General features: G+C 40.5%; 11 protein-coding genes across 20 annotated transcripts; 3 read left to right on the top strand and 8 right to left on the bottom strand.

Annotated features, from left to right (window-relative positions):
* The first annotated feature begins 4,171 nt into the window (after positions 1-4,171).
* LOC129090597 (signal-transducing adaptor protein 1-like) lies at positions 4,172-12,708 on the top strand. The gene is made up of 10 exons (XM_054598243.1): positions 4,172-4,493; positions 4,833-4,904; positions 5,292-5,408; positions 5,562-5,618; positions 6,497-6,693; positions 6,933-7,064; positions 10,996-11,065; positions 11,142-11,244; positions 11,327-11,515; positions 11,633-12,708. The coding sequence occupies exons 1-10, from the start codon at positions 4,392-4,394 to the stop codon at positions 11,773-11,775; spliced, it is 1,182 nt and encodes a 393-aa protein (XP_054454218.1). The 5' UTR covers positions 4,172-4,391; the 3' UTR covers positions 11,776-12,708.
* Positions 12,709-12,847: 139 nt separating this feature from the next.
* Positions 12,848-21,276, bottom strand: ankrd13d (ankyrin repeat domain 13 family, member D). The gene is made up of 16 exons (XM_054598242.1): positions 20,689-21,276; positions 20,467-20,602; positions 20,240-20,364; positions 19,978-20,023; positions 18,903-19,046; positions 18,557-18,746; positions 18,289-18,355; positions 17,760-17,841; positions 17,367-17,428; positions 17,123-17,253; positions 16,850-17,007; positions 16,423-16,536; positions 16,028-16,200; positions 15,833-15,912; positions 14,883-15,122; positions 12,848-13,874 (listed from the first exon to the last, which is right to left on the bottom strand). The coding sequence occupies exons 1-16, from the start codon at positions 20,770-20,772 to the stop codon at positions 13,811-13,813; spliced, it is 1,896 nt and encodes a 631-aa protein (XP_054454217.1). The 5' UTR covers positions 20,773-21,276; the 3' UTR covers positions 12,848-13,810.
* Positions 21,277-22,569: 1,293 nt separating this feature from the next.
* kdm2ab (lysine (K)-specific demethylase 2Ab) lies at positions 22,570-34,740 on the bottom strand. Of its 2 annotated transcripts, XM_054598241.1 has the most exons (24): positions 34,498-34,740; positions 34,047-34,087; positions 32,571-32,709; positions 32,272-32,350; positions 32,052-32,098; positions 31,379-31,557; positions 30,997-31,103; positions 30,740-30,833; positions 30,314-30,467; positions 30,103-30,218; positions 28,950-29,076; positions 28,554-28,831; positions 28,274-28,351; positions 27,837-28,097; positions 27,303-27,431; positions 27,087-27,167; positions 26,705-26,929; positions 26,231-26,260; positions 24,837-25,891; positions 24,155-24,318; positions 23,718-23,864; positions 23,358-23,573; positions 23,052-23,266; positions 22,570-22,762 (listed from the first exon to the last, which is right to left on the bottom strand). In XM_054598241.1, exons 2-23 carry the CDS (start codon positions 34,080-34,082, stop codon positions 23,085-23,087), a joined length of 3,924 nt encoding a protein of 1,307 aa, XP_054454216.1. In that variant the 5' UTR covers positions 34,083-34,087; positions 34,498-34,740; the 3' UTR covers positions 22,570-22,762; positions 23,052-23,084. The 2 variants fall into 2 exon arrangements, with proteins under 2 accessions (XP_054454216.1, XP_054454214.1); XM_054598239.1 differs by having other exon boundaries at positions 22,570-23,266.
* Positions 34,741-36,622: 1,882 nt separating this feature from the next.
* stx3b (syntaxin 3b) lies at positions 36,623-53,446 on the bottom strand. Its single transcript, XM_054597093.1, has 12 exons — positions 53,111-53,446; positions 46,081-46,155; positions 45,853-45,952; positions 45,367-45,441; positions 45,163-45,233; positions 44,609-44,717; positions 44,455-44,528; positions 43,218-43,352; positions 42,258-42,368; positions 40,169-40,288; positions 37,042-39,681; positions 36,623-36,954 (listed from the first exon to the last, which is right to left on the bottom strand). Exons 1-10 carry the CDS (start codon positions 53,138-53,140, stop codon positions 40,199-40,201), a joined length of 870 nt encoding a protein of 289 aa, XP_054453068.1. The 5' UTR covers positions 53,141-53,446; the 3' UTR covers positions 36,623-36,954; positions 37,042-39,681; positions 40,169-40,198.
* Positions 53,447-54,976: 1,530 nt separating this feature from the next.
* On the bottom strand, positions 54,977-58,238 carry ran (RAN, member RAS oncogene family). The gene is made up of 7 exons (XM_054597329.1): positions 58,094-58,238; positions 57,255-57,312; positions 56,865-56,949; positions 56,135-56,260; positions 55,820-56,007; positions 55,518-55,688; positions 54,977-55,359 (listed from the first exon to the last, which is right to left on the bottom strand). Exons 2-7 carry the CDS (start codon positions 57,285-57,287, stop codon positions 55,315-55,317), a joined length of 648 nt encoding a protein of 215 aa, XP_054453304.1. The 5' UTR covers positions 57,288-57,312; positions 58,094-58,238; the 3' UTR covers positions 54,977-55,314.
* A 928-nt stretch (positions 58,239-59,166) lies between these two features.
* On the bottom strand, positions 59,167-61,824 carry ndufs8b (NADH:ubiquinone oxidoreductase core subunit S8b). Of its 2 annotated transcripts, none has more exons than XM_054598080.1 (6): positions 61,754-61,824; positions 61,618-61,676; positions 61,430-61,519; positions 60,556-60,728; positions 59,679-59,807; positions 59,167-59,298 (listed from the first exon to the last, which is right to left on the bottom strand). In XM_054598080.1, exons 1-6 carry the CDS (start codon positions 61,822-61,824, stop codon positions 59,167-59,169), a joined length of 654 nt encoding a protein of 217 aa, XP_054454055.1. The 2 variants fall into 2 exon arrangements, with proteins under 2 accessions (XP_054454055.1, XP_054454056.1); XM_054598081.1 differs by having other exon boundaries at positions 61,618-61,683; positions 61,776-61,824.
* A 1,626-nt stretch (positions 61,825-63,450) lies between these two features.
* On the top strand, positions 63,451-71,073 carry tbc1d10c (TBC1 domain family, member 10C). Of its 2 annotated transcripts, none has more exons than XM_054597211.1 (10): positions 63,451-63,512; positions 63,902-64,042; positions 65,349-65,448; positions 65,801-65,908; positions 66,576-66,682; positions 66,908-67,022; positions 67,277-67,342; positions 67,591-67,780; positions 68,616-68,773; positions 69,376-71,073. In XM_054597211.1, the coding sequence occupies exons 2-10, from the start codon at positions 63,906-63,908 to the stop codon at positions 71,059-71,061; spliced, it is 2,667 nt and encodes an 888-aa protein (XP_054453186.1). In that variant the 5' UTR covers positions 63,451-63,512; positions 63,902-63,905; the 3' UTR covers positions 71,062-71,073. The 2 variants fall into 2 exon arrangements, with proteins under 2 accessions (XP_054453186.1, XP_054453187.1); XM_054597212.1 differs by having other exon boundaries at positions 63,460-63,512; positions 63,906-64,042.
* A 1,402-nt stretch (positions 71,074-72,475) lies between these two features.
* Positions 72,476-77,460, bottom strand: rad9a (RAD9 checkpoint clamp component A). The gene is made up of 12 exons (XM_054597215.1): positions 77,188-77,460; positions 76,996-77,066; positions 76,790-76,863; positions 76,598-76,646; positions 75,999-76,113; positions 75,721-75,820; positions 75,260-75,366; positions 74,453-74,559; positions 74,164-74,228; positions 73,967-74,065; positions 73,060-73,303; positions 72,476-72,589 (listed from the first exon to the last, which is right to left on the bottom strand). Exons 1-12 carry the CDS (start codon positions 77,219-77,221, stop codon positions 72,479-72,481), a joined length of 1,176 nt encoding a protein of 391 aa, XP_054453190.1. The 5' UTR covers positions 77,222-77,460; the 3' UTR covers positions 72,476-72,478.
* Positions 76,985-85,020, top strand: zgc:113229 (uncharacterized protein LOC550612 homolog). Of its 2 annotated transcripts, none has more exons than XM_054597213.1 (7): positions 76,985-77,073; positions 79,253-80,119; positions 80,210-80,361; positions 81,677-82,079; positions 82,256-82,388; positions 82,496-82,701; positions 83,462-85,020. In XM_054597213.1, the coding sequence occupies exons 2-7, from the start codon at positions 79,253-79,255 to the stop codon at positions 83,708-83,710; spliced, it is 2,010 nt and encodes a 669-aa protein (XP_054453188.1). In that variant the 5' UTR covers positions 76,985-77,073; the 3' UTR covers positions 83,711-85,020. The 2 variants fall into 2 exon arrangements, with proteins under 2 accessions (XP_054453188.1, XP_054453189.1); XM_054597214.1 differs by having other exon boundaries at positions 77,017-77,073; positions 79,241-80,119.
* Positions 85,021-85,491: 471 nt separating this feature from the next.
* On the bottom strand, positions 85,492-91,841 carry p2rx3a (purinergic receptor P2X, ligand-gated ion channel, 3a). The gene is made up of 12 exons (XM_054597114.1): positions 91,708-91,841; positions 90,099-90,234; positions 89,766-89,837; positions 89,107-89,176; positions 88,502-88,598; positions 88,311-88,388; positions 88,029-88,170; positions 86,678-86,814; positions 86,485-86,578; positions 85,950-86,015; positions 85,774-85,851; positions 85,492-85,620 (listed from the first exon to the last, which is right to left on the bottom strand). Exons 1-12 carry the CDS (start codon positions 91,839-91,841, stop codon positions 85,492-85,494), a joined length of 1,233 nt encoding a protein of 410 aa, XP_054453089.1.
* Positions 91,842-96,519: 4,678 nt separating this feature from the next.
* On the bottom strand, positions 96,520-110,082 carry ssrp1a (structure specific recognition protein 1a). Of its 6 annotated transcripts, none has more exons than XM_054597284.1 (18): positions 109,953-110,082; positions 108,519-108,600; positions 107,408-107,593; positions 104,850-104,955; positions 104,116-104,309; positions 103,896-103,996; positions 103,536-103,665; positions 103,301-103,404; positions 102,868-102,996; positions 102,556-102,777; positions 101,939-102,011; positions 100,380-100,512; positions 100,239-100,284; positions 99,989-100,121; positions 98,939-99,109; positions 98,108-98,241; positions 97,844-98,018; positions 96,520-96,717 (listed from the first exon to the last, which is right to left on the bottom strand). In XM_054597284.1, the coding sequence occupies exons 2-18, from the start codon at positions 108,570-108,572 to the stop codon at positions 96,655-96,657; spliced, it is 2,154 nt and encodes a 717-aa protein (XP_054453259.1). In that variant the 5' UTR covers positions 108,573-108,600; positions 109,953-110,082; the 3' UTR covers positions 96,520-96,654. The 6 variants fall into 6 exon arrangements, with proteins under 6 accessions (XP_054453259.1, XP_054453264.1, XP_054453260.1 ...); XM_054597289.1 differs by having other exon boundaries at positions 98,939-99,106; positions 109,953-110,075; XM_054597285.1 differs by lacking the exon at positions 109,953-110,082 and adding an exon at positions 109,895-109,952.
* Positions 110,083-125,786: the final 15,704 nt, after the last annotated feature.

Genomic DNA, 125,786 nt, shown 5'->3' with positions numbered 1-125,786 from the left:
AGAGGGACCTGACCGAAGTCCTCAGGCTGTGATATAACATGAGCCAGACCTGTTGATATCCTACATTAACTACTCTGTGTATATGCACAGACATTTAAAAGCAGTTAAAGTTTAATTTGCCAGTGGATATATTTTTTCATTTTATTTGACGGGCGGCTGTGGCGTAGTGGAGAGCAAGGTAGCTCTCCAATCAGAGGGTCGGTGGTTCGATACCCGGCTTCGGCAGTCGATGTGTCCTTGGGGAAGACACTTAACCCCAAGTTGCTCCCGAAGGCTTGCCATCGGTGTGGACTGGATGTTGTATGAATGTTAGTTAGAGTCTGATGGTGGCACCTTGTATGGTAGCCTGTCATCAGTGTGTGAATGGGTGAATAATATGTAATATACTACTACTAAAAAGCGTCTGCTAAATGACTGTAATGTAACCTTCCATTGTGGAAATGACCTGTTAGCACTCAAACACAGATAAAATAATGTGCAAAACACTGATGGGTTTAAAGTTAAACAATCACATTGTGATAGTGGAGACCACGAACCACAGCCCAAGAGTCAGAAAGGAGTGTCTCAACATAAAGTTGTGTACAATACATCGCTATAGCACTCCAAGGACAAAGTCACATCAAAACCACATGATTAACCTCAGTGCCAGTTATATAAGAAGATTGGTCAACAGGTCATAACTGCCTCTCTGCTCCATATCTGCCACCATAAAGAATGTGCAACAAGCTCGATTGTGTATGTCCCATACCTACAGTACACACACACACACACACACACACACACAGGTGAAATTATAAAAACCATAAGTACCATAAGCTTATCACAAGTTTTGACTACGAGGATTCCTCCGTAAAGAGTGAGCTACACAGTCACATAGTATTGCAAAAGCATACAGCGTAACAGAATACAAGATTATTCATTTTGCATTATGAAAAGAGTTTCTACAAGTGTATTAATGATAAACCAAATGCTTGAACGCTAGTTTACTTTCACAGCAGCTACAAAAGATATTTGATATGAACCAAAAGAACTCTTCCTCTAAGGCTGACGATATGGACGAATACAAAAGGTGAGGAATGCAGACAGACTGGCTTTCAGCATCATTTTAATTACTGGGTAAATGTTGATTGTGCTGACGAGTCATTCCTTTACACAGGTGCTAAGGAAGGGAACACATTCAGAATCTGTTTCTACTCACAACATCTAAAGGTTACATGCAAGAACTTACCATCAACAGTTTAAATATATATGACAAAGAATATAAACATAAAATAAAAATATATATTATGTTAAAATGATTTAAGGTGAATAAATGTTAGGGAAATGTTAGGGAAATTAAATTAGTTTGCATCAGTTGGGAGGCACAGCTCTGCCTCTGTCAGTCTCCGGTAAGTTTCACTGTCACACCCTGTTGGCACACACACACACACACACACACACACACACACACACACACACACACACACACACACACACACACACACACACACACACACACACACACACACACACACAGGATAACCTGCTCCGTCAGTCCTCCAGTCACTACTGGATGGTCCACAGCAGGAACAATGTTCAGCCGCTGTCCAGCCTGCTGTCTCAGCGACCTGAGGAACTCCGATGGTGGTGATGATGATGATAATAATTGTTCCCAGTGTCCATCACTCAGCAGCTGTGGTGAGTTCAAAGACTACCTTTGTCTGGCTCATATTATGAGCATCTGCAGGACGAATGAGCAGGCAGTAGGAGATTTATTCCCACAGGTAAGATGATGTAGAATGCTTTTTACTGCTGCTGCTATTATATCTATTCATCCATTAGTAGCTGCTGCTGATGATGTTACGACTAATAGAATATACAGCACCACTAAGGACTCAGGCCTTTTCATGACTTTTGATGATGATAATAACAACAACAACAACAACAACAATAACAACAACAACAACAACAACAACAACAACAATAATAATAATAATAATAATAATAATAATAATATAATAAATAATAATAATAATAATAATAATAATAATAATAATAATAATAATAATAATAATAATAATAATAATGATAAACACACTTTTGAAAGTAAAAAGTAAAAAACAAATTATAAAATAATTATAAAAATTTGGTTGGTTTTAAAAGTTATAATTCATTGTAAAATCAGTAGTTAGTTTTTGCATCAGTAGCAGTATATGTGACTGACAGAAGCTGAACGTTACCAAAACATGTCAAAGAGAAATGAAAATAATAAAAAGAAACACGTTTTATTTAGCTACACCCATGCACACAAACCTCCATGTATAGTTATGCAAAATGTTTAGTAATAGTATTTAATTGATTTTTTTGGTCATACTTAACATCTCATATACAAGCTATCTGTTTCACAAGATGAAATATGTTGCTATAACTTGTATTACACTTGGTTGTTAAAAAAAAAAATACAACTTAACATCTCCTTTGGTATAAATACACTTTAGGTTGAAGCACAGAGAAGGCCCAGAGAGAAATGGCTGTGGATGATCTGTGTGCTATTATTTTTCCTGGCATTCACTTTCCTCAGTAAGTGACTAAATGTTTATCATGAATGTACTGAATGAAATAATTAAATATATATATATATACTGTATAATATTAACCGTATTAGCCTCTGTGACATCAGCGTTTTCTCTTGATCCCGTTGACACAGCATGTTTTTGTCTCTTTCTTTCTAAAGTGGGAACAGTTGGCAAAGAAGACAATGATGCACAAGACTATGTAAGCCCATATTAACTCAAACACTCATTCACAAGTTCCTTAGACAAGACAAAAAGAGTCTCTCTTTCTCTTTCTTTTAGGATGCTGATGTCTTTCTGCCGTCCAAAGCTCTGTGGCTGTTGGGATGTCTGCTGTTCTGGACTGTTTGGTTGCTCCTGCGTCTCCTCCAGATGTTCCTCTGGTTGATCAAAGTCCTGCTGTGGTTCATCTCTATTTCTGCATCCCCTCTGTGTTGCTGTGCGTCGTTTCTCCTGACCTGCTTTATACTGCTGCTACATTATACATGTAATGCTGTCTTTTTCGCAACCACCAGTCCTGTGTACATTTATGGCATTTTCGTCTTTGCTTGCATTTCACTGCTCATTTTCACCAGGTGAACATCAAAGATGCAACGATTTCCCTAGTGAAATGGATATGGAGATATGGATATATGGATATATATGTGATCCATTTCACATTGTGAAAAACTACCAAATATCAACTTCTGTATCATTTAAAGTTACACTCTCTTATTATGCCATGGTTTTCAGGAGTAACCGTAACATCCATCAAGGATCCCTTATTAAATTAGTGCATTACACTTCAACTGGAGCTATGCGAAATGGATCAGTGTGAAATGTGTGCAAACATTGGAGGGATCTAGATTTTGCTGCATTATGATATTTTCTCTATTTATTCTGTTAGACTAAGCTTAAACATTTAACATAATGGTCACTTGTGACCACAGAGGCCTTTATTCGGCATTGTAAGATGAAGAAATATTAACTTGTGAACTAATCAGGTGTTTAAAGTACATTTTTTTATAATGACAATCATACTGCACCTATCTAATGTTTTACAGGTGTGGTTTTGTTGAGGAATGTTTCTTTATTGTCATGATAAGCTTTTTGTGATAGTATAAATAAATTATAACATCACTACATTTTCAGGTGCAATGCAGCGAGCCAGAAGTTTAAAATTAGAAAAGGTATCAATATGCCTGCCTCTTTTTCTGTCCTCACGCAGTATATTGACTTTTATTACTTTATAGAAAACATTTCTTTGATATTATAATGAATTTCAAGTATCCAGCAACTGAAGTCTAACCCCTAGTTGGTACAGTGTGGGTTGATATTTCTTTTGATTTAATGATATAAACTGAAGCCAATAAAAAAGTCTAAACTGTGACTGAATATTGAAAAATTCTCACGCAAGAAAGGTATCGTCACCACGCTGACATTGAGCTTGCTCAAATCATGTGCTAAATGGAAATAATTAATCTGGCTTGCACATTAAGTGTGTGTGCAAACATGCTTACATGCTTCACTGCCTCTGAGACTGTGGTGTAAAGTTACATTTCTTAGTTACGCTTAGGTTCAAAGTCCAAAGTGGATTTTATTCAGGGTTTCTTATACAAACTACTTCCTTCTTCATAAATCACTGCAGCGTTTCCTCATTCTCAAACAGCACTAAGACTGAAGGAAAAGGACGATAGGAGCTTATCAGGTTTATGGACCAATATTCATCTCAGATATAAGACTGATTGTGAATCCACCACTGCTTTGAGAGCGTTTATTCAACGCTGATGCAAACAGAAGAGGAGTGAGCTGAAGCTGAAACAAACCAAGCCAGTCGAAGCACATTGATTTTGCAGGAAGATGTCTTTGCCAGCCAGAGTTGTTCACAAGAGGAGGGCCACTATCACAGATCTGCCTCTCTACTACTCTGGACATATGCTGAAGAAACTCTCCACCGAGAAGGTACGAATGAAGACAGAAAAAGCAATGTGTATAATGACAAAACAAGAGAGGAATATATGGGTAACAAATGGTGGTGTTTAAATTTTCAGTATGAGGATTTATGACTGCATTAAATTCTGTATATTTGGGAATGTTGTGTTGTAGTTATGTTTATGCTTACATTCGTTCTTCTTTGTTGTTTTTTGTTAATTTGTCTATTTCTGTGTATGTATGTTGAGAGCAACGCAAAAAACTGAGTTATATTCCAAGTATGCACACGCATACATACATACGCCAATAAAGCTGATTCTGATTCTGAATCAATAAATGACATCCAAAATGAACATTTTTGATTTTCAGGATTTCAAGAAGTTCTATGGAGAGCTCCGTGGAGCCACACTCTTTCTGTACAGAGATGACACACAAGATACGGTAAGCCAAAGGTCAACTTCGCTCTTCTATCTTAAGCTTTACAAGTAACAATACAGACACTTTTTAATGAATTCTTATATATTTGTTTTTCATATACTATAGTAATTATTCATATTCTATTTTTTAATTATGTCTTTAATCTCATTGTGTTTATTGTTGTGCACCAATCACCAGGTCAAAGTCAAAGTCATTATATAAGCATGTATGCTTGGCAATAAACCGTTTCTGATTCTAACAGCAGCATTGTACAACAACAAATAAATAAATCATATTTAATTAAAACATTTGACAATTGTTTCCCGGAAAAGAGTAGAAAGTGTTAAGCCTCATAAACAACAATGTTGAAGGGCTTTAAGAAGGTACGTTATAAGAAAGGTACTTTGTCAGTACACAGAGAAGCTGGACCTGGAGCAGCTAAAGTCCATGGTGTTGGATTCTCCGTATCAAAACAAGGCACCAACTATCTTCACCCTCACCCTGCACACAGAGGAGGTGCAGCTAAAGGTGAGAATTTTTCTCTCTTCTCCAAGATGGAGTCAGTCTAGGATCCAAGCAACTAAAAAAACTGACTGGAATTTACAAAAACTTTTAATTTACAAAGAATTATTGTACGGACTGTGGCACACCCACATGTCTGCTGTTTGTGTGACTGTACAGATGGAAAATTCTGACACAGGAGAAGAGTGGAGGGGTTACATCCTGACTGTGGTCAAAGTAAGCAAACACACACACACACACACACACACACACACACACACACACACACACACACACACACACACACACACACACACACACACACACACACACACACACACACACACACACACACACACACACACACACACACACACACACACACACACACACACACACACTTAAAGATACACTCTAATGGGTCGATGTGGGAGTCTATTGTCTAACTGTCAGCTCAGCTGCTGTTGATGGTACCAAAAATGTTTGAATGTTCGTAAAAACAAAAAGAAGCAAAAACAAACCCTTAATGTCAAAGTTCGAAAGCACTCTGAGGACAAGTATTTAACTACAAAAAACTCTGACGCAACAGCACAACTTCTATTACTGTAGGGGTTTTTTTTTGCACTCTTTTGAAAATAATTATTTTCTGTGTGTAATACTGTACCGATTTCATACACAAAGCCAAGCTCAACAAACAACAGAAAAGTATTTCCTAGTTAATTATTAGGGAATAATTTGGCTCAGAATGATTAAAGGGACAAACTCCAAGTAAGAAAGCAGTAATATCCGCAAAGTCAAAGTAAAGATTCAAGTAATCAATTACATATGTGAAAGAGAAACTGCATCAGTAAGTATTTGGAAGTGGGTGGATGCAGGTATTTTTCTCTTTTGTGTTTAATTTATTAAATGCTGCACCTGAGCTCAACGTGTTTTGTGTAAACACAGGTCACAGACTTCCTGAAAGAGTTTAAATATTTGATTTCTCAGATGAAGTCTGGAATTTACAGCCACATACCAGGATGTGTTTTCTAACCTGTTACAAATGTAAAATGTAATACTAGTAGATTAGATCAGTACTAACAATGACAGTGTTGACGAGCTCTGTTTCGCTGCAGAAAGAGATTCCCAGTAAACTGCAGCTGTTGCCCGGCCAGATGTTGCTGCTGGAGGATGCTCTGAATAAGGAGAAGAGAAGAAACCATCCCAGGGTGTGTCCACCTCTCCCACCCCGACCAGCCTTCCTCCTCTCAGCCTCCAACTCCCCTACAACGCCCGAAGAGGAGCTTGACAAATGCGCCCCCGAGACTCCTGTGTAAGAGTCTGTCTCCAGAAACAAATACAGGAAACATCTACAGATGATCAAAATTACAGGAAAAATACAACTACAGGTGGACTGGGATTTTATTTGACGTCCCTGACAGTTTATCTCTTCCTGTAATCCTAAATTGATTAACATGTTCTCGTCCCTTGCCCTATGAAACAACACACCTATATCTTTATTACCTGCACTGGCAATGAGGAAGGCCTTTGTTTTTTTTCTGATTCCTGTAGGTGCTTCTTCAATGTGTCTCGGCAAGAGGCTGAGCGAATGTTGGAGACAAACCCAGAGCACGGAAGCATTATCCTCCGCCCTTCCAGGCTCGCCAACAACTATGCCCTAACCCTCAGACAACCGCGGCCCAGGTCCGTCTGAAATGCACCACAATACAGGGCTTTATATTTAAATAGACTACTCTTTTTAGTACTCACAAAGTCAGAGTTAAATATCCGGTTTTCTTTTCTCTGACAAATGCATGGAAGAGAGAAATATATTCTAAAACTGACAGGCAACCAATGGAGGGACTTTAAGACAGGTGAGATGTGTGCTCTCCTTCTGGTCTTGGTAAGCACACGTGCCGCTGCATTCTGAATTATCTGTAGCTTATTTATAGCTTTCTTAGGTAGACCAGAAAGGAGAGCATTGCAGTAATCAAGCCTGCTAATGATAAAAGCATGCATAAGTCTCTCAGTATCTGCCTGGGAGAGAAACGGTTGCACCTTAGCAATATTTCGCAGGTGATAAAATGCTGTTCTAGTGAGATTATTAATGTGAGATTCAAAGTTCAAATCAGGGTCTAAAAGCACGCCTAGATTTTTTGCTAGGGGCTTGGCATTTTGTGCCAGGGATTTTAAGTTAGTGCACAGTATCTCTCTCTGGGCCTTTGTACCAATAATTAAAACCTCAGTCTTATCTTTATTCAACTGCAAGAAATTATGTGACATCCACGAGTTGATATGATCAATGCATTTAACCAGTTCATCAATAGGGCTGGTGTCATTGGGTGATAAAGAGATGTATAGTTGTGTATCATCAGCATAGCTATGAAAATTAATCCTGTGTTTTCTGATGATATTTCCCAATGGCAGCATATAGAGACTATACAATATAGGTCCCAGAATAGAGCCTTGAGGGACCCCACATGTTATGTTAGTGTTAGCCGAGGAGTGGTCACCAAGGGTGACAAAATAGTCTCTGCCGGACAGATAAGTCCTGAATCAATCTAGAACTGATCCAGAGAGGCCAACACACTTCTGTAGTCTGTTTATAAGAAGGTCATGATCTACTGTATCAAAAGCAGCGCTCAAGTCTAAAAGTATTAAGATTGATAATTTCTTATCATCCATATTCATTCTTAGGTCATTTACAACTTTGACTAGCGCTGTCTCAGTGCTATGGTGAGCATGGAAGCCAGATTGAAACTTCTCAAATGTACAGCTAAAATTTAGGTAATCATTTAGCTGTTTAAATACTAATTTCTCAAGAATTTTACTTAAAAAGGGAAGATTTGAAATTGGCCTGAAATTGTTTAACACTAAAGGATCGAGGTTAGTTTTCTTTAGGAGAGGTTTCACAATAGCAGTTTTCAGTGCCAGGGGGAAAATACCAGTCAGCAGGGAGTGATTAACAATCGCCAGTACATCATCCTCTAGACAATTAAACACAGTCTTAAAAAAGGTGGTGGGGATAGGGTCAAGGGAGCAGGTGGACGGCTTAAGTTGCATTATTACGTTCCTGAGCATTTCTTTATCAACAGCAGAAAAATCATTCATAGCCGTCTTAGGCGGAGGGAAAGCGTCCGAAGACAGGGGCTCACACACATTCTGTGTAATATGGTTTAGATCCAACCTGATTTTTATTATCTTGTCTACATAGAACAAAAACTCCCGCACACTGGCTTCTTCACTTGCGTATAAATGTATTTTAGTCACGACGTTTCGGTGCGTAAACCTTCATCAGGTTATTTTACATGGAAGTAAGGATGCATGCATTTAAATAGCATTTGGGGTTCGCAAATGGGTTGGTAGACCAATCCGATTGCCCCAATCACATGACATCCACAAATCAAAACCATCGACAAATAAACAATCAATTTACATCATATGTGGCACTAAAAGCCTACAAACATGAAAACATACACATAATACATAATATATATGAGGTATGTCTTCAATCAAAAAACACATAAAGATAAATATAGAAATTGTAGAAAGGCTATAATGCCAAGATCAGTACTTTCCTATTTCTTTTGTAGGACAGGATTTTTAGGAGTTTGCATAGGTTATCTTCTAAAGTCTGTCCCTAGAAAAGAAAAGAAAGGACAAAATATGTCACATTATAAAGAACGAGTGTTATAGGTTTGAAATAAGTACAAATAAAATGAAATGAAATCGAATAGAGCATCGGAAAAATCGGAAAAATGAATTCACAACATTATGTTTAATAATAATTCATCATTCAAACCTTTGGGAGACAAGGTTTGTAGGGTGAATATCCAGAACGCCTCACGTTGTTTTAAAAACAAGTCAAAGTCGCCACCTCTAGGTGGTAGTCTGACTTTTTCAATGCCACAAAACCTTAAAGTGGATATGTCTACTTAAGGTATTCTCCTACGCACCTGTCTTCCGCATTTTGATGTTGAGTTGATGAAAGAGTGGCTTGTTGAAGCTGGATTTATGAGGCTGTCGATAGTTGAGAAAAGCATTCTGGGATTATTATGATTTTTAGAAATCAGATTTGAGAAATGAGCTTGTCTTGAATATCTAATTGCTTTGTTGAAGATAGTGAGGTGATCTTTAAAAATGTCATAATGGACTTGCAGCTTAGTTTTTCTCCATTGAGGCTCAGTTTTTCTACAGTTTTTCTTTAGGTTAATAATATCCCCAGTTCTCCATGGTGGTTTCTGTTTAGATGTAATCTTTTTAAGTTTGGCTGGTGCTATAGCGTCAATGGCAGTCTTCAGCTTGTTATTAAAATTGTTCACTAAATCATCACAAGAGGAAGGGAGGATTTGTGGGGGTATGTTATTAATATGATTTATGAAATGTTCAGCAACTTCAGAGGTAAGATAACATTTCCTAAAACCCCGCTCAATAGCACAGCTAGATGTTGATAGCAATGCAGAGAAGAAAATACAGTAGTGGTCTGAGATTGCCAAGTCAATAATAGAGGATACATCAATTCTTAGACCATGAGTGATGATTAGATCCAGCGTGTGACCGCGGTTGTGAGTCGGCTCATTAACATGTTGAATAAAATCCATAGAGCTCAACACATTGAGGAATTCAGTAGCTTTAGAGTCGGCCGCATTATCCACACGTAGATTAAAATCACCTATGACCATAATGTTGTCATAATTGGCATTTCAGTAAAATCATCTAAAAAGGTTGGACATTGTTTGGGGGGTCTATATATTGTTATAACAAGCACAGGGGGTTGGGATTTTAACAGTATAGCATGATGTTCAAATGAGCAAAAATCCCCAATAGGGATATTTCTGCAATTTAGGGCGTCAGTAAATATAGAGGCAGTTCCACCGCCTTTTTTACCATACCTTGTAGAATACTCAAAACTATAGCATGGAGGGGACGTCTCAATAAGAACCGCAGGTCCGTCGCTACCCAACCAGGTTTCTGTTAAAAACATGCAGTCAAGTTTATGTTCGGATATGAGTTCATTAATAACAAATGTCTTATTGCTCAGTGATCGAACATTTAAAAGTGCCATATCCATTTTTTCCCGTCCAGTCTTTTTTTGTGCAGGAGGTGGGACATTTAATGGGACAGAGATCACATTACTTGCAGTTAAACCTTGAGTGGTAAATTTAATCTGATGGTTAGTGGATCTCACATGTACTAGCCCAGGAATATTAAAAACGTTTGTGGAGTGTTCAAATGGAGAGGCAGTGTGAATACTATTTGACAGATGAGGCCGGTAGGGGGAGCTAACAGGGGGTACAGTACTCTGAGGTGACCCCATAGACGGAGATGGAGGTTCCGGGGAGGCTGTGTGGGATGTAAACATAGATAAGTCCAAATTCATTTCTCAACCCAAATATAACAAATGTTACTGTAGCATTTAACAGGGTCTTATTAACAAAATCCCTAACTAGCATATGGATCATTTGCGTGCCAGTATAATGTAATTCTTGAGATGCTACAGCTGTTGGATGAACACATGTAAAGGTGGTTGTGGTTTTTTGCTCATTCCAATTGATTTACATTTCATATAAAAAAAGATAATAAATGTAAATAAATCAGCAGTAAGCATATAATCCTCCTTTTGTTTGTGTTTCAGTGGGCCAGTCATGAAGAACTACAGAGTGACCTCCACAAACTCTGGGTTTGTCATCGAACTGGACACAGCAGTAAGTCCCACGGCTGTATAAATCTATATACATCTTCTTCCTCTTTGCTTGTCTTCATGTGTCCTCCTCTTTGTAGGTGACGGTTTCCTCCTTGAATGAAGTACTTCAATACTTCCTTGAAAAGACAGAGTACCGTCTTCAACCCTACATGGAATCTCAGGCCTACGACACTTGTATCGGTGAGAAGAACGCTGCTGTTACAGTCTCAGTGGCAAATGCACAACTCCTAACAATGATTGTATGTGTGTGTGTTTTAAATAGATGTTTCACCTGCTCCAAAGTATGTCAACTCCACTCCACCGTCAACTAAAACATTACCCAAGGCACAAGTGGCACCTAGACGGCGTTCAGAGACCAAAGAAGCGCTTATGCCGCCTCTAAAGAAACAAGAGGAGGGTGAATATGTGGTTCCTGAGGATCGGTGTCCTGATGTCCACAACCTAAGTCTAGGTTAGAATGAGTGAATATTAGTTTTAACATTAGTGCTGTAACAGCTATAAAAGTGTTCATATGGGTGGGTATAGTCAGTCTTAAATGAGTAAATGTGTATGTTTTTCTCTTAACAAGTCCAGTTGGATGGAGAGCCTCAGGAAGGTTTAAAGATGCGGAGGGAAAACGTGTACACTGACATTGACAAGGAGGAAGTCACCCGAAAGGAGAATAAACGCACTGAAAAAACCAACTCAGGCACAGCAAAGTGGACAGTATAGAGTCCAGCAGAGTGAGGCATGCACTGTTGTTGCTCGGTAAGGACCTCACTAGTCTTCTCATTGAACACTTTTAAAGTCAGCTGACAAATGACATTCTCCCCTGAGGCTTTGACGAACTTCTGCCAGCTAAAGTGTCATTATAAAAATTCACTGGACAAAATTTCTAGCGGGTAAATTAAAATAAAAGACTGTCTCAATCTCTTAAAGCAGGGGTCTCAAACTCAAACTAGGAAGGTTCAATCAGTAGAGTGAAGATCAGGTGGTTCCGCAACGACCACTGCTGTACTGTGATTGAATGAGTAAATCCCACAACCCCCGTCTGGACACCAATGAGCTGTAACTAAAGAAAAACGGCGATATAGACAATTGTCTCAAAGTCGTCATATAAGACACTTCTTACAATCTTGCCAGAAACAAAATGAAATTCACCAGGCTGTCTGCCAGCGTAGCAATGGCGCAGAGGTACAGTAGTGTGTGTACTGGTAGTTCCATTAGCTGTTTGCCAAACACACCGTTCAAAACAATAAAAGTTTGTTGCAGAGCTGCGGAGGAGTGCTATGCAGCGCAAACTGTTGTCACCCCACTGTGGGCACAGAGTAGCGCATTGGGGCCGGTTGGGGGTCGGCGCTGCACTCAGCTGTGTTCATCATTAACGTCCCCTACCGGTCAGGATCGGTTAAGAGTGGTGAGTGAGTAGTCAGCAGGCAGTAAACAGCGAGTATAAAAAAGGCAGTAAAAGGAGAAATTGTAAGTCACCGCACCCAGAGGTCCTTGAGCACACAGCCATAACTATTTTACCCACCCAAAATATTAAAGATTAACCGTGGTCATCCTTCTGGTGGTGATTATTATAATTATCTGAATTGTTCTGTCTTCTGTTCATCTAGCATGTTAGCATGCTAACATTTGCTAATTAGCACTAAACACAAAGTACAGGTGAGGATGATAGGAATGTCATAAGCTTTGCTTATATTTAGGAAATAAAAAATAAAATAAATAATTAATGTATTTGGTGGCCAAATGTACAAATAGGACAAAAAAGATGGGTGACATTCTGAATCTGGACCCCAAGCCGTTAGTTTGAGACCCCTTCCATTTGAATAGACACAATTTTTACATTGCAACAGTAGCCTATAACTTCAAAACAGAATATTAATGTATACTATAATTTTCGCGATGAAACATTTACATATCACTGTGACTGTTTAGTGGTGTAGTATGTAGCTTTTGTTTTTAAATGACGAGAGATAACCGCTTAATCATGACCCAGGTTAGAATAGATTAGAATATGATTAAACATCGGCTAACGATCATTTACATATTATACTATTAATGACACAAACAAAATTTATCAATTACGTGACTTGTTGTTTCATAGTTTGGAAGGTTATTATGTTATTATGTATAAAAACGAACATCATGTCATAATTCCATGTCAATTATTGAATCTATAGATTGTCCTCTTTTGATATGAAAGAATGATCCAACTGTAAAATTCAAAACTAAACATACACATAATCTTATGTTTGCTTCTCTCTTCAAAACCACTGAATAAAAAAAAAACATGATCCAGGATGATCATTATTCTTTATTTTTCACACATAGGAGTAAGCCAACAGAAATGTTTCAAATGTTATAATCATATTTTTTATAAGTTATTCCATTAAGATTGTATTTTCTTATTTTTCATAATTATCATGGAACATGATATAGGATTAAAGTTTAAGGTTCATTCATCACTCAATGAAGACAGCAAGACTGTGAAAAATATTCAATAAAAAAAGAAAAACAAAGACTCCCTCTATTTTGTCTCCTCTAACTGTTGTGTGTCAGAGTACCTCTTCTTATTCATCCCTCCCACCTCCCACTTCTTATATTCTGGTCCTTTACAATCTGTTGTAGCAGCCTTTGTGTGATAAAGACAAATAAAGTATCTGTAATAACTTAACATCTCAGGATTTAAAAAATAAAAACAGAATAAATTAAGAAGATTGTTCCCCAATGAAGAAACACCTCCATTGTTGTTGTTGTGACATTACTTCTCGGTGAGTGACAGCTGCAGGATCCTCTCCAGCTCATCCTCTTCCTCCTTCTGCTTCCTGTGACAAAAATAGGAAATAAAGCTCATCAGTCAGAACATGACAGCCCTGTAACTTTAAAATCATTACTATATCTTAACCCCACACTCTTTACCCAGACCATTACTTCAGGTAGTGGTGGGGAATTCATGTTTTATTTGCAGGTTCATTCATGCCTATTCTAAAAAAATAAACATTGCAGCTAACAGGTACTAGGTTCTATTACTGTAATAATGTCACACTTAGTATTTAGCTTCATAGTTGCTTGGCATTTGGAGAAGCAAAAGCCTTTGTTTCAGTGCATAATATAGGCTTCACTAAACAGACATGCAAGAACAGACATGCTAAATATCCTGGGTTACAGCAGGTACATAAATGGAGTATATATGGGGGAGAGGTCACTGTAAACAGCGTAATCTCAATGTCCATGCATTCAACCTTGGTCACAGATTAAAGCGGGCAAAACTATCCTTAAAATTTGAGGTGAAGTAGTCAGATTATTTTGTCAAGCAGCCGATAATTAGTCAGCCAAGGCTGAGTCAACAAAACTAATCCGAGTACTACTCCCACTACACAACCTCGTCTGAACCATATTTTTATTGTACCAGCTTGGTATTAAAAGGTGCACAACTAACAACATTGAACAGATGAAATGAAAATATTCCAACACCCACTGTGCCAAAAACTGTTTGAGATGTAAGAGCAGACTGCAGCCCTTCCTATGTGGGCTCCCTGTGTTGAAATTGGAGGGAGACAAAAAAAAAATGTATTCTAATTTTTCCATTTCTAAAGCCAGGCAGCAGGTGGTGCAGGTGTGTGGGTGTCCTTCCTCCGCATGCTCTGGCTTCGTCCCACCGCACAAAGACATGCAGGTCAGTTTGAGAATGACCGTCTGTCAACAAACACATTAGCCCTGGGATAGACTGGCGAGCTGTCCAGGGTGAAGGTGTACAGGGTCTACTTTGTCTGAGGCAAGCTAATGCGTGCCACATTGTTCACAACCATCTCTTTGTATTCCCCCCGCCTCACCTGTCCATCTCCTCCTGTTCCCGGCACGACATCTCCATGGCGATACGCAGCTGCTCGTCAAAGCTCGACTCCACACCGAAGTGTCCCGACAACCGCGGATCGGTCACTGTGCTGTAGGAGAGCGGGGAGTTGGCGGTGGGGGTGGGGTCAGACGGGGAGATGGCAGCAGGCTGGTTGGAGTCGGCCGTGTCTTCTTCCTCTCTGCTGGCCAGTGAGATGGACAGAGACTCCTGGATTGCCCTGAAAAAGAAAAAAATGAAGATATTAAGACTGAAGTGTTATTAAACAAAGACAGAAATCTTAACAGGGGCTTCATTACAGGATGTAAGGGAGATGTAAAGGAGTTGCTGTTCCCAGGAGAAGGTGAGGAAAAAAAGCTAATCACTGAACTCTATTTAGAGACATTTAATTAAATTACTTCACAAGCCAGAGGTTTCCCTGATTAAAAATGAATTATGAACGTGACGTAAGTTAAACAGCATGATGGTTCTACAGTAACAACTACAAATGTCCTTATTCAGCTCGACCCCCCCCCAAAAAAACAACACAAACACAAAATAATTCTTGCTGGGTTGAACTGAATTGAGTTAAAGTAAGCTGCCTGGGTGACAGTCTCAAGCTCTGATACATTTAGTAGATTCTTCATCCTTATTTTGAAAATCTTGGTTCATAAAGAAAATCTAGGGAAGAAAAAAATCAAAGAAATGACACAAAAAAAAATCAGATTTATTGGGTATCAGAAGTTTGGAGAAAAAAAAAACAAGATTTATGTACATCTCTGGTTTGTGTGCTTGACATTTTCAGTACTTACTAAATTCAAGGATGTCATAGTGCTTAAAAAATTACTTTTACATTCTTGTTAACAAGAGAGCTCACTTAGAGTCTTCTCACCAGTTTGAGCAGAATGAACCTGCCTTTAAAAGGACACAAGAGTCTGAAGGTCAGCTCACCTCTCCAGCTGAGAGTCTTCCTCGTACAGCGGAGACTGGGGCACCGGGCGGCTGTTGGTCAGGGCCTCCCAGATGGTCACCTAAAAAACGCATATATAGGTGTTAAACAACTGGCTTTAGACGTAAAAAGCAACTAATCAATTCCCACATTTGACGCGTAGCTCTGAGAATAATCAGGAGTTCTCTGACTCTGACCTGGTCACTCTCTGTGCCGGCGTCCAGCAGGCTCTGCTGGATGGCAAACTGCAGCAGGTTGTCATCCTCGTCCCTCATTGGCTCGCTGCGGCCTGGACCGAGGGTGGTGTAGTCTGCAGGGGGTTCAAACACCGAGGGGTCCACCTCACAGTGGAAGGGAGGTGGAGCTTGACCTGGGTGAAGACGAGTTAAAACATTATTGTACGTGCAAGTAAAAGGTTTGTCTTTTCAAGTAAATTACTCTCAAAACTTGCTTGATAATAAGTGCAATGTCCTTTGTGAAAAAAATAAATGACATACCGTATGGTAATTACTATTATAGTTAATTCTATGTTGTTAAAATGTACTAGGTATTAATTAAGCTTTTATTGAGTTCATAACAAGCTTATATTTACCAGCTTCGTCGGAGCACTCTGGTGTGTGAACCGTCACAGAGCTGACCGGCTCATCGCAGCCACACAGGTTACTGAACGTCACTCTGGCATTCAACACGTGAAACAGAGGAATCTCTGGAGGACAGACAGTGAGAGTTTTAAATGGCTTATTATTCCAGTAACACCAGTGGGCAGTGGGAATGAAAACACACAGTGAGAATCGTAAATGCCGAGGCGGGTGATGGCACGCACAAAAAGCCGTAACCACAGCTAGAAATTACTCCAGCATAAAGGTTTTAGTTCTTATTGTTGTCACTTAATCGAGCCACAGCTGAAGTACAGAACTACAGTGGGAGAGAATCGGCGTGTAGGCTTGTTCGATAAACACAAGATATCTATCTAGCTCCGAACAGGAAATGACTATCACTGTGTGAACTCTCATACTCACCTATCTTGACAGGGAAGCCTGGCGGCAGGCGCAGGGTGATGAAGTCACGCAGCTTGGCAAAGTGGGCGTTGGAGATGGCCATGAGGTCGATGATGGGTGTCACCTGCTCGGCCAGGGACAGAGGGTGACTCTCACTCAACCACAGTGTCGCCTTAAACCTTGAGAGGACGAGGAAAACAGACAGAGAGTTTTGAACGAACTTGTCCACGATGAAAGCTTTAAGTGCTGCTGCTTTTGGTGATGAACTTTCGTGTTCCCACGGCTGCATCCCACCTCTGGACTTTGCTCGAAAGCTCGACGGGACGTCCGATGTCCCGGCCGTTCAGGTTGAACTCCGGGTTGAAGTACTCCTCAGCTGTGATGTCTGTGGGGTTGTGAGGACTGGCACACTGGGCCACATTACTCTGTCAGAAAACCCAGAGGGAGTTATAAGTGACGGTGTTCATCAAAGAAAGCTGCAGGTGGTGTGGGTGGCGTGCATGTGGATGTGTTGCTCAGGTAATGTGGAGACTCTTACCCCATTGTGAGCTGTATGTTGTTCAGCAATCCCCAGGAAGGACTGCAGAGGAGTCTTTGAGCCTGAGTGGGAATAAAGTAGGAAGATCATCATCAATCTGCTCTATTTTCTGCTCCACAAAGAAGGCAAGGGAAACACCTGGAGCGAAAGTAGTATTATAAAACAAGGACGAGAACATATCTTTGTGCTAAATAGTCACCATGGAAAGTTTATAACTATTTTTTAACAACTTAATCTTTGAAATTTAGGCTCAGATTTATCCGTGGTTATTCTCTGGCCAAATGACACTCATTTTTAACTCAATGTTCCTTCCGCATTTCTTCACTTATAAGAGCAGAACAAGGACCTACTGTGTGGGTGTAGTTATGTATGTGCGTTTGTGTGTGTAATCACCTTTGCTCCTCGACTTATCCTGGTCTGATAAATGCTCTGTCCTCGACCGAGTCACCAGCTCAACATTGGTGGCGCTGTAAACCTGGACGCAAAGAATGACAAGTAAAGCTTCTGTGAACCCATTCGTTTGGGTCAGCATGTGTATTGATTAAGAGTCTCTCCAGGTCTATCTTTGATAACAAACATATTGTGACTGTATTTTGTCTGTATCTTTTCACACTACTTTCTTGTCTATGTCTCCCTTGTAAACAAAATCCCCCCCAAAAAACATCTGTATGTTCAAAAGCACCAAAACAATCTCCTATGCTTCCCTTTTATCATCCAGACACATTTTTTCTTGTATAAATCAATTTTTATCAAAAATGATTTAAAACTGTTTCTTATTTACCAATTGTTAGTATGATCAAATTAAAGAGTAATTGTTACTCTGCATCAATTGGCGTTCTGAAAACTTTTGAAAACTTCTTTCAAATTGTCTGAACTATGTGTTTCAGCCATAGTACACTAGATTTGCTCAGCGGTCACTTACCTTCGCTTCGTACCCGCTGACCACCTCACTCTTCTCAGAACGCCAGCCCCAGATTCCCGACTTGTTCCTAAACAAGGAAAGAGTTATAGTCTGGGCTCACGGCACAGACGTTATCAGTATTTGTTTATTGGTAATTGTGGAGACAAAATGTATAAATGTGTTCACATTATAGATGGCGAGGCAGATATCCACACTACATTAACAAATCAAGCGTGGTCTCGAAGAAAAGCTTCTAGTTTGTAGATCTACACGCAGCATCAATCATTACCGTTCAAAGGCAATGTTGCGTGTGTTGAGGTGCGTGGAGACGATGGGCGATGTGAGTCTCTGGGCTGTGTTCTCCTGCGATGGCTGCATGGCTGCCAGGAGGGAGGGCGCGTCACGGGGAGACAACACCAGTGGCTCTGTGTACACCACCTGCTTCTCATGGTCCACCTCCATCACCACAGCACCTTCATCTAAGAGGAGCACACAAAACACACATTTAGTTATTTCTAGTCATCCAGGGTGGGCTAAGTCAAGTTTACACAACAAAATCATCCATCCATCCATTAACCTCAGCTGTTCAGTTATTTGTATGAATGTGGTGCCGTTCAAGGAGCACACACACACACCTCCGCCCTTGAAGATATAGCTGCGTCGTCCTTTCAGCCAGGTCATGTGTTCGAAGCCCAGGAGGGTGGTGTCCACGCGGAGGCACGAGCCACTCTTCCACACTCGGTAGACGTCACTGGGACACACCTTGGACACCAAGGGCACTGAGACGAGGACGGAAGAAGAGGAGAAGCAGTTTAGAAACAAGAGGTTGGGGAAACAAAACAGGGAACGGGCGAATTAGAGTAAAGAGATGCAGATTTACTTGGACGGTTGCAATGTTTTCTGGAAATTTCCTAAATCTAGGTTGTTACTTTACTTTACTATACTTTCTTTATCAAAAGAAGTCAGTGATCGTATACTTTATTAAAAAAAAGAAATTACCATCACAAATTCTAAATTGTGCTGTGTGTATTGTGACTAACATCTAGTATATGTGTGTATGTATAAGTGTACCATGACAAATGTCTTGAATAATCAAAAGGCATTGCAGATGTGAATTTTAAGTATGGGAATTCTTCTTTAGTTTTCTTTTAGGAATTAGTGAGCTAGACTAATGATGTTTACATATAAATCAGACAACGCACAAGCAATTTAGTGACATCCCAGCTGTTACGGTCTTAAACGATCTTGAACTGAAATCCCAAGTTCTCTTTGTCTGAGACCGAGACAAGACGGAATATAAATGCTGTTGGTTCAAAGATGAGACCAAGACTTGAAACAAGCGGTCTTGAGACTAGTCTCTAGAACAAGATCGATCTCAAAGTACTACAACAAAGGATAATGATACTAAAGTTTTAAGATGAGAAATATAATTAACGGTTTATTTGATCATCTTCTGTTGATTAGAGAAGGCAAAGTAACCCAAACACAAGAAACCGTATATCATTATTGAGTAGTCCTGTTAAATACAGTACAGATAACCCTTTAGGAAGGGGATCAGTAATGTATAGTGGGTTACAGTTTGAAATTAACCTGCCTTGTCTTGAGTTTAGGCCAATGTTTCAAACTGACAGCTGCTGCTGGGGGGAGCTGTCCATTTAATGTGGTGCTGAAACTGACCTCTGTGAAAACACATTAAAGAAACCCACTCACCCCAACTGGTGAACTCCCACTTCATCTCCACATAAAAGTCCTGTGCCTGGAGGAGACAAAGACAACTTTTTTTTCGTACTTAGACAAAAGCAAAACTCCACATCATCTTCCATTTGTGTCACATGGTTCAGACAAGCGTGAGATGTGTGGACATGTTAGGAACATACAGTGGCCATCATGAAAAAGATTTGTTGGCCCGTGCAACAGGTTGAATCCAGGCTTATATTTTATGATCAAGTGGCCAACTGTGAAGCAAATGTACCTGTCTTAGTTTGCTGAGCAGCTCTGGGATGCCGGCCAATCTCTCAGTGGCCCGTTTGTAGTCTCTGTACTGAAGCACCAGCTGAACCAGCTCAGGGTCCCCGGTGCTCACCGCCTCCTGCAAGACTGAAACATACATCCACATAAAAAAAAAAACCCCAGCTAAGTGCCTCTTGTTCCCTCACCAGCCGTAGGGCGTGAAACTGGGCGCGACAGCGGAGCACTTACTGGTCCAGCCCTGTGAGTTATTGTGCGTCGTGTCTGCAGTGTGCCTGAGCAGCACCCGGGTCGACTCCAGGTGGCCCAGACACACAGCCAGCTCCAGCGGGGTGCGCCCTCTCGGATCCAGGCTCTCCATATCCTGCTGCAGAAACAAACAAACGAACAAACACAGGAGCAGCATCAGCGCAATGCAGTGCGACAAACACACCCATAAACCTCCACACTCACCTCTTTCTTCTGCAGCTCCAGGTCGAGCTCCAGGTACTGATTGCTCCACACCAGGGCGTGCAGAGGGAAGGCTTCAAGAGCCATGACAGGCTGCCGGGGGAGAAGCTGTGTGTGTGTGTAATGTGACTTCTGCAGACAACACAGAGGACGGATCAGCTGCTCACTTAACTAGCTGCAGAAAACGTGTTTCACTGGGAAACCCCCATCACTGAGCAAACACGTCCAGTAAGGTGACGATGGACAGCAAGAAAAGCGGAGTATTGTGTGTTCCTGTGGACATTAGTGGGCTGAGTCAGCTCGGCTAACTCAGCCCACTAAATGGATGTAGCTACCGGTGGCTAAGAGCTAACTGAGCTAACAGAGCTAACTGAGCTAATAACAACATCCCTCCCGGCTCCCGTTTTCCATGATTCACGAAGTATAACAACTACTTCATCCGGCCAGACATGCACCTCCAAAGGCCGTTCATTATCTGACCAGATAGATTATGCTCTTAAGTTAATAAATATATATCTATATCTATATCTATATCTATTTATATATCGGTGGCTGATGAAGCCAGCTAGCCTCCCCGCTGTGACTGCAGCCGCCCCCGCTCATCGGCCGGGTTGTCTGGTGTCAAAATAAAGCGGTCGGCCTTCATTCCAGTTTCACATCCGGGTCACTCGAGCGGAGGGCAGCCCACGTGTTGTAGGAGACAGCTGCTGCAGCCAATGGTCACTGAACCCGAGCACATCCGATGCGTGTATTTACAGCTGCTGCAGCGAGATTTATCCATCTATTTATCTATTTATTTATTTATATATTTATGCGTCGCTTTATTTCCAGGTTATGGAGAAAAGCTGGGTGGAGCTGCTGTTTGATCTGATCCGACAGTGCAATTAGTATTACGTTTAGTGCAATTGGTACTTTATGCATCTCTCCCACTTTCTGTGACATCACGACAGTTAATCATTGTTTATCTTTTTTTTTATTTTTCTTGAAAAATAACACAAATAACAGAGTGAAAAATGCTTCTGAAAATAATTACAATGCTACAGGACTCCCGTTTTGATAATCGAAAAGAGGAAAACACATTTACACAAAAGTATATCTTTATATACTTATATTCATTTGAAGGTATATGGCCAGGAGGGCGGTCGGGAAGGAGACCTTTGATACAGAACTACTAACACTCTCAAGGGAACAAAGAAAGGAGCAACCCCAACCCCCAAAACAAAATGTTACATCTCTACATTGAATTGGACAAGGTAATGGAACTCAGTGAAAAGTAGATGCTTACATTTGTCATCCATGAAAAGAAGAAAGTGTATCAAAGAGGGGTGGGGAGCAATTTAATCTAGAATATTAACATTTTTTGCTCTAAATGTTGTCTCTGTACAAAAACAAAGCAATAAGAGTTTGGAAATAATAGCACCTGAAGTCTAACGGTTGTTTGAAAATGCACCATTTATCTGACACCTGACACCTGGCTTACCCCGAACACTTCATGCAACCTGCCCTTTGCTGGGGTGAGGTGTTGTTGCTTTATCGATTGCCTTCTCACGCTGTTATTTTACCCTTTTATACAACCACATCTACTCAATGTCCATGTACACTTATCAAGTATACCACTAGACTACTGTTGCATCCAAATACCTTATTAAGCTGAACATACAACTGGTAAACACAGGCCATTCCACTCCCTCACTTTATAAGTCATCAAGTCAAAGACCTGTCACCTTTAGTTGTCTTCAAAAAATAAATCTCAGCGCATAGTTGTTGTGCACAAAGCAGACGTCAAACTTTTAAACATGGGCTCTGTTGAATCTGACAAAAAATAACCCTCTATTCATAGCACCCAAAAGCAGCTGATAGTAAATGAGTTAAAATGAGAAATCACAAGATAAATAAGACTTTATGGGAATCAGCCAAACATAACAATGCAGTTACAACCCGAAGATGAAACTCAGAAGTCTGACTCAAGGAAGAAGTTTGTGAGTCAAGATTGCCGTCAGTCCAAAGAGTTGAGCACTTGGTTATCCAAAGGAAGTGCAGTCAAATAACAGAATTGATTGACCATGTTCTCCAACTTCTGCCAAAAAAAAAGAAGACATTTTGCTTTTCCCCCATTCCACATTAATTCCCAAAAGAACTGAAAAAAAGAAAAATGAGTCTCCTTTTACTGTAAACGGAAAAATGTACATTATGTTATAAAAAGAAATATTGTTTCAGCTGTGACAACCCCTTTCACCAACACCAGTTACGTGAGTAAGCACTCCCAGTTTAGACACCACCCCTCCTTTAACGTGGTACAGGTGCATGTGGACTTCCCTCCCTGTCTGTGTCCTTTGTGTTACACAGATTCACTGTTGCCTTCGCACCTCAAATATCCTCTGCAGTCAGGAGGCAGATGCTTAGGAAATCCTCTGGATCAGTTTTTCATCTGACAGGCAGTAGAGCGTGTTGACTGACAGCTCGGAGATGAAGGCCTCACAGGCCTTGCGGGAGACACCTTTACAGCCTCGCAGGTCGAGCAGTGAGATGCAAGAGAGGCGGCGGAGATACTTGAGACTAGTGTCAGTCAGTTTACTGCAACCTGGGAAAGAAAGAAATACTCAGATACATCAATACTACTGAAATAAAACGAATGCAATGGTGTGCCTGCTCATTCCTTCTACATCTCTCACCTCCCAGGTTGAGTTCTGTGAGCGTGTTTCGTGTGGACGAGCCCACTGCAGTCAGCAGGTTGATGGAGTTGTCTGTGAGGCTGTTGCAGTGGGAGAGGTCCAGTTTTGTTAAATGGGGCATGTGGCGGATCACCAGGCGCAGAGTGGAGTCGCTGATGTCCAGGCCTGCTAGTCGCAAACACTGCATGGTCCGGAAATGACTGCGATTGTCACAACCTGGAACAGACAAGTTTTTGGGAAGGAAGAGAATAAAAAAAAGAGTCTAATGAGGAAAAAAAGAAGTATAATGACAAGAAAGACAAGGGGTATTAAGTACGGAAACATAAGATGCAAGAGTTTCTGAGGCTCCTCCTTACTCACCTGGAGGTGTGACTAGATCCCTGATCTGAGAGTCCTTGACGCCGTCTGCATACCGCAGGTCCAGAGAACGGAGGAGAGGGCAACCAGAGGAGCAGAGAGCTGAAATAGTTAACCAGGAACAACCTGCCACCATCAGATCCTTCAGCCCTGCAAAATCAAAAAGGGAGATTTAAATTTAGTGTTTAATGTGTATAGGTAGAGCACACAACTGTTTGGTGGATAAACGACTAATTCAGAATCCATTTGTAAACCCAGGGATTTATAAAACTCACATAAATAAATCTCTACTTTTAAATTGCATCGTCGTGTCATTTACTTAGGTTATTCTTTTGTTTCATATTTAAATACATATATATTGACCAAATTAGAATTCAATACATATTTTGTGAAGGAGAGAGAGAGTGTGAGTGTGTGGGTGTGTGTGTGTGTTTACGTACCAGGCAGGCGGCCAACAAGCCAGTTGAGCTGTTTTTTAGAGATGTTGGTCCAAGACAGATCCAGCGTGACCGGCTGTCTCTTTATGATGCCTTTAAGGGCCTGAGGAGTAACGGTGCGTTTGATGCTCAGATCAATCCGTGCCCAAAGCCGCTTGTCTAAACACCTACGAACAAGCACACACTGATGAGGAACACATCCATTCATAGTTGTCTATTTGCAGAGCGATATGACCTACTGACTCTACACACTTATTTACATGGATAAACACTATGTCCCTATTGAGCCATAGTGTTCCATTTGCAATAGAAATATATAAAAAATTAGGGATGGGGTTTGATAGCGTTTTATAAAATTTCAATCCACTCAATTCCAAATCCTTTTGAGTCCCTTTCAACATCTGCAAGAAACCAAAAGGCAAAAGTAACTCCAATTCAAAGACGACTGATCAACTTTTGTTGATGGCGAAGGCAGAAACACAAGTTCAGAATCTGAACCCGAAACTGAAACGAGATGAGGATGACAAGCCTGCTACCTCTACTATAGGTTTCCATTGTCCTTTGCTCATAAAGAAAGCGTGAGATAAAGGGTTTGATGAAAGTTTTGTTAGAATCGGAGCTTAATGAATACTGGTATTTTTAAAAAACCTATCCCTAAAAAAACATATCCGCAGGGAGATCTTACCATTTGTACCAGTTCTTGCAGACGGCCATGCAGACGCAGAGATCTGCTCGACTCAAGTACCGGAAGACGGATACCCACACCTCCCTCTCACAGCCTGGTCCGCTGCCACTGTTCTCCCTGTCTGCCTCGCTCCCTCCCTCCTGCAGGGCGGACAGAGGGACGCGGAGGTGGGGAAGCTCAGAGGTTGAAGAAGAGGAGGCGCCATTGCTGATTTTAGCTGGCCTGCTCAGCCTCCTTTTTTTGGAGTCCTCCAGCCTCTCTGGGTGGGAGGTGCGAGTGTCTGTGTGTTTACTACGAGTGTGAGGAGGTGTGTGCTTAGTGGAGTGTTGATCGGGACAGGGGACATGGTTTCTAATGGGGGGTCTGACGAGGACTCTGGCCTGGTTCTGTATTGTGGAAGTGGCAGTTTGAGGGGCGATCGCTTCTAATTTGGGCACAATTGCTGACGGGTCCTGTTTGGCTCTGGTTGGCTTTTGGAGTGTCACTTTAAGAAACGAGCCATCTTTGCTCCTTGTGTCACTGTCCTGATCCATCTCGTCCTCATCATCCTCCTCTGCACAGTTTTGGTTGGCCACCTCGCTCGCTTCCTCCTCTCTTTCTTTGGCTGCCCGTCCTCCTCGCCTCGACTGCGGCTGGTTCTCTTTATCCAGTCCCCTCCCACTGTTCTGCCCTCTCTCCTCTTCCTCGTCGTCGCTGCTGCTGCTGCTGCTGCTGCTGTTGGTGGTGCTGCTGCTGCTGCTGCTGCTGTCCTCGCTCTCCTCCTCCAACTTTTCGTGGCTTCCACCACCTCTGATTCCTCTTCCTGCTCCTCCTCCCCGCAGCCTCACCCCTCTCCCCCTCCCTCTGCGGGGCTCCCCCTTGGGCTCCAGAACCAGTCCGAGGGAAGACTGCTGTTGGAAAGACCCAGTCACTCCTGGAGAGCTGTGGTAAGAGGAGCCACTCGCCCAGCTGGAGCCCTGGCCTCTGCCCTGAGATAGTCTGCTGGTTGGAGAGCGCAGCCCAGACAATACCCCGGAGCGCAGCAGCCTGGGAGAACGCTCTAGAGACGACTGTTTCTGTTGGAAGGGACAAAAAGGATGGAAAATGAAAAAATATACTGCAGGCTCCCAACAGTGCTACAAGATGCCCTGAGCAGTATTGTGTATTTTTAAGAATATCCTTACTTATAACACCTTAAAACCTATTTTCAGAAGTCATGAAAAAAGTTTCACAACAGCAGACACATCTCAGCTACAATGATATTTAAATTACACAGCATTACTTTAACATCATCTTAATTGAAATGCATCTTTGACAAACCAAATTGTTTGGATGATACTACCTCCTTGATTAATACTACATATGCATTATTGTATTCAATTGCAATACGGAGAATGACAGAAATAAGTGCTTACCGTTAGGAGTTTGCTGCGCTCTAGTTTTATCTGCAATAAACAGAATATGGGTCAGGGGATGAGATAAAGAAGAGAAAAAAAAAAAAAAAAACTCAGCCAGTTTCAGGGTGACTGCAAGATTCATCATTACGACACTTTTTAAAGATCTTTTTAGATTCTTTAAAATCTTCAGTGACTGAAATCAATCCAAAATCCACATCAAAAGAGAAAAACTTAGGGCTCTCCATGTTTATTTCCTACTTTTCCAGCTGATTTTAAGGGCATCAAAGTCTTTCAGGCTTCTGAAACTGAAAGTAAACTTTAAGCACTAGAGTATCGCTAGTCAAAGAAATGTAAATATTTATTGGAAATGCATACATGCTGAATTATCCGTATGCTTTGAATCAACACATTTACCCAATGAAGCAGAAACATTTTTCACTACTTGCTTTTGATCATTAAAACATTGGAAAAATACATCTAAATCCATTTTACCCTCCTCCTAAGTCTGAGCTCCAGTGCATTTGCTCTTTTGCGGTTCTGTTGATGCTGCAGTAGAAGTTTCTGAGATGGTGGTGGTGCTGTGGATCGGGATGAGGATCTGCTAGGTTTCCCTTGTCTAACTCCTTCACCTACACCAATGCCTTCCCTGTAGGCAAGTTTGGACGGCGGCAAAGAGGTCGAGCCCTCCGACTCTCCACTTTCCTCATCGCTGGAAGACTGATGTGGGAAGAGATGGTTGGTGGGGTTGAAGAAGAGAGGGTGTCATTTTTAATCATCAACCATATGGCAAATGGTGGAATATTGATAAAGTGTTTTAGAGATTGAATGAACTGAGAACAAAGAGAAAGACAGAGGCGAGTGAGAGGATGTGTACCTCCAAGTCTTTGCCTTGGTAACATTTGGGGCATTCCCAGCAGCTGGGCAAATCTTTATTGATCTTCCCTTCACCCGGTTCCTGAAACAGCAAACAGTTAAAAGTTTGACAATTACACATTTTTACAACAATTACCAAATCTAGGCCTACACATGCAGTTTTAAAGGCAGCAAAACAAACCACACAATAATTAGATAATGTATGCAAGTTTATTACCTTAATGCATTGATGATGGACGATCTGGGAGCAGACAGAGCACTCCATGAGTGAGTAAGTGCTCGGATTTGATTCATCCAATTCCCCTTCTCCACATATGGCACATCGCGCTGTGTTCGGTAAGGCAGGCTGGAGGAAGAAATAATCGTTATTTACACTAGAGTTAAACTAATGTGGAAATTCTAATCTGATGGTGATATTCACATTATTGTGAATCACAATTCTCAAAACCAATATATTATATATACCTAGAAGTCACTGAAGTATTGCTAATTTTCTACCATAGTTTTGATATTCTTTGTTTGTCCAAGCAGAGGGCTAAGCAAAACAATACAAATTACAATGGTAATCTTGATTATTCTCTGACAATCTCCGTTTTAAAATGAAGAGTTGGGGAGCTGTAAAATAATCTCACTCGACAATACGAGTTACTGGACCAACACTTTCTCCTAGTGTTCAATGTGCCTACAAGGACAGATGGGCAGCATTGTTTGGTTCCACACATACAAAGACAATGATGTGTATGAGACTCACCATTAGACACCGTCTCATGATGCAGCCCTTCTTCATGCGTCCCGGGCCACCAAACTTCCTCATGTCGTGGCAGTACTGGCAGGTGCCACACTCCTTCCTGCAGCAGGCGCCACAGCGCTTACACCTGACCCGTCTGCGCCTCAGGGCAGAGATGGAGGACCGTTTGGTGGGCCTCTGACCCAGAGGCTTGTGGAGGGTGGGGCCCAAGCGAGGACGGTAAATGACAGGGGGAGGGGGAGTGGGGGGCTGGTACCACGACGGCTGTATAAAGGACATTAGAAGAAAAGGAAAAGCCCGGTTAGAGCTGTGTATAGTTTGAGGACTTGCTTGATGAGCCTGAATCAAGTTCTTAATAATATATAATACATTTTTACTTATAATATAAAAAATAATATATATTTTAAAAAAAAAAAAAAAAAAAAAAAATCTCTACTCACCCTTTCGGGCCATTTGACAATGGGCTCTCCAGTGTAGGACAACTTGGGGTTATCATTGGAATGCCCTTTCAGAAGAGTCTAGACAAGTGGAGAAGAGAAAAGAAGAAAAAAAAAAATAACATTATATAAATATATATATATATATATATATATATATATATATATATATATATATATATATATATATATATGGACTTCTACCATGGCACAGAACCCTAAAAGCAGTAGTAGCCAGTGTGAGTTCATTGGGAGATGAAATGCAAAAGAAACTTAGGCCCACCTTCATGTCTTGGAGCAGAGCTGCAGCATTCATGATGCCTTCAGGGACACACTTTTTCTGGTCTGGCAGCTCCTCCAGCTTCCCTAAGAGGTTCCACAGTCCCTCCACCTCAAAGGGAGTCAACATGTGCTGAGGTGTCGTAACTTCAGCTGTCTCTTTTTCTTCTTTAACTTCTACTTCCTTGATTATGGTCTCCTTGATTTCAGTGTCACTGTCAACTCCATTAGAGGTGTCATTCTTGGTGGGATCATTGGTTTCAAGGTCAGCCTGTGTCAGTCCTGGAAAAGGTGCAAAGATGATATTCACCACAGTGACGGATTAGTTTATAAGTCTGTGTAAAGAAACAACAAATAAAATTGAGGAGAGTAATGTTTTATTGTGTTCGTCTTTCCTCACCTATGCCTAGGGAGTATTTCTGGAACTCAGGAGTGAGGTGGGAGATGTTAGTTTGACAGTAGAGGTATCTCTCCAGGACGTACCAGCACATCTCAAAGTAGAACGGGTAACGGAACTTTGCTGGCACCTAGAGGTGGAGGACACAAATAGGAAACATTGAGAAATGTGGTAAATACTTTTTGCATCTTCAAGTTTTGTCCAATATCACAGGGAGAAAATTAAATGTATTCTATGTTGCTTGAAGTGAATTGCTTAATACATAAAGCACACATTTTCTGTTTCTTTAAACTGCTCTAAAGCAGCTGAAGCATTTGTTACAACTTTGTTGTGGTTTGCACTTCTGGTTAGGAGTTGGGGGAAATATGATGTGGATGCAGAGGCTAGAGTCCGGATGCACCTGTTTGCTTTCCTTAGCCCAGCTGATTGTCTGATTAATGACTGCGTTTGACAACACAACCAACCTGTGTAAAAGCACAGGTTTTTTCCCCAGATGAAATATTTGCGTCGTCCCCCATAGGACTTTGATATTTGCTGGAATGTCTGATTTGTGTTAGTGCATAAGTCTAACCTAAGTGTCTAATTTTAGTGTCTAACTTAAGTGTTGTTGCACCAAAGGAGGACATTTAGACTCATAATATGACGACTCAGAATTAATTGGTCCGATACTCAGTTACAACAACCAATCAAACCTTATTTGTTGGATTCGGAATAAAGCATGACATGATAGATCCACAATAAAAACGGTTCCCATGCGAGTGTCATTCTCAAAATTCGGTGTTTTCACTATCACTTAAATTATTTCCCACCCAATTACTTTACAACCGCAGTCACAGTTACGTACTCGAAAGATTTCTACTCAGTGAGATATACAGATGTTAAATTGGCATTGTTCTCAGATTGATACTCTATGGGCAGATACTGTGAGTTTCTGTGTTCCCAAATTGGTATATTAGAGAAATAGAAATCGGTGCATCACTAGCTTCACGGGTGTTCAAAATTCCTAACATTAAAGTCATGGTGTTGAGAAAGGTTTCTGTCAACAGTGTTTTTCTATTATGAGTTTTTTTCCACAGTAAAAGAATCTGCATCAACACAAAATCTGAAGCAATCATTAATGTGAGTCAAGAGGACAGTTAAATATCAACATGCTCACCCTTGTGCGATCCTCAATGCTGTAGATGTTGAGCTGCATGGGGATGTTAAAACTGTGGAGGAAATTTCCCCCAAACACCAACGTGTCCTCTGGTGTGTAAACGGCATGGATCCACCCTACAACATACAAGACACAGGATGCTGAAGATATGCCGTGGTCAGGCATGTGTGTAATAGGGCTGCGTGTCCCTGCCTTATTATTAGGTACATACCTGACGGGATTATGAAGGTGTTGCCTTGCTTGAGCTCTATCCTCTGACAGTCATAACACTTGTCCCCCAAGAAGATGTCCCCTTGTTTTCCTGATAAAACCCAGTTCTCATACAACTCCAGGTTCTGTGGTGTGGGTGGAATCAGCCAGAACACCTGCAGGGATCACGGGTGAAAGGTCATGTTGATGGTCTGAGGTCAACAAATACATAAAGATGCAGCCATGGCACTAAGATTTATTTGCAGGACGTTAAGAGAAAGTTGAAAAGCAATAAGGAGTGTTAGTCCAAGTTCACATTTAGTTGTATTCTAATAGCATGAGTGAAAATAATGGCTGTCCCTCATAACTAAAAGTTCTCAAAGGGTCACTACAGGCAGCCAAAACTTCTAAATCAAGGATTCTTGTGTGGCGTGACACCCAGACTGACCTTTCCTCCTCGCAGGATGTGGTACCACACTGAAGTGCCTCCAAAGTCAATGTGGAAATCGGTGAAGCAGCCCTGCACACTCATGAGACAGTACCTACGAGAAGTGAAGGAAGGACGTAAAACACAATGAGGATTTTAGATTTAAAAAAAATGATAAAGGCACTAAGAGACTTTGTATTGAATAGATGTGATCAGTATTGTATCTTATCTATAGCATAGCAAATGTTATACGTTTCTGAGGGCTCTGGAAAACTCACTTCTGTACTTTGGGATAATGCATTTCTATGATGGCATTAGTAGAGTCTCTCTGTCTCTCTTTAAGATGGCGGGGCCACATGTTGTCCACCCAGTCAATAAGGTCCACCTGGACAATTGAGAGAGGAAAAATACATATATTTAAAAATGTTACTTCCAAGTGTTACTTCCCTGGGGCCAAGCCGGAGCTCAATAGCCATCAAAGTAGCCGACATATTATCAGAATAACTAACACATCTACCACAACTGCCTGAAGGGTCATTTTCTGAGTACTCAATTTTTGTGACTTACAGATCTTAATAAGAGTTACAAAATGACATTATCAATGTCAAAAATGTGAGTTGTTGTGAAAGCCTGAAAAAGTAAAATTGTGTGCATTCTCACTGAAGCCGGTCGTTTGACCAGATTCTCCAGCCTGGTGTGGCTGAACTCCAGGCTGATGACGTTGTAAAGTTTTTCTCTTTCAGATGGCGGCGTTTCATAGTAGCGTCTCCACTGAGCCATCGACATCTCAATTCCTTTCTGGGTGTTCACGTCCATCACGTCTACAATGCGTCGACTTCCTGTAAGAGAATTGAAAGTGGTTCAAGTACTGTGACCATTGCAATTAAATCCCAGTAGTCTTAAAATATACACAATACTCAGTGGCATTGTGTGATAGACCCACTATTTGATATAAAAATGCTCAGCACCTATAGCCTGAACAATATTGGGTATTGGAGGTCGATATTGATATTTGGGGGTTTTAAAATAATCCAAATTGTTTTTAAATGAACAATCAACTTATTATATATTTTTTATAGATAAATACTGAGATGCAGACTAAGCAGGACATTTAAATGTAGCAAGACCTAGTTTAGCGGTGCCTTCCAGTTTTTCTTGTTACTTATCGGCCGGAATGTATGTATGTATGTATGTATGTATGTATGTATGTATGTATGTATGTATGTATGTATGTATGTATGTATATAATAAGGTAATATTGTTCTATAAGACTAGCATTTCCTGTACAAAAGTAAAGCCATTTGCACTGAAAGGGTATAAAACAGGAACTTACCAACAAACAACTTGACGTCACTCACACTGAAATCAGGGTCCGGCATTCTGCAAGAGAGAGGCCAGTCCATGTCATTTATTTTTATTCTCCAGACAAAAACAGGTTCATTGGCATTTGCTTTGAAATTATTTGAAACTAAGCTATAACATATCTCTGAATGACATTCAAATAAAATGTTTATGTTAACAAAAATAAAAAAGAGTGAAAGAATGTGACGTACTGTATGCCAAGGCCATCAGCTGTGTCAAAGATAATGGGATCCCTGAGACCTTCCCTCTGGATGTACTCAAATGTGAAATCTAGAAAAGAGACAAACACAGTGACACAGTCAATCACTAAAAAACAAATACTGTCATAACTAATCCAAAGTTATGACAACAACACTTAAATTAGATTATATGAACTTGCAGATACACTTATATCCGACCAACACAGTCTTGAAAATGTGCAGTATCTAACATGTTAGTTGCCATTACAGGGCATCAGATATGTTCTTCTGGATTTGTTCAAACCCCTCACCTTTACCCTTCATGTGTTTGACCAAGTCAGACTTAAACCTGACACACTGCAACTTCTCGTCCAGGTCGAACATCCGTTTCCCTTCGATTTCATCATCTGAGATTCCATCGTCCTGGTAGCGGCGACGCGTCCCTGTACGCTAAGGGCAGAAGGCAATTTCTGTTAACCTCTCGGTCAAGCACGAAAAATATGATTTGATGTGAGCAAAAGAAACAGGACAGGATGAGAGGGCTGGAACGACTGGCAGTGAGAATTATGCGATGTCTTATGGTACAAAAGATGTTTCAGTGCCATGACAAAGCTGTGACAAAGTTAACAGACTGACTGATGTCAAGATCAAATTAAACCATGAAAGCAGAACTAATACCAAAATACCAAGAAACTGTTGCCACATTGCTAATGTATTTTTCTAATGTTCTTACTGGAGTCTAATTGCTAAGATATGAGGTGACACCCAAGGGAGCTGTCCCTTATATCTCAGTGCTAATAAGGGACTCAAATGTGTTATAAAACACGATAAAAATCACAATAAATCAATCTAAGCAGATCAGTCAGCCAGATACCAAGTAAATTCATGTGAGAGCCTAACAATGCAGCATCACAATAGCTGGGGTTAATCTTCCACACACTGCCCCCTCCTTTTCCCCCCGTCCTGCCATTCACCCTATGCAGCACTGCTTGGCTAGACAGATGGATAAGCACAACACCCCCGCTCTGAGATCGCCCCACCCCCATACCACAAATGTGGTATTATCTAAAGTCTGATACTCCTGAGCACTGCACAATAGCTATTACTTTGCAACTGAAAACAATGTAATACCATGATAGAAAACCTATTAGATTGTTTTCATATATAGTCATAAAAATGACAAAAGGAATAAATTAATTACAATTAAGCAACAATGTATTGGGTGCTTTTATTAAATGGTGGTGTCTTCCACAAATAGGCCTAGACAAAGCTTTCTTAAAGTAATATCAACAGAGGCCTTATTACACATATATATATATATATATATATACATATTTAGAAATGTGTCTTTTCATCACACCAACCACTAGTATTAATAATATATATCTGAGTACACACTGGGGAGTAGTAAAGCTCTGATTAAACAACTTAACAATCAGGGGATAAGATTGTAAGGAGGTGAATCAAGGTCAAAGCACAAATACTGTGAGGTTAGACAGTGAACTTGACCTCCTCTTGAACCCAGACTCTTTACACACACACAGGTTCATTGCCATTATTAAGGTTGCACTCAAAACAGAAAGAAACAATGTAATTCCAACAAAAAGGGGTCCATTACAACCAACTATACTATGATTGTGGTTTACTGGGGTGCTTTGTGTGTTCTTAAAGGGGGATAACATCACACACACACCTTGGATGAAAAACACCAAACATCAAAACACTGTAAGGGCTAAACATGAAGCCACTGTTCCGGGAAGCAGCTGGGTGAAGTTCACCATACTCACCAGGCGTTTGCTGTACCGTGTGTGAGGGTCCTCCATGATCTCTACAAGACACACAAAGTACGTTAGATCACACTGACGTCACACCCAGCTGTGGTTGAAATGTTTCAGTGTGTTTTTAACATTCAGTCGGACAGACACACACACACCTCTCTCTCTCTCTCTCTCTCAGTGCAGCATAAGCTAGGTAGCCTCTGCTAACGTTAGCAAACACTGTCGACACAACACAAAACATTCACGTTCAAGAAGAAGACACGTCCCGACAGGAGCTGCTACCTTTAAACAACAATACCCCCCACGAGTGTGTCCACGTGGTGGTGGTATTTAACTAGCTGGAGTGGTCGGCTAACGTAAACTAGCTCAGTTGACAATCCCTTTCTTAAGTCGTCGGCTAGCGGTGATGCTAGTTAGCATGCTAGCTGTCGTTAGCCTCGGGACGCTTCTTTATCTTTACCTCCGAGTGTTAACTCCTTCAGCCGGAGTGGTGAAAGTAATGTGTCCCGGCTAGAGCGTCTGGTGTCCCTGGGTAAAGTTCCTCCCCATGTTGTGTGATAACAGCTGTGTTTATTATTGTGCGATAAAGTTAGAGCGATTCGACGCTCCGAGCCGCCATTTTCAGCTGGTGAGAAAACACACACACACACACACACACACACACACACGAACCAGGAAAGAAGAGCTCAGGCCCCGCCCCCTTTTTGACATCGCCGCTCCCATTGGACAGAGCGTGTGCCTTTTAAACCAGATTAGAACGTGTTAATAGAAGAGTGTGCTGGATTTGTTTCCCCCGGTTTGACTGTGTATTCACTATAAACATGAGCATGAAAGCTGCATTTTAGGATTGAAATAACGGAGCAAAAAACTAAAGTAAATACTGTGAAATACTAAAAACGACATTAAAATTGTATTTTCACACACACACACACACACACACACACAACACACACACACACACACACACACACACACACACACTCACGGTCATTCACATCTTGACTCATTGCATTTTTTCCTTTGTTTTCTTGTTGTTTATAATGTATTCTTATTATAAATCATATCTTGTAAAAATGCTTTTTCATCAATATTTCATACCATACAGTACCAGTCAAAAGTCTGGACACACCTTGTCATTCAACTACTTTGAAGAATCTAAAATATAAAACATATTCTGGTTTGTTGAGCATTTGTTTGTTTACCACACAATTCCATATGTGTTCCTTCATAGTTTGGATGTCTTCAATATTAATCTACAATGTAGAAAAAAAAAAAAAAAAATAAAGAAAAACCATTGAATGAGAAGGTGTGTCCAAACTTTTGATTGGTACTGTATGTATATTATATGTTATTATATGTTATGTTGTTTATATTTTTCAATTGTGCAAATAAACTAAACTAAACTAATTTATACAGATTAAGTTACTTTACACAGTAACTGCGTTTACATATACATTTATAACTATGTTAGATATACTACACTTAATCTCAATTTGTATATGAATCTATCACATTAACACTGTACACATATTATTATTATTATTATTATTATTATTATATTCCTTTATTGATCCCCATGGGGGGAATTCGGGTGCTGCAGCAGCTCAACTACATAGAAACAGACAATAAATATGTGTTATATTAATATGTAATTCCAGTTAGACCGGATGTTTTGCGTAAATGCATAATACAATAATTTCAAATAGGCGAATGGCCTGTGGTACCCTTTACTTTGGTTTATGAAAACGCACCTGTAGTTTTATTGATATTATATATATTCAGACTGGTTGATGTTCTGTTGTAGTCTAAAGCTTTTCTGACTTTATTGGTTGCTTTGAATTGTTACTTTTTTTTCATCTTCCGTGTCCCTGTGATGCTCTAATAAAATGTCCATCCTAGGGATCAATATATACGTAGTTTAATCTCATTTCTATCCCAATCCTGGTTATCCTGCTAACACAAAGCAGCAAAACGAGTGCATCCTTGTGCAGACCCCGCCCCCACGGGGTGTCGATGGGCCGGGCCTGCCTCTGGGTAGGAAGAAGAGCGAGATGGGGTCTGAAATGAGGTCAGGGAAGCCGTTTCTACACAGATGTCACCCCGTGCAGCGACATTCACTCCCCGTAGCTTAACACACACAGTAGAAAACTTAAATGTAAAAAGGTGTGAGGTGGTAGGAAGCCAGCCTCCATGCATACAGACTGAGCCATGTGCAAAAATTCAACTTAAGACGCAAAAACACACATTGGTACAATAACGCACACAAATCATTTATTACATAACAGGCTTTACAGGGTTGACACGCAGCCAGTGAGCGAGCGGCAGCGGCTGTTCCAGAAAAACACCATCAGTGGAAGCGTTTCACTAGCACAGACAGGACACGCACAACAAAATCACACTTAGTCAAATTATGACAACACACAGGTCAGAAAATACTACTTAATTTGATGTTTTTTTTTTATTTTTTATCAGAGCATAATTATGTGTATGAGCATGACTAGACTTTTGGAGCCAACAACAGATTATAAAATCATCTTCATGCTATTCTTCTTAAAATTAATCCTTAGAAATAATTTTCCTGTCAATAAACAATTATGATTGTCCTCTGTGAGCTCCACCAGGAGGCGGTAGACTGCAGCCGACCACAATGTCATGTTGAGCCATCTGGCAATAAACAGGCAGCCTGAGAAAAATCTACACATTTATAACACGTTTTCAAACACTTCATACAGCAACAAAATATTTTTAATTTAAATGATTAATAAAAGGGTAAGTGCACAGGGCTGGTATGGTTTAATTTTTTTTTTTTTAATACTTTTATTAGATTTTAAATTAGATTCAGATTAATGGTCAGGGTAAACATAGGGAAGCACCTCAGGAAACCTTCTTTTTCTTGACACCTTTTTCCATAGAAACACTACAAAAAGAAAAGAAAATACATAATTTAACATTTAGTGTGACAGAATGGAATTCATAGTGTTAAAGGCTGATGCAGGGGTTTTACCTGTGTAAAACCTTTTATGAGAAGAAGCTGTAGAGATAGGAGAATCCAACGATTCCAATGATGGTACAGCACAATGTAATCATCATCTTTTTCTGTTGATTTAATAAAAAGGCAGAAAGTCAGAGAGCATCTAACACAATACAATTATTAACACTAATGGACACGATGGTTTGAGGAAATGATTGAGCAAAGGGGGAACAAAGGGTCATAGAGATCAGGATGTGGGTGTGTATGTATGTGTGTGTGTGTGTGTGTGTGTAACGAGAGAGGAAAGGTGAAAAACGTACCTTTTATTTGACACTTGTGCACCAGGCTTTAAAAACTGTACTTTGCAACACATTGGTTAACATGCTGTATCAACTATCGGCTGACAACAGCTACAACCACCCATAAAAACAGACACACACATTGCTCTTCCATAACATGCAGTCATCAGAAATCGTTAAAATTCAGTTACTCTTTTACCTTTGGTCACTCCAAAAAGTGACAGGCATGAGGTCGTAAGTAAACATTAGTCAACCAAGTCATTAAAAAACATAAAATCTTTAATTTTCAATAAAATCTGTGGCACGCTAATTTTCATACAGTGTTCAGCTGCTTCAGTTTTTCTTACTTCTATTGATGATGTGAAAAGCAAAAAAGCTTGAATAGAAGCATCAGGATTGAACAGTTGATGGCTGAAGCCCAGAGAGCAGACTGTGCAGTCAAAAGAGCAGACTGGGACGGGCTCTCACTTTCAAGAGCTCCCTGCTCAACCAGAATTAAAAGGAACCATTCAGGCTCTGGTCTAACAGAAACAAAGACTTCCCTCAGTGACGGCGGCCCTCATAATGCACCGGACATTTGAAAGGTTATGTCTTTGCACTACAAAACTCCTACATGTGGACTGTGGTTCAATATCCTCTCAGTTTGACACATTGCCTCTAACAAGAAAAAAAGACCTACTAAAATGATTGTGACCAAACAGAGTTAAAGTCAATTTATCAGGCACACCAAAACTAATGCAGTCCATTATAACAGCCCTGCAATAAAAATCCTTTCTGTATTTGGTTTGGTTTATTTTCATAGATATATAAACACAATATATCAGTCTTTGTTAGGGATAGGTTAAATCAATAAAGTTATGTACATTTTTATGTTGGAACCGTTAAACTCAATTGTCTTTTTGGAGGCTGTACTTTGTTGTCCTGTTGAATTGTGATCTCTTACACTGAGACGTTTGCAGGCAGTAGTTCCATAATGGTTAACCAGCAACATTATACCCTTCATGACAATAGGATTTATTGCAGGGCTGATGTATTAATACATTTATTTCAGATAGTTGTACTCAATAAACTGGCAACTGAGGTGTTTACAGTAGAAATATATTGACATACGGCAATAGTAAAGACCCACCATTCAGGGATATCTTACTTTAGGTTAGTTAGAGTGTCCCTTTACACTTTAAGTCATCAAAAAGTTTTAAATAAATAACTATTACTTCCTTATTGGACTATTCTGGCACTGAGATTGAAATAGCTAGTGTTACTACCAGTCTCTGTTTTGGCATTTTAACATTGGAGACAATCATGTCTATAAATGTAGAAGGTCAAGTTGGCCAACATTGTAACAAGTTGGCAATGATACAAAACAAATATTCAGGCATCTCTAAAAGATGTTGCAGTATTTAGACAAGCCCTAAAGCAATGGATGTATGTTAATGCACCTAGCTTTTTTTTGGTTTTGTTTTTTGCTCATCTGTGTTTGAAATGTGTTTCCATGAGGACCTCCTACATATTTAAAATCAGACCCACTGGGCTCTACAAACTGAAGAATCATAAGTGTGCACACCGATCCTCTTCAAGTTAATAGAACTGAGGGCTGGAGATCAACGACACACAAAAATAAAGATTCTATTATTCACATGATCATCTGAGCTTCATATCAGAAATAAAGACATATTTTGAAATGTAAAAGTGCTGGAACTCCCCAAAACCAACAAAATCCAAATACAGTGACTATACAGTAGCTAGCTTTTCAATCACAGAATGTGTCAAGGCTCATAAAAGGCAAGAATTGTGATGAGGGAGGTCATGTGCTTCTACAAGGCTTCACAAAGGGTCCCACTTACGAGACATTAAAAACAATTTTCACTTAACACTTAGACAATGAAATGTTGGACAATGAAATGTTAAGTGACACTGGAGTGACGTTATGATCAGTTATTTCTCAATTCTCTTTTCTCTTCCGCAGAGATACAATAGCTATTGGACCTCATTGTCAGCTTCAGTCTCATTTCCTCATTTGCAGCAGAGCATCCTCAAACCGTCCAAGCCACCTGAGGGAGTCAAACAAACCCTAACAGACCTGGAAGGACGGTTCTGATTGGATAAAAAGTTTTTATAACGTCCCAAGTCTCGTAGGTCTTCTTTTTTATCCAGGGATCAAATGTTACACTTGCTCTTCTGGGGTTTTTGTTGTTCATCAGTATTAGTTATTTCTTTGGTTGGCCAGCTGACGGAGGATAGGATGGATAGGATGGAGTGGATGGTGAATAAACTGATGATAAAAACAGCAGTCCTGTGATAGTGTCTGCAGGAAGATGACGATGAGGAAGATGAGAACATCCACAGCACAGACTACAACAATTATGATCATCTTCTACAGAGAGAAAGAGGGAGAGAGAGAGAGAGAGAGAGAGAGAGAGAAAGGGAGATTAATGATGGGGAACATGGCAACATTGGGAACATTGAAAGAAACCCACAGCTGAAATAGTAACTCACTTCTAGCACTGCTTTGTTTGTTCAGCAGTAACTAGAGGCAAGTGCTGCAGAATAGGAGGGAAAAACCCACACCCAAGAACTTCAAATACACACAAACACACCTCAAGTTAGCCCTGTGGATAGAAGAAAACAAACACACACACACACACACACACACACACACACACACACACACACACACACACACACACACACACACACACACACACACACACACACACACACACACACACACACACACACACACACACACACACACACACACACAAAGAGAGGAAAAAAGCGTGCAAAACCTTTTCCAAAGCATGTTTTATACCCACACCCATTGTGGCACTACGGAGCCTATTTGCTCCTGAGTTACTCACCCTTAGTGCTCCTCTTATTCAAATAGCTCATCAGCTTGCCTTCAATCCCACAGACAAACCGATTATGAGAGCTAGTATGCCCAGCAAGACCACCACAACCACCACTATTATCACCATTTTCTGTTGGGAACAACCAAGTACATACAGTACCATCAGGACAATTCTCAGTGGGAAACAACAATAAGTACATCATTCATTTGTGCAACAAGTATTAAATCTACTTCGGTTTTGTATGAGGGAATATGTACAATATTTGGCAACAATGGCTTAATAAATGAACATCAATCTCCTTGTAGCTTGGTAACCACACAAACCCAGTGCATCAATGTTTAAAGTCTGATAAACCAGTTTTGTCTTGGTGCAACAGTGTTGACTTTTTGTTCCCTTGTCAGTATAAAAGTTATTTTCACAGACATGCTTTAACAGCCTGAAGCTAACAAGCAATATCCTCAAACACAGGCAAAAGCAAAGATTAACGTTGCCGCCATGAGCCAACTGTAAAGAAAGACAAGTTAAGGTTAAAGTTAAGGTTAAAGCTGAAGAGAAAGAACAGAGAGAGAGAAGAGTGTGGACGCTGTGTGTGTGTGTGTGTGTGTGTGTGTGTGTGTGTGTGTGTGTGTGTGTGTGTGTGTGTGTGTGTGTGTGTGTGTGTGTGTGTGTGTGTGTGTGTGTGTGTGTGTGTGTAGGCAGGTGGGAGGGGGTGGTCTTGGTTCTGGGTTTTGGTGCTGGGCAGGTGGGAAAGGCTCAGGAACAGAGCAGGTAGGAGAGTCATCAGGGGTGAGGATCAAGGTACAGATCAGGGTCTTTATGGCGGGGATGATCGTTATTGTGGCAGGTTTCCCAAAAGCATCTTTGTGTTAAAAGAGTCATTCTTTCCACGTTTCAATAATTAACTGGGACTTTAGATCAAAAAACAGCCATGTCTTTGAAGAGGCTGCATGGGTGGAGGCAGGATGCTTTAGGTATCAGCGACGCTATAAAAGGCGACATCCAGGATGGCCAGTTTGAGTGATGACTTTGAAGGCATTTCAGATGCAACAATACTGCACAGCAGAACAGAGTTTTAAAACTCTTTAACACAATTTATCATAACAATAATAATTGTATCTTTCAACACGATGATTGCAAGGTTAACAGTATAAATAAAGCATTTATGTTTCAAAGTAATTCACCAAGAATATGTGTTTGCATGTATTTGATTGGCGGACATTGTGCCTTAACAAATGATGTCACATCACACGGGGAAAGAGGTCAGTCAGGTCAAAGCTGCATTTTTGCAGCAGTGCAAAAATCATTGAGGGGGCTGTCATTTTTTTATGCTGTATAGTTCTCTTTTGGAAGTCTAAACAATAACCCTTAGCTACTGCTCTGTCAGGAAGCCGGGCATCTTTGACGTCCCAGGGGCATTTTCACATTGGCTCAGGGTCAACGGAATAACATGGATTAAATTACTTAATCATATTTGTACACACAAGGTCAGGGTTTAAACTTAAATCTGACTCAATAATTGTCCTGTGTTACTAAATATAATCCATTCCATTTTTCCTATCTCTCTCCTCTTTGTACTGCTTTGAATTTGAAAAGCATTGATCTCAGGGTAATTGCCGTTCTATTGCAAACGATAAAAATAAAACTATTTTTGTTGCTTTTGGGAAACCGGACCACTCCTCCTGACTGTGGTCACTCACACGGCGAGCCTCTTGCTGAAACTTTGCAGCTTTCTTAGTGTCTGCTACGGCCCGCTCCACAAAGCCCACAGACTGGTCCATGTTGCTCTCAATCCTCTCAATCATTCCACCCTAACATGGGGCACGGCGTCAAAAGGTGACGAACAGCAATGAAAAAAGATGAATAAAACAACCAGAGAGATAAAGAGAGAGAGAGAGAGTGTACAGAGAAAGAAAGAGAGAGCAAAAAGCAAATCACACATAGTGCAACAGTTGTGTGTGATTAGCGATGGGTCTGCAGGGTGAGGGAGTGTGATCTGTGAGCACACTGTGTGGTTTAAAAGTGGCAAACTAGATAATAGGCAGAAAAACGACAGGAAGCGGTCGTCAGCAGACCGCAGCCGTTGTCTACGTTACATTACCTTGCGTGCTTTGGCCTGATGCCTTACAGCTTTTTTGGTCTGTTCCTTAGCCACTGTTATATGGTCCGTTGACTTGGATACATTCTGCTCTATGTTGTCAACTATGTCACCCTGAAAAACACAGAACAAACAATAAGATACAGAGCAACACGCCACAAGCAGAAGAACGGTTTAGAAAATTGGTTTGAATACACAAAGTAATACTTCTGGTTTCAGGAAACAAACTGACCAAAATTTTGACATTTCTGGTACTTTTATTGTCAAAACCTCTACTGTTAATAAAGTAACAGCTTCAATATTGACTCCATGAGGAGCTGTGTTTTAAATGTCAGGGAGAAGCATTCATATTTATGTTAATGTGGAAATTTTGCTCAGAACAAACCTCTTCAAAGTAAAAGCTGGAAATAAAAATGGGTAAGAAAACAAAGAGTATTGTGGGTAAATCACACAACACAAACAGCAGGAGTGTTGCCCTTACCTCAAACAAGCCTTTCCCTCAGATAGCATGGGTTAAGCAGTAAGACATATTTGGTTAGACTTGCGTGCGCATAAACAGTGACTGACTGATCAACAATATACGTTTGTATTAATTCTGGTGTGAAATCTGTGCTCATGTCTACGATGAAGCTTTATTCGTACATCTTACTAAATGCATTCGTGTTGGTTCCATCAATGTTAGGGGATGAGATGGTGGTGGCAGTGAGAATAAAGGTGGAAAGAGGTGTAAGAAAGGCATGGAGCTGGAAACAGAAGAGGAAACAGATGCAGATTGAAAGTCAGACCACAGCGGTGACAGGAAGAGAGATAAACCGGAGAAAACAAGTTGAATACAGTCCGGATCAAACACAAAGCCATGAGAAGAATGAAGAATGAATGAATAAATGAATGAAATAAAATGAGAAGATCCTGTAAGGGGGCGGTTGGACAAAATGATTGGCAGGGGGACGTGGAGGAGCGTACCTGGCTCTCCACCAGCATGGCGATGTCTACAAACATATCGTGCAGCTCCTTGATGCTACTTTCCAGACGGACGATGTCTTTGTGTCTGGCTTCAATCTCACTCAGAGCTTGTTTTGAGATCCCAGCGTCCACAATCTGTGGAGAGGAGAGGTTTATTGTTACCACTCGGGCCCAGTTCAGACAAACATGAAAATAGGCTAAATGACGGTTGGTCTCCAGGTCACACTTAAAGGGACAGTGTGTAAGATTTGGTGGCATCTAACAGTGTGGTTGCAGTCCCTCCGTTCACTCCTCCCTTTCCAAGACTCCAGTAACGTGAACTGACTAGTGCAGAACCGTGGTAACCAATAGATCCGCCTTTAGTATATTATCTTTATTTCCTCTGATCATTGTGGCTGCGGTTTAGTTCGGGGAAAAGTCAGCTAGCTCAAACAGGAGGAACTGAAAACAAGTGCATCTCATATAAAAGACAGTTCATTAATAAAACCTGGCAACCAGTGTTATCTCAACAAGAATATTAGAGATAAGGAAGTGGCTGTGGCTCAGTATGTAGAATCAAATAACTGCAGGGTCGGCAGTTTAATTCCCGTCACCTCTTGTCAGCATGTCCTTGAGCAAGACACCGACCTCCATGCTCACAGTCGTGTGCAAGCAGTCCCGACTAAGACTCCCTGGAATGCTAAGAATGTCGTCTCTTGTCCCTTTAAACGCATGCGAGACATTAAGTTATCAAATCTGTGGATGGGAAGCGAAACAACCATTCTATGACTAAAGTGCGCATAAAGAGGCTTTCACACCAGTTGAAATGCATTGTGCACATGTGGTCTGTTTCAAGCAGCTCAAAAAACGCTTTGTCTTTGTCAATTGGCTGTTTGGGGATTGCAGCACCTAAGAATGCACAAGAGAGCAACCTGACTGTGAGTCCAACGGGACAAATCACAAACACAGCTAATCTTTAACCCGATGACACGAGGTACTTTAAGTTTTACTGGGCTGTTCCTCAGCTCAACCACATCGTGATCACTGGCAAGGCTCAGTGGATGTTAAGGTACTCTATTAAATAGCGGAGATGAATGCACACACACACACACACACACACACACACACACACACACACACACACACACACACACACACACACACACACACACACACACACACACACACACACACACACACACACACACACACACACACACACACACACACACACACACACACACACACACACACTTACCCCTGCAGTAAACACAGCAGAATTGCCACTCTCCAGCATTTCTTCCAGTTCATCGTCTGTTGTTGTTTTTCCAGCTGAAGAGGAAAGAAAAAAAGAAAAGTTAATGACAAAGAAGATTGTGAGACCATCACATGATTTTATGGCCGTCACTCACTGATCTCTAGTTGTCTCTGAATGCGTCCTTTACTCCTCTCCCTGAAGTCCACTTGGGCTTCATTATACTTTGTCATGACCTCAACAAACTTTCGGGACAGGACTGCATGCTGGGAGACAACAGGAAGAAAAATGAATTAGCGCAGGAGTAATCTTGATGGAAGTATTGTGACGATTACTTTCAAATCAGGCGTACACTTTAGAGCAGAGACACATCGCTGACAAATGTATAACATACATTTTAATAATGCCAAAGACAAACAAACTTTTACTTATGTTAAAAATGAATATGAATAATATGAAAAGTAATACTAATAAGAATGATATTAATGTAATAATTCTAATAATACTAACACTTCTACTTATAATAATAATAATAATAATAATAATAAATACAATGTTTAAAATGTGATTTTGTAGTTTTAAAAACTCAGTTTTCAGATTTCTTAAATATTACATACATGTAGGCCAACTGTTTTTCTTCTATCCCCTTTTCCTTCTGTTCAGTTTGAATTTGAGAAAAAATAGAGGAAACTTCAGTTGGACATCATTTACCTGTGATTTACGTATCCGCATGTCAGCCGACACCCTCTCCTGCTCCTCTGTCTCCAGATTCCTCTCGATGGCTGTGAAGCAATTAAAACTACTGATTTATGATTCAGCTTGGAAATCAACTTCACATCACATAATTGTTTAATTCTTTCGCAATATTTCACATTCAAGAAAATAAAACAATTCCTTTATTGTAGGCAGACTCACTCTTCAGTTTGTTTCTTGCATTGTTAGCCATCTTCTTTATGTCATTGGTTATTGCCTCCAAGTCATCCTGTGTTTCTAGAAAGAAAGAAAGAGACATGTGTCAAAAGACAGCTAAGATTGTGACGATGGGTGAGTGAAACACACTAATTACAATAACTAATAAACTGATAATGCTCTCAAATCGAGTTTACATTTAAATTATGCTATGGAGAACAGCCGTCTTTTAAAAAAACTATCTCTTGATTTTCTGAAATTTTCAGACCAGTGAAGCAATATTAGTCTGAATATTTTTTAAATGTTGCTTTAACTGGGTACAACCATACATAGCTTAGTTCCTCTTAGCAAAAGTCTGATTTAATTCTATTTTTGAAACAATTGAATGCCGCTTTTCAAATAGGGTTAGGTAAGAGAGAATGGTGGGGTGAAAACATTTGTAGAGAACAGAGAAAAAAGCAGCAGCTACAGGAAGAGAAGGTAGTATCTTACTCTGATCTGATGTGGGAGCAGACAGGATGACAGAGAAAAGCTTTTTGACTTCAGCCACATTCTCATCAATTTTATCAATACTGTTCCTGATGTCCTCAATCTGAAACAAACACACAGACACACATCATGAATCACAAATGCATGCAAATGACATGCCCTCATAAATACAAGAAAATCTGTAAAAAAAAAACAGCCCCCACACACTATCTCACTGACAGTAACACTGACCTGACAGAAGAAATCGTCCATGAAGGCTGCGTTGTCCACAGCAATCTCCACCTCTTCATCATCTTGATCACACGTCTAACAGAATAAAAGTAAAGTAAGTAAAGTCTGTTAATATCATGAAATAATTTATTTTTAAACCTGATATATATTTATATTTAAATCACCTTGTGTTTGTTATTTTAATATTGTTTTATTACTTCTAGGTCTTATGTACGCCCTGGTTGTTAAACGGTGCTGTATAAACAAACTTGCTCGATACTGGTGCCAATACAAACAATGAGTTTCAGTAGAGATACAAAAACAAAACTTCTTCCATTACGTTAGTTCGAGGGATATGAACATGCTTTCAATATAAACTCTTAAATATAATTCAAAAAATAATCCCAATTTGTCAGAAGCATTAGGACTATTTTCTGGTGTCGCCTCATGTAAGTTAATTTTCCAGGCAAAGCAGAGACTCCAGGGAACGTCTGTTCACCGGCATGAAATAGTCCGGCACATAACTATTTGTAAAACCCGAGCCTGCCTTTATGGGCACAAAAGGTCATATGAGGTTTATAATAACTTTTCCTGCTATTATATTCACAGGCTTAAGGCAATAGTTCAATATGATGGGGAAATGTGCTCATCTGTTATATGGTCAATAGTTAGATTAGAAAATCAATAACACTCTAATGTCTGTCGGGTAAATATGTTACAGCCATCAGCCGGTTCGCACAAATACTGGAAGCAGGGGGAAACAGCTAGCCTGGCTCTTTTCAAAATCTGCCTGCCAAGAAATAGTCCAGCACATAATTCCCTCTAAGATCAAAATTTGTCGTTTTTGTACAAATTTAACAAATAAGATATAAGGTGTTAATTATTGGGCTTTAGAGGTGTTGGTGAATTTTGTTAACTATGCACAGAGCCAGACTAGCTATTTCCCCTTGTTTCCAGTCTTTGTGCTAAGCTAAGCTAACCCAATGCTGGCTATCGCTTTATATTTAAAGTACAGGCATGAGAGTGGAATTAATGTTCTAATATCAATCTCAAAAAGAAGAAAAAAAAATCAAATTTAATGATCCTTTTATTATGTATCAACACTGTGCAATAATTTTGCCTGTGTAAAATCCAGTAGAAAATTTGGGAAATTATTATCTAAACCAGGAAATGAACTAATCAATGAACAAGAATAAATTAAATAGTAAGTAAAAAGGTATTATCCGACCAAGCATTCAATGCCAACTCTTAATACTTGACAGTTTCCTGTACTCTGTGCCAAATTGATGCATTTCGATGAGCACTCATACATATTGAGATTTGATCCCTAGCCCCAAGTCTTACATAACCACAACTAATATGACGCTCAAAAAAATAAAAAACATCAACATTGTTATAAACATCTCTCAATAAAGTCTGTGTTTTTATAGACCTATACCCACGGACTGACTGATTCTGAAGATTGATATGTTGTGAAAATACTGCCAATTCTTTTGGACTATCTTTATTTCCAATAAAACTGAGTGATTGTCCAGAAAAGTACTTCTTCACTGGGTAGAAAGTCCCTGAATGGCATTTAGACCATGAACAAACGCTCACTGATGCTTCCTGGTTAACAGCTAAGCGTGACAAAACAGTGAGAAATATTGGTCTGATCCTAATCAGCCTATACCCAATAACTTCTAGCAGAAGGTTTCACTCTACTGAAGTCATATTTATGTCAGGAAACACAGGGCAGTGGCTGCTGGTGAATATTTACACGGTGAAGGACTAGGGCCGGGCTCCAGGAACTTAACCTGTTTTCGACTGACTATAAGAAACCACAGCAAGGGCCCAATGTAAACAGACATCATAGGGCCATGCAGTGACGGAGTTAGAAGACTGAAACAATGAGTGGAAAGAGACAGTCAGCTCACATTGGTTCCCTCCCTTTTAATGAGTTCTGCATTTTACAAACAAATGTGCTTCCTCTGAGCAACTACAGAGTGTTGCCGGCCGACTAAACTCTAAACAGATATTCTGTTTTGTTGTGGGTGACAAAGAGTCTCAAGTCAGGACACTTGACTTTCCTGGAGAAAGTCAGACTGGATCAAAGTCAAGGCATGGAAAATGCCTTTCGACTTCCCTGCTCTCTCATATCACCTGCTCTCTGCCTCAATCTCTAAACAAGCAATCTGAATAGATATTACACCTCGTTCACACTGCCCTGGAACAACTCTGTAACTACAATTATTCTATAACTTTAAAAGAACACTGTTTTTCATGTTTTTTTCTTATTGGGTTAGTCAAATAAAACAAGTTATTTTATCACATTGCCTAGGGCTGTAGAACTCAGCCATAATGAGATAGATAGATATTATTTTGAAAACAAAATGATAAATCAATATATTAATGCAGCAGATTAATTGATGATGAAAGTAAGTGGTAGTCGCAGCCCTAAGTTGAACTTACATTTAATACGACAGCACGTCGTTCTTTCAGTTCACTTGCTGAGCTTTAGACTGTCTTTAACCTTCTGCTCCTCGTCAAAAATTTGAATTGCAAATGCAGCTATTTGGTTCAGGCTGCTGTAACTAACAACAGTTGTGTAGTAACATAAAGTTCCCTGGACACACACACACACACACACACACACACTGACACACTGCTGGTTTTTATAGCTCTCTGTGAGTTATTCAGTGAACATACAGCTGTAGCCCTCTGGCCTAAACATTATGCTCCCTCACACAGCATTTCTGCAACAGCAAGATAAGAACAAGCACGACTTCCTTCCAGTGTCTCTCATTCAGCAGAAATAAGGGCAAAGGGACGGTTGTGTGCAACAAACGCTTTAACAAACCAAGCAGCCAAAGGCCCCACACACACACACACACACACACACACACACACACACACACACACACACACACACACACACACACACACACACACACACACACACACACACACACACACACACACACACACACACACACACACACTTGCTTCTATATAAAAACAGCCTGATATTGACAGGAACAGTCAGACAGAATTACTTTATCGACGACAATAGGATGTATTTTTTACAACGTTCATCATTAAACTCACTTGCTCATCATATGACACAGCTGGAAACACCCGTGACTGTTAGAGGGCCGACTGAGGCTTGCTTTATCACTTTATCAAAAAATGTTACTCATTATAGATTAACCTTTTATTTTTATCTTACAATACACAAGTGTTGGAAGTTGTTAAATGAACAGTGAATCCCTTGATGATTCGTTTTGAAAAAGCAGTGTGATATAATGTAATGTTTAAAAAGACATGTTTGTATTGTGGAAATACATTCACCCAGTAATGTACAGCGTTTTCTGCAATATTGTCTAATGCTAATGGAAAATAACACACATCCCCTAATATTTTTTCTTTTAAATCAATAAAAATACTGTGAATAAATTAGATTTAAAGCCACCTCTGTGCTCCTGAGCCAAAATGTTGACTGACAGAGTGAACCAAGAAGCAACAAATTAGATTTCTCTCTTTTTTCCCCCAAAAAAGCTATAATCTCATGCTTAGTTACATGAAGATTGTGTAATCATCAAAAACAAATATGAAAAACAGAGCACACGCTGCACTTTGGTGATATGTTAGCCTGGATGCTGGCTTGTTTCTTTCATTCAAATCACTTAATTACGTATTTTCTGCATACAAAGCACCGTATGTCATGTTGCATAACACACGACCAGACAGAGGTTTTACACCGAGGCACACACTGAGCTCATCCAATCAGCCTTTACGCACGATTATGGCACAAATACAGGTTGAGCATATATTCATACAAGCATTGTCACCAAATGAAAAAAAAGGCTCAAGTGACCCGTTCATTTATCATCATATACAAAAACTATAAACACACAATCCAGCAAGTTCGACTCCAATTACTGACATGTTGAATGCCCAACCCCCTCCCTCACTATCTTTCCTGTGACTCCGTCATCTTACGGAAACTGGGAGGTGATTTACTGTCAGACTTTGTCTCTGAGGATCATAAATGACAGTTGAGATCGATGAGTGTACACAAAGGCTAAACTGAGCTGAAAAGGCGGACATATAGAATAAAAAAATAATGTGAACACTTGTAGAGATGCAATAATTAGTGACTTAACCAATTAGTCAATCGAAAGAAGAATAATCGGCAGCTAACTTGATCAATCATTTAAGTGAGTTTTCAAACAAAAAAGGCCAAAATATCCAGAGATTCAGTGAGTCATATCTAAGGATTTGCTAAATTGTATGTAATAACTAATTCATTCATAAACTCAGTATATTTGGGGAGTTGGTCGGACCTAACAAGCAAGGCTTTAGTAACTTGTGCTGGTTACTATCTCAACAAAGATAATCATGCGATTGCCTGCATGCGTGCGTGTGCCCGTGACTGAGTGTGCACCTTTGTGTCTGTCCAAGGTTACTCTCGCATTCTGCTGCAGCAAACTGCGTAATATTTTGTGTGGCCAGTAACGACTGAATGCTCAAAGACCTCTCATGGTGGCATTAATTCACACTTTCTCAAAACAGACTTTTTAACCATTTGTATACTGCCATTGACTGCCTGCTGACTCCCACTCACTACTAGTGAGTGATAACACAGCTGAGTGCAACACCGAACCCCACCTGCTACTCTGGGCCCAGAGACAAAGTGAGGGGGATAACAGTTTGTTCACTTTTAGTGTTTTAGACGGTGCGTTTTACCGACTGCTAACTGCTAACAGCTAAGAGAATGACCAGTACAGATACTGCTGAGTACATCGCCGCCAATTGAATGACATGTCTTGACAACTTTGAGCCGATTGCTTGCACAGATTGCCGCTTTTTTTTGAGTTTGAGTGAAGTGTGTTTTATGACGCCTTTGAGCTCATTACTGTCTTGACGAGGGGTTAGCTAATTGTGGGTTGTATTGATTCAAAAACATAATGCAGCAGTGGACGATGCAGACATGACTGGCGGAGATCTGCACTCTACTGAGGCTACCTTTTAGTTTTCCAATGTTTTAGGACGTTTTATAGACCGACCTATAAACTGAGTAAATTCTGCCACATTTATCAATATCAAAAGTTTGTTAAAGCCCAATTCACTAGATTTTCCCACGCCGTGATTAGGAAAATGAGCCACTAACCAAAACAGCAGCAGGACAGGGACCTGGTGTCAGATTTAGAGCAGCATAGTGACAGAAGCCGAAATACTCCATCAGGACTTGTGTTAATGCAGCGCTAAAATCTGACAAGGGATTTAAATTCTGTGTGCCACAGAAGAAGCCATGTTAGCTTTCCCAATTCATTGTGCTGATAGTTGAGCAGGCGGGAAAGCAAGGTAGCAACGGTAGGACAGTGTAAGGAAACTCTGTGCACACAGAAGTGAGGATACGGCTTTTACTGAAAAACACCATGAAAATACCATGAGGGGAATAAAACTAAGAGCCTGAAATACAGAAAACTGCTGTCAAGTTAATGTCCACTTACAATAAAACTACATGGCTCCTTCATCCACTTATGTTATTGGTATTAAATGCAAGAAGCTTTTTAACAGCATACATTATGAGCTATCACGTGACCATGTCCCAAGGTGAAACAACAACTCAGCATTTCTTGTTGCTCCTCTTTTCCAAATATGTCAGGTGATAGACACACACACACACACACACACACACACACACACACACACACACACACACACACACACACACACACACACACACACACACACACACACACACACACACACACACATCTACAGCCCAGATTACTGCCAACAAGTAACACATTAGATAGAAAACTGACAAAGACAGAGAGGAGTTAAGATTGGAAAAAACATAACATATACAGTAGTCCTATACTGATTGGCCCACTTCACCTACTATCTGTACTTCCTTTGCCTGAAAAGAAGCCAGCTGTGTGAAATGACAGGCTCCTGAGGGGGCAAATACAGCAAATATTTGGCCAGCAGTTCAGGTGACTATGGTAACATATCCCGACTTGGGTTACAATTGGATCAAGGCCCCACCCCCGTGAGCATTAAGTGTATTCACTAACTCAATTTTGAATAGAGAAACTATAAATAGAATGGATGTTTGCTGCTGTGTAGAGTTTTGTAACCTAGCTTTGATGGCTAAATACAAAAAGGTATAGAGGATTCTGGTTCAATGCATCCCAACTGTAGATCCTGCATCCATGTACAACCTTCTCCTTTGACCAAAATATATATATTTTTTACTGTTATGATTGATTAATCACTTATTGTTTAAAATTTTAGAAAATACTTTAGAAAATGTCCATCCAAATGTCCAGGTCCAAGGTGACATCCAACGACATCCAATTAACATTCATATAAAAAAAGATACATAAAACACCTTTATAACCAGAGTATTTTGACAATTTTGCATGATAAATCACTAGTCGATTAACTATCACCCAATCGACAAAATGAATAATTGACTAATCTTTTCATCTGTAAAACAGAATAATTAATCTGTTTGTTACACTGGCTATTGCTAAGGCGAGTACAATGTGAAGCTACATACACAGACTTACATCACATTTGATCAAGTAAGATCACAAATTTAAGTATGTACCACTCTTAAAATAATATTAGTTGATACAGTTCAACTAATAACCTTCCAATTACACTATTAATTATACTATATCAACTATACATATCTGACACTACATTTTTCACATCACAAAACATGGCTGCTGAATGTAAAGGAACGTAAAGTAATCTCTGTATGACTGAATCATTTTTACCTTTCATCCCCATTTCAAATCACCTCCCAAGCTGCAGTGTCACTGTATCCATCAGGAGTTATGTCATCACACGGTACACTACTAGTTCAAATGATTAGTATGTTATGTGGCAGATATTTAAGTTTATTTAAGAAAAATGTTTCTACTCATCTTCAGCTGTCCTTTCTTCCTATGATAAAGGTTTTTCAGATGGCCATTGAAGCGTACAGAGAGGAAACACTGGAGGAAATAAAGGCAGTGAGAGGAAAAAATGACATTTCCTGGACATTACTTACCGCTTTAAGTTGCTCCAATCGGTCCTTCATGTTTCACACGGCTACTTGAACACCTTTAAACCAAAGATATGATCACAGTATTGTGTAAAATGGCTCAAAAACTAGTCCCAGTCTCAGAGCTCCTCAACCAGCTGGCCAGCTCGCTGTCCGACAGAAACCCACCTCCAGTAAGGAAAACAATTAAACTCCTCAGAAGTCTGAACAGAGCTGAGTGAGTAAAATACTTTTTTATAGAAAAGCAGAGTCTTCCCGTCGTTTTTCCATACAATATGGCTGCTGGGTTTAAAACCAGTGTTTTTTCTTTGCTAAATCTCCTCGCCCAGGGGATTAAAACAACAGTTGTGTAGAGCCGTATAATCTGTCTCTGCGCGGCCCACAGTAATCATTCTGAAACGCACTTTTCTGGCTCACGCATGCGCAGACGGATCCATATCCTCTGAGATGAAGCCACGCCCACAGCCACCTGCACAAGTGATGCATTCAGGTGTTGTAGGAATGTCTTTATCTTCTTACCTGCTTTAAATCAAGTTGAACATTGACCTGCCCAGGGAAAACGGATAAAAAAAAGGCCATTTAATAAATGACATGCTGTCAATTAATCCACTGTACCTGATATTAAAATTGGATCTTCAAAAATGATTTTTGGGTGCACATTAGTGCCTTGTCTTCTCTTGGTAACTTTTCAAAACCGGTTTTTACTTACAAAAGAGAATAAGGATCAAACAAAACAGTGCTAACTTTATACAAGCCACGGGAGTATGTTAAATTAAAGTTCAAATTACACCAAACTCACTTCAAATATTGAAAGGCTTCCTAGTTTTTTTTTTATTCTCCACAGCTAATTAAAGTGCTACAAAACATTAAAGCAGGTTGAAAACAATCTAACCGCAAGGTTCCTCCTTAGTTTTAGAGCTTTTGATCATATCTTACTATATTTCTCAATAGGAGGATCAAAGTGAGCTGATATTGAAAGAAGAGTTTCAATAAAGTTAATTTAAATCTATAAATCCACCCAGAATTATCTGCGACTGAAAGATTTGGAGATATTTTCGTTCAGTCTGTTGCAGTTTTGAATTCCACCTCAGGACCTCACTTTGATCTTTTAAATATGTAAATTAATGTTATAGAATAGACCCTGGGTAACCATTTAAATATACTAAGGGGCCTTGCTCAACAATAGTGTCTGAGAGGGAAAACTGGATGGGAGAACTGCCTGTTGAGGTTCGTTCCTGTTGACACATGTAATGGGATAAAAGAATGCAGGTCTAACTGTGTGGGATGATCGAGGATGTATGAAGTAGCATTCAAACCCTAATCCTGTAGTAACAGCCGGGTCACAATGAACGTGCAACGTAAATCTATTACGTCATCCAGTTGGGATGGTCCACTGTGCTCTGAATGAAAGAACGGGCCTGACACCTGGTGGCCGCCAGTGTGTTAAGCATCTTCTATGATTCGTAAAGACTTTTGTAACTCTCTTCATATGTTGCTATATTGAAGCTACAGCATAGTGCCATATTAGACCAGCCCCACTCTTCTTACCCAACCTCCATCAAAGTACAGCAGCACACGGACTACAAATGGCAGCTGAGCTTCATTGTATGAATAAGGCCCATCCAGTACTTCACAACTGGAATACTACCTATCCCAAGAGGTTTTGGGTCAGTTGGTTAGTTATAGTGGGTAGATTAATGGATAACAACCACTGAATGGCAACAGGCCTTTTTCATAAGTCACCATTATCTTTATTAAATACACCTTTATTCCTACTATGACATGTAAAAAGTATTCCCTGAAAAGAGCCTCTTGGAAACACTTTTTAAAATTAAAAAAGGTGCTGTTCAGGAAATTAAAAAAACAGTCATGTTATATTGAGAATGTTTTTATTCAAAGTTTACTCCCCTTAGTGCTTCCAGTACACCGTACAACAGCATTATGTGAGCTGGGTGAGTGCAGTGGAAGGTGCTCGATGATGAGTAGCACGTTGCCATGCCTACAACAACACTAGGGTGGGTGTGTCTTATACAGTGAAATTAGAACCACAACTTGTCCACCAATTTTTTTTTCCTTAGTTTTAAAACAAACAAAAAAAAATTCAAAAATAAAAAATCTGAAAAGGGATTTTACAGTAAGGGGCAAAACTCCGACAAACTTCCTGTCCACGTTAGGGGGTGAGAGAGAGAGGGAACATTAAAGGTAACAGGTTAGAGGTCATCTTCTTCATCTGGGAGCGCTGTTTGTGATGCAACCTGGACAGGAAGAGACAAGAAACAGTCAGTTTCCCAAAGTCAATTGTTGCCCTGCTGAGTTCTCTTTTTTTTAACCCTGCTCGATTAAAGAAGCTGCTGGATTTGAATATACTGCACCGTCACCTAAACAGACGTTGCTCCTGTATGCTCATACTCACTTGAAGCTCTTGCTCGTATTTTGCAGCAAGGTTGGGGTCCATTTGGACTTCTGGGGGAGCAAGGGCAGGCATTGCCACAAACTCCAGGTTGGGGTCTCCAATTAACTTCCTTGCTAGCCACAGGAAAGGCTTTTCAAAGTTGTAGTTGCTCTTGGCAGAAATGTCGTAGTACTGGGGACAGAGCAGTTTATGACGTTTAGAAATGAAGGATTCAAATCCATGTTTTCTATATTTCACACACATGACTGGTGTGTGCATGAGAAATGAACATATGTTTATCATTTTGTGGGCACTGTTATTACCTGCAGGTTCTTCTTACGATGAAACACAATAGCCTTGGCTTTGACTTTCCTGTCTTTGATGTCCACCTTGTTGCCGCAAAGGACAATGGGAATGTTCTCACAGACACGGACCAGGTCACGATGCCAGTTGGGCACGTTCTTATAGGTAACTCGGGAGGTGACGTCGAACATGATGATAGCACACTGAGCTGTGAAGGTAGCAGAAGTTTTAAGACACTATTCAATGACAGGGTTTTAAATTGTAATCAGTAGTTATCAGGCATAGTGTTTAAGGTTTAATAACCCGAACAGCTTGTAAAGGATTGCGACAAGCACCTTGAATGTAGTATCCGTCTCTCAGGCCTCCAAACTTCTCCTGACCAGCTGTGTCCCACACATTGTACTTGATAGCTCCTCTGTTGGTGTGGAACATCAGCGGGTGCACCTCTACTCCGAGAGTAGCTAGAATTACAAGCAGAGACAAGATGTGTGAGAGCAAGAAAGGTGAAAACTATGCTAAAAATGATTCCTTTAGGGGCAAGTAAAGTGTTGGACAAATGAGTAGGATTAACTGAAAGTTTAATTAATTTGTACTATTACAATTTAGATCACAATCTATAGAAATTGCACTAGATTTCTCTGGATAAAAAAAAAAGTTTCATGATATAGATTAGAATAATACAGTGCAACCGAAAAGCTTTACTGGATCAGCAAAAATCCAAGCAATGAAAGGATCAGACCAATAAGTTATAGCCGATACAGAATCTTTAATATATATCTCTTGATTTATATCATATCAATATATCTGTCTATTGATCTAGTCATAGCCATAACTTTGTGTGTGGAGCTCTTAGATTCACATTTCCCTTGTCATTGTGACAAACTATTGGTTGAACTGTTTCTAAACTACTTCAAACCCATTGTGGAATTTCTGTACTGGTATTTCTTGTTATTGAAATACCATAGCAAGGGCCCTGCCTACTAGAGGTTGAGCGTTCACCTTTTTAAAACGTCATCTGTAATATATACCGATGTGACATTTACTTCTGAACATGGCGGGACTCACCAACATATTTCTTCTCAAACTCTCCTGTAATATGTCTCTTAACAAAGGTCGTTTTTCCGGTGCCTCCATCTCCCACCAAAACGAGCTGTAAGGAAGAGGAGGGTTAGGTCAGAACGTTTAGATTAGAACGTCAGAACGGTTAGATTCAAACGTTTAGATCAGAACCTTTAGATTCAAACATTTAGATTCGAACGTTTAGATTCAAACGTTTAGATCAGAACGTTTAGCTTCAAACGGTTGGATTCGAACGGTTGGTCAGACTGGTTGCTACTGGTTGCAGACACTGGCCGTTAGCACGGTTAGCCTAAACACCTCATGGGTCGTTCCTCACATCTGTACGACCAGGACCAACGAGAAGCACACGCGCTGTGTTTTAAGGAGAACTCTTACCTTAAACACCGCCACCGGTGCACACTGTGCCATTGAGTCCGCCGTGGTTGCGATTTACCTAAAAAAAAAAAAAAAAAAAAAAAAAAAAACAAGACAAGGCGGGATGGTTAGCACGTTCTCAGTCAGTCGCCCTCGAGACCGCTGACTCTACAACGGCCGTTTAACCGTCAGTGACATCAGCTGGCGGGTTAAACACCGGGAGACCAGAGGGACGAGACGACCGGTTACTGCGACGATGGACTTCACCACCGACTAGCACCTCACGTCCGAGAGGACACTCAGTCAACGAGAGCCCCGAGGTCACGAAGCGTGAAGTAGCCGCAGCGCAGCTCACTGTCTGTGGACGTTACAACGAAAAAGCCGCGCTTCGGACCCGGGTCTCAACGCGGGCCGGTGGCTAACAGGCTAACAAGCTAGCAGGCTAACAAGCTAGCAGGCTAACGTCCATCAGTGAGTGCGCACCGACGCGCTCTCTCTCTCGTCCGGAACAACCGGAGCAGCAGAAGGTTCCGCTGCAGCTGACGGACAACGTCAACCAAAGCCGGCCGAGTAGAGCCGACAAGAGAGTCTGGAGGGCAGAAACCCCCGTAGTGACACGTGTAGACGTGAAGAACAAAGCGGTGAAGTGACGGAGAGCTGTGCGTAGCTAGCCTGTTAGCTAGCCTGTTAGCTAGCAACGCATGGAAGCCATTCTTCTCGCGGAGCTAACGGCTACGTTAGCGCGAGACAACCAACGGCCTAAATGTGACCGTTGAAGCCACGCAGGGCTTCACTGGAAACGCACACACACGTGAGCCCAAACGACACATTCAAGGCCGCCGTTGTTTTAAGTTACTTACCAGAACAACTCAAACTTGGAAACAAAAATAGGATGGCCTGTTCCGAGAGAAAGATGTAGAGAACCAGCTAACCGGTGGCACCACCGAGAGAGGAAAGAGGTAAATGGCTGCGTTCGCGGGAGATTCAGCGTGGACTGTGAGGCAGTTTCCGCCCTTATCACGTGACACCGCAGCGGTAAAAAAAAGAAAAAAGAAAAAGACTGGTTAAAACGCATTTCACAGACCGTGATTCAGCATGTCTGATAATCCAACAATACCTTTATATCTAGACTGGTAACACACACAAAAATAAATAAAGTCCTTGTTCACCCTGCATAAAAGCTAATAGACTCAATTACAGGTTATTATCATATTAACTTATATTTAAAAAGTCATAATAAGGGCTGCAACTATAAGGATTATTGTTATTTTCAGGATAAATCAATTACTTCATTGGTGTAAATATCAGAAAAAGTGAAAAATGCTCATCACAACTTCCCAGAGTTCAATTTCATATAAGACAGAGAAAAGCAGAAGTTGATTCAATTACTTGTTTTGTTCAGCAGTCAACCCGAAGATATTTACTGTGATATAAATAAAAGATGCAGTAAATCCCCACATTTCTACAGCTAGATCCAGAGATTGTTTGAATTGAATAATCAATTCATCAACTAATTGTTTCAGCACCAGCTTTAATGCCACAGGCAAATGAAGGGTTTAAGTTTTAAAACAGGATTTATTTCAGTATCTTAAATTACATTACATTACATAAATACACTCTTAGTTATCACATCACATCATTATTTTTTTTTAAACGTGCAGCTGCTAATAGTCCAACATAGACAGTGCATAGGCTGCATGGTTTACAGACTACATTCAACATCATACATCATTTACAACAAAATAAATATGATTTGTGCATTTTTTTTTTTCTCAGTTCTGACAACAGAATCTGAGGCGGCAAGGCTTCACTGCTCATTAGTAACTCACTGGAATATCTTTAAAGCTACAAATAATCTCTTTATTGCATAGGAGGACGATAATATATATCGTTTTCATGTATTAAACATTTTTGGGGGCAGTACAGTACACATCTATCTGTACAGGTAGTCTGCCTGTATGTTGGCTGCTATCTCTGCCTCCCATCGGTCTCCATTGTTGAGCAGCTTTTCTTTGTTGTACAGCAGCTCCTCATGGGTCTCTGTAGAGAACTCAAAGTTTGGACCCTGAGGGAGGGATTCAGGGAAAACAACACATTAAACATCAGTAGTTCTAAAGCCATTGCAGTTTCATGTTCTACATTTAGGTTTTGGTGGTGGGTTGAGTGCTAAATTCCCCATTTAAGAATGTTAAATAAATAGTTTCCCCTAGGATTTGACTTTATATAAGACATCTGTAAAATAACACTATTGCATAGAAAATGAAAAGTTCCTGCTGTAGGAAAGGAGGTTTGAGTCACTGTGAAATGATCCTAAAGCACGGTTTTGAAGCATACTAAAGCCTGGAGTATCATAAATTTACTGTACAGTTTTAGTCAGCCAAAAGCGTTCGTGGTTCAGCTCCAATGAATTTCCTATTCAATATACAGGGTAAGCTTTATTCTTACCTCAACGATGGCATCAACAGGACAGGCTTCCTGGCAGAAGCCGCAGTAGATACATTTGGTCATATCAATGTCATAGCGTGTAGTTCTCCTGCTGCCATCAGCTCGAGTCTCAGCTTCAATGGTGATGGCCTGATATTCCACAAAGGGAAGAAAGGGACGAGACACAACCAAGTCAGACTCCCTACAACAGACACATATTTCACCATTGACTTAATCACAGCCTAAGCAGCAGGTATTGTGAGATTAACTGAGTAAAGACGATGGTGGTAAACATAGTAGTCTTTAGAAATCACATCATAGCATTAAAAGAATAGAGGATATTCAATAGGTAAAAATGTAAATAGTGTGTAGCATTCAAGTATTAGCAGCAATATGAATTAGGCCACACAGTCAAGAAGGTTTTCTTAACTTTGGGGGTGTTTTTGAAGTGTTTCTGTGTGTGTGAGAGAGAAAATTTGATGTATGGGCCACCATTGGCAAAGTTGTCATAAATGTGACTATATTGCTCAATATAAAACCCATGTCTACATTAGAAAAAGTGCAAGGAAAAAGAAACTGGGATGCAGAAAACAACAGAATTCCAATATACATAAATAAGGCTCTGTGTTTTTTTCATTTTTACAGATTATCACTCAAAATTTACCCAGATGTTTTAAGAGGCGCAGATTTGTTAAACATTATTTTTTATCTAAACTTGATGTCTCCAAGTATCCAAATTTGTAAACAAGGTCATCCTACAGTAAGTAAAGGCAACAAAAAAAAAGAAAGCGAGAAAACACCTAACAGCTGCTGATAATGAGTGATGGCACCGAAAAATTCAATACAGTAATACTGCTAATATCTTTATAGCTGGAGCTGAGTGTGTGTTTGTGTTTACCTGAGCGGGGCAGACGGCCTCACACAGCTTACAGGCAATGCAGCGCTCCTCTCCATTCGGGTAGCGGCGGAGGGCGTGCTCTCCTCTGAAGCGGGGTGACAGAGGGCCCTTCTCAAACGGGTAGTTGATGGTTGCGGGTTCACGAAAAAGGTAACTCATAGTCATTGCCAGACCTGCAGGTAGGCGTTGAAAGAATTGTGACTCACTTTATTATTTTCCATATTGTCAAGAAATTCCATAAAGGGTCCAAAAACCCTCAAAGCATAAATTTGTGTTTTGATACATTCTGACATCCCTACCGTCTGTGGCACACAGCCAAAAGCTCATTTGTTCATATTTTATATATCGTTTAATTTCTACAAAGGAAGAGTAATTTCCTTTAACAGTTGGACACTGCAAGGAAAAAGTGTATCTATATGTGTCTTGTAAATAGTGAATTTTATGTTGACTTTTAGGAAGTTTTTACAAATTGTCCAGATATTTATGGTTTTGGCATGTTGGCAATGTGTTACGAATTATTCAATAGGACTTCTACACCTTTGCTCTCTTTACAGCAATGGAAATATTAGAACACAATTATACCTCTAATTAAATTAAGCGCTATTGAGCATTTATAGCAACAGAAGGTTGGTGTATCTGGAATTGACTCACATTACAAAGGCTGTGTTCATTGTAATTGAGCAACATTTCACCAACTGGTTTGACTCATTTATGTATTTTTAATAGTTTTGGAGATCTATAATCTTTCTCAGCCTTTGACTACACAGACAACACTTCTTAGTAGGATAAATCAATTGTTGATTTGCAATAATAAAAATATAGAATAGCACTACACAGTATAGGCCATCTGCATAGCAATCACAGTATATGTGACCTCTAAAGAGTTCGGTCCAAAGGAGGGTTGTGGCAGCCCGGTCAGTGATGGACCTCAGGTCTGTCGGCAGCTCCTGAGCATTTACATACTCTACAAGGAGAAGAGAGGGAGAGGGGAGTGTATGGTTAGACCATTACAAACAATAGTCACATGTGGTCACTCCACTGAGAACTCCATACATTACTTACTGTAGCCTTCTCTCTGCAGGCTGAGACTGAATGGGCGAATGACACAAAGATCATATCCACTTGTGCCTGGAGATACAAACAAATGTGATGAGATGATGCCTCATTTTGTGCATAGTGGTATTATTGTTAGAATGACACCTGCTCTATTTGTAGCCTACCTGGCCTTGAATAGCAGTGGAGAAGACGCAGTCTTAGTGTAGTAGACATCTGAGCAGAGAAGAAGGTGTAAAGTACACTGAGATAGTTTTTAAACTAATATAACTAAACGTGTACAAAGTACAAACAGGAAACCTAAATGAATGCAACCCCTTGCAAACAGATCCACAATGAAAACAAGTCAAGAAACTGAAGAGAGTGAGGGGGGTAGACTGTTTGCAAACTGCGTAGATGCGTCTCATGCGTCCTCTAATCTGGTGGCCCAAATCCCTACTTTACGTCAGCGGTGTGCCACGTTCAAGGCACGCCGGCAGAATGGGAGGAACGGGGACTCAATTCAGTTTGTACGGTTTGGGAGCACTCAAGGATAAGTCCAAGAACGAAAAACGGAAAATGACATAAAGTAGACACGTTTTATCGTGTCAAATATATGTAGGCGTTTGAGGAACTAAAGTGGCATTAAATATATACAAAATGTAGCATTTATAGCCTATTCAAATAGCTGACCTGACTGTAAAAATGTTTATATAACAATATATAGATACATATACTATACAGTACCAGTCAAAAGTTTGGACACACCTTCTCATTCAATGGTTTTGCTTTATTTTTATTTTTATTTTCTTCTACATTGTAGATTAATATTGAAGACATCCAAACTATGAAGGAACACAATTATGTGGTAAACAAACAAATGCTCAACAAACCAGAATATGTTTTATATTTTAGATTCTTCAAAGTAGTTGAATGAGAAGGTGTGTCCAAACTTTTGACTGGTACTGTATATATATATATATATATGGGATGTGGACAATCCTCTCAGCTAAAATGTCAATCTAGTGAATGGCTTTAACAGTGTTTTTTACCATATGATAGTAACTTTTTCGTTACATTTTCCTTAAAACCGTTTGCCTGGATATTTACTCATTTCTTTTTAAGAAGTAAGATGTTCCTAACATTAATTTAAGATTTAATAAAATACTGTAAACTCGTCGCTAACTAACTCCCCTTTCATAATAACATAAAATATTAACATGGTTTATTTAGCAGAATACGACCGGTTCAGTGAACGTAACACTGGGTCTATAACCGAAGCCTAAAATAATCACAAACTGTAACCAGCTCGTATTTCTGATGACCCTTTACTAGACTTACCTCTGTCACAAGTTTCAGAGGATCAGCAGAAAGACAGCGGTCGCAATAGTGTTTATGTTGCATTCAGGTGATCCTCGTTTATCTTTCGGTTAGGAAATTGTTAAACCATTGCACTGTTGGTGATATTTTCCACTTTATCTGAATTGCCTTCCAACACGTACAATTGCAACATTTCCTACGGCAAGTAAAGGCAGCATACATACTGTTCATACAAGAGGAAGCATATTTTGCATTTAACACTCCTTCTGGTGTCATGTTTGATTAATCATATTTCTGCAACTGAGTTTCACTTCCATGTCAGTTAAAATAAGACCATGCTCCAAACATAGTGTACTTTACTGCTACAAGAGCCAAATAAAAGGTTATTTAAGGAACGTCATGCCATAGTCACCAGAGAGTGTGTGTGTGTGTGTGTGTGTGTGTGTGTGTGTGTGTGTGTGTGTGTGTGTGTGTGCGTGAGAGAGAGAGAGAGAGAGAGAGAGAGAGAGAGAGAGAGAGGGGAAGTTTGTCTTCCTCATCACCAGAGGATCTCACACTTTACCTCTTCAACAACCGAGTGATCAATCATGACGGAAATGTAAAAGGTAATTTTGTTTAATGGATGTTTAAGATAGACAACTTTCCTTTTGTTGTTGTTAAGTTATTGATGGAGGGAGGAAGTTACCTTTTACACTAATGCTAAAACAAAAAGCGAGCCAGATTTCATAAGCGTGGCTTGTATTGAAGACGGGTAGTAAAGCATGTACCTTTACGATGTAATGAAATGTAGCACACCATTTTTATTCAGAATTGACATTTTCGTACAATCACAAACAATAACAATCTCCATTCAGAGCAGTGTTTTTGATTGGGTTAAGGTATGCTTTGATATCTACATATAGGAGGTATTGTAGAGTCGCAGCAGCTTCTCATAATCATGATGATAGAGTACAGTCACATGCTGAATAATGAGAGCCTCCTCTCCTCATGTCAGAAAGATGTTAAGTCCAACGAGTCCAACCCAGAAGACCCTCATTGAGGAGGACAGCTCTGGATCTGATGAAGGGTCAGAGGTTGGTCAGGAACCTGCGACAGACCGCTTCGGCTTCATTCTGACAAATGGATCCACGCCTGGGTGAGCAGTTACACATTGGTGCTTGAGTGTACTGTTACTATATTGTTACTGAGCTTTAATTTCCTTTTTTTAAAAACTTTAAACGCTTTAAGATTCAAAACAAATTGTTCCCCTGAATGCTGAAAAACGATCCCATTAGTACATTGCAGGTTAAGTGAGTTCAAAGGGGCCGTGCAATGTACCCTGAAGACATTTTCACAGTCAAGTAATGTTATTCAAAGCAAGCTCACCTATTTCTAAAGAGACCATTTATCTGAAGATCCAAAGCTCTTAATAGACAGAATAGGATCTGCATCCAAGACACAGAGCTAAGTGGGCAAATAACACAGTGCTCTGATTAATAAAATGTACACAGTAAACAGGTCGTATTAAGAAAGCTGCAGCTTCCAAACCATTTATTTGAGAATTAAATGTATGGCATGGGCCTAAAAAGAGCAAATGTTACTGCTAAAGAGTGAAAGAAGCCTGCAAGTTAAGATTGAAAGTAATCTTAAATGAAGAGACAGCCACATGAAATGTCAATGAACCAGTGCATGAAACCAACAGTTAAAGGGATAGTTCACCCCAAAATCAATAAACACATATTTTCCCTATAGCCAGTTCTGCTTTTTACAGTTTCATGTAGGAACAATGAATAAATGACAACAGTTCCTACATGAAATGCTCACAAAAATTCTGTAAATTATCTTGATTAACCTGGTCATGATTTCTTGAAAGATATTAATTATTATATATTAATATTGGAAAGAAGCCAAACATCTCAGTGTATAAAGGGATTGAATTTGAAGCAAGACAGAGACCTTTAGCACCAAGCCCTGTGAGACCCTTCTGAAGTGCAAGTAGGCCTGAACTGCAGTCGTTAGACCTCAACCCCAAATTCAAAAAACAGCAAACTTATACAGAATCACTTGACTACATATTTTCAAAACATTTAATCAACGCTGAAACAAAAACTCTCGGCGTGGACCAGATTTAAGAGTGTAAAGTCAGGATGAGACAAGCTAAACCAACTGCTACCTGCCTTCCTCACAGTTTCCCCATTGATAACATCCTGACCTGTTGCCATGGAGACATCACACTGCTACCGTGTGGTTTTCCTGTTTCCTGTCTTGTTTTTCGGTGCGCTGTCTTTCTCTAATGACAACACACAAATGCATGCACCGAATCTGCAAACGGACTTAAAGGCCTCCAGTTCAATGAGCCTTAATACTGTACAGTCAATGGATGTGACACATAAAAAAAGCTCTCATTCTTCTATTGAATATATGATGTTTAAAATACTTATCTGTTTGCTGTTTTGTGTCAGGAGTGTGGGCCCCCCCCCTGAGCTGGTCAGGCAGAGAGAGACCAAGTGGATAAACATCATTAGTCAATGGGATCGCATGTTGTTGAAGAAGACCAGTAAGGTGTGTCCCGTCTCAGACACCTAAAGTCATTAAATGTTGAGGTTTTGTCACTGTGGGAAATAAAAACAGTAAACAATGAAATGAATGATGGCTTAATTCCATTTAGCTGCTTCAGTTTAGGGTCCTGTTGTTATTGTTATTTCTGCCACACTGTCACCTCTCACTAGGACACTTATAGATTATCACAGAGCCATTGTTAATGTTATAACACACATGTGCTTTTCCTGTTATGAGTCAATATGTCTGCGTTGAAAAAGGCCTGTCTGCATTCACACAGACAACAATGAAAATGTAGTTATCTGTTTCTGACTGCACTGAGCTGATCCTGTGTCTGTTACCAACGTCCCTTTAGGTCAAAGTGCAATGTCAGAAAGGCATCCCAGCTTCACTCAGAGCCAAGTGCTGGCCTCTGCTGTGTGGAGCTAGTGACAAGATGAAACAGAACGAAAACCTCTACCAGGCAAGAAAACTTAGCACTCTCACTGTGGTGAATGCTTTCAAATCAGCTGTAGCTATATATGATAGGATACAACTAATATTTCATTTGGGCCTCTGAAATGTTAAGGATGCAATTTTGACAATCAATAAGTTCAGTAATTCATCAAGTTATAATCATTGTTCTGGTTCCAGCTTCTCAAATGTGAGGATTTCCTACTATTTTCACTTTTATATCACTGCAACTCTAATATCCTTGTACTGACAAAACAAGCAATTTAATCACTTTAACACATTGGGCTCAGTTAATTGTGATGTGCAATTGATTAGTCAAAGGACAGAAAATGAATTGATAACTTGTTTAAGTTGCTATTCTCTGTTTTATATCTTAATCCATGGAAAGTCTTTGAGTTTTGGACTGTTTTAGTACAATATATTGGGCTGTGTGATCTTGTGACAGGCTATAGCTATATATCTTTTTTTTTAATTTTGTTTATACTTTCTACAGACTAAACAAAAAGTCAGTTAAAATAGTGGTTGGTCGCAGCACTACTTTTAAATCAGGCTCATCATAGTTTAATATATTCTGTTTACACAGTAGATAATGGAAGTCCATTTCCTTGTAACTTATCTTAAAAAAAAATAGTCTGTGTTTGTAAATGGTTGACTTAAATCTTTTATCTCTGTGTTAGTCTCTGGACTCGCAGCCCGCTCTGCAGAGCTGGGTGGATGTGATCGAGAGAGACCTGGACCGACAGTTCCCTTTCCATGAAATGTTTCTTTCCAAGGATGGACACGGGTAGGACACATTTCTACTTCTATTTCTTTCTGTTGACAAGCTGATAGCAACAGTCCGTTATGTGCCTCGGCTGCTATCACTCATTCTGTGTAGTCCTGCCAACTTTGTGTTTTTCTGTTGCAAAGTAAAAGTAATTACTTCTCTATTCAAAGATGATTTATATGTAAACATAATCATGTGCTTGTGGCCTGTGTGACTGACTCCTGTGGTGTTTTCTGCGTGAAGGCAACGTGGTTTGTTCCGGGTGTTGAAAGCCTACACTCAGCACCAACCGGAGGAGGGTTACTGCCAGGCACAGGGGCCTGTGGCTGCAGTGCTGCTGATGAATATGCCTGCTGAGGTAGCAGACGCATCTCAAAAATATTCCATCAACCTAGATTTCAGTGGAGAACAAATGACAGTTTCAGACATTGAAACAGCACCAAATCTTGTTTCATCTATCTGTTATCTTACTGGCATTCTGTCCCACAAACACATAATAATAAAAGACAAAATACTGTATACTTATGATTGTCCAAAACATTAAGGAGCTATTGTGGTATCTGATGTTGAATTCTTTTTGTCATTTTCTTTGCCATCATGTAACCTTGGCAGGAGGCCTTCTGGTGTCTGGTGCAGATTAGTGAGCAGTACCTTCCTGGATACTACAGCCCTCTGCTGGTGAGGACCTGCACACATGCACAGATGCATATATATAACGTACCAGACACTGCACTCATTTATATTATAGAAAGAGAATTTACCTCTACTAAATTTCAAAGCAGATTTTTGTTCATTTGTGCAGCGCAATTTAATTATTTCATTATCGGGAAAATAATGAGTACCCGATTACTCCGATTACTGTACTTAATTTGAAAAGAAACCTGAAAAATATCTCCTGAACTGTCTAAGCATGTGCACCTCTGTAGGAGGGAGTCCTGTTTGATGCGGCCATGCTGAACTGGGTCTTGAAAAGGTCGTGTCCAGCTGCACACAAACACCTGCAGCAACATGGAGTGGAGCCCCTCATGTTCGCCACCGACTGGCTGATGTGTCTCTTCACACGTCACCTGCCCTTCAACACACTGCTCCGAGTCTGGGACCTCTTTTTCTGCTATGGTACGTCCTCCATATGAGCTGCTGTGGGTCAAGAAAACAAAAAAATGGTTGTGAAATACATTTATTTTCTTAGATACAATAATCTGTATATCACATTATGTTGTATGGTATATTTCATTCATTAGAATGGTATTAGTTCTGTCAGCTTAAAGGACTCTATGTTGCCCCCCATCACCTCCTGTTGTCGTATCAGAGCATTATTCAGCCCATCGACTGTTTCATCTGTATCTTTAACTCACACACATAACCAACACAGCTGCCAGTATAATTGGTCTCCTCACACCAAACCTTGCAGAGCTAAACAATAAAGCCATCGAAGGCATTGCAGCCTCAATAGAATAGTACATCCCAAAAAAAAAAAAAAAAATCAATCTCCACCTCACCCTTCTGCACTATGGGTGCAAGTACGGAGCACTGAGGTGCAGAAGGGCTCGCTTTGGGAAAAGCCTGATCCTGCAGCCATAGCCAACCTAAACAACAGGCCTCGCAGAACAGACCTGAGTGTGTGCTGTCGTCTGTCATTGTATGTTGCTACAGTTGAACGTATCATTATTTGACGTTTACGTTGCTGTGAAGAGAAATTTCCCCCAGGGGACAGTAAAGTGTTTGTTGCCCGTCTTTGAAAATACTCTAGTGCTTCTTTATTGCTTCAGTTGATGTACTACGATTTATATTAGCAAATAATTTTGCATAACATGAGCAACTTAACTGTCATATACAGATTTGTAGAATAAGGACTTCTTCAGAAACCAAATATTGCATATGATGTGATTGATGTGGCACGGCCCTATTTCTGTCTCCCTTCCCACTCCTTCCTCTCCTCTCTTCTTCTCAGGGGTGCGGGTGCTGCTCCAGGTGGCGGTGGTGCTGGTGCGTCGGGTGCTGGGCCGGGCCGAGCAGAGGAAGCAGTGTCAGGGCCAGATGGAGACTCTGGAGAGGCTGAGGGGCGTCAGGGAGCAGGTCCAAGAGGAGGACGACACTTTCATAGCCGAGGTAAGAATGAAACATGTGGGTGGTGTTGAGGAGAGTCAGTTACCAGTTAAAATAACAGCTTTCCTAACGAATTTATTTCCATAGTAATATTAAACTGTTTTTTAAAACGGTAGTTTCACAAAACAAACCAAATGTAAGGTTCACCCACTTGCATTTTCTGAAGCTTTAAACAGCACCACATAGGACTTCATAGGACTTCAATTAAAAACTTGAATAAATGAGTGGAGAAACAAAACAAATGTAGATGCTTCTCTACAGCTGGGAGGCATTTTCCAGGCATCTTTTGGGTCCTCTTGGAGGGAAGCATCAATGCAAATCCATACTAAGTTATTGTCTGTAAAGGTGACAGACAATAACTTAGTATGAAACATTTCTATCCTCTTCCTGGGTGACTATGCACAAGATGTCACTGAGTAGTTGAAATGGTGTCAAGACCATGTTATGGCCTTTGCAGTAAGCTAATTTCAACCAAACTGAACACTTACAGAGAATTTTGCACCGATGTGTTACGTAGCACCCTCTCACCACGATGTTTAAATCATGAAAATTCAGAAAAATACAGTAAAACAAAAGTGTGACCAGCGTCTTTGTTCCTTTCCCAGGTGTGCTCGGTGCAGCTGTCAGCCAGAGATCTGGAGAAGCAGACGGAGAAGGAATTAGAAAAGTGGAGGAAAGACAGACCTTCATCCACCTTTGACCCCAGAGGTCGCTGCCACGGATACCGGATGGCGTGGGCGAGGGCACGACAGAAGGAGGAAGAACAGGACAGGAAAGAGAGAGAGAAAGGGAACCTGTCAGTCCCTCTTGCTCGTTCGGCCTCAACTCTCTCGCTGTCTCCATCCCTCCTTCACAAGAAGTGGAGGAAAGGGGGAAAGGCGAACGCACGAGAATGGGAAGGCGGCGGCAGCGGCGGCGGCAAAGTTGTGAGGCATCTTTCAATGGGATCAAATGAGGACTGTAGGAGCTGGAGTACCTTCAATTTTAAGAAGGTGCAGGGCGTTCAGGAGGAGGAGGACCCCGTTTTAGAGGACAATAAAAAACAGAGTGAGCTGAAATTGACAGAAGAAACTGAACAGAAAGAACTTTTAGAAGAACCTAAAACGATGGAAATCCAAAACATGCCAACAGAGCAGGTAGAAGAAACGGTCATTGTAGAAGAACAGATTGAACAAGTGGAAACGAGAATCACTGAAAAGGAGGAAAGCCAACTCAACAAGACAAAAGAGAGCAAAGTGCTTTCAGAACAGAAGGAAGAAACAAACGTGGAGACACAACAAACCGAAGGTCCAACCAAAGATCAGGCTGATGAACACAAACAAAGCGACGAGCTGGACTCTGACATCCAGACACACGACCTGGAACAGCAGAGTCACGAAATTGAGCAACTAACAATTCAAGTGAAAGACTCAAATAAAGAGACAGAAGACCATGTGGCAGAAAGCGAACAAACAGCTGCTGTGGTGGAAAATCCGACTGAGATAAAGGAAAATGCTGATACAGATAAAAACACAGAGGTGGTGACGCAGGAAAGTGTCTACCCAAGTGAGGAACAGATGATTCAGGCTGACATGAAACAAGAGGAGAGCACAGACACTGAAAACGTGCAGCAGACGCAGGTGGACACAGTCACAACTGAGACAAGCCCAGGCTCAGATACAGACAGCAAAGACGAAGCTCCAACCGTCAAAGATCCCACAATAGAGACAGAGACAGAGCAGCAACAACAAGAATTGATCACAGAGACCGACAGCATCTCAGGGGAAGATGCATTTGAAGGAAAACACCACAGCATTGAGTCATTAGCAGAAACAGACACGCTGGAAGAGTCCCACACCCAAACAGAGACAGAAACTAATGAACTGGCACAGACTCAAGAAATGCTAGAGGAAAATGCAGCCACACAGGAACCAGAGACTGAAATAGTACAAATGGATTCAGAACAACACAGAGACTCAGAGACAGAAGCAGAAACGTTAGTACTGTGCTCACCTCAATGCATTGAACCAGAAGAAGGCACTGACTTAGTAGCTCATACAGAGAATAAATTGGAGACACCAGTTGCAAACGACATAATGACAGAGTCAAGTGCAGCTTTAGACAAAGAGTGTGATTCAGCAGCATGTGAGCCTAAACAGGAGGAAGAAGAAAGACGTCTGGATGAACACTCAGAGGCACAGGTTGATCAAACACAAGCAGAGGAAACACCAACTGAAACTGAGACTGCTAACTCGATAGCACCTCAGAAGGAGGAGGAGGAGGAGGAGGAGGAGGAGGAGGGGAAGACGTAACACAGGCAGAAACAAAGACCCTCACAGCCGGCGGGCCTGATGTTCAGACGAGTTCAGTAGAAACCAGCAGCCCTAAGGAACCTGCACCTGAACAAACGTCCAGTCAGGTCACTATCGGTGCTGTGGAGGAGGAAGAAAGCACAGGAACTGTTCAAGAAAACGCTGTAGGAGAGGACGACATCTTCATTTCTACTGAACCAACAGATTCTCCAAACACTGACAGAAACCCAGAAAACCAAGACAAAGGTTCTCAGGTTGTGACGGAGCAGGCTGAGCCGGCAAACAGCGGCCCGACAAAAGCCCCCGGGCATCGCAGCAACAGGTCTTCTGGGGATCTCTGCGTCCGCAAGTCATCCAACTCCCGTGGGTCCAGGTTATCACGTCGGCTCTCTGAAGACCTCTTCACCATGTCAGAGAAAACTAGCCAATCACAATCTACTCCAGCAAACTCAACACAAAGTCCTTCTGACCCGAATTCAGAAGTCTCCTCGTCCCCGCCTACAGAAGGGACTCCAGCGGTTCAGGTGGAGCAGCCGAGGCCTGACCCCCCTAAACGTTTCGGTCTCTTCCGCAGACTGAGAGGAGAGCAGCCCAAAAAAGCACCCAAAATGCAAATCCCCAAAATCCTGATTCAGGACTTCAGTGACGGAACAGGGAAGGGGAAACCGGTTGAGGAAGAGGGGGAGGAGAAACTGAGCTCCAGGGAAAGGAGGAGGCGGCGGAGGGACCAAGAGAGAAGGGAGAAAGACGAGGAGAGGTTGAAGAAGAAGAGAGAGAAGGAGCTGGGAAAGGAGAAGGAACGAGAGAGGAGGAAACCACAGACGAGGGGAAAGAGTCTCCAGGAGCAAAGAGAGAAAGGGAGCAGTGATGTGACTCAACCTGCAAAGACTGAATCACAGACGCTTAGATATTCTGTTTCTTATGCCGAATCTTACTTTTGACAAAAAAAAAACATCTTTGTTATCTGATCCAGAGGAATGAGGAGGTGTTTTACTGAGTATTTCAGACCTTCACATTCTTTTCTCATTGGTCTTTCTGTGGTGCGAAGGTCCATCAGCATATGTCTTCGTCATACTTGAACCTTTTGACATAAATAATGTTTACATAATTTGAAAAATATGTTTCTTTTATTTAGAGGAGCTTTTTTGTTGCACCTAGATCACAAACCCGACAGACTTGGAACAAAAATAAACAGGAAGTGCTTTATGTCCAGTTTCACATAATCTCTTATTTTCAAGTCCGTCATTAACATAATAGTCCAATAAAACATTGGAATATCCTCTTCTGTACTGTCTTTGAATATCTTTGCCCATGTAAAAAGATGAAATGAGGGTTCAAGGTGTCCATTTCTTTTCTAGTGCTGCAGGTGGCATGCGTGTAAATGAAAAAGGTTCATCTCTCATCAAACAGTCCACTGTCACTCTGCTTCATCCTCACTGTCACTGGCCAACACCTCCTGACTTGTCACTGGTTGAGTGGTCATCTGAGAGGACGGGGGAAGCACCGATCCAAAGAACAAGGAACAGAACTGTCAGAGGAAAAATGAAATTATGGATGAATTTCTGCAAGTTATATCCAGCCAACTGTTACCAAAAGCTTATTCCTGATGTCATAGATATATCTAACTGGAATAATCTTGGAATCTTGCACACCTTGTTTTAGATTAGTTGTATAATTTGTGAACTCCCAAGTCAATATAACAACGAGATTTTAGAGTCTGCAGTAGGCTTCAGTTAATGTTGTGCATGGAAACTCAAGGCAGTCTAATCTAATTGTCAGTGGTATGGTGTGTCTTTGGACCTGGACTAGATCATATATTTTTAGATTTTTTGTTTGGGATTGGGATTAAATCAATTACTATAAAAACACAATGCAAATGACCAAACTGTAAATATGTAAATCTATTTTGTCTCAATCCGTTATATATTTATCTACCAGCTTTTTTCAATTTCTAGTCTTTGAATTAGTTAATTTACGAAAGTAAACACTAAACCATACCTTCTTATTAGGTGGTCCGCCTGAATCAGCTGTTTCATCTTCATTCTCCTCCTCCTTACTGTGTAGCCTTGTCCTGTGATTGGCTGCAGCACTCTGTTTTGAACATATGGAATCAGCTGATGGAGGTGAGGGCAGACCTGTGGCTGATGGACCTGGTACAATACTGGTATCCATAGCGATGAGGTAGGAGTCTATGTCGTCATTCATAAAATCATCTGGAGGGGGCGGCGGCGGCGTGCGTGCTCTGAGGAGACAGGACGGGAAGAGAAATATGAAATGAATAAAGAGAAAGGTAAAAAGAATATCTGACCTCCACTGACAGGAACAGCACCCTTGCATGTTAGTCATTGTAGTTATGAACAGAGAACAGAGTGGATCTACTTATTTACATATTTTCAACAGAGATCACACATTTTTAAAAGAAGCATTAAAAATGCCAAGTGGAAGAAATCCTAAGTGAAAATGGCAATTATTCCAATATGACATTTCTGACAAGTGAAGACTGCAGAAGAGTTACAAATTCACTCACTCACGTCCAATGCAACACAAGCGCATTTCATGTATGACATCTGTACATTGTCAAATTTCATTATTTCATACATTTTCAACTAGAATCAATGATTTAACCAAACTTAAATTAGACTTGGCCACAAACCAAATGTTCTACAGCCGGACAGATGTGTTGGCAATAACATCTGCAGCTTGTAGTCTGCTCACTATTCCATTCAGAGGACGACTTCCAAGAAGTTGTCGTAATGTCTCTGCAGTGTATATGCTGAGAATTTCCTGCCCCTCATGAGAACTGAAGAAACCATTTGTATTGATGGCAAAGAAGTTTCATTATCACTTTTCATAACAATGTTTCCACCCACAATATTTTATGCATTCGATTTTGTTGAAACTTTACCGTTTAGTATTGTTTTTACGGTGGTTTGGGTCATCAGAAAGCGTGGCCAGCACAAAGTTCCCCTCCAGTACACTGTCCATTACTGAAAGCACTACGGGGCTGACACAAACACCAAACACACACACACAAAAATGTTAACGTCAGTATATCCAAGTAACACAAGTGATTACCTAACGTATGTATGTGAGCATGTTTACCTTCCCGGTTCATCAAAGTACATAGAAATAGGGAGACCAGTAGACTCTGCAAACACTAACAAACCCTGGAGGAGAGATGACAAAAACTCACTTAGACAACATTTCTTGATAAGTTAATCAATTCAAGAAGATTTAGTTTTTTAATGATCAACCACAGCATATTTCTAACGGACTGCCCTCAGTGTCATTTCCCTCAAAGGACTTCTCCCTGAATTTCCCGATCAACGCCTTCAACACTAATCCTTCTCATCTGTTGCTCCATCACCCCTCCCATTGCCCTCTGTCTCACCCGTAACTCCTTCAGACAAAAGGTGACGCTGTTGTGAGCTCGGACAGCAAAATGGTCGAACTCGTCTGAAGCCAGACACAGCTCTGTCAGCATGGCCTTTGACTGGTCTGAGAGGGAAACAGGGGAGAAAGAAAAGCAGAGAGAAAAGTAAGAGTGAATGGAGGACAAAAGCAAAAACACGTTTAAAATAAAAATAAAAACTATTTTTTAATAAACTAGTTAGTATTCTTATATCATTTTATATTATCTTGCTGTTAACTAGCAGAGTTGAGAGGCCTACATCTATTGGTTAATGACAGCCAAGACTACACAGGGCAATTCTGCCTTTCTACAACACAACGGCACCACTGGCTTTAAATTTATCCTCTTTCCTCTTTTTTAATTATTTCACCATGTCATTTACATAATAATAATTATAATTAACATTATAGTATTTTTTGTAATACAAAGCTCCATTCAAATACAACTGTATTGGCTGTTGGATAAGTAATTAACTAATTAAATACACTCAAGATATGTTTATTTTTCTTGTAAATTTCTTATATTATGGAATTCTGTGTTTACTGCTGAATTGACTCACTACATTAATGAAACGTAGGAGTAAAAAACAACCCTGGATTTTGGTACTGTAAGTTCTATCATAATAAAATTTTGATCTTCTTGATTCTAAATTATTTGAATCTGATGTAACGTTATTACAATTTGTATAAATAAACAGTGCGTTATGACTTTGTAAAACACAGTTGACAACTTTTCAAAATTGTATCAAGTAGGTCTGTAACATCTTGGTGAAAAAAAAAGAGTCACCTGCTTCTTCCTCCACATGGTTCCTGACCCACATGCGCTCATCGGTCACTGACACTGTCACTTCTTCCAGAGACGGAGGGAAGTGGACGACTGTGTCCACCAGCAGCCTGAGACCAAGGGAAGACAAGAAGTGAGATGTGAGTGAACAACAACAAAAAAGAAGTGAAGCGAAGAAACACACAAGCTGTGGGATAACTGTTTGCTAATGTCGTCAGTCCACATTGCACTCAAAGAAAATTCCTCCTTGACAACAGTTACATAAATTCCCTTTATTTGGAAATATTATTTATTAATTTAACCTACCAATTTACTGTTGTCTAATAGTGTCTGTATCAGCCTCCAAATTTTTCAAACACCAATTACAAGACAATCAGCAAACCACAAAGAGTTCAAGTCAGAAAGAGAAAGAAAGATCAGATCTCTATTATTTTTGTAAGAAAATGTAGAAAGATTTCACGGACCTGGGATGGGATCTGAATACATTGGCATAGCTGTCTTTATCAAACATGGCCTGTAAACTTTCACTGTCCATGAAAGACAGGTTATGTGTCTTCATGAGGCCTGCAGAGAAAATACCAACACGAATGCTTTGAGTACACAAGCACGGAGAATACAATGCACAGAATGAATGACTTGCTGAAATTACTCAAATATGTGTCATTATAAATAAGACGTAATCCTTTTGAAATCATCCAAGAACAGCTGTGAATCATCTGAGCAGGAAGTGAAGCACAGATACCGTGTTTGCAGTGCAGGGTGAAGGTGAGGCGGTTTTTCTGCTCGTCCAGCTCGATGTGACACTTTTCTACGGTCTTCTCCAGAGTCGCTAGAGACCTGAATACGGCCTGCACACTCTGACTCACACACAGAGGAACATACGAAGGGTAAAAATTAAACATTAAAGACCATGTCTTTGTGAATGTGCACTGAAATATTCTGGTATTAACCCGATTAAGCTAATACTTTACACTGAAGCTGCCATGACAGTCACATTTAAGGACATTTTGGAAACGTATGCACTTTGCTTTAATCTCTCAAACTACAAGTTGACACTTGTACAGCATTATTTACAGGTGACAATACAACTGCTTGGTGAGACATGTCATTCACAACTGTGCTCTGAATCATGTCAACAGGAATGTTTACACATTGTCAACTATATGAAGTAGTCCTTGAGCTCATCCGACAGGGATTTTGGGGGTTTGCAGCATACAAAATAAAGGTTGAGAATCACTGACATAGATGATTACAGTCCATGCAAATGCAATGTATGTGACACATAAACTGTTAAAAGAAGTTAATTAAAGACCCATAGCTCATCTCTTTCTCTCACCACACCTTTATTGCCATCTTGCAGCGGAAGGTGTGCCCACTGGGGATGGTGTACCTGCACGAGAAATGGGAGGAGAGTTGGCTTAAAGCTCCTTTTATAAAATGACAAGCAAACATGTGATGTTCAGTGACTCACTCTCTCTCTCTCTGACACACACACATCACAGTACAAGTTATACACAAGCACAATGCCTGCACCTGCTGAAGAAGAGTGGTGCGAACAGGAAGCAAGCATATGCCGACCGAGAGGAGTTCACAGACCGCAGGGCCAGCTACAAGAGAGAGAAAAAAAACTGAAGTAAGCACCAGTCATTGACGCAAAGTATGCACCAACAGGAAGCTACAAGACTGTGTGCATGGCAGGAGGAAGTGTTGGTGTACGTGACAGTATCAGAGCAGCTCACCCCATCTTCCTGGGGTTCAACGTAGAGCTCATCACCGATCCTGGACAGAGACTGGATGGCTTTGGCCAGCACTGAACGGTACACACACACACACACACACATATATACACACAACGTAGTTATTAGATAACTATTGCTTCATACTGATGTTCTGGTTGATGCAGGTTTGAAAAGGCAGGACATGTTTGCTACCTTTCACGTTTCCTCCCGTCACGACGCAGTCCATGTCAATAAACTAACGCTGAATAACGTGCTGCTTTTCCTTTAGGTTAACAAAGTGGGCTAAAAGTTACCCGGAACTAGCGGCTAAACACCAACAAAAACTGGATTACTGGGGTTTTAATAGTGTGCACACCGAGCAAGAATCCTCCTTGTTTAGAAAACATATTCCGTTTAATACTACTCTTGCGTTTTATTTTTGCACCGATCTTCCCGTTGTTTACGCCGCCATTACCCGCTTCCTCACCGCTGACCAATCAGAGAGCCTGGAAGTCAAAGGGGCGTGGTTTTGAATTCACGCATGCGCAGTGTGTTTCTAAATTGACATTTTTATAACTGCACATGTTGTTAGATATTTACAATCGTCTTCGTTCTAAATACATTAAGGTGTATGAAAGTATTCGATATGGGATTATCATTGTGAATGAAATTTGTCTGTTAAAGTGGAAAGTAGGCTAATAAACTGTAAATGTATCAAGCCTCCTTGAATTGTGTATGTACAGAAATTTCCATTTTCCATCCACTTTATACTTGTACACCTCTGTCACCTACTTTTATCTCCATTTTATTTTTCTGACAGCCGTAGAAGTTACTGTGCAGATTTCAAATACTAAACATATGATCATTTAAAAATATATATGATGGACTTATACATCAAATTGGCTACACCTCCATCAGTAACAATAAAATATTGCTTCCACATGAATTAAACAGTAATGATAATTCAGTAATACAATATTTATATACAATAACATAACAATCTGATAGAGGACATTATGCATGAGTACTTTTTTACTTAAAAGTATATTTTGCAAAGAATACTTTTGTACTTTAATTTATGAAAAGATTAAAATGCAGGACTTTAACTTGGAACAGCATTTAATATAATGTGGTATTGATACTTTTACTTAAGTATGGATCTGTGTAACGATTCCACAACCACTTTTTATATACACCTGTCTAAATTCATCAAATTGGCCCCTTTATGACATAATATTTTACTTTGTATGTGAATCTTCTTGGAGTTATTATTATTTATTTTATTATTTTCCCTACTTCATTGGATATTTGACTGATCTGATCACACTTTAAAAACTTTTTTTGTACTCTCCAGTCTCCAGTGTCATATGGGTTTATATTTTATTCCTAAATAACAGTAAAGAATTTTTTTTAATTTTCAGTTCACAAAAAAAGGCAATAGAGTTTGCAAAGTTTGTGTAAAATGGGTTATTGAAAAGGTTAAGGGGGCATTCTCTTATTTCTTTAATTCTGAAGACAAATAAATAACAGATGCTCACTAAAAATGGCCTGTAATTACAACTCAAGGGTCATGGTGGGAAGAAAGAGGGCGTGTGCACATGTATGAGGGAGCGAGGGAGAGAAATGGGAAGGAAGGAAGGGCAAAAAGAAAGATGGGCAGAGAGAGATAGAGAGAGACAGAGCAAGAGAGGGAGAGTCACTGTCAATGCAAAATTATCTCACCACACTGGTCTTTCTCGTTGGCCTGCCTTTAGAGCGTGAGGAACGCTGCCACGCACCGACTCTCCTCCCATCAAAGTTGATATAAATGGCTGTTGCTGAAGAGGTGTGACTAAAACAACATTTGTGTACTGAAACCACGGACGTTTGGTGAAAGAGAAAACAAACGAGAGGACTAAAGTCAGGAGTAGTTTTGTGTCTGGCTAAGCTTTGCGCCAACACAAAAAGGAGAGAGACTGCTGCTGAAACTTTTGTGGATTATGGAGGATTGGAGGCAGCGTGAAAGCGAAACATCCATGAGAGGAATTACTATCCTAACTGAGGAATTTAAACCGTAAGAGATGGACCTGTCAATCACAGGAGTCTTAAGGGCTGACTTCATTCACACAAAGCTAATTTCTTCTGTCATGGTCTCTAGTCTCTTTTTAAAGCAACATATTTCATAAGACTGTGTGGAAACCATCCCTGTTCAGCGGACTATTGTTGTGTTTACATAAACTCATTGTTGACATGCTTTTCTGTGAATCCTGGATTTGATACACAGCAGTTCTTTTCCTAGATGTCTCAGTCACATGATTCCAAAGACACTCAGGCCTTGCTGCAGTCCATGCTGCAGAGACTGAAGCTCCAGCCGGGAAAAGAGGCCCAGGCATACCTGCACACACCTTTACCAACCACACCTGCTTGGGGGCAAATTGGAAAAAGAGGAGCCTCCAACCTCCAGAAAGTAAACAGCGGCCCTGTAAATGGCTTTGAGCCTGGTACCAACGGTATCTCCCCAAAAGAGTTGGGGATCTCTGCTGCAGGGAGTAACTTTGGCTTCAGAGGTGGGGAAATACAACAACCAGGTCGTGGCCTTGAAGTGGACAGGGGTCTTATTTCCTCCACCTCCCAGAAAGACAACATTGATGGTGACACAGGTGAGGAAAGGGTGTTAGGACAATCCACTCAGCCTGGTATCACCCCAACAGGGACGGGCCAGCCGTTTCCTGCTGAATCACTTAAGGATGCTGATATCACTTCCTTTGAGAGGACTAGGTGGAGTTCTGGCGGTTCTGCAATGACAAGGCAAATCCGTAGCAATAACGTTGATACAGGACTGAATCAGGACCAGGACCAGAGTTTTACACCCAAAGTCTTCATGTGGTCTTTAAAGCCCAAAGAAGCAAATCTTGACACACAAGTTCAAGAAAATGAAGCATTGCATATGGGAAACGGAGGATTTGGAGCTTTGGCAATGAATAAAGACATGCAGGTTGTTGCGGCAAACAGCGGCTCAAGAAGAAAACAGCGATCGTCTGAGAACAAAACAAGGAGATGGACTCAGAAGATCAAGGAGAGATGGAGGGACAGGCCGGGGAGTTTTGGAAATAAAGGCAAAAAAGAAGGAGGAACAGTAGACCAGAAGAGTGAGCTAGGACTTGAAGTGAGTAGTAGATTTTGATTTTACTAGTTTCTTAATTAGACGGAAATAAAATTAACTGAAAAGTGAAACTGCAATTTTTTTATTTCATAGATTTCACCTCCAAACCAGCTGATGACAGCAGGAAATGTCATCAACACATCAAAAAAGGAGGAAGAAAGGACCCTTCCTGTACTCGACAGCAGTGGTCCCAGTAACACCACTCCTACAAACTCAGAAGATGGCACCAACGAAGGATATATGAGGTAATCTACCAACAAACTGTCCTTAAATATGTAAAAAAAGACACTCAAACTGAAGGCCCAGGTTTAAAGTTCTCACAGTCAGGTTTTGTTGATTTGTCTCTCAGCCTTAGCGACAGCAGTGACGTATGTTTGGTATTTCTGAGATGATTCCAATGACAGCTGTAATATCAGTTTGGGCTGATTCATGGGATGTGATGTGCCAAACACACCCCTGTACCTGACAGCATCTGTCATCAGCCGTCCTCAACTTTCATTACTGCACAGCATAACATAAATGTCATAAAGGAAACTGCATGAGACAGATACATGCTTACGTATACACATCGATCCTCAATCAACCTTAAAGATGATACTTGAGGATGAAGAAGTAAAAAAATCCAAATAAAAGATCAAAACCAACCTCCATCAAGTACAATATGTTTTTCTTACCCTGTCTGTACTTGAAACCAAGCCTATTCCTTCAGACTTAAGACTCCATATCACTTTAAATCTTTAAAAGTTTGTCACAAATGTATGGTTTCATTTCTTAAAGATGCTAAGTCAATTCCTCTAACAGCTGGACACTGTAGTTTTTTTGCTAATGTTACTAAATGGACTAAATAGAGCATTTGTTGGGGACTATTTCAGCCGTGGATTAATACACACATGGTGCATTAGTGAGTATTTAGCACAGCAGCACGGTGTATGTGGGACTGACTCAAAACAAACCACGGGGTCCATGTTTATCATAATGAAGGAAAATGTCACTTAGTACAACAGAAAGGCTAACTGTTGTGTTGATAATAGTTCTTCTACAACAATGGAGCTCTATGGCACAAAGGACTAAACAAACTTTAAAACGGCCCAGTAATTCCCTTAAAGAGCTGGGCACTGTTGTTTATAGCAAATGCTACTCAAACATGAATAAACAGTATATTTGTTGGGGACTATTCTCTGCAGGGGTCATTTCCCTACACGTAACACACACAAAAGAAAAAAAGAAAAAAATGTAAGCAAAAAATACAGATTCTATCCAACATAAGGCAAGTACAATACATATCATAACACTTGGTGTTAATTATATATATATATTTTTTATTATTATTATTTTTTATTTTATTTATATATATACTTTAATACCAACTGCTATGCATAAAATTGAATGGATTGATAAACATTTGGTGCTTTAGTGAGTATTTACAGCAGCATGACAGCATATGTGATATTGATTCAAACTGAAATAAAACTGACTTGACTTGAATGTTACTCCTGATTTTGAGGCTGAGGTAATTTAGTGTATTGCACTGACTTTACAGAATCTCTTCTCTTGTTCCAGATCGACCAGCGACTTTGAGTTTGGCCTGGGCTCCTTCAGCTTGCTGGAGGAGATCGTCACGGGTCAAGAGTGGGCCAGGTTCCTAAACCCCAACCAATCAGCCGCCTCTGCCCATCAGAGACCTTCAGAACTCAAAATCACACCAAATCTTAATGATACTAGTCCATCATCTCTGATTTTGAGCCAACAAGGAGTCGTGAACAACCAGTGGGGCTTCAAGGGAACTGAGACATCCCCAGATTTAGATTTCAGCAGGGCACAAATATCGCCTGATGCTTTCCAACCCGTCAGCATGGACGTTTCAGAAGGAAAACAAGCGGCAGTACGGGGCGTTCACAGTGAGGCGGATCAATCAGAACCAATGGAGCATGGACTGACCCGTAGACCTCGCTCGTTTTTAGAGGTTAGATCTAAATTGTCATGCATAATCTACTATTTTAACAGACATCATTTCATTAAAAATATGTTCCTCTGAAAATACAACAAAAAAAAGAAAACACCCATCAGCACATTTACTAAACTCTAATGAATTTTATTTTCACTCATGAGTTAGTCACCATGTTAACTTTTTTTTTGCAGACTAAAGTTATGCTGGAAAACTCAGCACTTAAGAGCAGAGTCGCCCTCAACAGGAAGAGACAGCATCACTTGGCTTATAGAGACGACACGCTTCACACAGAGAGAATGAGTGATGGAAAAGAGGCAGACAGAGGTCAGAACAATTTAATCCTCTGCCTGATCACATGTTTCAGTCATGAGAGTTTACAGAGGTCATGTCAGTTGTAGCTGAAAACTCAATTCTCGTCTCTTGTCTCACAGAGGGGTTCATGTCTTCACCGAGCACAACAAGCAACCATGTGATGGAGGAGACAGGAGAGTCACAGCGTGATAACAGCATTCCTTTATACATCCTAAACTCTCCATCTCTCTCTCCGTCTACTCCTCTTGCTCCTGCACCCAGGGGTGTCCTCAAACACTCCATATCCCGGGACTCCCAGTCCTCAATGGAAACTGTGACTAAAAGGGTAAGTTAACACAAAGTGAATTTGTACCACACTGGCTCCTGGTGGTATAAAATGTAAAGATATATTTTACGTGCTAATTCTAAGCAGGTATGTTGTTTTCTTGTAATCTAACTGCAAAAACAAAGTATACTATCATTAATACATTATATATATAAGTACTGTTGTACGGAACTCAGAGAACTCATGTCATATGTTGCAGCTAGATGAAGTTGAGGAACCATAAATCTCAAAGATTTGGTTTGAAAATTGGATTATTTTAAAAGCACAGTGCAAAAAGGAAACTCATGGAAAAACAGATGAGGTTGTAGACATTTTGATAGTTTTGTCTGCACAATATCATGTATTCTTAGATTCAATTAGTTTTTTCTTTAATTTTAATTTCAGTATAGTTTCGGAATCATTTTGTAATACTTTCTGAGAAGTTTCTTGAAAAGAACTATGTATTTGCTGACTAATGAAAATGAAAATGTTCTTTAATGAAATGCTTAATTTAATCCTAGTTTAGGACTAATTTAATATTCTTTTGTTTTATGGAAACTTCACTTATGTTGAATTTACATTTTGGCAGTTTATGTTCAGCTGAATAAAATTGAAAACACTTTCTAGGTACCAAAATATTATGTGATCAATATTGCATGGACCAAATATATCACTTTAGAATGATAAAAGTAAACATGACATTTCATTAACTCCTTCTCTCTTTGCCTCTTTCTGTTCATCTTTCCTTTTCTCTCATTCCCTTCATCCTACTCTGGATCAGAGGCGAGTTGAGGAGAACCGGCGGGTTCATTTTTCTGAAACGGTGGTTGCCATAGCGCCTCCAGAGATGGAGTCGTATGCTACAGACTCGGAGGATGATTCAGAAGATGAGGAGGACTCTCTGGCAGAGCGAGAGTGTGAGGAGGAGCAGGCAGCGATAGAGGAGGTGGCAGCACCAGCACGCCGGCCTGCTCTCCCTGCCTGGATACAGGCTCTGAAGAGGAGGAACACAAGGAGGAAGCACAGATAGAGACCGCACAACTGCAACTTTTGTTTCGTTCTTTCTGGAAACTTAAAGCACATCTGTGTCTTATTGTTCCTCATCCGTCTCCAGACCACCAACGCTCAAAATTATAATTGATCAAACGCTGAGAGTATTTCAAACCTTTGCAACTAGAGCCAGAATTGTTTCCCCTCAACTGTTTTGTGTCCATGATCTCCTCTCTGTCTGTCTCTCTAGGCTGTATTATATATTATATAATCTCAATACATTATATAAGTATATTAAGTGTTTAGTCGATTTGGTTAATGGAATAAATACTCTTTCATGAAAAATGCTGTGCTCCTCCTCCCCCTCTTTCAACTTCCCACTGGCCAGCAGCAGACTGTCTCCCGGTAATGGCTCCCTGTCCGGCCATCCTGGGAAATTAACCCCAGAGGAGGAAAGGGAGTTTGAGCTGAAGTAATGGCTGCAGACTATTGGTGGTTTCTGATCGTCTGCTGCTCTCTGTTCAGCTGTTGGAGTGCTGAAACCGTATTTTAAAAACCATTTGCTCACAGCCATCACTCATAGGATAGTACACCCTGACATTATTATCAGCCTCTGTTTATGTTTTCACATACTGGGACTGTAGCTACAGAGATGCTTACATTTGAGTGTAGCAACACTTGAGACAGTGGAGCTACAAGACAAATATTAAAGGAATGGTTTGATATTTTTGAATATATGTTTGTTTGATTTTTTTATGTGAGCCAGATGAGCAGATTGATACCACTCTCATGTCTGTATGAGATTTTATGTTGGTCTGGTACATAAACCCTGTAAAACCTCACTAGGACACATGCTTCCCCCTGCCCTTAGCCTTTGTGCTAAACTGTAACTTCATATTAACTGTATGGATTGTTGTCCTGGAAGAGTTTGCTGGAAGCTGTGTGTGTTTGTATACATTGTCCCCTAAACGGGAAAAACTAGAGAACATATTTAAAAAGGAAACATCCTCCATCTACATCATTATCCCAGTTACATTTACCAATTGTTCTTAGCCCTCCAGTGCTGTTATAATATTCAGAAAACTATTTGTTTATTCTGTACAGACGAGCTGCAGCTCTGCTTCAAAGATTGACCAGAGGCAACATTCATTGAGTACTTTATGGTGCTGTGTCATTTCCATTACATGTATTATATTGATTTGTGTTATTAAATTAGTACATTAAACTTTGTGCTAACTGCTGTCAATTCCTCCGCGGCCTCCCCTCACAGCTATCTTCTCCCGTAAATCACTGTCAGAGCCATTAAGAGGCTCTTTAGCCGATCTATTAGTGCCCTGGTCACGTTTTATAGTGGAGCAAGGGGGGGAGAGAGGGGGAAGGATGAGAAGGGGGGGAAGGATGAGAAGGATATTTATTCAGCTTTAATATGTTTGGCTGACAAACATGAGGTTGTAGTTTATTGTAGCTGTAAAATGTCTTGTAAAATAAAATTCTGACAATAAAATAACATGTTTATTACTGTATATTTCCCTCCAAGTTTATTTGCAGTGCTTTTAACTAAGCTTTATCTAAACGGTGATGGGTAGGCCATTCTTTGAGTTTCATCTTAAATCTTTTCAGGGGGATTTTGATTGTGTGTTGCTAACCAGGAGGCTCCAGTTATTGTTTGAGCTATTGGAGCTAGAGGTCATTATTCTTTTTCTTCTGACTGCAAGATCCTGACAACCAGGAAAGGCATAACGAATCTCCTGTAATAAGGCAGTACGGGAAAGAGGAAAAGGGTGAGGACAGTCCATTTCTTCAGATTGGTGTTGTTGTCAGTCAGAAAGGTTGGTCAGAGGTAGTGAAGGAAATGGCTCCAGAGTCATAGGAGCTCTTGAGACCTGGTCTGAGGGACAGCTGGCTGCCTGGGCTTCGAGCAAGGTACGCTTCTATCTGAGCCTCCGACACCTGGATGGAGAAAATAATGAAGAATCTCTGTGATGAGGCTCCTACAGGAAACTCACATGGTCTCAATGCTTTGGTGACGCTCACTCTGCCGTTAGTTTTTATACATAATGATAGTCAAAATTCAGGCAACGGTACTATAAAAACATGAATTACCTCTTCAAACTTCTTGGCTTTGTACTGTTTTGCCCCTTTCAAGAAGTTCAGTAGGATAATGTCACAGAGAACCGTACCCTGTCGACACAGAAAAAACCCCAAAAGTGTAATCAAAGCTGAGAGCAACAACAAAAAAATATTTGTTTAGCTTCTTTAGCCTGATCAGATTTTCCTACCAGTCCAACAGAGGTGAAGGCAGCTACCAAGTTGATCAGTGTTGGGATTGTGTCAAACTTTCCTGCCTAAAAGAGATGGAGTCAGTTTAGGTGACGTGATGTACAAACAGCCCCCAACAGGCGGGCTCTCTCCAGAATATATGATATTTAATACATTTAAATTAAATGATATTTGTATTTCACTTTTTAAAACAGTGTTCTGCATAACTTGCTCGTTGAAAAGTGGATAGGTGCTTAAAAATTATGATTTGTATTTCAGTCATGAATGGAGATTTTAAAGGAATAGTTTGAAAATTTGAGAAATATTACACTTATTTGCTCTTTTTGAAAGTTAGATCATAAGATCAAGAACACTCTCACATTTATTCGATAGAAATGAAGCTACCGCCAGCAACGGGTCAGCTTAGTTTATCTTAGCCTGACTGGAAACGGGGTGACAGTTAGCCGCTAATGCTCACTAATAACAGGTTACAACTTGATTTATTCCTTCAGCACCTCCACGACCACAGACGCATGACAATGTTACCCAACTCACATTGCCAGTGACCATCACATCAAAGCGGATGGCAAATGCTTTGTGAAGTGTCCGGAAATCAGTCCCATTCTCTGTCTTGAAATATTTGGCAAATCTGCATTGAAAGAGAAGGAAAAAAAAGTATCCAAAGAATGAAAAGAATGAAAAGGAATAAAGAGATTGAGTCGACATGATGTGAAATCTGCCTCACTACCTGAAGTTGTAGCCACTGGAGATCTTATTCTTGGAAAACGGTGCGTCCAGTCGTGTGAATGAGTACTTGGGTAAACAATGTTTAATGTCCAGGTCCAAGTTACACTTCCACTCAATATTTATTCCTATTTCTCCACCCTGAAAAAGAGAAGGATCAGGAAAAGACATTGAGAGCCTAAATAATAGAGTAACCTCTAGTCAGAAATTAGCTTGCTTTTTATTTGCTCAACCTCTGGCTCATAATAATCAGGGTTAAGTCACACCAGAAAGAAGTATGGTGAAATCAGTGCCTGTAGTGTATTTTATCATATTCTGCTATACCTTGTTGTAATGAGGCCATGATGTTGTTGCATGCTGTGTGATGTTGAAGAGTCAAGGTTCTTAGGAGCTGCCCTAATAATGATCTCATGACCAACGTATGGCATGACAACCTTGTTTATGGTGATATTTATGCAGACGAAGAGTCTAGGTACTCAGGAACTGCCTTAACAATGACCTCTTGACCTACATAAGACAATCTTGTTTATAGTGATGTTTACACAGATGGAAGATTCTAGGGTCTCAGGAACGTATTTCAAAAAGTGTATGTTTCAAGGTGTCTGAATTATGTATGTACTGCTCAACATGTTTTTTGCCTTTGTGCACATTGAGGGGATGCACAACACAGATATAAGTTCAGACTGAAGGCTGAGAGCCTCAGTCCATGCTGAATCTCTGTATGGGCTCCGTTCTGCGCAGAATGACTTCAAATGCATTGATTCAATAAAGAAATTGTTGAAACTGCATCAACGGACCTGGACATCTTCCTTTATCCTTTGATATCAAATTATGTACTACAATTTGCCTCAAAATTTGGGTGTTGCCAGTGAAAGGGCTCTTAGTTTATGTTTTCAAGTATATAATGAAACAAAGTTCTTTGGCAATTTAATAAAATTGAGTTTATTCTTATGACCACTGGGTGGCCCAATTAACACTGTGAATTCAAACACTTGGTTAGGATTAGGGATCAAATCAACTAGGTTAGGGTTAGGAAACCCGACCTTTATATTACGTCATCACACTCGGGAAGCATTTTCTGACAATAAGGTGGGGTTTACATTGTAGTTACTTAAAATCCCGGTGCATCTCATATAGATGCTAAAAGGATCCCTGTGCGTTGGTATCAGACGTTGAGAGGCGTGATAAAGCATCAGTATTTGACGCCCTGGGAATGAGAATGCCTATTCCCATAAAACAAAACTGTGTCTGTGTGTAGTTTCCAGCACAGATGCAACATTTTAGCCTTGAGGATGAAGAGTTAAGGAAGTGTTGAGGAGAAATAGGAGGAAGGAGGAGATAGAGGCAAATAAGACCTTGTCTGCTAGCTCAGACGCATTCTGGTCAGTGAAGCTCAGCACGTCCCCCACAAGAAAGATGGGGCAGTAGGGGCTCGTCTCCGGATGGTATTTACATGTTTTGATTTCCTGGGACGACATTGTGGAGAGAAAATTCCCTGAAAGAAAAATATATCATGTTTATGAAGAGAAACAATCTTAAAGGAGCATGTACCAGGTTATGTGTGATTATTACATATTTTCTACACAGCTGTCAACTGCTTAAATTTGAGAATGTGCGTGTGTCTTTGTGTGACCGACCTGGTGACGTTGAACAGTGGAAAGCGAACGCTGTTTTTGATGAAGATGGTGAAGTTGCTCACATCCAGCATCGGATCGCTGGCAGGATGTTGACAGAGAGATGATGACAATAAAGCCTTTCAATGAGGATGTGTCATCTGGTGCACAAGCATATCTCTGTGTGTGTGTGGGTGTGTGTGTGTAAATCTTACATCTTAACTTGGTCGTTCTCGGCTGGACACCATCCTGAACTCTCGCAATAGCCCATGGTGTCATTGGAGGAGTTAAGGCAAACACCTGTTATTACCCCTGGTGGGTGAGACAGAAAGAGAGCAGGAATGTCAGTCAATGGGTGGCAATCTGGTTTATAGGTCAATACAGAGGCAGACATAAGGGTTATGATTATTTTGTGTAAGTCATATGACTATGAAAATCTTAGGTTTGGAAATGTGGCCAAAAATTGATCAAATGTAAATTCAACTGAACAAAACATGAAGATCATGTTAACACCTGGCCTTATTTTTAATGCATAAGGTTTTAAAATTACACAAATGTTCTCTGGGATTGGCTCATTCTTCTATAAACAAAATTAATCCAGCCTCTGCAGTCCTTTTGTGTTTGGAAGAGCATGATATTGAGTATACTTGAAAAAAGTTTGCGTCTCTGGTTAGCGGCAGAGTTCTTGTTCGATATTGGACCAACTACAAAAATGATTGTCCCAATTATTCACTGAGACACAAAAACATCAGGAAATAGTTCTAAAGATAGCTAAGGTACCCTTTAAAATCCTTAACATTTCAGAAAAGTTTAGGCTCACCGTTGGAAAGGATGCTGCCATAATGTTTATGGCAGTCCGTATCGTTGGAGCATTTAAAGTTCTTCCCCAACTGAAACACACACATAATAGAAACTTAAAGCGTGACATCATACATAGACTCAACCCTTATTTAGATTCCCCCTCTTTCACTTCTTCAGTAATTCTGGATGTAGAGGTCTTTTTGGATAAAATTATTGTTAAACATTTTAATAGAACAAATGTAATAATGATGAAGTAACCAAGCATGTTTAAAGATATGTGACACTGTTTTTGTTGCACCTCCTTCCTTGAATTGGCCTTTCTAAGATACCATTTTAAATGATTGCTATGATATGAAACACCTGTCCTGTCAGTCAGATGACCGTCAAGGTGGCATTTTGCCGTAATGTCAGTCTTAACTTGAAATAAATGGTTGCATTGGAGTTATGACTGAAGTCTTCCAACTTAATACAATACAATACATATAGAGGAATAAAATAAACAAGTATAACAGTTAAAACATTAACTGGACAAATTTAAAATTAGGGGTATACACTTATAAAAGGCTTTAAAGAAAAGGTTTTAAGAAGTGATTTAAAAGATGTTTCAGAGTCTGCAAGCCTTACATCATCATGCGTTTTACAATGCAGTGAATCTGATTTATTTAAATGTGTCCTCACCTCTGCACAAGTTCCTTGAGACTGATTTTCCGTGATGATGACTTTGGTCATGATGCAGAAGATACCTGAGCCCTGAAACACAGCGAAACATTAAGATGGTATTCTGTATTTTTATGTAACGCCATACAACGGTCAAAATGTGCCACACATGGAAAATGGATCAGCTTGTACATTGACAGACAGCTTGTTCATCATAACAATAATATCAACAATGGCAACTCTCAGATTCTTCATGAGCACCTCAACCCACAACCAAACCTTTAAGTCCACCTTTTGTCTCGAGTCTATCTGAAAGGGAACCTCCGACTTATGTTTTATGTGGGCGTCACACACCTGTTGGGGGAAGACATAGTCGGCCACATCCATCACTTGGTTGTTATGGTAACCGAAGCCTTTTACTTTGGTCATCACAGAGGACTCGATGCCGGTGTCCTTCACCTGATAAGCTTTCTCGTGGATGAAGACCCAGCTGCAGGACACAAAAGATTAACAGCAGGTCAAGAGTTCAGTTAAAGAAGTAGAGAACATGAAAAGTCTTGTTTCTGGACACAATTAACAGTTTTTTATATCAAATTTACCCTTAAATGGTTGGTTCTGATTTTACCTCCAGTCTAAATACGGATTAAACTTTTTAAAATGTTTGTTTAATGCAAACTTAATGCTCACCATTTGGTAATTTCCAGCTACCATTATTGTTTGGATATAAAAATACAAAATTGTTAAAAAAACGATTTATTTTGCAATGGATGGATTATTTATTTCATCCAGATGGTAGATCAAAAATTCTTTATGGAGTCATAAAACACTTTTTAGAACATGGGTAAGTGTTGTTAAACAACCTTACTGATCACATCTTTTATTTTTTTTAAATTGCATGCTTAACTCTTGAATGTAATTCAAATACATGAGAGGCACCAACTGGGGCTGGAAGTAAATCTGATCACCCTAGTTCTACACAGATAAATATATAGAAAGTGTTCATTATTAAAAGCATTTGCATAAGTCTGATGCTACTGGCAGAATTTTCTACACTTAAAAAGTAATTTTTAAATTTTAAATTTGGGGATCCCTGTGGCTTTACTGGTTTAAGCTGTAATATAATTCTAATTGCAACATCCGCAGTAAAAATTTGGACTGGTGATCTTTGTTGCATATCTGCCAATATTTCCTGCCTCTCTATTTAAGATTATAATCTTTTATCACAGATTTTGTACAGCACTTAAGTAATTTAGTACATTTAGTCAGATTATTAACTTTTCTGCACAATTTTGGGGTATTTTTACTTTACTTTTATGCTACTTTTTACCTTTACATTTTATAAGGAAATATACTTTTTACTACACTACAGTTACTCGTTACTAATGAGACGTTAATGCATCAGCAATTCTCCTCAAATAATTTGATATATAATATTGTAGTACTGACAGGGGCTCTTCTGCTGCACGAGTACTTTTACTTTTACTTAATTGCATTTTGCTGACACTTCCTTTCTTCCACTTCAGTAATATTTTGAATGAAGGACTTTTACTTGTAATGGATTCTTTTTACATTGTGGTTTTGCTACTTTTATTTAAGTAAAATATCTGATTACTTCTTTCACTGCTGTTATGCTGTTTGACACTTTCCTTAAGGGGATGTTTGAGTGTAAAATTAAAGGGAAAAATTAACATGTTTTAACACTTAAAGCCAGTGTTGTCTAGCCATTTGGAAACTGTAAACATTTCCACAGGAATTATTTATTCTGAAAGAAGTCCCAAGGAAAACTGTTAGAGAAGGAAAACTCGAAATATGGCCAAATAAAATCACAAAACATCTGCATGGATAGATAAACAAACATGTTTTTCTAATAAGGGTGAGCCTTTACCAAGAGAAAATCCCCCCCAAAAAAACCTGGGAAGGAAATTTAACCACTCAACATGCAAAAAAATAAAACATCACTGACCCGACAAAATATGAAATGATGAGCAGCTGTACAATCCGGTTGATGATGCCCACAGACCAGCTCTTGACCACAACAGACTTGGTGGTCTCGTAGGTGAAGAAGTCAGTGATGCACCCCAACATCATGGAGCCCATGGCTGCTTGTCAGTGCCGGTCAGAGAGCGACGGACGACGGGACGAGTCTTCCTGAGTTTGAGTCTAACAGCCGACCGACCTCAACAGGTGCCTTTAGAGAATTGAGGTGGTGAAACTGTAGCTCACTCCTGATTCTACCGAGGGAAGAAATCTCAGGTCCTGTCTTTCACTCACTTGGTGCGGCCTGTTTTCATCTGCTTCATTGAATATTTGATGGTCAGACCTCACTGTCTCTCTCCTCTTTGTTTCACTGGTTTATGACACAAACTGGACTTCCCCTTCCTTTACTCAAATGAGCGAGTGGAAAATGTGAAAGTGTTCTACTGTCCCTCCCTCTTTCTCTTTTCTGTCTTCACCACAAATCCCCATCTCCCACGCCTCTTTCTCTCACATTAAGCCAGAGATGCAAGCGCACACACAATTATTCAGGGACACTAATCAATATCCAATACATCCACTTTCATTCGCTCCAGACACATTTCTGTCATCCTCTCAGTCGGTTTTCAACATTTCTTAGATGCTTTTATCTGAAGTACAAAGTGGTCACTTAATTCATGTTTCAGTGTGAGTGAGAGATTCAGAAGGAATCTAACCCCCAAAACCTGAACACTTCAGTCAAAGAACCATTAATGCTGTTTAATAGCACAAAGCCGTAAAATGAAAAGAAGGGCTAGGCCTCTGCAGTGCATTACCTGTTTATTTAGTTGGTATATTTAACCGCGAAGCTCTTAAAGGCATTACTATAAATGGGACAGTTTGTGAAAAAGTAGGTTTTCATCTGTTCCCTCTGGTCAGATGTTATACAGCATCCTAAAGATTGTTACTTAAATAAGATACAAGTATATTGGTTTTACACGGAAATTTCCATCTGAGTTCACTGGGAGATGAACTGTTGGTTTCCAGTCAAAGTCATTAAAAAATTCTGCCTTAGCTTTCAACGTATTCCTTAACAAAGCGAAATAGTATTTTTCAATGGACAGTTTTGGTTTAATGGTCATTTTTTCAAGCAAGATCCCCCTTCCTTGGGTTTTAGAATATCCTGTTCTTTTATTCAGCTCTACAATCAGGTAGATCCTTTCTACAGTTAACCTATTGACAAACCAGAATGTCAGATTATAGCTCGACGGATAAATCAGCTGAGCCTATTCACTGGTTATTGGCCGATCTTGGCTTATTGAAATCATATATCGGTAGGTCTGTGTATGTCACCTAATAAGTGACATGAAAAAACAATTCAAAATGCTAAATATTATTGAAATATGTAGAAATAGTGTCATAACAATATAGATTGTCTTATCTTTTACTTTAAAATGCCTTTCTCAGTACATATGTGTCACAATTCAAGTGATCCTTATCAAAAACTTTGGCCATTTAGGTAAAAAAATATTTAAAAAAAGAATATCAATTCAATCAAAATTCCAAACCTATCAAATATTGCATCTTCCAGGATAAGAAAATGTTTCTGTACATTGCTGACTGTGTTTTCAAATGTATTCTGACTCGTGAAAAAGTACAACGTTTTACAAATACATGAAGATAAATATGTTTCTACTAATAACTATAACTTTTAACTCTGGACAGATTTCATCAGTTCTTCTGAGATGCATTCTTCAAAGTAGCTGTGAAAACTTTAAATGTGACCACTAATACAAATGCTCAATATCTCTCTATTTAACATCACTTTGTTCATTCAATTACATCAACAGTATAGAAAAAGAAATCTGATTATATACTTACAGGCTCCTATAGGAGGCTTGATGCATGGTAATAAATTATAAAATGTGTTATTGACAACTGTGCAATTATTGCGACATATGATACGACCACTTCTCAATACACTCAAAGGCACCAACCAGCATTATTGGCTCTTACATCAGGGAGATAATGTAATGATGCAATGACAGTGTGTGTGTGTGTGTGTGTGTGTGTGTGTGTGTGTGTGTGTGTGTGTGTGTGTGTGTGTGTGTGTAAATGCATGTGCCTGAAGACTTTGTCATTTCTTAAGTGGGTCCATTATGTTTGTGGTCAATTACTGGTAACGTAATAGAAGACAGGATAAACACATATGCACAAGCTTTCAGGCTGCGTGTGACTGTAACACTGCTCACGGAGATTAGAGTCTTTGCATTCCTGTAATGGACAATGATACTGTGAAACGCGTACATCTACAAATATGAGACACCATTTGTCAGATTGTAAAAGCGGACCCACATGAGGAGTGAGTGTAGGATTGTCGGATGGATTTTCTTCGTGAAAGGGACACCATAGTGAAAGTGATCATCATTCAACAGGAAGGGATCCATGCAAACACATTCACACTCGATCTGTGTTTGACCGCTACATTTAAGACATGCCAGCACACAAACATCCCGAAGTCACGTGAACACAACCTCACACATAGACTGTGACTTATATTTGGTTCTAGGTATGGTCAGTCAACCACTTTGGTCCAAACCAATAATATACATTTGATGGATTCCCATGAAACTTTGCACAGACATTCATGATCCCCAGTGGATGAATCTTACATATTTTGGTGACCCTCTGACTTTTCCTGCAGTGCCACCATCAGGCCAAAGCTGTCCTATGAAATATCTCAACATTTAATGGAGGAAATGGCAAAACATTTCGTATATTCATGGTTCCCAGAAAATCAACCTGAATGACTTTGCTCACTAGACTCTTCTTTTAGCGCCACATTGAGGTTAACATTTGTCATGTTGAGCAAAATGTTTCAACAACTATTGGATGGATTGCCATATAATTTGTATATTCATGTCTGCCTCAATGTAATCAATTTAATGGTCCCGACTATTCATCAAGCACTTAAATAAGGTCGACATTTTAATTTGTCTTTCTCTTTCTTAACAAATTCCTGCGAAACTAATGACATCAACCTCAACTATACTTTGTGTCTACTGCTGATAAGCAAATGTGATCATGCCAACACACTAAACTATAGATGGTGAACAGGGTAAACATAAGCATGTCAGCATTGTCTATGTGAGCATTATGACATTAGCATTTAGCGCAAGTAAAGCTGTGCCGAGCCTAACAGAGCCGCTTGCATGGCTTTAGACTCTTGTTTTCCTTGAATACTTCAAAATAAGATATAAAAGAAGGTGCAGTTGGAATTAGGGATGTTGTGATTTGATGTGGCCCCCATTGAGAACACAGGGAAATCTTTGAGCAAAAATCAACTCAAATGACTCTGTGGAAAAGGACTTAAATACGAGGGGATGTTCTAAGGACATCCAGCCGATGCTACAGCAGCAGGAAGAGTATCTTATCATCAAAACCAACACTGATCACGTGGAAGTGAACCACACATTGGGAGTGTTCGGCTCTTAAAAACCACCATGTTCGACCCTAACATAGCAGCCCTTTCACAAACCACTGTGTACTTAGGCCTTGGCCTCCCATTTGAAATGTCTCTCAAACATACACCAGCGTCGCCATCTAACTTCCTGTGATAACACTCACTCCCAAACCACCATGCCTGGTTAAATCGACCTGATGTACAACCCAACAGTGGGCAGGAATCCTGTGGGAATTTCCTGAGTAAGACTACAGTAAGAGCTAATATCTCCCTGACCTGCTGTGCCATTTCTACAGTGGATAGGTAGACGCAGTCATGTGGTGAAAAATAACAGCAAAATGTGTAAATGAGTCCTTGTGCAGTGAGTTTGGAAGCACATGGAGAAGATTTTTAATCCTGCATGCTGCTTGTATTATACAAGTTTTTTAACATGGTATGATGAGAAAAAGCAGACCCACAGGCCTGTGGTGAGGTTCAAAGTTAATTCTTGATCTTGTCATTAGCAAATAAAAAAAAACAATCTCCAAACATACTTTCACAACTGTTCTGGTGCTTTTGATCATATCACATGATCTTCCTCAGCAGGTAGAGTTTGGCAGTTGTCATGGAATTCAAATGTACATTTCTTTAAGGCCTTCTTATCCATGTTGGCTAAAACTTCAGCTTCAAAGTCCATTCTTTGGCCCTAATTTATGAATGCAAATGTATCCATAACACACATGCATTGAAGTGATGAAAGCCAGCAAGAAAACTTCAGAAGTCTAACAAAAAAAAGCATTTCCTTCTTTTTATTTTAGGAGAAACATATTCTGTATCTACAGCCAAAATAAGTGAGTCATGTGGGTGAACTCTGGTTTTGCGGCGCCCTAAAGCGAAAACCGATTAGTAGCTAACATAAAAAAAAACAAAAAACTTTAAGCTGCTGGTTTCTATGATCATTCAACAGCATTATACTAAAGGTTGTACACAGCAACAAAATGAAAGGTGCGGCTTTATTAAAAATCAATCATTTATTTATTCAAGCCTGAAAAGATGACATGGTAAAAGACAAACAAATAACTGTGGTTTTGAAAGGCTCTACACAGGAAGAACAAAACAGCTTCATATCGGCTCCTCGCTGTCTTATCGACATTGAACCAACTAATAACTCCTGGACTCCTCAGTGATATAAAACTACAGCCATCCCCGTGGGTGAGGTGGAAAAAAAGAGAAAAGCGATACACCAGTATACCACCATTTCACTGAGCTGTCAGGAGGAAAACAAGTTAGAATATCAAATATCACATGAGCTTACAGAGTCACAAGGTGGGTTTGTACTCTTGAAGCAAAACTTGTAGTAGAAAAAAAAAAAAAAAAAAAAAAAAAAAAAAAAAAAAAAATACAACTCAAGTCTGTTGATTTGTCTGTCAGTCCGTTTGTGTGAGATCAACATGGAGCGTATAAATGCTTGGTCCTTGGTTTGTGTGTAGGATGGTTAAAACGTTGTGTGTGTGTTTAGTCAGACTCTTCCTCTGAGCTGGCAGGTGTGGAAACAGCTTCTTCCTCCTCATCTGATTCCTGGTTAAAAAAAAATATAAGGAACAGGGGTTAAGGTCGCATGTATAATGAGTAATAAAGACAACATGTTCCCTCTGTAATCTGACACTTACAAAAAGCCAGATACAATAAAAAATACCAGTCTTAACTCACTTGTGGAACACATTTTGGTCTTGCTTCTCCATTTTAATTATTCAAAAAAATATTTTCTGCATCCCAGAATTGCTAGACAACATCTATCTGAACAGGAAGGAGTATGTTTCACAACACTGCGCTAGAAGTTTAAAATCCTGATAAAGTTTGAAATCAGACTAAATCTAGACTATATATATATATATATATATATATATATATATATTTTTTTCCACTCTAAAAACACGCTCAACTAACAATTATAGAGAATTCCAGTGCTCTCTATACCTCTCTATTGCTGTCACTCTTTCCCTCTCTAGCTCTTACCTGGCACTGCTCCAAATCTCCTCATATTGTTTTGTGAGCAGTTTTGTTACCAACTTCTCTCTGGTCCTTCTCTTTTCCTCCGCAATCAGACCTTTCGGCTGGCTTTTTTCCCTCTTTCCTATCATTAGATGATTTGGACTTCCACATTCACTCCAAAAAGCCAAAACAAAAACAAATAGAAAATAAAATGGCATAGTTCTCACTGAGAAGCTATTTATCTGTTTTTTTAATCACATATAACTTCGGTATGTCTTACTGCTACTTTCCCCAACTAGAGCTTAGTTCTGCCTTATCTATTTAAAACTGCAAATACACACCTGCATAATAATACAAGAAGCATTTGGATATACTTTCCATTAACTTAAATCTAATGGAAACCTGCTTGTCAATCAGGACCAAGAAGTTTCACTGGCAATTATAACAGCAAAGTAAAGAAAAAGAAAAAAGAAAAAAACAAAACACTTTATGTCCCCTCTTTCACTCAAAACAATCACTGCAATGATTTTACAAGTGGTGGAAAACAATGCTGCACCCTAAAGTATCTATTATTGATATAATGTATAAGACATAACCAGAGACATAACTACAGCGAGTGCGGTCTGAATGTTGTGGTGAACGGGGAGAAACTCACGGAGGATGACTTTGATAATGGATCAGGCTGCATTATGTTTATTATTACGGGCTTTACCTTCTTCCTCTTGGACTTGCTCTTGCGTTCGGAGTCTGAAGAACTTTCCTCGCTCGTCTCGATGAACTCTCGACTCTTGAAGCTGTCGTTGGCTCCTCCCCGCTCCTTTTCCTTGTCTCCCCCAGAAGACTTCCTCTTCTTCTCCTCCTTCTTACCTCCAGATTTTTTACTCTCCCTAGCGGGTGAAGGGAGGTGAGAAATAAGTTACATATATTAGACAAAGATAAAACAAACAAACATGAGTTTCTTTGTTGTACGCCTTACTTCTTGGAACTGGATGTTGATGTTGCTGCTGCTGCTGCTGCTGCTGCTGCTGCTGCTCCAGCGCCGCTCTCTTTGTACTCTTTCTTCGCTTTGTCATACTGCCTCTTCGCCTCTCCCGCCTTTATGTCCCACTCCTGAAGGAAACAGAGAAACGTGAATGTTAGTGGATTGAGCAAAACCCCACGGGACAAATGAATAAAGACTGGGTTTGATGAAACCTTTCTCTGCACAGCACAAGCTCTATGCGGCACGAATGTAAAGAAACCATCACATCAGTCTGTAGTTTTTTTGAGATATTGCACTTAAAAATTACTTGATGTCATCATTCTATCATTACTTTAAAAAAACTAAATGTATTTAGATAAATGAATAAAGGCTTTCACTTGTAACCCAAAGAATACTTTATGCTCCACATGACCTCAAACAAGCTAAGCTCCAGTCTGACAAAAAAAGTAATAACTATTTAATAGGGATCCTAAATAACACATATATATATATATATAAATAACATCAAACAATTTATATTCTTGATGGCACACTGAGTAACATTGATTGCTTAAAAAAAAAAAAAAAAAAAAATATATATATATATTTCCTAGTACATCTAAATCCCTCTAAATTTTAATTATCATACCTACAACTTGCATATTTTGCATTCATGTCATGCTACAACAGCCACTCTCTCTAACACAATGGTCCCCCTCTGTGGAACTCACTGTGAGTCTCAAAGAAAACATAAATGTAAAACACAAACATTAATTATCTAGTGTTGTGAGAGTGAAGGAGTTAAACTAATGCAAATCATCTCTCCTCCTCGTTCTCCTGCCTCACCTCCTTATCGTCTTTGCCCAGTTGTCTCCACATCTCTCCGGCCTTCTTGGAGATCTCTGTGATGGAGATGCCGGGGTTCTCAGACTTGATGCGTTCGCGGCTGGCGTTGAGCCACAGCATGTAGGCGCTCATCGGCCTCTTGGGGCCGCCGGTATCTTTCCGCTTCTTCTTCTCAGATTGAAGAGAGGAAGGGATTTGAAAGGTGAATGAGTGAAATTATACAGGTTTATTTATAGTGTGGCTGCAGCCAGTGTGCAAAATACGACCGCATCAGGGGGTCCAAGAACCCTTGATTGACAATTTAGACCCCCTGAAAGCCTAAATAGCTAAATTTCAGGAGGGTCTCTGAAATCATAAGACAATCATTTTTCACTTGTAATTGTCCCTAAAATGTATTTTAAAAGCCTTCTATAACCAGCAGTTTTCATTATTGAAACAGAAAAAAGAAATGTATGCACGAATATTAATAGGGATCCCCCTGATTACCACCAGGAGATATAAACACTGGATGCAGCTCCAGATTATTTCAGAAATTGAGTATGCTACCAATTTAAGCCTAAATAAAACATTGCCTTTAAGTTTTACATTTCATCTTTTAGAACTACAAGTTTCAATCAGACTACAGCACTCACGCATAACGTAAGCCGTCTTCCTGCAAGGCTTTGTGGCAAAACCTAGCTAACTTAGGGACATCATAACTATCCACCATATTCATTTATATATTCATTACTAGTCTTTGCATAAAACTGAAGCATTGACGTCGTGCTATTGGGATAGGCTAGTTTGGTTTTACAATAGACACTGTATAGAGGCTTTGTTTTGTTTCAGCTTGAAATTATCCCAAACTCTTGACACTGGTTTTCATTAGCCCGTCGCTAAAGCATCCAGTCCATGGAGCGGACCCCTTAGCGCCACAATCATAAGAGCTCTGTGTGATACAAGGTGCCATGTATATAGTTGTATGGATTAAACAATGATTTTAAGTAATTAAGTTTTCTTTTTTACCCTAGCAACCAAATGTTTCTTTCTCTCTCCACACGGCTCTCTCACCTCTTTGCGTGGTTTCCTTTCCTTTTTCTCCTTCACCACTTTGGCTTTCTTGACCTTCTTCTTCTTTGAGCCATCATCATCGCTATCGTCCCCGTCGTCGCTGCTGTCGCTCGCCGACGCGTTGCTGTCGTACCTGGCGTAGGTGAAGAAACAGAACAGGAAAGTCAGCAGGGTTACAGAAGCCAGGCTGACAGAAAAAGGATCGATCAGACACCAAAACAAAAAGACATTTTAAGAGACAGTCACTTACTCTTCTGCAATGTCATCATCTTCCTCTCCGGGGTTGAACGACTCATCTAAAGAGTGAAACAGGAAAGAAATTCAAACCTACCGATCTTCTGAACACAACAACATGTATCGTTTACTTCTGTCAAACTGAACTGTAGCTCACCGCTTTCGCCATCTGATTCCTCGCTGTCGTTGCCCTCCTCTCTGATCTTGCCCTCAGCCTTCATCCTCTCCAGGTAGGCATCATGCTGGTCGTCGTCCGAGTCACTGTACTCGTCAATCTTACCCTTCATGCCCTGAAAGTAAACTGCATGTTCAGAAACAAAAACACCAACAGTAACCACAAAACCGCATAGCCATTGGAGGGTTTCAGGGCTGCAATAATCATTACTTTCATAATTGATTAATCATTTAGTCAATGAAATGTAAGAAGATAATGAAAAATTCCAAACACAATTTCAGAGGACAAGGTACATCTTTATATTGTTTTGTTCAACTAACAGAACAAAACTAATAAATATCCTATTTAAAAAAATAAGCAAATACACACTTGAAAAGTGGCAATTTAGGGGGATTTTTACTTAATATAGGACTTAAACAATTATTATAAATATAGTAGTCTATTTTCCTTTCGATTTGACTAAATGATTAATTGACCAATCATTAATGTAGAACATACCAGGTTTTATTTATAGCTTCCCAAAAGTTCTAAGGCCATTTTCATATTCCTAACCTACAGTGTATGTCTCTTACTGTTGTCTGTGACGCTCGCTCATGGGATTGTTCAAAGTCAGATTCAGCAAAACTCTTAACTGCACAACCTTGTAGTAAAGTACAAATAGCTACCTGATGAATGACATCTGATGGTAATGAGCAGGTGAGATTTGTTCATCAGAATAATGTAGTCTCAAAATGTTCTATATAAGGGCAACTGTTCCTCTATAGTTGTGCCAAGTTTCTTTAACAAAACATGTCACTCAAGAGTGAAAAGAAGAATTCCCCCCCCACAGCATTGTGTTGTGTTGATTTGTTATCTTAGACTAAACAATTTTCTTCCCATCTCCGTGCATCAAGGAGCCTTTGATTAAAACACCGACAGGACGAGGAGAGCAGGCCCATTCATTTTCATTGACCTTCTCTACTGACCCTGTCACCATGGCAACAGATGGCCTCGTCACCAGAGAAACAGAGCTGTCAGATGGACCAGGAGCTTGTATATGTCAACAGACAGCATTGAGGCAATCAGCACTGCCTATGTTAAGCAGTGGTCATGTCGACAGCTGTGTCGAGTGTTAAAGCACACCGAAAGCCCCCCGGTCACACATTAGTCAGCACGATGCAAACTGCACACACACACACACACACACACACACACACACACTTAGTTATCAGAGTCCCATACTCGTTCACCCCCATGTCCCATGATTAGTCATAAATCACTCAGCAATCGTATTTTGGTAATCTCCAACCAAAAGCAAGATTTTAGGAAACAATCCTCCGTAACATACACACACGCCATGCAAGCAGAAATCACACCGATAAAATCAAGTGTCTAGTTCACACATGACGCCCGTGACCATACCCACCTTCTTCTACAGGGGTACAAGGACAGACACACAGGAGAAGGGCAACAAGCATCAATATCTGGGATGGAAGTCTGACAAAAGTCATGTAATGTCTTTGATCACAAACTGGGAGATGTTCAGATGACAAATGAGTTACCTCTTTGAAGCCTCTGTTCTTGATGTTGAGCTTCTTGGCGTTAACAAAGTCAAACAGTTTGCCGTACTCTTCTCTGAAGGAAAGGAAAAAAACAGGGTTACTGTGGCTGATATTCACTAAATGGATTCAAGACCGGATGATATTATATAAAATCTATATCACAATAAGTTGTCACACGTATGTCAATAACAACGGGTGCAACTTTAAGGTTGTAGCTATTGTTTCGGCATCCATGTCTATTTTCTCCGATAGAGGAAACAGTGGGGAGATTCATCAATACATATTTGTCTCAGATGAGCAGACTGTATCCTGTTTTAGCAGACGTATCCAGAGTTTACATCCAAAATCATCACACTCTACTATGTTCGCTGTCAGAACATTCACTCTGCTAATGCAAACTCCCTCTCTTTTTACTACGAGTCCGCTATGTGGTGGAGGTTTCAGGTTTCTTTGCTGGCATTTGCGCATAGCGACTGACTTCGAAATTCATGAGGTACGTTTGAATCTCAGATTTTAGGGAAGCGCCCAGACAGTAGAGGAATGTGAAGACGCCTCTCTAGTGACACACAAGACATTTTTTGGGACAAGACTGAGTTTTCTGTGTGTAGCGTTCCCACCTCTCAATGCTGCTGAAGGTGTACTGATTTCCCTGCTTGGTCTCGATCTCAAAGTCAAAGGATCTCGTTGTAGTGGTGCCTCTGGCAAAGTTGACGCAGGAGATCTCCTCGAAGCGCAGATGCACGGGGGGCTTGTGGACATAGATGAAGCCCCTCTCCAGAGGATAGAGGAGGCCTGAGGACGCCTTGTAGGAGCAGGTAATGCACTGAGCCCCGGAGTGACTGTGGGAGAATGAAGCACGTTTAGCTGGATTTACTTAAGTATATAAGAAAATGTGTTGTGAATGCGTCTATAAAAAGGTGCTTGCTTACCCCTGGAAGTTTCCGGGCACAGTGATCTTGCGGTTGACCAGGGACTTCATCACCCTGCTCACCATCTCATACAGAGAGCCTGACATGTTTTTACTGAGTTTGCCCTCAAAACGGCGCTCCACGTCCTCCCTGTTAAACACACAGAAGATGGGACGGGTTTACTAATGTGAAGATTAAAAATAAAACACTTAAGACAGCTTTCTGGTATTTGTAAGCTACAATGCAAAGAATATAAGTAGCTGGTGCTACTGTAAATTCAACTTCTCCTCAAGACCTTTGCTTCCCTCTAGTGGATACATCACAAAGGGAGTTTGTCTTATAGTTGAGCTGTGTTATCATTTTATACAATCTTCCCAACACATCTATGGCTCATATTGCACACGGCGACATGTTGCCCGATAACACATGGCGTCATTTACTGTCACATACTCACTCGCTCATGTTGAGGGTGAGGCTGAGGTCCTCCTCCTTGGAGAAAAGCAGGATGAGAAAGTGATAACGTGTCTGACCCTGCTTGATGGGAGGATCCAGACTGATCTAACAAAAAAAAGACAAACAGGGAAAAAGAGTTTGAGAAGGATCGAGAGTACCAGCAACAGAAAAAATGCTTGTTTGGGGATCAAAAGAAAACAAAGGTCTTTGAGAAAAGGCTAAAAAAATGCACTTACCACAAAGAACATCTGCCTCTGATCCTTGTGTGGCAGCAGGAAAAGACGGAGGACGGTGGTGTAGGGAATCTTGTAGTCAAATGTTTTACCATGGAGGTGAAGAAAAGTCGGGTAGATACGGATGTCGTATCTGAGTGTGGAAAAAAAGAGAAATGAGATAGCAGTCTAGCTAAGGTCTTAACTAAGGTGAATGGTGTAAACAACATCCCTGTAGTTGATGACTAATCCTGTAAAGTTTGGACATCTAACTACAGAGTAGTTTCCCCCCCAAAAAAACTACCAATGGTTTTGTTTTTAGGATAACATAAAGGAAGAAATCTGTGAGTGACTTTTCTCTGTGTTTCAGATTTGATCTTCTACCTTCCTCTGGGTGTAAGACACTGCAGCTCTTTGAAGATACACACAGCGTCTCCTGTGGCCTGGATCACATCGGCCTTACACAACACATTCTCGGCAAACGCCTGCAGGAAAAAACACACACACACTTTTATCTTTTTATGCAGATTTAAATTATTTTTTTAAACGCACTTTACGGACAGGGAACTAGTAGTATAAAAGGAAGAAGCTCATCCTCCCTCACCTCCACAGGGTCTTGTCGTTCATCAGTCTGGCTGGGCGGGACGTAGAATCGGACCTCCATGAGGGAGACCTCGGTGTCGTCGTTTTGGTGAAACTCCAGCGTGACTTCGTTCTTCCCCGTGGCGCATTGGGACACGTTGGACAGTGGGACCTCGAAAGCTGTACTGTCATTTACTTCAAATGATAACAGTGGCCCTGGAGTGGAAATGTCAGCAGCAGCTTATTTTTTTTATTCTTTTGAAAATGTCGAAAGATTTAGCATAAACTGAGGTTGACACTGTAGCTGCCACTTTGAATCCCGCTCTCTTCATTGTCAGAACATAGTATCCATTAGAGCTGAAACAAGCAGTCAATTAACCAGTAAGATTGTTTGACAGATAATTAATTGGCAACTATTTTGATAATGATCAAAATAGTTGATAGTTGAATTATCACATTTTAAGCAAAATGTAAAACATTTGCTGATTCTCAGATAAAAAAATAAAAAAAAGGATTCCTATCTGTCATTTTAAATAGTAAACTGAATAATTTTAATTAATGAGGAATGAATAAATAATGACTAATGATTGCATTTTTTATAGACCAAATAATGAATTGAGAAAGTAATCTGCCGATTTACAGATAATGATAATAATCAAGTATACATTACTTCAGTGACAGGGTGCCAACACTAATCCATAAGTAGCCAACTGGTGAGGACATTATGGATGTTGAGTGTTTTGTTTTTTTTGTTACCCGAGAACTTGGCTGTTCCCCAGTTCCATCCCTTCACGCACATGTCCTTCTCCGTCAGCTCCACCTTGTAGTTGGACTTGAAAAACTCAGATATCTTCTCAAAGTCCTGATGGACAAAAGGTAAGAGGGGGAACAAAGAGTTGAGGAGACAAGGTGAGGTAGAAGGAGAAGTTGACAGGGGGAGGACGTGATGAAAGGAAGAAGGGTAAAGACAAGGAAAAGAGAAAGGCTTCATGTTAGTCAGGCAGTAACACACGGTCGCCGCATGGGTCAAATCTTAGATAAACACCATCCAAACAGGGTGAGGGGATGGAGGGTTAATTAATCAGGGAGCAATTATAACCGCGCCCGACGCCGAGGCCTCCTGGGAACACTGGAGGTGAATGTAATCCATCTGCCCTCCGTGTCCTCCTCCCCTCCACACCGCCGCTGACAATCAGCCTGTTTATTTATCCTCCAGGCTCGCTTACAACTGGAAAGGACACACACACACACACAGTCACACACAGTCACACACAGCGACAACCACATGCTCAATCACACACACATATTCATGCGCACACACAGGCACTGTCCTAGCTGTACACACACACACACACACACACACACACATGTGGAAGTGATTGTGGTGTGCGAGTAAGCAGGCCAGGGTAGAGACTCTGTGGGAAACAGAGTTTACGCACCTGGATATCTGCCTGTCCATAAGGTTATTACAGCCAATTAGGGCCCAGAGAGTGTGTGTGTGTGTGTGTGTGTGTGTGTGTGTGTGTGTGTGTGTGTGTGTGTGTGTGTGTGTGTGTGTGTGTGTGTGTGTGTGTATTTATCAGTGTTCGTTAGCCTGGATTAAGGCATCGTTTAGATACGAGAGCATGTGTGAGCAGATGTGTGAACGCGTACAAAAAAATTCAAGAGTTTGTGCAGAAGTGGTCTGTTTGTGTCGATGTGTGTGTTCATTCCCAGTGTCCTCATCAGGCCTGCTGTTGAGTGTTTCTCTACTCCTCATTACAGTTTTGGCAGATTTGTTGTTGCTCAGCTCATTTAATCATAATAAACACAGACCCCCCACTAACCCACCACAGACACACACAGTCTTACACAACCGTCTGTCTTTTATTACAACATTTTTCAACCATGCTCCCCCAACAACCTTCAACCTCTCATTTCTTAAAAGATTAGCACATTTTCTGACAACTACAGCCGGCCAACTTGCTGTTGCCTCCCCGCACACAGGAATGGCATAAAATGATTTCATGATAAGGTTCTTCAAGACATTGTTTTGGGACCCAATAGATCAAATTCTGATAATAAAAGAGTCATGTCAGCAGGGATAGGTATCATTAGGAGTTTTTAGATAATAGTAGGCTTATCGATATTGCTTATCGGTTCGGTTCCTAATCGGTCCTTTTTAATATTTTGTGGTTCAATACTTAGATGCAACCCTAACATGCAGCTGTGTATATTAAATGCCACACTCTTAATGTAAACAATGAAAAGTCTTGGGCCAATAAACATTAATGCGAAACAAACAGAAGACATGGATATGCCTCCACAACCCCTGGCCCTCAAACAGACAATTACAGGTTAGCTCCATAACAACCTCTCTGGCAGAGATTGGTCGTCTTGCTCAAGGACACTCCAGAAGGACAGATGCATCAAAGCTCCTGTACAGCTCGCCAGCGGCTAAACCTCCAGCCAACTCCCGATTACCGACACTGGCTGTGGGATAATAAACAATGACATCATGCCATGTGCTCCGGGAAGAGAGGATCTATCTACAAAAAAACTATGCTGATTAACCCCAGGAGATGCTTACCGCTCGCAGCCACAGAATCCAGGTTATACCCGTTCCTCCATCCCAATTTTCTACTTGCGTGCTGACATTCCCCATACACTCAAAGCAGCGGGGGAAAGGAAAAAAAAAACTAGGGTGATAAAAAACAAACACGACCACAATTTTTTTTTTTCTTGTCTGTCTTCTGAGCCAAATTGTTTCAGTGGATTGATATAAACACTGACTCACATGAGCCGATGATTACACTGTTTATGGAACACACATGCTAGCGCTGGTTTCCCTCATTAATCCCATTAGGAGCTTCGGAGAGAAGACTCGACTCATTCACATAGTTTTGATAACAACACACACTCCAAGTGGTGGCTGTTTGTTTGCAAGATCGTTGCATATTTTTTTGTGGCATTGTCAGACACCGGATGGAAGTTGTTTATCCGCGGTCCCTTTACTCGTGTTACATCCGTCGTCATAAACACAGCGCTGAACAAACCAGCAGTGTGTGTGTGTGTGTGTGTGTGTGTGTGTGTGTGTGTGTGTGTGTGTGTGTGTGTGTGTGTGTGTCAGTCTGTAATATTCCACTGTTGCCTTGTTCCCCTCTGAGTAAGGTAACAATTACTTCCCAGAAACAGAAAAATACATCCAGGAAGAACGATTTAGAGTCTGTTTAAGGATCCCAAAAGGAAAAATGATGACAGAAGCTTTGAGAGCCTGATCTGCCTTATAAACCTAAAAAAACTGTAAAACCTTTGCTTTATTAAAACACACTCACCGTATCCCTGAAGCCGTCATATTTGTAGACAAGTCCTGAATTGGTGCCCAACTTGATGCCGTGACCTAAACACACTCGCCTCCATTGGGCCATGTTGAGCTCACCAGCCTGGATGTTGTCCACCTTCCCCGTCTTGCTGCTCTTATAAACAACATTTTGTTTGCTGAAACGCAGCCGCCCATCATTCTGCAGCGACAAAGGGATGAGAATAGAAACCGACATAGGACTTGTGTTAAAATGCTTGGACTTACAGCCCCAATAAATAGTATATTCATTGTAAAACTGAAAAGAGATCAATTAGTCAACTGACAAAAATTGATCTGCCCATTTTGACGATAGATTCACTGTTTAAGTTCTTTGGTTTTTTCATAGCAAAAATGACAGAAATTCACTGGTTGCAATTTTTTTAAATGTGAACATTTTCTGCCTTTCCCAGTCTTCAAAATTAAGAACATGGATTCTTGGGTTTTGGACTATTGGTCAAGCAGTCTGAAGACATCAGCTTGTGCTTTGGAAAAATGTTGGGTCTTTTTCCTGTTTTCCTGAAATTTTTCTACTTTAGAAAATAATATGCAAATTAATTAATAATAAAAATAGCTATTAGTTGCTGTTCTAGTTCTTAAGGATATTTTCTGAACAATAATGATTTTGCAAGGAAATAATGATTGATATTTTCGTCATCCCAACTTGCAATACAAAATTGATTTCGCCCCTCATCTGATAAACTTTTAAATTCAGCAATGAGCTCTAGAACCACAACTAAAATAATGCTCTGGTATGTTTTTAAATGTATCTATCATATTTTATGAGCTTCAGTAGATACAAAGAAGGTAACTCTTTTAGACTCATGCCTTCATAGAGTTGTTGGTCATAAAATGGTCATAAAATTGATGAAATAGTGTTTTATTTTTCACTTTACAGAGCTATATTTAAAAAAACCACACAACCTTTAAATCTATAAAGAAACACATATTTGTAGTAAAACAAAATTCTGAGCTAGTTTTACTTTTTCAAAGTGTATATCAGTGTATTAATAATATTGTGAACTGCAATCGAGCATGGCTAATCTCTACACATTTTGAGAGCAGAGTTGGTTGATGAGGATACTGACCCAGGACCCTTTGACCTCCTGGTAAATGTCGCTGAACTCCAGTGTGTCTCCCATCTCAGCAATATAGGCGACGACCGATCCTCTACAGACACAAGAAACATTAATTAGATAAAACCAAAACATCCATAGGGCTTATATCAAGCACTGTACTTTTTTTAAGTTTGGAGCATTAAGACCCCATTCATCCTTAAGAGAGTCCTTTTTATTTTATTCCACTGTTAACGTTAGTTAGCGTTTCTTAATTGATGAACAGATTATGATCAGACACTTAATTAGAGACTGAGCCGAGCACAGAGTCTCACTGTGCAGAGACAGAGAAGCCTGCCGTGATGTGATGGTGTCAACACTACACAATAATACTGCACAATGATAATACTGCACAATAATACAGAACAATAATACTACACAATAATACTGCACAATAATAATACTGCACAATGATACAGAACAATACTACACAATAATACTGCACAATAATACTACACAATAATACTGCACAATAATACTGCAATACACAATAATACTACACAATAATACTACACAATAATACTACACAATACTACTGCACAATACTACTACACAATAATACTACACAATACTACTACAGCACAATAATACTACACAATAATACTACTGCACAATAATACTACACAATAATACTACTGCACAATAATACTACTGCACAATAATACTACACAATAATACTGCACAATAATACTGCTGCACAATAATACTACACAATAATACTACTGCACAATAATACTGCTGCACAATAATACTGCTGCACAATAATACTGCTGCACAATAATACTACACAATAATACTGCTACACAATACTGCACAATAATACCTCACGCGCTATATATATCTACTTCTGTTCTCTTTCTTTGACACGTGCGTCTCCGTCTGACGCTCACGCTATGTTCTCTCTATTTAAAGCTCAGACTGGAGTTGAGAGCTAACTTCAGCTAACAGTCTGCTGGCTGTGAGTCAGCTGTGAGGTCCACCATGTCCACGTTTCGGTCGATATTTCCCTTTCACATCAATCGATAAGTAACCGATAAGTCCACCTGTCCGGCCCGACGGGGTTATGAATAAAAAGACAACTAACATCCACCAACAATAGCTAGGCTAACTTCAACTGCACAGGGTGCGCTTCATTTCCACTACGTTAGTGCACCGAGGGCAGCTGACTCCTCAAGCAGCGCTCACTGGCTACAAGCACCGCCCCGGTGGCGACACGCCGTGCATCAAATCGAGCGCTCGAGCTGCACTAGGCCGGTGAGAACAAACCAGAGACGCTCAGAGCTCGTTTTGGGGACCAAGTATCTCCACGCAGAGCACGTGGGCGACGCATAGTCTGTTGCTACACACACACAGATATCAGAATGAGTCCCTGAGCGGGTGGAGGACGCGGGTGAAGCTCCGTCTTACTGTCAACGATGAGCAGCTTCGTCTGTTTCCCGCGTGCAGCATCGGGAGCTAGCGCTACGTCACCGGAAGGAACTAGAGGCCGAGCGGTGTTTACTTCCGGTTTGACAAAGACTTTCTCTTTTCGTCCTTAAAGCTTTATATCTGAGAGCGTCCACGCTGAAGTGTTTGCTGTGTGTGTTGGAGCTGGACTGCCGGGTTGCTCCTGTTTGAAGAGCTGATGTTGCTGCAGAGCAGACTGCAGTGACCCCGCACCACCACTGGGGGGCGCACAACACATCTGATGGAGGAGGCCTAGTACATTATAGCAGTATATAGTATTTATGTTTCTGTGTTATTTTATTTAAATGTAAACAAGTGTGACATAAAACAGTACATATCACAGAGAAAAACAGTGCAGGGATCGCCTATCTCTAATTGTTTATTAATAAGAATGAAAAGTGGATACAGCATTATTTACTAAATCACAGTTTAAATAGTTATTAAGGTTTTGAAACTGCATAATAAAGAGCAAACTGAATTGGACTGCGAGAAGGCCCTGGATCAAATACAATTGAAAGGATAGCATACTCATGCACAGATTGACATTACAGGAACTTTTATACAGAAATGAACGGTGTGGCTTCTACCCTCCAACCATTTAGTGCAGTCTGTACAGTTTGTAGGCCCTATATTTACTAGATAGTACATGTAATTAAACAAATTATTTTAACAAAATACAACATATAGTTAACTCCCAAAATTGAAATAAATAAATGGGCCCTCTTTAGAACAGGGCCTCGGTATATTAAATCAGGATCTATTGTACTGTTAAATTAAATTGTGTTGACAAAACAACATTTTAAATTAAATCAAACCAAACCAGTTCACAGAAAAAAACCATTTTATTTGGCCTTAGGACAAATCGTCATCAGCAGTTATGCTTCTACTTGAATTCCTCACCTCGTGCACGCACACAACCATGCGCGAGCCACGCCGGGTGTGTTGTTGGCATGTTGAGTGACAGCTGGAGGCGAGAGGAGAAGATCACCGTGATCCACGTGTCAATGAAAACAAGTAAAAGCCGAGGACTGACGGGAGAAGAGAGAGATGCCGTGGAGCAGGTAAACACTTGTCCTCATCCTCCCCCTTTATAAGAAACAGACAGAAAAAGCAGTCGGAGTATTTCCTGATGGGTACTATTCAGTGTGTATTTAATGCTCCATTGATAACTTGTCTCGTAACACAGTTTATGAGAGGCCTCTGCCTTTATAAGCCCTAACGTCCTGTCGACAACTATTCAAATGATAGGCTGCTCAATGAAATCTTACCCCGATTTTTGAACATTATATTGACGTTACTTTTTTTTTTCTCGTATATTCAATGATATTTGAAAGTTTTAATTCATATGTGCCTGTAAATTAATTTAAGAATACTTTGGGCCTTGTTTTGCGTAAAGAATAACGCAAAAAAATAAAAATATATTAATTGTTTGTTGTTGTTTTTATTTAGAGAAAGGCTAATGAATAGCCTCATAAATTGGGCTACTTATGGAAAATTTAAAACAATTAGGCGATAATTAAAAAGGGGGGAGAAGACGGTCAGACATGTGAGAGAGATCAGCTATTAAAAATAATGAAGAATTCCTTCTTTTTTTTTTTCCAGGACGATCTGAGGGCGGAAGGTTGCCGGTGCTCCTGGCCTGCAGGGATCTCATCCGGCGGGACTCGCACCTTATTAAAGGGAAGAGGATTACAGATCAAACGGATCAGTCGGATTGCGTTCAAGAGGATGACGAGTGCGGAGAGACAGATATGAGTTGTGACAAGTCCCGTGGTTCAGCGGCTCTGTCAAGTCGAGCTGTGATGCGTCAACCCGGTGAATCACCAGCACCGAGGAGGAGGATAACGAGAGAAGGAGCGACGGGGATGGGAAAGGAGGGGAGGAAAGGGAGAAAGGGGGTAGAAAGGGAGGAGGAGGCGGAGGTACAAAAAGGGCTCCACCGTCATTCAGACCACACACACCAAGTCAGCGGAGCATCAAAGTGTGAACCTCATCCTCTAATCAATGAGATTTCATCGACATCACCTGCATTTTCGCTCCAGCTCCTCCAGAGTTGTGTGAGGAAGGAGGACAGATCTAATTGATAAAAAAAAAAAGTTTCTAGTTTCTAGACAGCGAACTCATCAACGAGAGGAAGAGTAGAGATAATTATCGGTTTATTTCATCTCTTTAAATTCACCAGTGGATGAACTTGTTAGAGCGAGCTGAGCGGAATAACAAGGATTGGGATTAATTAAAATGCTTTGCGGAGGTAAGTACATCAATCTAAATACTTAGTTATGGGAGTTAAAAAAAAGAAAATACTTATGTTCTGTCTTCATCATCTGTCCTGCTTTAATAGTTACATTATTATTATTATTATTATCCTTTTTGCAATTTTACTGTCGGGCGTCGATATTAAGATTTTTTTTTTTCTCAAATCCAATTAATTAAGTAAATTTAGAAAAAAATCTGGATGCAGACAATTAAGTCATTTGTTTGCTGTTTTTGCACAATTAAATATTATCCTATCTTGTGGTTTATTTGCGTATAATGCAGCTAAAATGTAAGTATCTAATTACAAGCATGCTCTTATATTGCATTCAAATTGTTTTTGTTTTCCTGGATTTTTTTTTTTTTAATATTTATTCAAGTTTTTAAATTAGTTTAAATATGGTTGCAAATCATTTCTTTAGATGAGAAGATTTATGGTGAAGAAACAGGTTCGGTGGCTCATCAGCAAACCTCAAAGGTTACCAAAGAAATAATAGACAGAAAAAAAGACTTGTTCAACACAGAAGCAAACTTTTGTTAGTTTTAGAGATTTTGTTTTATATTTATTCTCAAGAAAATGTGAAGGGAGGAATGTGAGATTAACAGACAACAAAGAGAGAGTAAAAGGACTGAAAGAAAGTCTGTGTGTGTGTTAAAGAGAGGGGCTGCCTCTTTTTCACAGTAAAAAATGACAGGGGTGGAGGAGGTCAGAGGCAGCTAAAGCCCCTGTCTAGTTAGCTGTCAGTGATATGAGAAAGTACATGATTCACGTTAGTCAGGGTGTGAACGCACGCACACACACACACACAAACACACACACACACACTTTTCCCCCCTGGGACTGGTGCGGCTGCTGCTCCATGTCTATGAAAGGAAGGAAAAGGAGGTGAAAGAAAGACACTAAGAAGGATGGCTGTGTGATGAAATGATGCGCTGAACTGAAGATCGACAAGTTCCTCTTTTCCTCTGTCTCTCTCCCCCTCTCACTCTCTCCACACCCGACCACCCTCCCTCGCTCTCCTCTAGATGGTCACACTATGAGGCCGAATTTGCTGATGGCCGGCCGGTTCACATGACGTGACCACCTATAGACGGGAAGAGCACAGAACAAACTGCTGCTCCCTCTGATACTCAGAGAAAACAAACACACAGAGAGCTCAGCTGTGTTCGACACACACACACACACACACACACACACACACACACACACACACACACACACACACACACACACACACACACACACACACACACACACACAAAACAAACACAAACACACCTCACCAGGTGACAAACAAAACAACACGTGTTCACAAACATAGATGCATATGTTTTTTCCCCTTTTAAAAACACATACCCTTTTCTGTCTTTCTCTCTTTCTAACACACACACAGATGCAGCCCCCCCCCACACACACACACACACACACACACAAACACTAAGACAAGGCCTGTTATGCTGGGAGGGTCGAATTAGTGTCGGTGTGTTTCAGATAAAAGCGTTAGTGTGTGTTGGACTAGTGAGTGAAAACACACCCGCCAAAAGGAGGAAACAAAGGAAGGGTGAAAGGAGAGAGAGAGAGAGCAGGGGATGTGCAAAAGAGAAAAAAAGTGAACCTTTCACATCTTTTGATTCGCTCAGCACCATCCTCAATTCTTCACGGTATATATATGGATGTCAGGAGGATTTGTGGAGATGGGGGGGGGCTGTGTGTGTGTTGGGGCAAGAGAGTAAAGAGAGGTAGAGACAGATAAAAGTAAATAAAGAGCGAGGGAGAGAGAAGGAGAGAGTAACTGGCGGTGGAGGGGTTAATGCAGTACAGATTCCCGATTGACAGAAGTTAGCAGCACCCAGAGGGGAAGAGAGAGGAGAGAGTAGGGGGAATGATATAAAATGAGTCGGTCACGCTTTGAACAGTTACACATGCTGTTTACATTTTTCCCAAATTAACATGGCCCCTCGCTTCAGAAAACTCTCTCTCTCTCTCTCTCCCCTCCACCAACTCCTTTTCCTCTCCCTCCTTCCTTTCAATCCTCTCTTCCTCCTTCTTCTCTCCTCTGTCTCTGTCTTTCAAGACCCCAAAATATCTCTCCTCACTCTCCTGATTCAGATCTTAAATACCACAATGTAAAATACTCTCAAGCCCCTCATTTATTCATGTTGTAAAATCAGCTAAATACCCTAAAAGCATTAAAAGTACTCGTTGTGCAGCAAGAATGGCCGGCGGGTCACAGTGGAGCTAATTTAAAGTTTGAATCTACTCCTGGGAAGTTTAAATAGTCGTATAACAATGCTTCATATATTTTAAATGCTCATTTTATTCTACAAATTAATTCACTACAGTTGTCAAATAGTAAAAAGTACAATATCATTTTCTGAAATTTAGTTGAAGTACAAAGCAAAAACTCAAAAATACATAGATTATGTGCAAATGACTTTACACGTAATCTCCAGAGAGGAAACTAGTTTGGTCTCTTCTGCACAGTTACAAAAAATGAAGGATACAAAAGTATACAGCTCAGCAGACATCATAAGAAAAGACATACTGCCACAACAATAGTAAACCAAGACATTATCTCAGGAGCCTATATGCCACTAAATAAAAAAAACAAATATTCATACAATAATAAAATGAATATATAAAAACACCATAACTGATAAACTTTACTGAATTGATCAGTAAAGCAGGTGACAAATATAAAATAAAACATTTCACAATTAACAAGGGCAAATTACAAATATTTTTAATAACAATAAATCTGCCGATGGCTTTGTCATTTGACCAATCAGTTCTTGGGTCTAGAATGTCAGAAAATAGTGACACAATTTCCTAAATGTGACATCTTTAAATCACCTATTTTGTCCACCAAACGTCCAAAACTTAAATATTTTCAGTACTCTATCAAATAAGACGACGAAGCAAATCCTCTTATTTGACAAGCTGTAACTTAAAAAAATGTCTTAAACGATGAATCCATTATCAGAATAGTACTTTACCTTGTTACTTTCCTACTTTCTCTTAAACGTAGCAACAGAGCAGAGACTTCAATTCATTAGCGCGTTCTTGTCTGATTCTATTTTGAGTTATTATTTAGGAGAGAAACTTGAGGTGGAGAAAGGGAGTAGCTGGGGACACAAGGGGGGGTTTATGTGGTAAATTAAAAACCGAAGGTCTGAAAAAGGGAAGGAGGGAGTGAAAGATGTAGATGGAGGGAAGGAGTGGAGCCAATTAGTGAAAGGAAGAGAGGGGAACGGTAATTAGGGAGAGAAAGGAAGGAGACTTTAAAAAGGAGGTTTGATGTTTCAGGAAGATTTAGGGGGAGAGGGGGATGGATGAAGGGACAACGAAATTGAAACCAAACATGGCGATAAAAATTGGAACGTCTGGAATCCACGGATTAAAAAAGAAATGCATGGATGGATTGGTTTATAAGGTGAAGCGGAAGACAGCCATCGGGGTATGAAGGGGAAGTAAACAGAGGACATTGAGTTTACGACCAGTGAGACAAAGTTTCACAGAGAGTTTCTGGGCATAAACAACAATTTTATTGGATTTTTTAATTGTTTTCTTTCGACTTTGTTTTTTGGATCATTGATGTTGTTTGGCTACCCCAGAGTCTGTCCGGTGCCAAGAGGATCAATTTTAAATTCAGTATGAACAAACTCCAGAGAAAGGAATTTCATGGGACAAGAGGTGGAAAAATGTCTTTGTTTATCTGCATTTATTCAGGATAAGGTTGTGCCTACATGGATCTCCAGTGCACAATCTGGATGCATGTGTGTGTGTGCACGTCTGTGTGTGTTGAGTTAGTAAAGGAATGCACATTTGATTGAGTACAGACTGCACATAAATCTGGCCTTTAACTGTACACAGACACATCACCGACCCTGACCCCAGACCGTCAAACCCAGCGCCCTCAACCCCCCCCTCACCCAACGCATGTCTCGTCCACCTCCACTGTGGCTCCATCCCTCACATCAGCCTGTGGATGTGTGCATGTTCTTTTGCCCGTGGCGTCCGGCACAAGTGTGTTTATGTTTAGGGTAAGGGTTATGACAGAAGGCAGGATTGCCACTCAGTACAGTACCACAGAATAATTAGATAGCTATGCAAAAGACAAACAGCTCCTTCTGAGTTTGGCTCAGATGAGTCTTTTCTGTTAACAAAGCCACAACGAACCTCAATGAGCCTCCGGCTCCGTCTCTGACAAGATAGCTACATGACAACAAATATGCAAAACAAGGCAGCAGACAGTGCACATTCTCAGAAAACCCCATAAATTGAACACATAAAAAATGGAAACAGTTAACAAAAAGTAACATTCTTGATTTGGGAACACAAATCTGTGATAAACACTCCTGAATATCAGGTTCACTTGCAATCTTTTTCTGTAGAGTTCCCACTGGGATACGAGTAAAAACTCTGGAAAAAGCTAATAGGTAAAGCTTGAGTTAATGGTGCATTCACACCCACTGATGCGATAATTTAATTAGCCTAAAAAAGAAACTTATTTATCATGTAGCAGTTTGGAGATGAACTCATGTTATGACCTAAACTGTTCAGAATTTGCAACCCATTAAAAAAATTATCAAATTGTAAGCACATTTCTTTTAGTCTGGATTGAAAACACATTAAAAACGTGAATCAGATTAAATCCGATTTACGGGTTGTATCCAATTAAACTTAAAGATGTATCTCGCGCGAGAGATTCAATTCAAATCTGTCTGGATACATAACTTCTCTGTCTAAAGATGTCTAAAGTTGTCCTCTGATGGTGAAGAGGAGTCCTCAGTAGTGACTAGAGGACATATAGCCTGCAGCATGCTGATTTGGTTCGGGAAAACACTGCAGTTTCAACATTTTGTTCCAAAATCAGGCAGCATTTCTTGATTTATGTTAAATCATGTCAAAGTCTTACAATGTAGGCTCACCAAAAGTATGGCATGACAATAAACTGCAGTCATTCTAAGCAGCGTTGCACTGGAAAATGTAACAATTAAACATATAATCTAACATTTTCTACATGATACTGATGTCTTCTTTCTGTTTAAGATGTCTTTCAAGTGGTGAGTGCAATGATGCAATGATGGCAACCTCTTTTGGCTTTGGAGCCAGTTTTTCCTGGACCAGACTGGAGAGATTAACTTGCACATGGTTTTCCCACAATACCAAATTCTGTTTAAGTGCTTGTTTGAAACCTCAAGTGGTGGTGCATGTTGGAAAAGATGAAATACTAGTCCTCTTGGATGGAGGCAGTACGACGCCCACAGACTATGTGTCACTGGTTTACCAAAACACAGTCTGGAGTGTAAATGTCAAGGGTGTAACAAGGCTCTTTCTTGCCCCTGAACGCAACCTTGCACCCTATAATTCAACTCTGAACCCCGACCCGGCGCTGATGTTTAGTTTTGACCTATTAGGAGCTCAGAAGATCCGGCGCCTGAACCTCACGTTGAGCTCTGCACTGCAGATGGCAGCCAGACTCCAGAGTGCTAGATCTGATTTTAAAACCAGCGAACAAACCGTAGTTAAACATTTCTATGCGTTGTGAATAATGGAGCTTCCCCGTGTGTGCATAATATGTGAAACCTTAATGGGTATTCGTGCCAGAATATGTCTCACACACACATAAGTGCACAGAGGCGGGTCACGGTCGGCCGTTGTAGGGAACCCCTGTGTTTCTGTAATGCAATCCTCCCACGGAGAATGTTCTGGTTTCAACCCTGCCCTGCGGAGTGTGCTTCCACTGCCAGGTACACAGCCCCACGCCTGCAGGGCTGCCCTTGAAGTCGGGCTATACGCCGACTACTATGGATAGTGCTCAAGTAATGTCATAGAACAACAACATGGCCCTGGGTTTGAGTTATCTCAGTTTACTGGTACGAAAGAAGCCACAGCGGAGGGTGCTTTTCGACATGTCAGAGCTCAATCACAACAACAAGACGCTTTCACGTCTGGCAATCATCTCTGAAACATGTGGCTGCAGACAAAAGGAAACAGTTTGAAACAGTTTGGGTTGATTTTTGCTAAGGAGAATTTTCTTTCTGCGTCCCAGGCTCTTTTTCTTTTTTGGTACCTGTTTATTCCTTCTGAAATGCGACCCTTGTTGCTTGTGTGCGTCCTTTTCCTTCAGGGCTGTTTACTTAGAGATGTCGTGTTGATTTCGGGGTGTTTTGATGCTAATGGAGGGCGAGCCCGTGGCTTGATGAGCTCCAAATGTTTAGGCGTCGCTGAAAGATGCTTATTGCCTCTGACAGGTGATGAGGCTTTTCGGGGGGAGGAGATCGGAGAGGGTTTGGCTGACGGGGGGTTGTCCTGGCTGACTGATTTCAAGGTGTGTGTGGGAGCATGTGGGAGTTTCCCGGGTCCAACCACAGTATTTTAGAAAATACTCTGAGAGAAAGCTTTGATGTAGCCGACAACTCAGGGTCAACAGGTAGAGGAGGAGCTACCAGCCATGAAGGCAGCAGGTCTTTTTCCTTTTAAATCAAGCAGTTGTTTGTTCAGGTTTTGTCCGTGTCACTCCAATGACAAGCATTTCTAATCCTGTTTTAATTTCAAACTGCCGGTTTCCAAATCTGACATTCAATCTGTCAGGTCAATTGATGAGTACAACTTCAGCGAGCTTGAGCTTGTTAGGCTAAAAATGGCATGACAGTTACTCGTTCAACATCATTGCAATTGGTAACATAATCAAAGAGTTTCGTCAATGTATTCTGAAGATTTGCTTTCTTTCTGATCACTTTACATGTTTGGGTAAAGGCACAGAAGACAAAAACTTACAACTTATTATTCAAATTTTACACATTTGGTAATACTAACTGCATTATAACAGATTGTAAATAGCACAGCAGTCTACACGTTTTTGTGTACTGAGTAGTATAGAGTGTGTAACATCATTAGGTTTCTACCAAACACATGCATACTGATGCGTCAAATGTAAGTGGTTGAGTCAGAAGGAAAAAGGTGTCAACTGTTTTAGGTCAGAACCTGTTTTCCTAGAACCACTGAAAACGTGTCGAATGTTTAAACCATTTAATTTCCATCCCGTGGGGCCCGTCGTGATGGATAGATGAAAGAAAAAGAAAAAGGGGGCAATAGAGGGAGAGTAGGAGAGCTAATCGGGGTTAATTGGCTGCTGTTATTTTTCCCCGAGGCAGAAAAGAGATAAAAGCTTCGAGAGGAGAGGAGTGGGGAGGAGAAAGGAATGAGGAGAAAGTAAGGAAAGAGAGCAGTGACTTGTTTGAGATGAGAGAGGGATTAAATTGATGAAGCAACGAGAGGCCCGAGGTGAGTCACAGAGAGACAGAGAGAAAGTTGACACGAGTTGTGCAATACATATTTCCCACCTGTTAAACAGCAGCATGTTTTGCCCATAATTACAAGCATGAATCACTGCCTACCGCCTGGGTGTCAGGAGGATGAGAGAGTGCAGAGAGGATGGAAAAGGATGACAGAGAACAGAGACACAAACGAAAGAAATGTGTGTCGCGCTCCAGCGAAGGGCTGAAGACGTGTCGAGTGTTAGGGAATTAAGGAGGAAGTGTGAAAGTGAAGGTGTGCAGAGACGGCAAGCTGTGGACGAAGAGAAGTGGACGTACATGAGGTCCCTTCATGTTGAAAACCACCTTTCAGCTCCAATTTTCTCTGTTTGAAAGCAGAGACAAGGGGACTAAAAGGTTTCCAGTATTAACCCCCCCCCCTCACTTACACACACACACACACACACACACACACACACACACACAATCAAAATCATTGTATATAAGTACAGTGATGTGAATTTCATCCACATATAAAGTTACGGCTACAAACATTCTCACAAACACTCACACAGTAACATAAAACACCTACACAAACACTCTGAAACCTAAACAAGAAGTCCACAGCAAACATACAACTGATACAAACACATTAATGTTTGTGATTGTAAAGAAAGCCACATGTCTGTGTTGTTGGGATATCAGTCAGGAACGACTGTGTTAAAGCGGCTGTTTGCCGGACAGGCTGGTGCATTGAGCATAGGAGCCATTTGTCTGACTGTCTGAAGCTATTAAGTGAGGTTTTATTTGAAGCCAGAGTAAACCTCCAACAGCCAGAAACCTCTAACATTAGATTGGAAACGGAAAAAGCTTTATTGGCAGTGTCAGATGACTCTGACCTGGTAGTATGTAAACAGACGAGGCCATCGCCATAGAGACAAAGAAATAAACCAGAATATTGTAAAAAAAAAAAAAAATCTTATAAACAGTGTGATGGTGCAGCGAACGGAGCGACACTTGGAAACTGTAGCTGGAGGTGATTTTTGTCTGTTGAGCTCTCAAATCATCATATCAATTAAAAACCTAACATTCAGGTTATATAATCGCCAAATGTCAGAGAAAATTATGGCTGAGATAAATTTCACCTCCTTGTTATGATTACAAATACCTCTGCGGTGTGTGTTAATTATCACTTGGACACCCATGACGCCAGTGTCCTTAAAGAAACATCTCACACTGTCTGTCTGAGTTTTAATCACTTTAATTTCTCCACAGTGCATCAACACCAGCTCATCGTGCTATTGGCTGCTGCCATGGCGACGGCCCTGGACTCTTCTCACAACCTGGCCAGTGAGAGGAGTTCGATAGAAAGCACATATGAGCTGACCAAATACCTGGAGTATCAGCTCAAGGAAATCAAAGACATATATGTGAGTCGTGTTTTGTGATAACGTTCTGTTTCAGATCTGTTTTTGAGTTCCCATTAAAAGCTGTTAAAATTAATATTTTTTTTATAACAATGTATAAATGTCAACATGAAAGCAATGTGACAACTTGAAAGCTCAGTCATGGTTAACAAACAGAGATGTATTCCCTGAATCCGTAGCTCCTTTTATGCTTTAAAGCAGGTTTCAGCTCTCATCGTGTTGTTTTTGGCCGCAGCAGTCAGCTGTTTTCAGTGAGAAACCTCTAAAAACCCACAGTACACTACCTGCTCAGCAGCAAACAGACAGACGGATACAGTTAGCTGGTGAACATAGTGGAGCATTAAACAGCTAAAGAGGCAGATATTTCCCTCAGGAGTTTGTAGAGATTAAAATCAGAGCTGAAAGAGAGTTGATATTGGATTTAGCCAAACTAATTCGGAAGTAAACATAAAGCCAAATTGCAAAGTGATTGTTGTAAACATCCATCACAGTTCAGAAGTTGACTTCCTGGTTCAACTTTGATCAACTGTACTTGACCTTCCACAGTTTTCCTGTGTATTGATGTATTATTACAGACATGACAGGATCACTCACTTTCAGTTCAACCTCTAGATAAAGTTGTTTATATAATCTGGCTAAACCGTTGGCTTGTTGACAACCTGTCTGATCTGATGTTTCTGGGCTTGGTAAACTTCACAGTAGCAAGGTGCTTGTATAAAGTGTTATGATGAATGCCCAAACTTTGAAATAAGTAATAAACAAGAATTATCTTTGGTCTAATCTGTTTATATCTCCTCCAGCTGACCTACCTCGGCCCTCCATTCAACGAGAAAGACTTCTCCCCTCCTCGACCCAACAGTACCGCTCTGTCCCTGCCCAGCGCCGCCACCCGCCTGGAGCTGTGGCACGGCCTGGAGAACCAGGCTCGGCTCGCCCAGAACCAGAAGGCCTACTCTGTGCTGCTGGACGCCGTCAGGGAGTTGGCCCGCTCCACCCTCTGCCCCTCCCTCAAGACCTCCCTGCTGCACTTTTGCACGGGCCTAGATGGGCTGCTGGGCTCTATATCTGCACTGATGACCACCCTCGGTTACGAACTTCCTCCTCCGTCTGCTAACATGGAGAGTTACGCTGGAGAGATGCAGTACCCTCTGAGGGGAGCAGGGGGAGACCGACCGGCTCCACTGATGAGCCAGAGCCTTTACAGGTCCAGAGCCGGGACAAGGACTGAGTCCGGTCAGCGTAACAACCAAAAGCGGAGCGGGAAGAGGGTGGTCAGAGGAGAGGGGGAGGACGGCGCCACCGTGGACCTGGTGGAAAAAGGAGAGGGAGAGAGGGGAGGAGAGCGGACGGGACCGCACCTGGAGGAGGGGGTGGCGGATCGAGGGAGAAGGGAAGAGGAGAAAGGGGGAGGAGAGGGAGGAGGGAAGAGCCAGAGAGCGGGAAATGGACTTCCAGCAATGAGGAGAGAGTATGGGAGGAAGAAGATGAGGAGCTGGAGCGAGAGGTAGGTGAGGAGGGATGGAGGAGGAGAAGGTTGTTGAGTATAAACGAGGATGGAGGGGAGAAGGAGAGGCTGCCTGAACCCAGCGTAGAAGTGTCGTACCCGGGCACGGACGGCTCCAGCTCCCTTGGACTACCGAACATCCAGACCAACAATCAATACAGCTACAACCTGAACTCACGTCACACAGACACACTCAGAACAGAAGACGGGTTTATCGTGGAGGGACCCAGAAGGTTAACGGCGGAGGAGGAGAGGCAAACAGACATGGAGGCTCCTTACTCCACTTTCCATCATCAGCATCGGCCTCCCCGCTCCCTCCACACCCCCACCCTCCAACCTCCTCTGTCCACCATCTCCTTACTGTACCAGTTTGGAGCAGGTGAGGAGCACACCCTCCTCTCCCAGCCGGTTCCTCTGTCTTTACAAAGGGGAACCTCCCTCCTTTCGCCTCCTCTGACTCCGCTCCTCTCCCCCGCCTCCTCCTCCTCGCTGTTGTCGGTGCGGCCGACGATGAACGACTTTGCCAGGAAGGTAGAGGGGTTTTGGATATTGAGGGAGCTGCAGAGTTGGCTGTGGCGGTCGGCGAAGGACTTTAACCGCCTCAAGAAGAGACTCAGAGGCTGAGACACTGAGACACACGAGTGCAGTATATCGGAAAATCTATTATTTGCACAAAATCTGAGTGGTTACAAATTGAGAGCTTAAACAGACAAAAAGCACATAAACACATTCATGCTTAACTCATTCATTCATACCGTACTGGAATCAGTGAATGAAGGAGGATTTGGCAGGTCACCAGAAGCACTAATGGAATATAAAGCCAACACATTACCAGCACTGTCACCCGTCTGATGCACACAGCAGCTCATTGAGCGAGACACAGTGAGACGGGGCTGAGTTACCGGACTTCACGGCTCATAGATCAACAGAAATACCACTGTAGGTGGTCAGACACACTAAACACATACACACACACACACACACACACACACACACACACACACACACACACACACACACACACACACACACACACACACACACACACACACACACACACACACACACACACACACACACACACACACACACTGCACGCGGGGTCAGACCGAGTGACAGGCAGAGAGATAAACAGTGCAGCCATTGATTGATAACCGATTCAGTGACCTCAAGATTTGTGAATCAGCAAACATTCATTTTCTCTAAAGAAAGAAAGAAATTCTGAATTGGTGAAGGGACAAAAGGAGAGGAGGAAATAGCCAGAGGGATGAAGAGGAGGAGAGGAAGAGGAAGACGGGAAGACGGGCTCATCCCCTGAGTCAGGGGATGAGCACTGGAAATAACGGGCAGAGGGATGTTGCTGAGTAAGTCGGCTGGTCGGTTACAGTAACTCTACAACAGCGCTACACATACTGTCCAGACAGATAGGTGGTCAAACACACACACACACACACACACACACACACACACACACACACACACACACACACACACACACACACACACACACACACACACACACACACACACACACAAACTAACTCTAACCCTTCACTTCTATGCTAGTTTTAATTCAATGCTCACTCATTTGTGCGACTTTTTTAAATAATTTCACTCGATAGCAAAACATATTTAACTTAAAATGTTTTAGAATAGAATCATTTTCCCTAAAAATACCACAGTTTTGTGTTTGCTGTGAAAGGAAGAAGTTCAACATTTTGGGAAATACACATATACGCTTTTTTGCTGAGGGTAAAATGAGAACATGAATACCTCTTTCATGTGTTTACACAAAAAAATGAAGATACCATAAAGACTAGAAACAGGGGGAAACAGCTAGCCTGATAAAACCCACCTTCAACACCTCTAAACTAATCAACATGTAAAATTTTGTTTGTTTAATCCAGACAAAAAACGAAAGGTATAATCGCCATGTTGCAGTTCTGGAAAGAATCCGGCACATAAAGCCATAAAACTACTAATGTATATTCATTTTATACTTGTAATGGACAGATGGTTGCGGCAGGTTACTCCATCTATTACGTCATTTTGTGTATGGGTATGTGTATTTAACATTTAACATTCATATCCAACAGACAGATATGAGAGTGGAAATAAATCTTTTCATCTAACTCTCAGAAAGAACGCAAAAAAATGTCGACCTATTCCTTTAAGCAACTCCACACTCTTAAACACAAAACATTGGACACACTGATGTGAATCTTTTGTGACACCTTTTAAAACATGAAATGAGACACTTTTTCCTTTGGCAATTTACAGATTACTTAATTTCTTTTCCAGAATAAATCACTTGTTATGTCTCTACAATGTGTCTTGGATGATGTGGCTAAAGGTTATGGATTATATCTCTATAATATTTATTGAACAAGATGTTTATTTATTTTTCTCCGCGGTGTGAATATACTGTATTGTAACTCAAGAAAGAATAAATACTAGCTTTTGTACAGAGCACCGTGTTATTGGTCTTTTGGGAGCCCATTGGGAGGGGAGACAAAAAAAACAAATGCTTATGGGATTTTTTGTTTGCAATGGTTTCAGTTTTATAGGGATGGTTTCGGGTTGATTGGCACAGGGGGAGGGGAGTTTGGGGTCGGGGAAACAAAGGCTGGCTCACATTCATGACAAAAAGTAGAGCAAGAGAGGCGGAGTATGAGAGAGTTTTTATTTGTCTGTCCTGGTGAAAATTTACGATCTCTCATTTTTCCTTTCATCTCACTCTTCCCTCCTCCCACTTTGCTTTCTTTTCTCATCACACTATCTCACGAAGCTCCTCTTCCCCCCCAAAAAACAGCTCTCTGACCTGTGACAGTGAGGGATTTACATGAAACAGGCACAGGTACAAACACAACCCCCCATAATCCCACCAACCACCCGGCTCTGTTGTTGTGTCTGTGTTTCAATGCCGCCGCGCTCCCTGTCTCTGTCACTGCCTCTGCCTCTTATCGTTTCTGCTCTTGTCTACCACGCACCAACTCTTTGATCGCTTCCTCACCTGTTATCTTTTTCTTTTTTTTTCTTGCTTACTTGGCTTTATTGCTCCCGACTGCTTTTCTCTCCCACATGCTCTGCAGCTCACTGGCTCCCTCTCCTCGCCCCAGGCCAGATATTAAAGGATAAATGAGAATCTCCTTTCCATCACCTTCGAGGTACACACCTGCACTCTACTGCACACGCCCGCCCTGACACACACACACACACACACACACACACACACACACACACACACACACACACACACACACACACACACACACACACACACACACACACACACACACACACACAATGTGGACCATGTGCTGACAAACAAGTGCCCACATGAACCTT

This window comes from Anoplopoma fimbria, chromosome 4 (assembly GCF_027596085.1).
Source record: "Anoplopoma fimbria isolate UVic2021 breed Golden Eagle Sablefish chromosome 4, Afim_UVic_2022, whole genome shotgun sequence".
Classification (NCBI taxonomy): Eukaryota; Metazoa; Chordata; class Actinopteri; order Perciformes; family Anoplopomatidae; genus Anoplopoma; species Anoplopoma fimbria.
This window is presented reverse-complemented; position numbering and strand designations above follow the sequence as displayed.

Coding starts and splice junctions, on each gene's coding strand:
- ndufs8b (XM_054598080.1), bottom strand. CDS start 61,824: ATGTCTACTACACTAAGACTGCGTCTTCTCCACTGCTATTCAAGGCCA. Junction 61,677..61,753: donor AGGCTACAAATAGAGCAGGT/GTCATTCTAACA, acceptor TCCAGGCACAAG/TGGATATGATCTTTGTGTCA. Junction 59,299..59,678: donor CTGTTGATGCCATCGTTGAG/GTAAGAATAAAG, acceptor TCCCTCCCTCAG/GGTCCAAACTTTGAGTTCTC.
- LOC129090597 (XM_054598243.1), top strand. CDS start 4,392: ATGTCTTTGCCAGCCAGAGTTGTTCACAAGAGGAGGGCCACTATCACA. Junction 5,409..5,561: donor CAGAGGAGGTGCAGCTAAAG/GTGAGAATTTTT, acceptor GTGACTGTACAG/ATGGAAAATTCTGACACAGG. Junction 11,066..11,141: donor TCATCGAACTGGACACAGCA/GTAAGTCCCACG, acceptor TCCTCTTTGTAG/GTGACGGTTTCCTCCTTGAA.
- tbc1d10c (XM_054597211.1), top strand. CDS start 63,906: ATGTTAAGTCCAACGAGTCCAACCCAGAAGACCCTCATTGAGGAGGAC. Junction 67,343..67,590: donor GATACTACAGCCCTCTGCTG/GTGAGGACCTGC, acceptor GCACCTCTGTAG/GAGGGAGTCCTGTTTGATGC. Junction 68,774..69,375: donor ACGACACTTTCATAGCCGAG/GTAAGAATGAAA, acceptor TTCCTTTCCCAG/GTGTGCTCGGTGCAGCTGTC.
- stx3b (XM_054597093.1), bottom strand. CDS start 53,140: ATGAAGGACCGATTGGAGCAACTTAAAGCG. Junction 46,156..53,110: donor GATTGGAGCAACTTAAAGCG/GTAAGTAATGTC, acceptor TTATTCTGTTAG/ACGTGTGATCAAGATGATGA. Junction 45,442..45,852: donor TGCTCCCACATCAGATCAGA/GTAAGATACTAC, acceptor CTTTCTTTCTAG/AAACACAGGATGACTTGGAG.
- ssrp1a (XM_054597284.1), bottom strand. CDS start 108,572: ATGGGAGACACACTGGAGTTCAGCGACATTTACCAGGAGGTCAAAGGG. Junction 103,405..103,535: donor AGAGGCAGATGTTCTTTGTG/GTAAGTGCATTT, acceptor TTTTTTTGTTAG/ATCAGTCTGGATCCTCCCAT. Junction 96,718..97,843: donor GCAAGTCCAAGAGGAAGAAG/GTAAAGCCCGTA, acceptor TTTTTTAACCAG/GAATCAGATGAGGAGGAAGA.
- ran (XM_054597329.1), bottom strand. CDS start 57,287: ATGGCACAGTGTGCACCGGTGGCGGTGTTTAAG. Junction 56,008..56,134: donor AGACGGATACTACATTCAAG/GTGCTTGTCGCA, acceptor CTACCTTCACAG/CTCAGTGTGCTATCATCATG. Junction 55,689..55,819: donor ATCGTAAGAAGAACCTGCAG/GTAATAACAGTG, acceptor CTCTGTCCCCAG/TACTACGACATTTCTGCCAA.
- zgc:113229 (XM_054597213.1), top strand. CDS start 79,253: ATGTCTCAGTCACATGATTCCAAAGACACTCAGGCCTTGCTGCAGTCC. Junction 80,120..80,209: donor AGAGTGAGCTAGGACTTGAA/GTGAGTAGTAGA, acceptor TTTATTTCATAG/ATTTCACCTCCAAACCAGCT. Junction 82,080..82,255: donor GACCTCGCTCGTTTTTAGAG/GTTAGATCTAAA, acceptor TTTTTTTTGCAG/ACTAAAGTTATGCTGGAAAA.
- ankrd13d (XM_054598242.1), bottom strand. CDS start 20,772: ATGGCTCTTGAAGCCTTCCCTCTGCACGCCCTGGTGTGGAGCAATCAG. Junction 18,747..18,902: donor CTATATCTTCAAGGGCGGAG/GTGTGTGTGTGT, acceptor TGCTCCTCTTAG/ATGAAGGTGCTGTGGTGATG. Junction 18,356..18,556: donor CGCAACATTGCCTTTGAACG/GTAATGATTGAT, acceptor TTCCTTGTTTAG/GAACAAGTCGGGAATCTGGG.
- kdm2ab (XM_054598239.1), bottom strand. CDS start 34,082: ATGGAGGACCCTCACACACGGTACAGCAAACGCCTG. Junction 32,351..32,570: donor CAAACACATGAAGGGTAAAG/GTGAGGGGTTTG, acceptor TCTCTTTTCTAG/ATTTCACATTTGAGTACATC. Junction 31,558..32,051: donor TGACGTCAAGTTGTTTGTTG/GTAAGTTCCTGT, acceptor ATTCTCTTACAG/GAAGTCGACGCATTGTAGAC.
- p2rx3a (XM_054597114.1), bottom strand. CDS start 91,841: ATGGGCTCCATGATGTTGGGGTGCATCACTGACTTCTTCACCTACGAG. Junction 90,235..91,707: donor ATCATTTCATATTTTGTCGG/GTCAGTGATGTT, acceptor TGTGTCCTGCAG/CTGGGTCTTCATCCACGAGA. Junction 89,177..89,765: donor CTCAAGGAACTTGTGCAGAG/GTGAGGACACAT, acceptor TGTGTGTTTCAG/TTGGGGAAGAACTTTAAATG.
- rad9a (XM_054597215.1), bottom strand. CDS start 77,221: ATGGACTGCGTCGTGACGGGAGGAAACGTGAAAG. Junction 76,864..76,995: donor TTGAACCCCAGGAAGATGGG/GTGAGCTGCTCT, acceptor TCTCTCTTGTAG/CTGGCCCTGCGGTCTGTGAA. Junction 75,367..75,720: donor GTATTCAGATCCCATCCCAG/GTCCGTGAAATC, acceptor CCTTGGTCTCAG/GCTGCTGGTGGACACAGTCG.